Raw genomic sequence first — 144179 nt, forward strand, 5'->3', positions numbered from 1 at the left:
TGTAGAGTTGGAGTTTCTGTGGTGTTTTCTGGTCCTTTCTAATCTTTGTTTCTTTTGGTATGCATGTATGTATGTATATATGTATTTTTTTTTCATCTTTTCTCCTCTCAGAGAGCCCCCCCTTAAAATTTCTTGCAGGGCTGGTTTAGTGGTCACAAACTCCTTTAATTTTTGTTTGTCGGGAAAACTTTTTCTCTCTCCTATTTTGAATGACAGCCTTGCTGGATAAAGCATTCTTGGCTGCATATTTTTCTGATTCAGCACACTGAATATATCCTGCCACTCCTTTCTGGCCTGCCGAGTTTCTGTGGATAGGTCTGCTGCAAACCTGACCTGTGTTCCCTTCTAGGTTAAGGACTTTTTTTCCTTGCTGCTTTCATGATTCTCTCCTTGCCTGAGTATTTTGTGGATTTGACTATGATATGCCTTGTTGATGGTTGGTTTTTGTTGAATCTAATGGGAGTCCTCTATGCTTCCTGGATTTTGATGTCTGTCTTTCCCCTGGTTAGGAATGTTTTCTGCTATTATTTGCTCACATAACCCTTCTGTCCCTATTTCTCTCTCTTCCTCTTCTGGGACCCCTATGATTCTGATGCTGTTCCTTTTTAATGAGTCACTGATTTCTCTAATTCTTAAATCATGCTCTTTGGCTTCAATCTCCCTCTTTTTTTCTGCTTCATTATTCTCCATGAATTTGTCCTCTATATTGCTGATTCTTTGTTCTGCCTCATCCATTCTTGCTGCTGTGGCATCCATTCAAGATTGCAGCTCAGTTACAGCATTTTTTATTTCATCCTGATGAGATTTTACTTCTTTTATCTCCACAGAAAGGGATTCTAATCTATTTTCGACTTCAACTAGTATTCTTATTACCATGATCCTAAATTCTGGTTCAGACATCTTGCTTGTATCTGTGTTGGTTAATTCTCTAGCTATTGTTTCTTCCTGATCTTTCTTTTGGGGTGAATTCCTTCATTTTGTCATTTTGAAGGGAGAAGGAATTAATGAGGTAGGAAATATTAAAATGAAAAAATTAAATTAAAAAATATTAAAATTAAAAACTTAAAAACAAACACATACAGAGAAAATCGAATAAATGATGCTAGATGCTAGGTGTGTTTTGTTCTGGGTGTTGAAAGTGGCTTGATAGATTAGAGAAAAAAGGGGGAATAAGGGTAATTGTTTGAAAATCTGAAAAAATGAATACACTGAAGTAGGCTAAAATGACATAATGCAAATAAAATAGAATTTGAAAAAATTTAAATAAAAGTAAAAAATATAGTAGAAAAATTAAAGAAAAATATTTTTAATAAAAATTGAAAATAAAAATGAATTTTTTCTCTTTGTGTATTCAAGAAAAAGAAAGGAAAAAGGGAAATAAGAAAAAAGAAAGAAAGAGAAAGAAATAAATTAAACTGAATAGATGGACCAGCTAACAGACTGAAATGTGACTGAAATTACTTTGTTTTCCCCTAGAAGTCAAACTATGAGCACTTTATAGTCCATAAAATAAGTGGGAGGTGAGACTTGTGTTTTTGAAGAGCGAGGTTGGCCTACTTGGGTGAGCCTTAGTGTAACAGCTCCGTTTTCCACTAGATGGTGCTACTAGCCTACTGGGGTGGATTGTTGTTGCCCTTAGAGGAGCATATGGGCAAGCGCGGGAGCAGTGAAAATGGCATCACCCAGCTACCCACTCTCCAGTATCAGAACTCTGTTCTCCCCAATCAGCAATCAAGCACCATCCCTTGTCTTTGGCTTCCGTCCACTGTCTGTCTTTATATAGTCCGTGACCAAGCCCCGGGAAGAATCTCCCTCCTGAGTTTTATCTCAGATGAGGCTGTTTTTCCCGACTGTGGCTTTGACCTGCTCAGACCTTCTGGGGGAGGGTCTCATTGAGCAATGGCCAGGTGCCGGCCACACCAGGAATGTTTGCAGGACCGTGCTGCTGCTGATGCCCAGAGACTGAGGCCAAGTGCCAGCCTGCCCCAGAAAAAGTTTGCAAGATAGTGTAGCAGCAGCGTTTCAGGGATTATGGAAAATCGCAACACACATCTGGCCTCAGGCTTCACCCTTAACAACCTTGTTCCAGCATCAGCAAATGTGGCCGTTCTCGGGTCTGCTGTGACCAGGTGGCCTAACAGCCTCTACCAAGTGTCCTTCCAGCAGTGGAACCGCTTCTCCCCGTGTGGCCTGAGAACCTCCCGGATCCACTCTGCTCCTGGGGATTCGCACTTCCCATCAGAGCACTGCCAGGAATCCAGATATTGAGCCGCAGAGTTTCAGACTCTGTGCTCCCCCTGTTTAGAGTCTTAATGGAATTTAAACCCTCTCCTTTATCCTCTTTCCCTTTTTAGTTCAGTCCCTTCGGCTGTTTCCAATTTTTCATTTTCCAGCTCTTTTGGGGAGGGTGATTTTCCCGTATTATCCCCCCCCCCCATCTCCATCCTCTCTCTGCACACAAAAGCCGCTCCCTGCCCTCTGCGGCTTCTCTCTCCCCAAGTTCACCACTCCACACCATGCACCTGCTGAATTCTGTGATTCAGGTTGTTCAGATTACTGTGTTAATCCTCAGATGAGTTTTCTAGGTGTGCAGGATAGTTTAGTGTTGTTCTGGCTATATTTCATGGACATGAGACACACAAAAAACTTCAATGCTGTTCCACCGTCTTGGCTCCTCCCCCCAGAATACTTTTTTAAATGGGGAGGCCTGGGTGGCTCAGTTGGTTGAGCGTTGGACTTTTGATTCTGACTCAGGTCATGATCTTGGGAGTTCATGAGATCAAGCCCTGCATTGGACTCTGCACTGACAGCAGGCAGTCTGCTTGGGATTCTCTCTCTGCCCCTCCCCAACTTGTGTTCTCTCTTAAAATAAACAGACATTTTAGAAAAATCTCTTTTAAATGTAAACCTATATTTTTGAAAAATGTGTGTAACTAAGGCCAAAGTTCTCATTGGTGGGAACATTTTTAAAACAGAGAAACATTTACAATTCTACTCTATGGGCTGTGAACTGTTTTGAGCCTATATTGTAAGCAGTGATGGTCATCAGTATTTATTGGACATTTATCTTTTATTGTTCTTCTGGCTTTATTCAGATAAAATTGACAAATGAATATTATGTAAACTTAAGTTGTACAATGTGATGATTTATTATGCATATATTGTGCTTACCACATCCAACACTTCACATAGTTACCACTGTGTGTGTGGGTGTATGTGTGTAGTGGGAACATTTAATTCCAGTCTTTCAGCAAATTTTAAGTATGCAACACAGCATTGTTAACTGTAATCACCATGCTGTATATTCAATCCCTAGAACTTATTCCCCTTATAATTTAAAGTTTGTATGCTTTCACCAACATCTCTCCATTTACCCCAACTTCCAGCCCCCTGAAAGCTACCAATCTACTCTCTGTTTCTATGAATTCAACTTTTTTGGATTCCACATTTATTTTTTTTTAATTTTTTTTAACGTTTATTTATTTTTTTGAGACAGAGAGAGACAGAGCATGAACGGGGGAGGGTCAGAGAGAGGGAGACACAGAATCTGAAACAGGCTCCAGGCTCTGAGCTGTCAGCACAGAGCCCGACGCGGGGCTCGAACTCACGGACCGTGAGATCATGACCTGAGCCGAAGTCGGCCGCTTTGGATTCCACATTTAAATGAGATCAGACCATATGTATGTTTCCCTATCTGACTTATTTCACTTATTGGCATCAATATTTATAATAAACCCAAGGCACTATTGAGGATTACACAGAGAATGAAATCTCTACCTGCTAGAAAAGCTGATCTTTCCTAAAATGAAGGTAGAGTTATCAGGCAGTAAGAGCTTAAACAGATGGGGTGGGGATTCTGATGCAAAACTAAGTACAGTGGAGCCATGTCTGGGATGGTAGGAACCCCCAGGATTGTAGTGCCTCACATCTTATGAAAAGACTATGCAAGGGAAGTCTTTAGAAATTGAAATTTCAAGTTCTATGTTTGTAGACTGAAATTTTGACTTGGGGACACACTATTAGTAATGTATTAGTTGCAAGGTGGCAAGGGAAACAGAATATTCTGCTACATCTTCTTCAAAGAGTCCTTTCTTTATGTGGATAATAATTTGTTTTTTTAACATGATTACTTCTGACAACTGGAATAACCTACCAGAGAAATAATAACACCAAACCATGTAATTACATTATAGGTTAAAAAGTCCTACATCTGCAAGAGAAGAAAGGGGAACAGAGGGTGGGGCCATTGGGGTTTCATAAATAAAACTGGTGGAAAATCCCATTGCCATAATAATTTTGAGAAACAGAGACAAAAAGCAAGATTAGGCTACAAGAGATATTGGTCAGTTCACTTGGATTCTCTATCACCATTGTGGTAAAACAATTGTTCACACAGAGGTGGATGGGAAACCAAGTACACGGCCATGAGAAATCAGAAACTGCTGGACACCAAGACTTTTTTGTTTGTTTGTTTTCCTGGCCAAGTCTATGTCCTGGCATTAGAGAGCACTTCCAAAATTCACAAACTAATGCTCATTTAGATGATCTGAAATACCCAATAAGGTAAACAGAAGACATAGGAAGATAGGATATTCATTTTATAAATGGAATACATTTTAAGAATACTATCTCAAAAACATGGTTTGTAAGCCAATTGAAAAGTATAATCAGGAAAATCTTTAGCTCCCCAGTTTCTATTGAATTGAGGTTATAAAAATCTCCAGATTAAAGTTAAAACTATGGCATTTAAGTAAAGGTCAGAAAGCTGAAAATTACACAACCACATTATTTTAAGACAACCATCAAGTACTTTTTATAAGAAATAGTTTTTTTAATAAAGTAATTAATCCTAGTATCAACTGAAGCACAGAGAGTTTAGAAAATTGCCCAAATTCCCAAAGCTTATAAGTGGAGGATTCTGGATTGAACACCTGTCTTTTGCCTCACGTTTATATTTTGTTTCCACTTAACCAAATAAATGAGTATTATAAACCATTGTCACCCCTAACATGAGACAGAATTTTCACAAAGGAGAGAAAATATTCGCTCATGAATGTCTTCAGCTGCTTAATGGGAACCTAGAGGAGTTTCATCAAATAAATTGTTTCCAGAGTTAGAAGTTAGTTTTTAGGAATTATTCCTGAAGCTATTCTCTAGAGGTACTATATATGTAGAATACATGGGAACCTTTTAGAGATGGATCAACTATATATTTTCTAGTTTTCAGAGACAGTGTTTCAATTATGGGGGGCTAATCTCATAAAAAGCAATGGACTTTTATTTCTAATATTTTAATACCAATGCTAGCTACATAATGTAATTTATGTTTTGGAAAGACTACATTGATGAGCTGTGGAAAGAATGTAGACAGGCAGAAATTAAAGAGAAAAACTGTAGGACATGTACATACATATAATTTGAATAATAGGTGAAATATATTTTGTTCCTAGTCTTTGCTGGATTATCTTAAAAATGATTGACTTTATGGGGTCTTTCTCTTCTGAGGGGAAGGATCAGAGGTGTACAGATCTAGATGTGTATCCTTTCACTTTAGAGACTCATCAGGTTAAATTCCTAAGTTTAGTATTTACAACTGTGCTAAGGTTTATGAGCTCATTATCCTCCTTTTGTGGCCTAGACAAAAAACAAAACAAAACAAAACAAAACAATCTTATTCTAATATGAAACTAGGCTTACTGGTGTATTTCTCAGTTGTGAATAAAAAGACACCTTCAAAACACTTAAATAATTCATCCAGAGGGAAAAGGAAGTCATAATTCCTTTTGCCATTTTTTCCCCAGGGCTTCACATATTGTTGGAGAAGTGAATAAAGTACAACAAAGATGGCTAATGGGGCTAAAAACAAACTCTGGTCTCTAGCTTAGAGACCCCTCCTCCGTGTTCTCCTTCCTTTGTTTGTTGCATGTGTGAAAACCCCCACAGATATGGAAGCTGATGACTATAAATTACCCTCCCCACTTGCATTGGGTGCTCAGATCTCTGGAGAAACGGTCTCCTCTGAGTCCAGCGGTGTTAAATAAACCTCTGATCCACCATGATCTCCAAGTGCCACTTGGTTTTTCTGCCAGTGTTCCAGCCTGGTTCCCAAACAGTATAATATGTTTCCAGGAAGGAAAGACACACGTGAGGTTGATCTGTGCGCTTGGAGCTTGTTCCTCACAGCATTTCGTGGCAGATAATGCTTGAAGTGTAAGAGGAGACTTTCATGTGAGAAGGGTTTCTTAAACCTTATCTCTTTTATTTTTTCTCATTTTAAAGTGTAAGCATGCTACATTAACTCACTGGAGTACTTTTTTCATTTCCTTCTAACTATATAGAGACACCTTATTTTTCAATTAGAAAGGTGTGTTTATCTTCTTTTTAAGTTCTATTTACTCTTATCTACAACATTACCTTGCTTAAACTACATTGCTCCTGCTTGATTAAATTTTCAGTTACTACTGAAGTGCCATGATGTAGGAGACAATTGTAAGCAGAACCTTGCTGCAAAGTACATAATTAATTAGGCCACTGAAGGCATACTTTATCTCTCAAAAGCCACCTTATGCTAAGCACCGTTCCTGAAATCATGAAAACATTGGCCATTTCCAAAAACAGAAAAGAGGGGACCAGAGGTGGAGGCGTAACATCCATGCTGTATAAGCAACTCACTTCCATTGTGAGCCTCCAAAAGGATTTGCATCTGATTCATATGTCCAAAAAATTAATTTAAAAATTATTTAAAGGGATTTCCAGTGTGGTGCTATAAACTTGAAATAGACAAGTATGTTAACTAATTCTTGATGGTACTCTTTTATGGATTGGTCAGACAGTCCAATAAAATAAAACTCTGGATTACTCGCTTCAACTGTTGATTTCCTGATACAGGAGTGACTTTTACACAGGGACTTTATGGAGTTCCTAGTTCAGAGAGCAATGTAGTATTATATAAATAATCATAACATAATAGATAAGTTTAATATCAGTGAGAGTTCAAACACAGCAAAGAGGTAGACATAAATATTGCCTGTTGGGGTGAAGGAAGGCTTGGAGAGCTGATAAAATTAGAGAAGGATCTTGAATAAGTAGAATATTGAAAGGTGAATAGAGAAGGCAGGTAAGGCAACATTATCCTCTTCAATAATGGCATAGAACACAAAGGGATATGTATTTTTAGGCAACACTGAGAAATGTGTTGCTGTTAAAAAAAAAAACTGGTTGGGAAAGGGAGAAGTAGATCGATGTCAAATTATAAAGGGTCTTGTAGACAATGTTAAGGTGTTTGCATAGTTAAACTAGTAAACCTTTCTATATACCAAAAAAACACTGTGCCACATGCAGAATGGAATATTAGAATCCTAGGTTAGAAGTCCTTTATTTCCTTATAATTGCAGTGTCAGATCCAACTCACTTCCAGATTTAGAGCTTCGGGATATTCATTTTCTGAGGTTTTTATTTATACCCCCCAGTCTCAGAGACCTGTGTTAAAGGCACTTTTCTTCAGAAATGGCTCCACTGAGGGACATTTTGAGCCCAAATACACAAATATATATACTTCTTTCTTTTTTTCTTTTAACAGCAGCAGGAATTTTTTAACCCAAACTCATATTTTCTTAAATCTGCCAGAAACAGATGTTTTTTAAATAAACTATAAGAAAGAGGTATTGTTGATGTGGAGGGGGAAATTGCTTACTCACGTACATTTTGTCATTACCAACTTTTCTCAGTGTGCTTGCAAATAATTGTTATACATATGGTCCAGTTCCAGAAAAATACCTGACACGTATATTTTCTTCTCACCTATAACTGAAAATAGGTTGGCTGTGACTGTTCAGGGTCGTTAATTACCTCCTTCAATGCAGCGATCTGTCTAAGGTATTGGAGTATTTTGCCTATTCTTTTCACTTTTTATTTCTTATCTTTTGTCTGTGGGACAGGCAAGGCATTGCCTCACAGCTGCTAAGCATGCCAGCCTCAAAAACAAATTGGGTTGTGAGATTAAACACCAGGAGACAGTTTGGGTTTTTCAAATTTGCATGGCTAATGTAAACAGCCCCAAGATCTCATCAGTGAAAGTTGGAGGGGACCTGGTGGGTGGGCTTTCTTCTCCCTGCTGGGAAAAGCAATGGTTAGCCCTTGAGGAAACAAAACCAAATAAAACACAACAAAAAGTTGAATCATAAAAACATCGCAAGAATAAAAATGACATCTTTAAGACTTAGTCTATTCTTTGATGCATGAATATTAAGAAATATAAACTTTACCTATAGGATAATCACAATATTTTAAAGTCACAACTGCTGTAGTCATAAGCATTTTCAATTTTTGAAAATGGAAAATTATGTTCTTATCTAACTTAAAGATTGTTTTTATATTTAATTTACAATTATATGTCTATATCTACTTCATATTATGTTGATATAATTTTTATCCTTTTCAAGAAATATACTTTTATGGTTACAAGAAGAATGATCTAGCTCCCTATTCCTTAAATTAAAGAGATAGAGTTCCTGCTATTTCTTTTATAATACAGTTTACATCCACTCCTTTTTCTCATTTTTGCATTTATAATCTGCAGTATATGTCTGATCTTACATCTGTATTTTTTCAATAGCCATAAAAAGGACTTCCCTGCCTGGGTATCACTCTATTCTAACTCTTTTTGCATGCTTTTATAATATTAATCTTCCTAATCAATGAAAGTAAGGGCCTTGAAGACTTCTACAGGTCTATGTCCCTTTCCCCAAGATAGTGCCTGCCACAAAAAAAAATGCATTTGCCCTTTCATTATTTTTGAATGAATGATTAGATGTTGGTATCCCAATTAAAATCATATTGTATAAAATTTAAAATGGTATCCATTTTTCTTACATTTTCATTTCAATCTAATGGAAAGATACTCAGAGGGAATTTAAACTGATATCATTATTTAAATATCAGCAAAGAGAAATCCAGAGATATTATGTACATTTATGTTAATTATTAATCTCACAAAATATGCCAGGTACTATTCAATGCCCTGCTAATCCAAAGAAAATACATATTACAATCCCAACTTCATGATGTTCAGTGATTAATAATGTGGGAAAAACTTGTGATTATACAAACTGGGTTAAAGATTCTCAAAGCACGGTCCAGTGATCATCAGCAACAGCAGCACCTACTAAGAACTTGTTAGAAATCCACATTGAGGGCCCTCTCTCTAGAACTCCTAAATCAAACTCTTGAGGGAATGAGGCCAATAATCTGTATTTTAGCAAGCCTTGTAATTCTGATTCACACTAGAGTTTATGAAATTTTGGACTAATGGTAATAAATAAATACCATTTTAGCTCATTTGTTAACACAAATGTTCACAGTAACAATGTTGAGCTTTTGCAGCCAGGAAAGATATTTAAAAATGTCAACTGGTTTCAGACCAAATCTGAAAATGTTGATAAGTTAGTAAGATCAAATGCTAAAAATTATCTTACAAATAAAAAGAACAGTGTTATAGCCACCCAGCTTCTAGAATTATCATATCTAAGGAAAATGTGTTACATTTATGTCCTTCATCATTTCTCCCTATACTGTCCATAAGATTATTTTGAAGCAAATCATGGAGAGAGTTAAATGGTATATCATTATTTTAAGATTAATAGCTAGAACAAAATACCTATAAAAATTAGTGTTTCTAATATTAATATGCATTTTTTCCTAAGTAGCTGGGGAAAATATTTGTACTCTATTCTGGTCTTATCCACTGCTTCCTTCCTTCCTTCCTTCCCTTTTCCTTTCTCCTTTCTCCTTCCTTTCCTTTCTTTTCCTTTCCTTCCTTCTTTCCTTCCTTCCTTCCTTCCTTCCTTCCTTCCTTCCTTCTCCTTCTGCTTCTTTTTTTCCATTCCACGAATCTGTTTGTGTGTGTTTTCCAGTGAGACATGTCCAAGAGACTCTAAACTGGAAGGAGTCTGTCCTGGCTTCTACTTTTGTTCTAACTAACATTCATTTTAGGTAGATAGCCTATATTGATTGTGTTGCTAAAGATACTTTTATTTTCTTCAAAGTTTTCATCACAATCCTTGGACATATTTACTTATTTTTCTCAATTTATCATCATCGTATAGCACTCACTATGTGCAAGACTGTTTCCAGTTCTTTCCATATATTAACCTATTTATTTCTCACAATAACCCTTTGAGTTTATTCTTTTTCTTTTTTTCAGAGAAAGATGTTGAAACACATTCAAGTTGTATAATTTACACACAGACACAGAGTAGCAGAGTTGGGATTCTAACCCAGCAAGTTTACCTCCAGAGACTGAGACCGTGGTACTAACCATAATGCAATGTTTTCATCAGCGGTTTTTGTTTTTCCTTTATAAAATTTCCTTCCAGAAGCCCTCTGATTTCTGATGCAATGATTTGAGATTTATTGTTCCTTACTGTGAGTTTAATCATTCTTAACTAACATTTTCTGTTGCCTACAGATTATCCTATGTTAAAGAGTACTTTAAGTTGGTGTGTTAAGGATTGCCTGCAGTGAACTCTGCCAGGGAAAGTGATATTGATGAGGAGGCTTTGAGCAGGGACTTAAAAGACTTGTATGAGATTTCAAGATGAAGTTGTGAGGACCAAGTGTACTAGTAATTGGAAAGAGCACAGACCAAATCACAAGGTCATGCAATATACTTTCTTCTCAGGGACTTGTGGGTTTTGTAGCATAGCAAAATTGTAGTGATTGTTGGCAGCCGTGGGAAAGAGTCTTGGAGGAACTGAGATCTAGTTGAGTGTACTTAAATTTTACCCAGCCTGTATTTCTCTAATTCTTAGTCTCTCTGCAGACAGACATCTCTCCCACTACCTTGTCTAGAGTACTATAAGAAAGGTTAAAAGTATTAGGCCTGAAAACAAGACAGGTGTCAGTGTGTAATTCTTACCGTTGTCACTAAGATTTTATGTGACTTTGGGTCATTCTTAACATTCTTTTGCATCATCAGAAAATTAGTATCACCTATTATTAATAAAGATCAATGTATTCAATTCTAGGTGACTGAAACACAACTTTCACAGTGTAGGGCAAGTGAAAAGAGCAAATCCAAATAAATAAATAAGGCTACTTATTTGATGAAGTTTTCATTGCCTTTTTTCTTTTTTTACTCAATATTTGTTTTATGCCATTTTTAAGCCTGTTGTTGGTAAAAGGACTCATTGCAAAATTATAAAAAACATTCTCCAGCAAAATGTAAATATGTTCAAATTATTTTTAAAAAAGACAAAATACTATGGTAAAAGGATTTGTTTTACTTTGTAAACTAAGGCAGTTCTTTTCTGACTATTTTCTACATGTACTTTACCTACATTTAAACATAAATTTCCCATTTTTCCTACTGACCTCCTCGACTGGCAGCTTACACTTCAAAGTTTTTAGCACATGTCATGCCACAATTGACTACCACCCAGCAAGCAACAATATCCCTGGAAACTCTTATACTAAAGCACATTTTTAAGGTGAGCACTCACATTTTGTTCCTGGAAGGAAAGTGTTAATAACACTGCTTCAGAAAGATGGAGGAAAGAGAAAGAGGCTTTAGCTGGTGTTAAACACATGGAAGTATTGCACACTATGAGATGACACGATAGCAGGAACTAGAGATACCCACCCCATCTCAGCTAATTGCAAGGGACCTCAGTGTGGTCCAGGGAAGGCTGCCCCAGAATGTGCCACTTTGGTATGCAGATTATTTTGAGCTGAGGACTATCAAGGCCCAACAGACTCAAGAGCTTTTTTTTACCTCTTCCTTAATTGTCTAAAAGAATTTACATAGGGAGCCTATACCAGCAAAGAGCCCTTACCAAAGATATCTTTTTACATAAAAAAACAAAAAAACAAAAAACAAAAAACAAAAACAAAAACAAAAACAAAACAGTTTCCCTTCAAGGCAAACATTTGTTTATCAAACATCTGCTCTTCCAATCTTCCTGTGAATTTTCTTTCTCTCTCTCCTTTGAAGTCCTAGGACCTCTAACCCCTTTTCCTTAGCTCAGGATAGCACATAAATTTCAACAGCCTGAGAGCCTCTCATGTCTTATGGGAGTATGCAAGTATGTAATTAGATTTGTTTTTCTCCTGTTAATCTCTCTTATTATGGGGGTGTCTCAGCCAAAAATTTAGAAGGGTAAAGGGAGATTTATTTTTCCTCCCCTATAATCTCTTAATATAATCCTTCACATTTATTGGGCACAATCTTATATTTGTGCTTTTATTGAATTAGAAATTTTATTATCTTTCATTTTTTCTTAACCAGATGAAATACTCTTGAAGATTTAATAGGTATATTTCATTTCTCATTTCATATGACATATATGATTTACTTATTAATGAAACCATTAGGTAAAGATAGTTATTTCAATTGGTAAATGTATATGCTGTGACAAAAAACTAGGGTAGCTGAATTTATCTAAGAGCATACACAGTACTCCTAAGATATTATATACATCGACAAGAGATGATGTGTTATTTCATAATAATTAATCTAAAGATGACATTATCGTTAATATTTTAATAATGTTTATAGTGATAAATTTGTCAACTTCATAAATTAAGTCAAGTATTTCCTACTTGTAAAACTATTCTGATTTCCTGTACTACATAGTTTTATAACTGAGTGTCATAGCAATTTATTTTATATTATGATGAGCGTTGAAAAATATGTCCTCAAGCAATAGCTTATGTTGGAAAAAACTATATATTTAAAATATGTGCATAAGAAGGCAACTGAGGAGTGCCTGGGTGGCTCAGTCAGTTAAGTGTCTGACTTCAGCTCAGGTCATGATCTTGCGGTTCGTGGGTTTGAGTCCCACAACGGGCTCTGCGCTGACAGCTCAGAGCCTGGAGCCTGCTTTGGATTCTGTGTCCCTCTCTCTGTGTCCCTCCCCTGCACACGGTCTCTCTTTATCTCAAAAATAAATAAACATTTAAAAAATTTTTAAAAAGATAAAAAGATAATTTAACATAGTTTTCTGAGAGTAGTCTTAAAGTGGTAATATTTTAAAAGTAATTATGTAAGCATAATTATGTTTCTTCAAAATACTAACTTACTTGATGTTCTTAATTTGCTTCTATTCTATTTTTAAAATCACTTTTGAGTTCAACATTGTGTTTATTGTTACATTTAAGTAGAAAAAATGAAATTAATGTGCCAATACGCTTTTATCTAAGAGCATACTTAGACAAGTTCATTGCCATGCATATTTACGAGGTAAGAAAATTTTAAAGGGAATAATATGCTAAAATATAATTTAGGAGTTATAACACCTTCATTAATATTTGTGTACATTTTTGTGAAGTGAATCCTTTCAGAAAAACTGACTTGGACTATAATTTTTACAAACAATTTATTGAATTTGTTCTTATATCCTTAATATTAAAAACAGATATTGCTATTTTTGTTGATAATTGTACTTCCAGTTATGAAATCAGAATTTACTAAATTTGGATAACACACTACTCTAATCTGCCATTGTTATACTTACTTTTCATTAAAGGATATGTACTTGTAATTATTATCCCAAAAATGAAATGTCACTGCTAGTTAATAATTCTAGAAAGCTTAAAAAATATGCCCAATCAGAACATTTACATCAAAGAACTGAATCAAAATCATAAGGCATACATTTTACCTCTCTAGCACAGTGTGAGGGTATCGATTTAAGCCAACTTCTCCTGAGACTCCGGTCTACACTTTGATTTCAACCCTTTAATTGTGAGGTTGTTGTTTTCATTGTTTTTGATTTTCTTGTAAAATAATATTAATAGAACCTGTGGCCTTGAAGCTTTGAAGTAAAAATTAGTTTAAGAACATTGATATATGAAATATCTCCTTGTTCTTAGCTGAAATAATATTTAGAAACTACAAAGAGGAAGCAAAAAAATGCCTCTGTTATTCTTAAATACTCGACTAATCACAAAAGGCTGATTATGGAGCTCAACCTCTTTATTTCATGTTGGGGAATTCATCAGAGTTGCCTTTACTTGGTTGCAGCGTTGGAGCCATGTCTCCTACACACTGTCTAGGTTGGTTTACACAGTACCTTCTACTATGGCATAACAAAGTAGCCTTAAAAATTACTTGCATAAAAACAATAATATTAAATTTGTCTTCAAAAATTTTCAACATCTAACTTTGAGGTGCTACTTGTGTATAATTTATCATTTTGGAGATAACCTAAGAGTTTCCATCAAAATCTACTTCACCAGATCAAAATGGAAGCAGCAAGAGTATGTAAGTATTGTCTTCTACATATGTTTCGGTAAGAAAGCTTAATGAATGGAGCCTAAAGGAGTTCTTATTACAATGGATAATATCTTCTATTTAGCGTTAGAAAAGTATATCTGCCTATCTAGTGAGAAAAATATAACTTTGGAGATTATGTGGTTGTACACAATTTTCTCTGACACTACTTAATAACAAACAGAACAAACATCAATTTTCATTATTAGGATACAGTAAGCCTAGGGGTTTTATATATGTAAAAAAAGTGGACGTCAAGATACGAGGAAGAGCTTTCCCACTAAGATAGATTATAAGTATGTAACCAAGAAAAAATCAGTACAGAGAGTGCAGAAGAATTTAGGCATGAATTGAGTAACAGGCAAAAACTCATGTTTCTGATTTTCTCCATGAGGTTAAAATACCAGACTAGATAAACTTCCATTTCCTGCCTACTGAAGCCTTTTTGTTTGCAATAGTACTGATGTTCAGTTATCAAGAGCACTTTCTTTTCCCTGATTATCACATCAGAGCAACTAGAAACTGACATAGTAGGGCTGGTTATCCTTTTGAAGAGTTTGCCCCCAGCTGGGTTCTTTGCAATTTAATCACAAAGGTAGGGAAGCAATTAGAAAATAGTAACTCTAACACCAGAGATACATCCTGGAGCCAGCTGTGCTGTTGAAAAACATTTCCCATGCATGGCAATTAAAAAACGATTGGGAGCCTATTTCCAGTAAGTCACAGAAGAGACATTTTTAAGGAAGGTGGACAGGATATGGCTTAACTATGTCACAGGGAAGCTACAGCTGCGGGAAGTGGAAACAAAAGGGGGGAAAAATCAAGATCAGACTAAAACTCAAAGTCTCAAAAAATGTTTTAATGAATGTAAAAGAATGATTGATCTATATTATTGGCAAAAACATTATCTACATTACTTCTAAGTAACAATACTCACAAATAACCTGCTTTCATTTTTCTACTGTTGCATTCATGCTGAGAAAACTATTTCATGTTATTTATTTATTTCTCATTCAAGCATACTCCCTACCCTCTACTTTTTAACCCACCTGACAATATTTAGAGCCTTTCTAAAGAGAGTGTATAGAGTGACTGATGTGGAAGTATCAGTGAATCCTGGTGCTTCAAATGTTATTAGAGTTTGTAAATCTCTGTAGACTCACATGCTACACACAGATGAGGTGCATATATTAATATTAAATCTGATTTTGTGAGGTGCCTCTCTGAATTAGTAGAAAGTCCACAGTATTCTAAAATTTTAATTTTATAAGAGGCTTATTTTATAAACTTCAATCTTGAATACTTTCCAGAAACACTGAAGAGATGACCAATCTTTTGAATTGTGTTGGAATGCATGGCTGAAACAAAAGAACTTCAAAATGGTAGTGGTGTAAGACAACAGACATTTATTTTTCACTCCTGAGATAGTCCAATATGGTGTTCCTGTTTGCAAAGCAATTTTGGTCAATAGGTTGAATCCATATTCAATCCAAGAGTCATAAGACTCTTTCATCTTAATCTTTGCTATCCCCTAGGATTTGACAGTTTTGTAACTGAAGAAAGGAGAGGAAAAATGAAGAGACACACCCTTCATTAAAGCAGAAGTGTCATCACCATTATGCTGTTGGTGACACTAGTCACATGGCCATAGCTGGAGGCCAAGTAGAGTGTTGTATCTGGGAAATGTTGTTCCTGTCTGGGCACCCACCTCCCAGACAGACTTCTATGCCATGGAAAGTAAAGCACAAGTTTTGGTGGACCGCTGGTCTCTAAAATTTTCTCTTGACTGTTCTTCCTACCACAGATGAGTGTAACAAAGGCATTGAATAGACTATGTGTAACCATAAGTGCCTGGAGATGTAAGAGTATAAGAAGGTGGGTTCTGTAAGAGCTAATCACACTTTTAAGATTTTATGATAAATTATGTGACAAAGAAAATCAAAAACTAATACTTTTTATCTTAAAAATTTCTTTGACACAATGCCACAAAATAAAATTACAACACATTAAAACTGCTAGTAACATGATGAGTTTGAATGTGAAGTGACTCATAAGATTCATAGTCAAGTACCAATTTTGCAAATCAAACTAAGTATATCATCTTGGGCAAGTCACTACATATTTCTTATTCTACTGTCTAAATCTAGCACATGCAGAGGGTTTTCTTTCACTGTAAAAGACCCTGAAAGATTCATATATAACAATCAAAGTTGAGAGTCAGTATGTAATTATGTGCAAGCCACTGTTCCAAGTGTTTTATTTTTATTTATTTATACTTCTCAATAGTCCTATCATGTTATTAATATTTCTATTTTACACATGCACACATTTATGTATGATATATATATTTCAGTATATATATGTATACATGTATCTGATCCATGATGAGAGTTTAAAGACTCTGTATTCTCTTGCCTGAAGACATTAGCTTAAATTGTAGAAATTATATTCTTAATCAATGTCATCTTGGCCATCATATGAAAATCTTTGGGAGCAAAATTACACATTTTATCCATATATAAAATTATAGTCATAAGGAACCGATCATGCTTATTTTAGTATAAATAATTATATCAAGTTATTTAAATAGATTAGGTAGTTAGAAAAGATCTAAGAAAGAACACACTAAACAAAGATAAAAAAGTAGCCTAAGTATGTATGAGGTATTGAGCTAGGGAAGCTGAAAGGACTCCATTTTTAGAAAGGCTCTGTCTCTGCTGATTTTTCTGCTAGGCCCCAGTTACTCATTGTCTGTATTTTGCATCTGAATAAACCAAAGAAGCTATCTTTCCACCTGGGGTGGGTGGTGAAGATCAAGAAAGTTAATCATTCTCTGAATTCTTTCTAAGTCCCCAAACACCCCATAACATCTAAGAAAGGCTGAATCCCAAAAGTGATCCAGGATGTTAACTTCCGACAAACCTCAGCTGACTGGCATCAATACCCCCTATCTTCAATTATTTATAAAACACTTATTATTCATCTGACACTTTCCTTTAAATCCTACCCTGGATTCCTAAAGGAACACGTACCCTAGACCCCTTTCCAATATAAAAGTCTAACCCCATGCAATGAAGAGACTCAATCTCCGTTCCTTTTCAAATGTCCAGACACTCCATCTGCTATACTCTGTCAGTCATTCTATTTAATAAGCTCCACTTTTACTTTCTCTGGTTTGTGTTTGATTTCTATTCTGCATGAAGCCAAAGACCCTTTTGGCTGGTCCTGTAGGACCCTCCTCTAGGTCCTTGAACACTGACTGTCTGTATCTGTATATTTTAAAAACTGGCATTCAGATCTAGAAAGACAGAAGCAATATGACATATCCAGAATCTCTAACGTTGTGGAGACATACATTGGGTAAACAAGTGTATCCTCATCCAATCCTAATTCCTAGACATATAACTTAAAATAGGTCAAACTCTAAGTCCTATAAATTATAAAAAACAAAAACATCTATGGGCTAAAAAGCATTTATAATATGTATGAATACAAAATATTAATTGACTTATGAACATTAACAATATTTTTTGTTTTGTACAACATACAGTTCATTCACTTACTACATGTTAAGTATATTCAGAATATATTCAAAAGAGATTTCAGATGTAAAATCCCTTGAGTTTCATAACACTGTAATAAAACAAATTTTTAACTTCAGTCATGAGACAAATATTCAAATACTTGTAATGCATAAATTTTGTCTCAAATTAAAAAAATTAAAATGTCATAGGTAACTTCCAGATACATTCCCATAAGATGAGGAAGTTTTTGTTTGTTTTTGACTATAGGTACCAGAGAAGTCTACAGGGAAAATATGCCTTCTCTGCTAGACTGTGATGATTGCACTCATGTAACTGTGAGAATAGTTTTCCACCAAGAGAAATTTAGAACAGTAAAGTGACAGAGCTCCTGGGAAAGATGATGTTCTGTGTTTACAGAATTTGTAGTACCAGTGGGAAATCCAGGTGATGATGCTGATCAAGTAACCAAACGTATGAAATCTAAAGCTCATTAGGCAAGATTCAGCTAGACATTTGGAAAGCATTTTCACAGTAGAAGTAAAGTTCTGGAATCAAACAGACTTTTCAAAAGAGAAATATATAGAGGTGTCTAAAGATAGATGGATATTGAATGACAATCTACGATGTAAAAACAAAACAAAATTAAAAAAAAAAACTAAATCAAAAAACTCTTACTTCCATTGCTTTGGAAGGCAGTAGGCTTACTTACTTGGTGATGGCCAGTCGGTATTGTCAGATATCATTCACCTTCAAAAAGTTCATTATCTTAGGTTTATGTAAGTAAGAAAGACTTTCCATGAGAATGACTCCACTTTGTAGAATGAGAGAAACAAATACATGTGTAAGTCAACCTAAATTTAGATACCATATGTACATACACAACTAGCAAACCACAAATTCTAGGTAAAGGGAGATTCTTGAATTAATAATTACTATTTGACTCATAAATAGAATGGTGGACCCTTTTAGGAAGATATAATAAAAATAATTTCTTCTATTCTAAGTTCTTGACAAAATACTTTTGACATGATTGTCCTGAAGTATTATATTTTGGGAAACATGGAAAATCCTCAGACTGTGTGTGTTTATATATGCTAAATATTAAATAGCAGGGACTTTTCTTATTAATAGTATCCTTAAGATATTTTCATTGTCTCCAATATCATCTACAAAATATCATCTGCTAGTTACTTAATACCTATGAATAGCTTCTGCTTCTTTTCCTGTCCCCTAAAGCATTTTGCCATATTTTCTGTTCACCTTGTCTACTTTTTCTGTTACTCATGAATTGAGTTTTACTTCACATTTTTTTTCTGTGGTGTGATAATGTAACATTTAAATTTGTTTGTTTTTTTTTTTTTTAAACAAGAGAACAGTAATTCTCCAATTGGCATATAAGCTGAAAAGAGAAATACAATTAAGATGCCATAACATTTCTTGTTAAAGTTATTCCTCCTCCTTAGCATGGACTTTTCATTCATTTAATTATTTAATACCAACTCTAATGTAGCCTGTCCATATTGTTAAGAATGATAATCATGAAATTTACTTAAAAAATAATAATAATCAGGGAAGGTAGCAGACCAGTGACCTGGAAGGCATAGGAAGATAAATTTAATAAATCAAAAAAATAGGATGGGGACTAATAGTAGTATCTGATGACTGGATGCATTTATTGACTTTGTAAGAGGAATCTGAGGAAAATAATGAGAAAAGATGGAATCAACAGAATAACACATGAGAAGTATTATTAGAGAAGGGATGCATTTTAATCCATATGTGGTTTTATAAGAGGAGAAAAAAGAATTTTCCCTCAACCCATCTCAGTTCTAGGTTGAGACCTCTGTAATAAAAGACAAATTAAAACAAGAAAAACAAACTGAACTTTATTAACTTGCACCTTATGTACACATGAAAGATACCAGGAGAAGAAGAAGTATCTTTCTGAGGTGGCTTAGAACACTGGCTTAAAAACCAGTGAAGGCAAAAAAGAAAGAGGCCTGGGGAAGCCAGTTATGAAATGGTTACCAGCAAAAAGCATGGTAAATTGGGTAAGGTTTGTTATGCAGATTTAAGTCAGTGCCTTGTCCTTTCATAAGATTCTCTGGTGGTTTAGAAATCTTCTAAATCTCTTCTTGGTACAGAGAGGGCACCAACACCCTTATAATGCAGATTTAATTTAGAAACATAAATTTCCCTTCCAAAAGAATGACTTCTGTACATAAATTTCCCTTCCAAAAGGATGACTTCTGTTTCTAGAGCTTCTTTTATGTCTACTCTTTCTCAAAATAATCAGGTCAAAATAATCCTTATGACAAAGGGGCATATTTTCTCCTACCCTTCAGATAAAAGGATAGTCAATATTAGTTGCTTCATCACATTTTGACTCATTGCATTTTTTTAGCTTTTAATTTTAGCTTTTTACTACTTCCACATTCAGTTTAATTATACTGATGTAATGCAAATTATATAGAAATGCATACTAACGAAATGTCTGAAAAGTTTGTTTTTCTAAGTAAGTAAATTTTATTCTTAAATCACTCTTTACTATTATTGGAAATTTTCACTTAGTCTTTTTCTGAATAATCACTAGTTGATGAAATATAATAATTTTATCCACTTATTCAGAAATATATATGTTTTAGAGTAACTCTGCTAAGTATCTTGAATGTGTCAATATTGCTCTAAAGTCTCTCCTTTCTCCAGATAATTCTGGCTACTGAAAAATTAGTGCGTTAAATGAAGAATCTGACTTTATGAGAATCCATAGAGAAACTTTCCAGTCTTGGCATTTTCCATAAATTAACTGCATTTTGATGTGTTTTCATGTCTGAGAGCCTCTGTCTCCTACAGAAAAGAAAAAAAAAATGATGGACTATAGTTCCATTATTTCTTTTATGCATATAATGGACTGAATATTTGTGTCTCTCCAAAATGTATACGTTAATTCTATGTTAGGAGGTGGAGCTTTGGGGAGGTAATTAGGTCATGTGGCAGAGCTCCCATGAATAGGATTCATATCCTGTGGAAGGAACCCCAGAGAGTTCTCTTGTCTGCTTTCCACCACATAAAGATATAACCAGAAGCTGGCAATCTACAACCCAGAGGAGGCTTTCCACCAGAACCTGACCATGCTGCACCCTGATTTCGGACTTCCCAGACTACAGAACTGTGAAATTAGATTTTTGTTGTTTATAAGCCACTAAATCTATGGTACTTTGTTACAGCAGCCTGAAATGATTATGGCAATGGAATATGATGTGGAGAACAAAGGCAAAAGAAATATAGAAAAAATAAACTTATAATTTACAGCCCATTGACAAGTACTTGAGAACTTCCTCCAGGAATTCAACTGACTCAATGTTCACACTTTGGTAAAGGCAAAAGGCAACCTACCCTTCACGTTAGCCTGGCCTCCAGGATCCTGTAAGTCTACTTGAACTACGAAAACTCCTTTGGAAACTTCCTTTATCTCTACCCTTCCCAAGATATGTTAGCAACCATCCTCCAAATATATGGCCCACTGATGGCCATATATCTGAAGGGGCTCATGACTAAGGTTTTATTAGATAGTAGTAAATGACCTTAAAAACAGCTAGCCCCTCAAGGTCCTGGAAAACTGGCTTCCAAATTCGTTACAGACTTAGGCTATCCTTAACCCCCTCCCAACTTGAAACTATATAATCAGCTGCTTCTTACAACCACAGGGCAGCTCTTTCTGCCCGTAGATCCTGTCCCTGTACTTTAATAAAAACCACCTTTTTTGCACCAGAGATGTCTCAAGAATTCTTTCTTTATGGTTTGCTCCCAGGTTCCAACATTTCACACCAGTATACATTAATCCCTAATTATACAGCCCTTTTTTTAATAAGTGTATCCATTTGAATGTGTCACTTGACCATTTAGGATTCAAGGATTTTCTGGATTCCTGCCTTGAAGAACAGTAATGGAGAGGTTTTATCCTGAGGCATCTTTAGTCTCTCCGTCTGTCTCATGACTCTATTTTTGCTCAATTTTTGTGAATATCTTCACAGAATAATGGATGGGACGGGGGTGTGGAAGCTCCTGCACAAATTCCTTCTGCCTTTGTATTTCTTTCCTCCCACTGAACTCTCAATCTCTTCATGCTGGGGTTTTGATCCAGAGAAGGAAAATCTGACCATGCATCAGACTGAGGGAACCCTTACTTCCATTTGCAGGTTTTACTACATATCAAATACATGTAGGACTAAATTTATATAAACCCTTCATAATATTCTTAGATAATGAGTAACACTGCATGTGCTCCAAAATGTAAGCTTCAGTATTTCACTCAGGTTTTCGTTTTGTCTTTCCTTTTTCTTTCTTTATCATTTTCATTAGAAAATTAGTTTTTCATTCACAAAGTTGAATTTCAGTGTATGATATTAACATTAGAAAGTATATCAGAAACAATAAATAAAAAACTTAAAGCAACATCACATGACATGGACTAATTAATAAATCCATTGTCAAGGATAAAGGGAGAAATGGAATTGTTTTAGAACTCTAAAGTAGGTAAATTACACTGTAAAAAGACCTTACAAATTAAGGGATGTATTTTTATTTCTTAGATGAGGTGACAGGGTCAAGTGATGTTATAACATGCTTGAGGATATATAATTAAGAGAACTAGGATAGAATCTGGGTCACTTTGCCCAGTCGTCTTTTCACTCATTGTGTGAGATAATGCATTTATCTTTATGTTTTCTGAGAAAAGAACAGGGAGAGGACTTATTGTCAATGAAAATGCTACTCAGTGAGAACCGAAATGCCACATATTCATATGCAGAAGTAAAGCTTTAGAAATAACATTTGTCTTCTATATTCCCATTCAGTCTGGGCCAGAGAAAAGACACTGCATGTCTTTACATGAAACGGCTCAGTGATTGTAAATAAAATATTTCAATTTCTAAGCTGGAATGTAATGTTAGAGCCCAATATAAGAAAGGAAGTCTGAATAAAACTAGGTAGGTTTAGTTGCGAATCTTACAACTGTACACTTAACAGCAACTTTACAATTCAGTTCTCTTCTTTTAATTGAGAGGACACTGAATATTCTTCAGAATCTGGTGCTATTATTGTGGTCCATATTAACTTCCCCTCTACATTCCCTGTAATATTACTAAATAAAACTTGGATCATTATTTTGATTATTGCCTTTTTTTATAGTAATGTTTTTCCCCCTCAGAACGTAATTATAAATAAAAAATACAACAGTTTACGTTAATCTGTTGGGGTATTCACTTACAGAAATGTTCATGTATAAAGACTATTCACCATATATCCTATTTTATAGCCTGTATTCTTTCCACCAACAGATCTTTCATTCTCTATTGTTCTAAATATTAATTTATATCATGTTTTTAAAAGTCATGAGATTCTATAATATGGATATACTCTAATTGATTTACCCAATCTTCTAATAACACATAAAATATCATTTCCTGTTTTTAAATGGCAAGCATTAATGCAATAAATATCCTCGAACATTTACAATGGAATTATTGCATGCACATTTTTGCATATTTTCTTTATCATCTGTAAGTCACTCTATTGTGGAAGAATGTATTTTCCAGATATTCTTCTTCCCATATGACTTGTACTCCTCTCATTAAGAGGTAGGTCCCATATTTCTTACCCTTAAATCTGCATGAGGACTTCTATCTTCTCTGACCAATAAAATATGGTAGGATTTGATGAGGTTTTTTGGGGGGATAGTGGGATTCACAGGGTCCGGAGCCAATGACCAAGAAAGAATTCTTGAACATGTCTTTGATGCAAAAAGGTGATTTTATTAAAGCACCAAGACAGGACGCTTAGGCAGGAAGAGCTGCCCTGGACCAAGAGGAGAGACTGGTTTTATACTATAGAGTTGGGGGAAGGTAAAGTCCAGGGGAAGTTTCCAGTGAGATTTTTGTATGCTAAAGAAGACATTCAGTATAGTGGAGGCCTAGTTATTGTCAAGCTAAGGTTGTTCCCTCTAGCAAAGCATTAGCATTAAGACAGTAGGGAGTTCCTGGAGAAATGTTTTACTCTGCCAGCCTCAATTATTTGTCAATGGCTGCAGATTATAAGGAAATTTAGTTCTATCCGCTATTTCCTTCTGCCTTTGTTTCCCACTTCACAATACAGGGGTGATGTTGGGGCTCCAGGAAATGGAGTCTATAGGTTTCTGGAGATTAGGCTATTGATAAGATTGCCTTTTTCTTGTGATTTACTAACAAACATATTTGTCAATAGATGGAGGCTCAGGTCCTACAGGACTATGATCTCTCAGTTAACCATTTGTTTTTCCTCTTTCCTTTGTTCTTGGGCAGCCAGGAGTGCCTGAGGAATATCACACGTATCCCACCTGGGGGTGGGGGTGGGGGTGTTTGCAGCCTGTCAGCTTCCCTTATGCTCCCTTATAAGGATTGATGTGATTTCTTTTTTTTTTTTTAATTTTTTTTTAACGTTTATTTATTTTTGAGACAGAGAGAGACAGAGCATGAACAGGGGAGGGCAGAGAGAGAGGGAGACACAGAATCTGAAACAGGCTCCAGGCTCTGAGCTGTCAGCACAGAGCCCGATGCAGGGGTCAAACTCACGGACCGTGAGATCATGACCTGAGCCAAAGTCGGACGCTTAACCGATCAAGCCACCCAGGCACCCCTGATTGACGTGATTTTCAAGACTGTGTCATAAAGTTGATAAAGCTTCTGCCTGGGTTTTTCTTTAGGTACATATGTCTTTAAAACCCTGAGCCTGCACTTAAGTCTTGCTACTGTGATGTTACTAAGTGGGGGGAGACTATTTAGCTGGAGATACAGAGTGATGTCCACAGAACCACAACTGTTCAAGCCTCCACTCTTCCAGTTATTACAGATTAGGTGCTAGACATATGAATGAAAGAAACCTTTGATGACCTAGCCATAAACCCTCTGACTACAATCTCATGAGAGATCCTAAATTAGAATAATTCAGATAAGCCACACCTAAATTCCTAACCCATTTGTGATTATTAAGTTTTGGGGTGACATGTTATAGAGCAATAGTGAAAGGAACAGCTTTGAATCCAAATGACAGCCCTGCCTTAGTTTAAAGCTAGGTTCTCTTTTCTGCTTATTATGGATCTTTGATAAAAAATACAATTGCTGAGAAGTCTGTTTTGCTTGCTGTTTGCTACGAGCATTGTGAGGCCTTTCCTGATTGTAACCCGCTGTGTAGTAGAATGGGCTGTAAAACTTCCTAAATGTAGTCTGATATGTAAGGAAATGAGTGATTGTACATAAACTAACCGGCATTTCTTGCTTCTGTAAACCTGCTTGCTTACCACATTCCTCACCTACCCCCCTTCCCCCTTTCTTCCTCCCGCCACAAGTAACAGACAAAGCCTTCCTGCCAAAGGACTGACAAAGGACGCCCAATCAGAGAACAACAAACGTCCTTACTTTAAAATCAACTAATCAGGCCCCTCATAATTTAAAACCTCCCCTGTGCTATTTGTCTCTGTCTATAAAAACGCTATACCAACCCTGATCGTGGCCTCTTGCGTCACCGGCGACGAGTGCGCAGAGGACCAGGTTCGAACCTGCAATAAAGGACCCTTGCCGCTTGGCTTTGACTTACGACTCTGGTGGTCTTTTATGGGAGGTTTTGGAACTTCAGGCATTACAATAGATAATACAATTATGTTTGGTGACTTTCAATGATTTGTCCAGAGTGTCTATTGACAATATTTTTCCAGTTTTTTCTTTAAATGTAACATTGTCCATTTATATAAAATAGTTATTTTCCTTTAATAAGTTTAGTGCCATATCATATTTAAATAGATATTGTTACTATAAGATATCTTAAAAAGCCTCAGGCTTTCTTCTTGTAATATGTTTTTTTCTTGTAGATTACATAGTGACACAATTGAATTGGGTTTGTGCATACTTGTTAATTGTGATGATCTAATTTATTTTTTCTGCAAGTTTATTGCTAATAATAATCAAACTCCTCCCTCACAAACTTGAATTTCCAATATTACCATATAGCTCATTGGCTTGTTTCGCTCCCCACTCAGTAATCTTGAAAGTGACAAAAACATAGTAGATAATAAATATTAGTTCAACTAATTGAAAATATTCCTGATTTCCATATATTTCTACCTAATTTTGAAATATTTATTCTATTTTATTTATTTCTTTATCTATGGCTGCACAAGATACTTTAAAAATCATTACCATTTATGGTATATTTATACATATGGCAAGGCAACCAACTTCCTCCTCACTGCTTTTCTTTTACAAATCATATTTTATTTCCTATTGCATATTCCTTCTAGATAAAATTCAGAATCAGTTTCTTCTAATACAGAAAAAAGTCACATTGAGTTGTTCATTGAATTTGCATTAAATATATAGGTTAATCTGCAGTAGAAATGACAGTTTTAAAATAGTCTTCCCATCTAAGATCAAAGGAAGTTAATAGAAAAAATACAGTGAAATAAGAGTCGGCAACTTATTAACTGTCTTGTCATCATTACTCTGTGTTATTGTCCATCAATGTTAAGGGAGTTGGTACTAAAATAGATCAAAGAAGATGAGAATTGCCATTAGTATGATTACACTGACGGCTACTCAGAATTTATTTGGCATGTTCTTATGTGTTTGGTTCCTGCAATAAAATAACTTTATTTGCATCATCAGTGCTTTAACCAAAATGTGTTAATCTAATAATTCTTCCTGAAACTGAAATAAATGCACAAGAGTATTTCGGATGTAATGATAAACACCACTGCAATATTATAAAATAAAACAGGTAATCTAATATTTGTTAATCACCACTGAGGTAAGATTAAATGTGTGATTCAGCGTAGCCAATAAATTTCATGATAACAGCACACATACTTCATATCCCATGACCTATAGTTTTTTTCTAAGTAATTAGGTTAATACATTTTCTCACTTTGGAAATTTACCATAAGAAATAATGAGGCCCGATATTTTGATAGAATGATTCATCTGTTTTGAATGTGTCACTCCAATTTGTTCATTGGGTAAATTCCTATCTGCTATATTTTCTTCAAGGTACAAGTTAAACAACTTATCTTTGTATTGTCTTCCTATGTCCTCCTATTTCATCAGAGTATGTAACTCCAATTTTTTCCACAGCAGATAGTAGATCACTTAGGTATATAATGGGTCTACTACCATAAGTGCTTAAGAGTTCAGACAATGAAATTAGTTAGCCCTGGGCTAAGCATTTGATTCATCAATCTCTAGCTCTTTAACTGTGAGAAAATTGCCTAATTGCTCCAAGTTCAATACTTTTAGCTCCAAGGTGTGTTACATTAGTTGCTGCAGAGGTTTTAGTTGGAATAATATATGCAATATAGTTACCTGAATACTTAACACAGACACAGTGCTCAATAAACATTGGATGGTAGCTAACAACAGGTGATGAAAATGTTAATGATGATGAGTGAAACATCTGTTGGAAGTTCACTGACTGAACTTCTCTGAGGCTGGAATTGTATTTTTGTTATCGTTTGCAATGCCTGCTGTATTACAGATGTGCAATTAATGCTTGTTGAATGATAAAAAAAAATATGTGGAATAAAGTATAAACTAATAGGAGAGAGATGGATAAATTGACCATTTGGTACCCCTGTTCTCTAGGAAAGGGAAATAACCTCTGATATCTGGAATACTTGGTGCAGATCGCAGAATTCTCTCCATGTTTTAGAAGAATGCTGAATCTTCTATTGTACAAGAAAAAGAAAGTCCTCCAAAGACCTGTTCCTTTGAGATCATTTCAGACTAGAATAAATTATAACCTTGAAAGAATCAGTAATGTACAAAAAAGATTCCTGAGGATGATCACAGAAACATCAGTGAAAGGAAGGGGGAGTTATTCATATAACCCTGATTCCAATGGTTATTGTCAACAAGTGAGAATATATCATTCCCCGAGTGGCTCCTCCTATTTGGGGCTAAACACACATATTGCACTCTTTAACATCAGCAATTTATTGTTCTAATTTTCTATCACCGTCCTTATTGAAAATAAGAATAAGAGCTCAATACAGTGTGTTTGTACCTTTTATTTTGCTGTAAAGATGAACAGTTGGCTTGTTTGGCTGAATGAAAATACATGCAATTGATGTTTATGTTTCACTTCACACTCTGGATTCTTATATTCCTACACTTTTTCTCAGAATGCTCTCATGCTTACTGGGCCTCTTAAATCCAATATATCCATGTTAGATAATATATATTTATCTCTCTTTTGTTCTTGTCATCTAAAAACCTAGGCAATATAGATAAGTTTGTTTTGGTAAATTTCACCATACCCCTAGTATTCCTTTCCCAAAGGGATGTTTCAGGTTTTGATACTACACGAATGTTTTCAAAATACTGACAGATATGAATCTGCAGGGTTTACACACACAAAAATGGAATTCCCCAACTAACCCAACTCCAAAGTTTTTCTTAAATGTTTCAAGCAATCTTCATTCTCATTATGCATATCTTTAAAATAAACATAAAATATTAAATGTAATAATATTTACAAGGAACCATAGCTTATTGTGAATACATTCTTATGTGGAAAATGCCAGCAAACATATGTGGAAAATGCCAGCAAACATTGTTAGACAGTAATGATGTAGCATTTGTATCTCCTCATCAGATTAATAGTACTTACAGAAATAGCAGTCAGATTTGCCAATTTAAGGACTTACGTGGACACTAAATTTTGCCAACTGTCAAGGGACACTGTTGATAGGGTCTGTATGAAGTATACCATATATGATAGCTTAGTAATATTTTATTTTCAACAAAATGCATATCTAGCTGCAAACACTCCTGGCTACAGTCGCAGTCAATGCAGGACAATGTTTCTTCTATATTCTGCCACTCTAGGTCCTAGAAATGTCAATCCAGACCTTTAACACTGCATGTCAACAATTCCTGATCTGGCTCCCCTCTTTTAGTCATTGAATTTTTTGGAATCACAGATGCCTTCATTATCCTAGAAGAATTATAATTATTCTTGTTCTCCTAATCTTTCAAGTGAATTTTTTTTCAGAATTCAGTGTTCCAAAAAAAAAACAAAAAAAAACAAACACATAAATTTACCAAAAAATACCAAGAAATAATTCCCTCATTAAACACTAATCCCATGTACAACCCACTTTAATTTTATTTGAGAACATACATTCTTCCCAATCAAATACTTTTACTCTATTTCCTTATACTTCCTTATACTTTCCTTATACCTAATTGTCCTGCCTCCTTCTCCTACTTTTCTCACTGCATGACCCATCCCTTACTTTCTTGTCTCTGTCCCTTACTTCTTCTTCTTGCGTTAAGCTCTTTCTTGAAATTCTTTCTACACAAAAAAACAGAGACTAAGAAGACAATGTAATATGAAAACTTTAAAACTTCAAGCAGAAATGTTATAATTATGAGACCACAAAATCACCTGAAAATGGATGGCCTCAAAGCTTAAATGGAACGTTCGTTCACTCATGCTGAGGAAGGAGATGAGAGAAAATGACATGTATTGTTAGCAATGATCTTCAAATCCAGAGAAAGCTCACATCCCCTCACACAGTGTCATAACTGTTTCTGATGGTTAGCAAGATCAACCTGAAGCCTTTTCAGCACTTAGTTTTCCATGCTGACAGACAATAAGACTAGTCGCAAAAGTAAATGATTTTAACTAGAACTTGGACACAGGCATTTCCACTTTGGTGTGCTCTATCTTTCCTATTATTTACCTGCTAGATCTCTCTTAAATCTCCCATTTATAAAGAGAATATAATTGGCTTTTTATCCAACTTGACATGTTATGTCTGTTAATTGCACCATTTACTTCATTTATACTGAATGTAAGTAATAATATATCAGGGATTAAATTTGTCTTTTATTTTTCCTGCCTAGCAAGTTCCTTTTTCTCTTCTTTTCTATCTTCCTTTTAATTAAGCTTTATTATTTTCAAAAAAAAAATATTCCCTTTTGTTAGCCTAACGGCTATGCAATCGTTTAGTATTCTTAAATGGTTAAAAAGTTACAATAAGCAACTGAGATTTTTAACTCCCAATACAGAGCAAAAATCTTGGAACACTTCTTTCCTCCTTAACTGTCTGCTAATCTTACAATGTAATATATCTGAATATATAGGCATATGGACATAGATATATAAACATATATTGGATATATATTAAATATAATACTATCAAAATTGTTTTATATAACCACTATTCATTTATATTTACCTTCATATTTACCATTTCATCATTTAAAAAAATTGTAATGTTTATTTTATTTTTGAGAGAGAGAGAGAGAGAGAGAGACAGAGCATGAGCAGGGGAGGGGCATAGACAGAGGAAGACACAGAATCTGAAGGAGGCTCCAGGCTCTGAGTTATCAGCACAGAGTCTGACACGGGGCTTGAACTCACTAACTGTGAGATCATGACCTGAGCCGAAGTCGGACGCTTAACTGACTGAGCCACCCAGACACCCCATCATCATTTTTGTTTGTCTTCCTACATCTTCTAGGTTTCTTTAGGATAATTTTCCTTTGGCCTGAAAACCACCTAATTATATGCTTTAATATAAATATGTTTGTGATAAATTCTCTCAGGTTTCATTTTCTGAAAACATATTGATTTCTCTATCTTTTCATTTATATTTTTTTGAGAAAGACTTATGTCTATTTTCTCAACCCCAACGAAATCCAAAAAAGCAATGTGACTCTCTTTAAAATACTAAAAGACAATACTTCAACTTAAAGTTCTCTTTCCAGCAAAAATATTCTTCAAGATAGAAAGGGAAGGGGTGTCTGAGTGGCTCAGTTGGTTAAGTGTCCGACTCTTGATTTCATGACAGGTCATGATCTCACAGTTGTGAGATAAAGTCCCTAGATGGGCTCTGCCCACAGGAGCAGGACTGGGGAAGAGGGGGAGAGAGAGAGAGAATCCCAAGCAGGCCCCATGCCCTGGGCAGAGCCCAATGTGGGGCTTGATCTCACAACTGTAATATCATGACCTTAACCGAAATCAAGGGTCTGTCACTTAACTGATGGAGCCACCCAGGGGCCCCATCCCTTTCTATCTTGTGGAATGTTCTTGCTGGAGAGATAACTCTAGGTTTAGGTACTTCCTTTCAATATTTTAAAGATAGCCCCATTGGCTTTTTTGGATTTCTTTTGGGTTGAGAAAATAGACATAAGTCTCTATGTTATTTTTTTAAAGGAAAGCAGTAACTTTTGTTCATTTCTTTTTCTTTCTGCTTATAAAAATTTCTCTTTTGTTTCCTTCAGTCTTCAATCGCTAACTAGATGTTGCATTCTTGTCAATCATCTACAAAACTTTTCTGTTGACTTCTTAATTTAGGCTATTTTATTTTTCAGTTCTAAAATTATCATTTGATTCCTTTATATAATTTTCTTTTCCTTGTCAAAAATTTGAGCGTTATCTTTTTAAAATTTTTTTTAACATTTATTTATTTTTGAGAAACAGAGAGAGACAGAGCACTAGTGGGGAAGGGGCAGAGAGAGGGAGATACAGAATCCAAAGCAGGCTCCAGTCCCTGAGCTGTCAGCACAGAGCCCAATGCGGGGCTCAAACCCACGAACCATGAGATCATAACCTGAGCCAAAGTTTGATGCTTAATTGACTAAGCCACCCAGGTGCCCCCAAAAGTTGATGAGCATTATCTTACATCTCTGTATTTATACAATCCAACATAATTTCAAAATCTTCATTGGATAGCCTATTCAGTATTACTTTGGTTTATTTTTATTATCTATTTTTTCTTTTGTTTTTCATTTGTGTTTTAACTTGTTCATATGCCCAGTTATTTTTGACTGAGCACCAGGAGTTGTAAATGGCATTTGATAATATAAATGGTATTTGAGGTCTGAGATAAAGGCATTTTTTTCTAATGAGATTTACTCTGGCTTCTGGAAACAAAGGAAGGGTGCCAGCAATCTGGTATCCCTTCCCACCCATGGGATAAAAATCTTGAAAATTTGGTTTTAGACTCTGTGAGGGCAGATCTGCTCATTTACCCTAACTTCTAGAAGATATGGGTTTTCGGGTCTTAATTCAAAATGTGGGGAATTACCAGCTGTTTGTCCATGGCAGAGCTTGGTCCTTGTTCCTCTAATCCTTAAAGGTTGTCAAAAATGCTGCTCATTTTCTTTGCCTTTCAGTACTTCTTTCTGAATTGGTAGAGAACCCTAAAAGAAGATTGTTTTCAAATACTAAGCTTACTTTTTTAGGTTCCTACGTATCCCTGATCTGTTTGTCTCGCAATATTTCACTAAGTTGTTAACCTTTTTTGGACTTCAAGGAGATTTCCTAATACTTTGACCAGATTTTGTAGTTGCAAAACAAACAATACAATACCTCAGCAATACATTTTATCCAGATTAACTAGCTCTTTCCTACCAGAAAACAGAAGTCCTACCTCTTCTCTAGTCACTTTCCCTTGCAGATCTCTTGTCTCTTGTCTTTTAATATAATTTATAAACCGAAACACCCAAAATCTGAATGTATACATTTCTTGTGAAATTTAAATATACTTATAGTCAGCTGTCTACTAGTCACTGCCAGCTAAATGTCTAATACATATATTAAGTGGATGCTGTCAAAACGAAATTTTCGAATAATCAGCCTAAGATTGCTCCCTTTACAGTCTTTTCCATGTCAGTTAATGGAATTCCAAAATTTCAGTCATGAAGGAGAAAAACTTGGAATCCTTATTGACTTTTCTCTTTTCTCATACACCGTTTTTATCCAACAACAAAATTTATCAGCTCCACTTTTAGAAAATATTCCGGATTTTATCTCTTTTGCTATTTCCATGGCTACCCTTTGAATCTAAAACACCACCATCATCTCTCTTGAATAGCCAGGTTCAAACATTTGTGAGAATGGGGAGAAATTCTCATAAACATTGATAAACATGGATATAGGGGTCAGAGAGCCTAAGGAATTTACTTAACATCTCTTTAGTTTACTTATTTCAAAAAATTAAAAACAATTTATATACATGATAAACTGCACATGAGAAATAAAGGAGTTAGTATTTATAAAAATAACAACATTGTCTATCTTACAATAAATGCTGTATATTAGGAATTATTATTTGGCCTTATTTAGCATTTGGTATTGAAGTTGATAATAAGAGTTAGAAATATAAAAGTTTATTGAATGAAAGGTTCTCACACTTTGAGCAATTATTTCTATATCCAAATATACATCTAAAATTCTCATAACTAAGTTTGAAAATTGGGAACATATACTAGAATAAATATTTCCTATTTGGAAAAGAATAAAAATTCTCAGTGGTTTTGTTTTTGTTGTTTTTGTTTTTTGTTTTTGTTTTTTTTTTAGCTTATAACTGTCAAGTGATGTACTTTGATTTCCTTTCCTTATTCAATACCTAGCATCATGCAGAAATATAAAAGGATATTGGCTCTAACTCTACTCAACACAAATGGTCTGTATCCTATTTTAATGCTGGTTACCAAGACTGGAATTTTTTATATTTTCTTTTCTTTTGAATTTTTATTCATTTCTTTATTTTTATTTTTTAGAGAGATGGAGTGTGTTAGCCAGGGACAGAGGGGAGAGAGAGAGAATCCCTCTCATGCTAAGCATGGAGCCTGATGCAAGCTCTATCTCAAGATCTTGAGATCATGACCTGAGCCAAAATCAAGAGTTGGATGCTTAACTGACTGAGCCACTCAGATGCACCCCCCCCTTTTTTTATATTTTCTTCATCACTTTGCTCAGACTCAGGTTAATCACCATTCATCATGCTGAACTATGCTATAAACTCTCAGAAATAAATTAAAAGAAGAGATCAGTGAGGGAATTACTTTGCATTCACTCTCTGAGAAGCCAATTTATTAATGTATTCTAATTTAAGAGAAACCCTTTCATCCAAAATAAAGCTATCTGTGATACTATACACCACTACAACATATTCCATACATTATTATTAAAATATGGGGTACCTAACAGTGGGATTCAAAATCAGGAAACACTACAAGAATAATGACATTAGAGTATTCAATAAAATCATAAATAAAATGAATTTCTATTTCAAAGCAAAGCAGCCTTCTAAGCAAGCAGCATCTTTGAAAGTGAATAAATGTGTATTTTGTTAACTAAGCCCCCTAATTTAATTCACACACAAATGGGCCTGGATCTGAAATTGGGAGGTAGAGTAGCAGAGAGCTAAAATCTTTTTCACTCCAGAATGCGAATTACAGTTCCTGAGAGGCAAAAAAGAAAGAAAGAAAAAAAACATTAAAATGGCAAGTTGCTGGAACATTCACTTTGAAAAATTATTGAAATTTATTTGCTAAGCGATTTAGCTGTATAACAGTTCTACTACTATCTTTTCCCCACCTCATCTTCCAGTCTTGCCATCCTTCAGGGTAGCTAGAAATACAATCAAGGTTTACAAATGGAAAGTTGGCAGGTATGTAGGTAATCAGAACAAGCTGTGGAATTTCACAACTGGGTCAGCTTCATGTGCAGGATCATGAGATGATTCAAAACCTGAGTTAATTCAGGGCAGTAGAAACTTATAGATGTATTATAGACAATAAATATATCCCCACCCTCCCAGAAATTATTAGAAATTTTGCGTTGGCATTGACCTCAATATATGTCATTAAATGTGGAAATTAAAGTCAGTCACATTTGACTTGCAAAGGGATGGTGTGATTTAAATGAGTATTTGAGTTATAAATAATATACCAAAGGAATTAGGATGATAGGGTTTTGTGTACTCTACCCCCATAAGACAAAATGACAGTCAATTTCAGATGTGGTGCAAAATTTATATAATAGTGGGCAAAGGGCTTTTTTTTTTTCTTAAGAAGACCAATTTTTATGAACCAAAAAATATGTGTATGTTCACACTTGCCTTCAAAACTGAAACAAAATACACAGTAGTACTTGTGTCCCTTTGTCAAGGGAGATGGGGCAGTAGGGTGTGTGTGTGGAGGGAAGGGAGGAGGCAGGAAGGAGCTCAGATGGAAAAAAGAAGAGAACTTTTGCTGTTGTTGTCTTAAAAATAAAACAAAATCATAATGATTTTAGAAACTTCATATTTTCTATATATATAAAATATGTATATTATATTATTGTATATATTTTGCATTCTTTATTCCCTCTAATTTCTACAATAGCCATATGAGGTGGTGTTACTGTCCTGATTGTACAGAAAGCAAACTGTAATGCAGAGAAGTCATTCGGAGAGAAAAGTTATAAATCCAGTGTTGAGGGAACACCTTGAAAACTACCCTTTTACTAGGTCTATATGAAAAGCTGTAAGTGAGATGCTATCTCCTTATGAAAAAAAATGGACCTAGACTGCAGACATCTTTAAGCAGATGGAAAAAAAATTAAGCTATTTTTAAAAATTTTTACCATGCACCAAGTACTGCTGAGTGCTTCACATCAATCATTTCCCTTGATAGTGCCAGCAACCCTATGAGGTAAGTATTAATATCCTCATTTATAGAAAAGAGAATCCATTTTTTACAAAAATCTAAGCATTCCATATACTAAAATTCAATCCAAGTCTGCTTAACTCAACTCCTAACTTCAAACTACTCTGTGCACAGCCCTCCTATCTATTATAAAGGTAAGAACTAAAGAGTCTGACTTAGAGCCTGAGAGCAGATAAATTTACTAGGACATAAAAAAAATCTTTTTGATAATGAACAATACCACTGAAATTCTTTTAGTATGATTTTGAAAAATAAATTCTGCTAAAGTCGCTATTAACTGATAGTTATATTCAAAGCTAGTGGATGCCATTTCCACGAATCCAGTAGTTAATCCTAAAAGCCAGCTCTAAGACTAAGCCAAGTATGCCCTTTTCACCTGAACTTTCACGAGAGATAGGCTAATTCCAATATCATTACATATTCTCTATAGATCATGATTCTCATATATATAAAATTAGAGATGGAATCACAGTGTAATTTTCTTTTTGCATACTTTACCAAATATTTGCCTAAAACAGGATTTTTTTTGGCTAATAATATGATAGGAAACAATTCCTTTATAGTTTTTGAAACGGGAAAACAATATTATGTTAGGGACTGACAGAAGATAATTTTGGATACAATAATAATTTCTAAATACACATTCAACATATTATATTACATAATTTGAGGCCATATCTTTTTGTGTATATGAGAACATAAAAAATATTCAATTGGAATACACCACCATTCACAAAACAGGATTCTCACACAGGAAATACAGTCAAAGATGGTCTGTGGGATGCTAATTCTTCTGAGATTTGCTGAACTTGTCCACTTTTAATACTAGATTTTAAATGATCTCAGAGTTTCGCCTTATGAAACACTGAGAACTGAAACCGTCTACATCAGCACAGTTGTCTATGGGATTTTTTAAGTATTATTTTTAATTCTAGTTAGTTTACATACAGTGTTATATCTTACTGTCTATGTCAACATGATGATAACTAGATGTCTTTTCCTAATATGGCTTTCCTCTTGAAGCACTGTTATCATCAACATAATTCAAAAACCCTTATCCAACAAGATGAAAGTTACAAACAACTTTGCTGTTAATTCCAGAAATTTCCTGAGAAATTCAGTTAAATGAGCATCAAACTGTTCAACTTGAATAGAAAGCATAAAATGAAAGCACTTTTTTCCTGAATACTCTAAGAACTTCACTGCAATCTTCCTATTGCTGTGTTCACTGAGCATGTTCTACCATATTCTGATTCTTTCTTTTTAAAATTTTTAAAATGTTTATTTAATTATTTTAAGAAAGAAAGAGAGTAGGGGGAGGAGCAGAGAGTGGGAGAGAGAGAATACCAAGCAGGCTCCATGCTGTCAGCAGCAGAATCCAATGCAGGGCTCAATCTCATGAACCGTGAGATCATGACCTAAGCTGAAATCAAGAGCTGGGCACTTACTCAACTGAGCTATCCAGGTGCCCCTATTTGAATTTGTTCTAATCCTAATCAAGCACCTACTTTGAAAAGCTCATGTAAAAACAGCTCCAAAATCACAAAATTATCCCAGATTTGCTCTTCACTCTCTGAGACCCTACTTACACTCTGCCAAGGTAATGTACAAAGGCTCAGTTTTCTCTTGTCAACAGGATGTTTGGGGGATATTTTCAGGGAGTTGGGATATGATGATACACTGAAGAATCCTATTGTTTTAAAACTATCCTGGTGAAAATCTCATTTTTTAATTCTTGTCTTTTATAAGAATTATTTTGGGGGGAGAAGTTATTTTGTTTTATATCAGTATTTTTTTTGTTATATAGCATTTGTTAAAAATATTTCATTTTCTTTCACAAAGGAAAAGAATGATTGTTATATGTAAGAATTTTAATTACTCAAATACATAAATACCAAAAAAATCCCCCCAAGTTCTGAAATTTTTTAGGGGAGAGACTGCAGACATGTTCTCAGCGGTAGGTTCTTGTGAATAAATCTAAAACTACATCTGATTAAATCTGAATGTAATCTATCAAGATATAGTAGATAAGTGTGTCTAAACTTTGATTTCAAGCTTGTAGGAAGTTTGATACTTGCCCATCTCAAGATTTTTGTAAATTCTTAGGAGTGAAGGAATGGTCATCCTTGACTCTGAGGTCTGGCCATCTCTGCATTCATTCACTTTATGGAACTCTCCTCACATCTGGCTTCTTGCCCATTCAATGTGGATTCAAAAGTAAAACACATTCCCAACTTTACTGATTAACATGTAACATGTGCATACACACATGTTCACATATGCTCACGTATTCCAACAAGTTCTTACAGTATTAACATAGTTAACTACACATTTTCAGAAATGTAGGATAGGATGTTTAAATGTCAAAGACTCGAACAATTTAAAATTCTGTTTAGTGTCCTTTTTAAGTGTCTTTTTTTAAAGCCATTTCAATAACTTCATTTCTAGGCTCCCATGATGGTATCTGGCTTTCACCTCACTGTGCCCACCTCCGATCTCTACCAGGGCTTTTCTCTCCACACATCACAGTCACCTAAATAAATATAATATTCATTGGTAGAAAGATCCCAAATAATTTTATCTGAACTCAGCAGGGGATCACTTATTTTCTTTCCATTCTTTGTTTCTTTCCTTTTCCTTAAATTTCTATCATGGCTTTTATGCTAGAATGGTTCAGAAATGAAGGAAAAAGACAACTCTTAGTGAGGCCAGAACTGACTATGCATTATCTTGAGCTGACACTGTTCTACAGAGAAATAATTCAGTAGAACTGAACCAAGAATAAAATGAGGGCCAGCATTAACAAAGTAGTTAGTACTGATAATGGATCACTGATATATTTCAAAAACAATTATTCTCCTGGTTACTTTTCACAGAATTCTGAAAGATTTCTTGATGACAAAAGATTTACAGTGCAAGGTATCAGAAGCTGACTTAAACAAAGGGAGAAAAAAAATAATTTAAAGTGAGGTACTAATGACAACATAGAAATTTTGTTTCATAAATCTTTCTGGTTTTATGCTTTCTAGATTATGTTTCTGCTTATTTTTCTCATGGATTTGGTTGATTAGATTAAAACTGTTTTGTGATTTTAAATGGCAATTTATTTAAAAATATATTTCTGATCCCTATCTTTCTGATTATATTTTATACTAAATCCTTTCTTTGAAAATATTTTGGCTGACTTCAAATTTCAGGATAGATTTATCTTTAAAAAATAAAAATAAACAAACTAGCAAACAAAAATATCTCCCCAACTAATATTATGTAAATAATTTTATTGAGTGAACTAATGTTCTATTTTTTTCATTTTATATGCTTATACCATCAAGATGAAGTTGTCACCTCAGAGTAATATGGACCCAATGTTTACAATATTAAGTGATTTCTTGAACTGATAAAGGTCATAAAGAGTCAAACATAACACTGCTAGGATAATTTTGCTGTGAGAAACATGAAATGTTTTCTTACTATAAGAATAAAGCTCTAAATTAGGCCCATTAAACTACAGTAAGTGTTAAACAGAATTTTTCCCTAACCACAAAAGACCCCAAATAGACAAAGCAATCCTAAAAAAGAAAAACAATACTAGAGGTATCATGATTCTGGATTTCAAGCTATATTACAAAGCTGTAATCACCAAGGCAGTATGGTACTGGCACAAAAAACAGACACACAGGGGCGCCTGGGTGGCGCAGTCGGTTAAGCGTCCGACTTCAGCCAGGTCACGATCTCGCGGTCCGTGAGTTCGAGCCCCGCGTCAGGCTCTGGGCTGATGGCTCGGAGCCTGGAGCCTGTTTCCGATTCTGTGTCTCCCTCTCTCTCTGCCCCTCCCCCGTTCATGCTCTGTCTCTCTCTGTCCCAAAAATAAATAAAAAATGTTAAAAAAAAAAAAAAAAAACAGACACACAGATCAATGAAACAGAATAGAAAACCAAGATATGGATCCACAATTATATGGTTAACTCATCTTTGATAAGGCAGAAAATAATATCCAATGGAAAAAAAGTCTCTTCGATAATTGATATTGGGAAAACCGGACAGCAACATGCAGAAGAATGAAACTGGACCACTTTCTTATACTACACACAAAAATAAATTCACAATGGATGAAAGACCAAATATGAGACAGGAAACCATTAAAATCCTAGAGGAGAACACAGGCAGCAATCTCTGTGACATCACCCATAGCAACTTATTAGACATGCCTCCTCAAGCAAGGGAAACAAAAGCACATTATTCATCAAGACCTTCATCAAGGTTAAAAGCTTCTGCACAGTGAAGAAAAGAATCAACAAACTAAAGGGCAGCGTATGAAATGAGAGAAAATATTTGCAAATGAAATATCTGATAAATGGTTAGTATCCTAAATCTGTAAATAACTTCTCAAACTCAACACCCCAAAACAAACAACCCAGTTAAGAAATGGACAGAAGGTGTGAATAGACAATTTTCCAAGGAAGATACAGAGATGGCTAACAGACATATGAAAAGATGCTCAACATCACTCATCATCAGGGAAATAAAAATCAAAACCACGATGAGATGCCACCTCACATCTGTCAGAATGCCTAAAATAAACAATACAGGAAACAACAGGTGTTTCAGAGAAAGGGGAACCCTCTTGCACTGTTAGTGGGAATGCAAACTGCTGCAGCCACTCTGGAGAACAGTATGGAGGTTCCTGAACAAACTAAAAATAGAACTACCCAGGCTGCCTTTGTGGCTCAGTCAGTTAAATGTCCAACTCTTGGTTGGAAAAAATACTGATCTGAAGGGATACATACATACACCCCAATGTTTATAGCAGCATTATCTGTAATAGCCAAAGTATGGAAACAGCACAAGTGTCCATTGACTGATGAATGATTACACACACACCCCCCCCCACACACACACACACAAATCATTCCTGGCACTTAACTAGCCATGTTATCCTGAGTAAATTATTTAACAATCTAGAGTTTGTTTTCTCATCTGTAAAACTGCAATAATCCTACCTACCACCAAAGATCACTCTGAAAATACAATGCCAAGTGTCCAACATGGAACAGAGTACACTGGGGGTGCTCAGTGAATGCATCTCCCATTTGCTCTTAGTGTGCTGTCTACAGGTAATGTTTAACACAGAGGTATCTGCCTAGGTTGATACATAAACTGGAAGACTGAAGAGAGACTGCACATTTTAAAATTAAGCAGGCAAGAGTTGCTTTATCAAATGAAAATGAGAAGAAATTAGACTCTATTAATTTATACTTGTAAATACTATCATTTCATTAAAGCTGAAATAATATGCAAGTTTTTGTGTTTCAGATATTTCATACTGTTATACAGTAACACAGATCTCTCTCCACCTCTGGGAGGTAATGGGCCATGAAGTAAATGCATAAGTTTTTACATGATTTCTCATCTGGACTGCATTAATTTCATGCAAATTGATGCATAGCTTTAGGTTGTTCCTGGTAAAAGTCATTTATAGGAGCCTTTGTTCCATTCAGTTATAAAGGCATTTTCCATTTTACTTCTAGGGGTTGATGCACTCTGACAGGTATTAAAAGTATTCCACTGAATTTTTTACATAAATTATTGTAGGAAAGTTAATATCTTCTAATATAAAACAAAATGACCCTTTTCCCCTTAGTTTTCCAGTATTCTAACATAAATTTTAAGTGTAAAACTTCTATGTGCTTTTCTTTTAGTGAAAGTTACAGTGGAAGGATAGTGTCTTTAAACCAGATACAACTCTTGACAAATCCAGTAGAATATCTATTTTGAACTGCCATTTTTCAGCTAGTGGTGTTTGTAGCATGATCTTTTTTAATGCAGCCATACTGACAGACCTTTATAAATAAATAATATTTTTACCTATTACAACCACATGGACTTTTTGTACATATTTTTATCAGACATTCTTCTCACTAATATTTAAATGTAAAATATGCTCAAGATCTTCCTTAAGGCTATCAAATGTCAAATATCAAAACACATTTTAATGGACGAGTGAGTGAATGACTCACAGACTGAATAAATGAACTAATGAACAAATGAATGCAATAAGGTGTGCTCCTTGCCCTGGGGAAGCATATAATCTAGTTTGGCATAGGCACTAAGCGAAAATATCACAGTGCAATGTGATAACTTCCATCACAGACACAATTATCAAGTTTCCAGGCAGAAGATCAAAGTAACTAATCCTGCCAAAGGAATCAGGGCAGGACACAATGACTTCAGTATATTGGAACTTCTTTTCTTTAAGTCTGCAAACATTACCATTGTTAATCAAAAAATGATCTTAAATTCTGAAAGCAATATCACACTCCTACCTTTTTTGACCTGACTATAATCTTCCCCAAAAAGTACACTTATAAAACAAAACGCTTAAATTATATCATAAAGTAGAAAAAACTGGTTCTGAATGTCATTGATCCATGTGATCTCACTGAATGAGTTAGGGTGTTACTAAGAGATTGTTGAGAACACTAAGGTAGGAAGGATAAATGCTCCTTCCATAACAGAAGAGCATCAGCACTATTCACTAAACCGTATCCTTGCACTTAAAAAACAAAAACTAAAACAAAAACATTCTTGACTAAAATTTTAGAATATATATATGATAAGAATTGAGGTTATTTTTAGAGAGTTGGAACAAATAGGCAAAGCATGGGTTAGAATGAGAACAAACAGATTTGGTAAAATAATATTAGATACTATGTATATGGAAATGCCATAAATATTACTGCATAAACTTACATTGTGAGCTTACATTCAAATAAATGCAAACCCTATGGAAAAAAAGCTAATTTCTACAGTATTTAGCATTATTTTCTATGTAGTTGTGATGTGCCAGTGAGATATACTGTGTTATGTTTGTTCTGATCCCCTCTACCTCATCTCCTTGGAATAAGAATTCAATCTGTGTTCAAATACTAGTATATTATTTGTCATAGTGTCCTCCATGAATTATGGGTATCAAAATAATCCAGAAAACTTGTTAAAAAGGAGAATCTCCTGGTATACCTAAGGTCTTCTTAAAACAAAGCAAAACAGGGGCGCCTGAGTGGCTCAGTCGGTTAAGCAGCCGACTTCGGCTCAGGTCATGATCTCGTGGTCCGCGGGTTCAAGCCCTGCGTCGGGCTCTGTGCTGGCAGCACAGAGCCTGGAGCCTGTTTCAGATTCTGTGTCTCCCTCTCTCTGACCCTCCCCCGTTCATGCTCTGTCTCTCCCTGTCTCAAAAATAAATAAAACGTTAAAAAAATTAAAAAAAACAAAAAAAACAAAACAAAACTTCAAGAGATAGAGCACAGAAATTTGTATTTTATTAAATAATATTTCCAGATGATTTTATTACATGAAAGTATAAACACCACTCTACTGTATCAGTGAATTCATCTTCATTAATTTATATGCTATATTTTATATGCTATACTCTTTAATACATTCCAACTTATACCTTCATATAAAGAACCATTTCCCCATTAAATCTTACCTAGACATCCTAGTCACTATAGACACATTTACAATAAAATTCATAAGTGTTTATTACTAAACTAATTATCACATGTGCTTAGGAACATAGACTCTGGAACTGAATGTTGATATTCCAGCTTCCTCATATCTGGCATGTACCCTTGAACAAATAATAAACTCTTTTGCTCAGCTTCTTTATTTGCAAATGTTTATAAAAGTAGAACTTACATGGCTCCTGGGTGACTCAGTCAGTTAAACATCTGACTCAAAATCAAGAGCATCTGATTTCGGCTCAGATCATGATCTCACAGTTCATGAGTTTCAGTCCTGCTTAGGGCTCTGTGCTGACAGTGTGGAGCCTGCTTGGAATTCTCTCTCTCTCTCTTTCTCTCTCAAAATAAATAAACTTAAAAAAATATAACTTATTTCATTATGTTATTATCAAGATTACTTGAGTTAATGCAATGTAAAAGTTCTAGAACAATGAATGGCAAAAGTTTTAGAATCATCCATTAAATATTTGCTATTATTATTTGTATCTACATTAATTTTGATTATAGTCATATTAATACAATGTTCCCCAAAATTCCAAAGTGCAAAGAAAATCCAAGAGAAAGAAGATGATCCTTACAAATGAATTCCTAATTTTAAAACTGGATGATAAAGGAGTATGGAACAATGTCTACAATTTAATGAAAGGATTTGATTATGTAATTCTATACCAATATGTAAAATACATATACAAAATAAAACCAATATGTTACATAGGCACTTACTGGGGAAAAAAAACTTAAGGTAATATTATAGCAAAACAAAACAAACAAATGAACAATCAAATGAAATGAACAAACAAGGGGAAGACCTTGAATGTAAGAAGCAGTGGTGAATGGTATGTCAAGTAAAACTTCCAATTAAACTATCTTATCAGATAGTTGCTGATAAGATAGCTATGGAACTTAAAAGAATTTTTAAGAAGGAATTTCTGAAATATGTGAGGCAAAATAGACAATAAATTACAGTCAATGGGGAGTTAGAATTCTATACATGTTCAACAAAATATGAAAAAAAAATGGGCAAGCAAAACGAATTTTTTGGAGCTCCTGGTTTGTAAGATGGTAAGAAGTTATGCATTTAATTATTTTTGCAACTAGGAACAAACATTTTAAATATATTTTATAAATTTTAGAAAAATTGTCAATGTAACATAAAAATTAGATAAATCTGCTTTACTACTCAAACCAAAAAAATGAAAGAAAACATTTGGCAGAAGAAAGGGTAGCCTAACCATTTTTGTTTTGTTTTGTTTTTTGGCATAGCACTATTTTTTTTTCTTTTTATTATTATTTTCTTTTTAAATTTATGCATGGTTGACATATACAATTATATTAGTTTTGGGTGTGCAAAACAATGATTCGATAGTTGTATACATTGCTAAATACTCACCATAGAAAGTCTACTTATAATAAAATTCTGAATGTGTTCGTTGGCTCTCAAATGATAAAGTTTTTCTAGGGTAACACTTTATACTTACTTTCTAAATTAATAGTTCTTGTATAAAGTAAATCATGTATAAAAGATAAACTACCTCACATGGATATAATGTCTGGATGGAACTTTTTAAATGAATTTGTTATTGAATTTGCTCTCTGCCTAAGTGTTTTTGCATTAAATATGCATCTGGAGCAGTACTTTATGCACTATTTTAACATAGTTCCAGCATATTGATATATAACTTTAAATCAGGGACATGTATATCATCAGATGTCTTTCATTATTTTTATCCAATTTCTTTGTTAATTTGCTTCCAAGGGACATGCTGGTATGTAACTGACACTCTCACCTTCATTGTAAACCTCTGAAAGATGTGATTTATTTCTCTAAATCGTTCAGTAGAACCCATAGAATCTAGATCAGTGCTTGGCAGTGTAGATGCTTAGTAAAAGTTTCTCAAGTAAATTAAATACAGATTTCCAAACACTTTAATGAAAATCTCTCAAACAAGTAACCATCAAGATACATGTGCAGGACATATAATCAAATATTCAAACTGGAGACCTGTAAAGTAAATGCTTTCTTTATGAATTATGAGTTTTCTCCATTGGCTTAAACATATTATTCTTTTTTTTATTAAAACTTTTTTAAATATTCATTTGTTTTGAGAGACACAAACAGTCAGTGCGAGTGGGGGAGGGACAGAGAGAGAGGGAGACACAGGATCCAAAGCAGTTTCCAGGCTCTGAGCCATCAGCACAGAGTTTGACACAGGGATCGAACTCACGGATGGAGAGATCATAACCCAAGCAGAAGTTGGACACTTCTGCTGATGGGGCAGCAGGCGCCCCTTAAATGTGTTATTCTAAGAGACACTTCATTAAAAGGAAATCTACCTTCATGTCTAAATTTTTTTAGCTTCAATGGTCTTTCTATATTTTGTATCTTTAGAATAAATTGTTCCATAGAAAAAATTATACTAATTTAAGAGAAATAAAAATAGTTTCTTAAACGCTTTTTGGAATGAAGTTTCTCTATTTTTAAAACTCCAGGAAACAATATTGTCCTACAAATATTAGGACAACAATTTGACCAGACAAGTTGTTCTTTATTACTTTTCAACTATTTTAACTTTTTGTTTTATTTTAAGGGAGAGAGAGAGAGAGAGCGAGCATGTGGGGAAGAGAGGCAGAGGGAGAGAGAAAATCTTAAGCAGGCTCCATGCACAGCAAGGAGCCCAATTCAGGGCTCGATCCCACAACCTGAGCTGAAATCTAGAGTTGGTCTCTCAACCGACTGAGCCACCTATGTGCCCCACTTTTCAACTATTTTAAGTATATCTGTAGAAACTCCATTCTCTTATTGCATATCTTAAGCAAATGCATTTTATGGGATAACTATTTGCAATGTTTTCTTAGAGGCAAAATGCCTTTTGCATTGTTCATATTTTGTGAGCAATTAATTTCTTTTTATTGTCTAGCTACTATATAGCAGAATATTACAGCATTTCTCAAATGTCTTGGGTAAGGATGGCTAGATTTTTAGCAGATGCTTACAGCTCACTTTTACAAGGCCACAGAATATTGTATAATATACTACAAAATCATAACCTCTACTCTGCTTTCATTGCCTAAAATTTTCACTAGGTCCTGAAAGTTTACTGTAGATGGTGGTTTAAGATGAACCAGAAGGACTCTAACACAGCCACAGTACTTTTACATGAGACTATTCTCTTACTATGATACAGCATCTGATACAGGTTATCATAAAGAAAAAAAAGGTGCATCTATCACTTAGAAAATTTACGTTAAATTTGATCCTCCATCTGCACATAAGAAATTTAAAATGAGAATATTTATGTTTTAAATGGCTTCTTTAAAGTCTATGTATGATACAAAATTATATCTATATTTGTGGGAAAAAATAAATGTTTAGCCTAAGATTGTTTTCTACAACATAGGTCTCTTATATATTTTCCACATCAGTGCTAAACCTAAATGTCAATAACTAAGAATATTTCAACTATGATATACAGGCAAGGCATGTTACATATTTGTAATTGTATTTAACCTGGCCCATTATACAAATCTTTGCATTGAAATAGTGATGCATACATAATATAAATGTCATACAGAGGTTATATTTCAATTTTGATTTCACTTCAACTCAGTTTACTTAAAATAATTTAGTGACTAAAACATGTTACCAGATTTTTTGCTTGATATTTAAAAAAGAAAAAAAATCACAAAATTAGTGAAAATTATTAGAAGAATAAAATGTAAGTTTTCTAAACCAAACATAATATAGTGTATGAACATGTTTATTTTTTGCTATTTCTGACAATATTAAATTGATCATCAAGGAATAAGAATGTCAAGGAGAGGACAGCTGAATGATATAAACAAGGTTTTGGAAGGTGGAAAGTGGATGGTCAGGTGTTTAGAGATAATCTTCTAATAGAGGGCTGAAATCTGTCTGCCTACTGAGTTAGGATGTGAATTAGTTTTCAGCACCACAAACAGGTCCATAATCGGCTAGAGGGAGAATTTCTGAAGATTTGAGTAAGGTAAGGGCCCCAAAACATAAGAATATTAAAAATATGAGTAAGAAGAGGTTAGAACCCATACACCTTCCTTATATCAGAGAAACCAGGTAACCAAACAGTTTACATTTCCCCAAGAAGTAAGCAAGAATTTTATTCTCTGAGAAAAAGAAAAGGTCTTCAGACCACACCTATAGAGGCCTCATTCTGAAAACAAAAGCAATTACAGATACGTAAAGCACTGCACAATAAGACCTTCAAGTTCTCAGGCTTTTGCTTTGCTTTGTTTTGTTTTAAGTAGGTCCCATGCCCCACATGGGCTTGAACTCACGACCCTAAGATCAAGAGTTGCATGCTCTAGTGACTGAGCCTGCCAGGCACCCTGATCCCAGACTGCTTCTAATGCCTCATTCTTAATTATGAATAGACAACTGTGCTCATGCAGCTTTGGGGAAAGAGTTTTACATAAATGAGAGAAATCAAAAACAAGAAACTTTAAAAAGGAACTTAGAGAAATAGGCAATAAAGTGAGACTAGATGAAAACAAATCAATAAGGTTAATATCCTCAGAAATATTGGAGAGTTTATTAAATCCATAAAATAAGTACAAGATGCTTTATAAAAGGGACATTCCATAAACAAGAGATACACTTGGAAATAAAAAAATAAAATAACCATAGAACATTCATTTGAAGATAAAGATGATGATTTCTCCAGTGAGTAGAATGAAAAGACAAAAATAAAAAGGTGAAAGATATGAGGAATTTATGCAATCAATCTAGGTTTAATCCCCAAACTTCCAGAAATAGAAAACTAGGAAAGGGAGAATGGGAGTCAGTTATCAGAGGGATTTTATAAGGTGATTCCCAGAACTAAAGGGCAAGATATTTTTCTTTTTTCGTTCAAATAGTGCATGTGATTTTTATGACATTTAGCGAGAATTAATCCAGGTGAAATACAATTAGAAATTCTAAATATTGGGGGGACGCTTGGGTCAGTCGGTTAAGTGTCCGACTTCAGCTCAGGTCATGATCTCATAGTTCATGTGAGTTCAAGTCCCGTATCAGGCTCTGTGATGACAGCTCAGGGCCTGTTGGGCTCTGTGCTGACAGCTCAAAGCCTACAGCCTGCTTCCGATTCTGTGTCTCCCTCTCTCTCTGCCCCTCTCCCATTCGTGCTCTGTCTCTCTCTCAAAAATAAAAACAATAAACATTAAAAAAAAATTCAAAACCATTGGGATTAACCAGATGACTCAATTTAAAATTTTCTCCCTTGCTCACAACATGGTCCATGGAAGGGTTGAGGGGCTTCCAAATACTCCCTACTATCATCTCTTCAACAATTTACACCTTAACAATATAGGAAGGAGGGTATGATTGATTAGCTCTTCCTTATAAGATATCCAAATAATCACAATTGTGTCCCATGTCCTTTCTTCCTGATACACAAGGTAATTTCCAGCTTTCCAGGTGATCTTTAAGCATTTAGTCTCAACTACATACTGTTCAGTGTATCTTTGAGCATGAATCCGGTTTCCAACACTACCTAACACTGTAAACACCGGGTTTCATGTCTGATGTTTGACAGAACTAAAAATCTGTCATCACCAAAATCCATTAAACACGCATCCTCTTTCAAACTTGTCTAAGCTTTCTGATAAAACTAAAGCCTAGATGTCAGATGAAGGTACTATTTTCTCTCTTTTACCATATGTGTACTGAAGAGAAGGGAGGCTAGACCTTTGATTAATTTTTCTTTATCACTTGTGTATCATTGTTTCATCCTTCTCCCTGAAAAATTCAGCAACTTTGACACACATCTTTTTACTCCAGTTGTTTTACCTTGACCTTGTACCTTCCTGGTCAATATTCCAAATCAATTAAATATTTTAACAGCTAGCTCATTATGTTTTCATTTCTTTTTTTTTTTTTTTTTTAAATTTTTTTTTCAACGTTTTTTATTTATTTTTGGGACAGAGAGAGACAGAGCATGAATGGGGGAGGGGCAGAGAGAGAGGGAGACACAGAATCGGAAACAGGCTCCAGGCTCCGAGCCATCAGCCCAGAGCCTGACGCGGGGCTCGAACTCACGGACCGCGAGATCGTGACCTGGCTGAAGTCGGACGCTTAACCGACTGCGCCACCCAGGCGCCCCATATGTTTTCATTTCTAATCTTCTTGTTATCATTCTTGATTTAAATGTCTCTGTTCTCCACATTTTCAGTGGTCTTGCCTTCCATGCCACTCGAGCCATTTACTCCCATATCCCTCATCCTTGTCACTGCTAATATCTCTTCCACTTCTAAAGCCTAGATTTCAATACACAACACTTGGGATGGAAGAAGAAAACAGGATGCTGATTTTAAATCTGACTTCAATTACGTGAAGAGCTCTTTTCCAGAATATAATAAATAATCTTAAAAATCTTAAATGAGATTTCTCAGGCAAAATTTTGGAAAATACTTAGGAGGTGAGTGAGTTGTAACCACAAAAAATACAGAGGTTTAAACTTTAGATATTTTAGCATAGATTTTGTTTAGTTTAATTCACAAAAACCTTTCCATTTAATGACTGTGTGTTTTCTAAGAAAACATCAATTAGATATTCTGTGGTTTAAAGAAAGGATCATCATTACTGTTGTAGGTTGAGATGAAAAATGAATCATGAGAAAATAAATCATGCTATATTTGAACAAATTATACACTTGCAATAATTTTTAAAATCTCTAAGAAAGAGAAATAGGATTTTTTTGTTGCAATGGGGTTTATCTAACATTTCTAACTATAAACCATAAGAGAGCTGGAGTTAAAATGGATAAATGTTGATGGCATTGTTTTAAAAGAAGAAAATCTATTATATTGAGACCTTGAATGTATTCAGAATATTGTTTCCATTTAGACTATGAAAAATTTTCAGCCTCTTGCATTATTTTTGCACGCTTAAACTTTCACTTTTGTATTAATTTAATGTTTATTCATTAATTTAGAAACACAATGAAGTGCTATCATGAAAATAAGTATCTAAAGACTTCTTCTGAACAGTGTTCATTCTCATAAGTTGATGAAAATGGGCTGTAAATTGAAAGTGCCATTTCCTTATAACTATGGCAACCTACAAATTGTTTTAATGACAAATGCCAGTATAAAGCTTTACCAAGCATCAAAAATGCTCTAAAACAAACACTTCTTTGTATTATGTATTTGAATTGATAGCCTGCAGAGCTAAGATAACAGTCCTCTATCACTTAAGAAGTTGATATAAATGGTCTGTAAACTCTATACTATTTCTTTATTACTTGCTATGATATTGTGTGGCTACATCACTTATCAAATTGTAAGTTTCAAGGTGTTATCTCAGGTTAAAATGAAAGCCTTAGTCAAAAGCTTATGTGAATTTTATTGCCATCAATGACTTTTGGTGTTACCTCAATGTAGTACAAAAATATCTGTATTTTATTAAATCAATACGCTAAAGAAATGAAAATAAGCTTTAATATAATTTTTCCTTCCATTAAATAAACAACTTTTAACTTAAAAAATAAGATGAGTAAAGGTATCATAAAAATGATAGTAAATACTCAGATTTAACATTACAACATTTGGTTTAAATTAAGTGTTGACTTTACAGTATGGTATATCGTGTACTATTAGATGCTGTAGAAGAAAATGTCTTAAGTTACTACTTAAGTAACTTAATGTCTTAAGTTACTACTTAATTCCTACTTCTTTCAGCTTCATATTACTTATTGTTTGAAAGTTAATTTTGTAGTTTTAATTTTGCTCAGTATTGGAAGACAACTAAACATAGACATTTTTTGAAAATGGTGTCATAATTTACTCATGTCATTTAGATATGACTTCCTTTTTTATAACTGGTAATAAACATTACTGAATATGACTTGGCATACTATTTCTGAAGATGTATTGGGCTAATATTTGGAAACTGGTGCTTATGTTGGCTCAAAGACCGATTGTGTCTCTGAATAAGCTAAGAGTTGATGGGTGTGCCATATGCATGCATAAATGATGCTTTCATCCTTTGCATCTTTTCAGATTAATAATGATAATTCTTAAACAGTGATGTTCATCTTTAAGAGTGTTACAAATGCCAACTAATTAGTTAATTCCTTAAGTGCTTAATTGCATATTGATAATTAAATACACTCTTTGCTGACAAAGGTTATAGGCCAAAAATTAAAAGAGGAGTCATATTAAGCCTGATTTTCTGACCAATGGGTGGAAGATGTGACTTTCATACATTTGGGCAGAAGCACCCTCAATAGCCTATTTCTGAAAATATATTTTGCAGAAAATTATTTCCACAATGTTGAGAAATGCTATGTAATTACTCATACAATTCCTATTTTGAGAAATACAAAGAACATTAGTATATTAAAGCTATTGAGATATATATGTAAGCTATTGATTTTCATGAAATACAGAACATCAGAAACTTACTTGGTCTGAATTTCTTTTTCTTGAGACCCAACAACACTTCTTGGAACAAGTATTGTTTGGAAGGACTTTTGGAAATGACGCAGTTTGTTTTATGATACCACTCACAGAGGTGGAAAATTATTAGTTATATACTTTTTCTAACTTGGCTGCATGGTTTTTTTGTATTCAAAGGACTTTTCAAGTGTCCTTTCTTTCAAATGGTTCTGAATATTATTTCAGGCTTAATATGAGGAATCTTATGAAATCAAAACACAACAAAAATTGATTTCCTACTGTCACTGACCTATCCACAATGACTCACCACTAAAACTAAATCCTCCCATACTGGCATTTCTAAATTGCCCTTTTTACATTTTTAGTTGGGATATTTCTTTCTTGTGAGGGATTTCATCACACACAGTAGAAGATTTAACATTCTTGACCCCATTCCCAACTTCTCTCTTACTTTCAAACTAGGTTATATACTGCCAATTATTATTTTATAATTAGCATGAATTGTGTCCTCAATGTGTCTATGTTTCTAAAGGTCATATCTCATAATCTTGTGACAGTTTGTACAGTTTGTTACACACAGTATTTATTCATTAAAGATTATTGAATTGCTGCTACATAGTATTTTTCAGAAGAATTGAGGCTATAGCTACTGTTTTCTCAAGATCAATATCCAAAACTGTACATAGATAAGTTCTTGGACAAGAAAACCTACTGTAAAACCAAGAATTATATCAGAAACTTTGTTTTCCATAAAGAAATTAGCATTTTAAAGTATTTTTTTATGTGTGAAAAATCTGGTGAATTAATCTGAACACATTATAAAATGGAAAACAAAAACTGCAAATTGACAAATGTGCTGAGTAATGAAGACCTCAGCCTGTTTTATTCATTTTATAGATATTAGCAATATATATATTGCTACTTAGGCAAATGGACAGAGGGTCAATTATTGGAGACAATTTTTAGTAGCACATCATGGAGACACAATGAATATTTTAAAATTAATTAGTGAATGGATGGTCAATATGGCAAAGGTATATGTCTTCATGTAAAGGTCGGTACTTAATGTGGGGTCAGTTCTGTCTTCTATTAGATATCATGCTTTTCTGTAATTCATATTTATTCTGACCCACCAATTATCATTAAGGTTGCCACTAAGGATAGTCTGAGTTATTTGTTGTTGTGTGTCGTTTTTCTGTGTATCTGTATCTATACAACAGTAAACTCCTTAAACTTTTAGCTTACTATATGAATAACCTGACTGCAACAGTAAGTTTATGATGGTAAGTTTCTGTATTATCAATGATCTTTTAGAAAATTATATCTTTTTGCCTGAATACAATAACCAAAAAGAAATGACTACCACTCTACAAAAATATATTGTGTCTTTGTTCTCTCTGTAAAAACAGTTTACGTAAATTAAGTGTGTAAAATATTCACTGAAGAATGGCCCAGAGGTATCTTAAGAAATTTTAAATGAAGTGATCAGAATGATTGGAGTCATGGCAACAGATCAATTGGATTCCTATTTGAGAGCAAAGCCAGACTGCAAAATTCTGTAACAGTAAAGCATGTAAAGGAGTTTTTAATTTCATGATATATAATTTTGGAAAGTAGTTAAAGAAGCAAGAGGCCAAAGTTTTGAGAGCATTGGTTATTTGTACTCTTCAAAATATATTTAATTTTTATGCAATTAAACCAATATGTTATCTGGTAAAGTAACTCCAACATTTTGAGAGATATTAACTACTTGGGTTTGTTGACATGGAGAAAGGATGTAAAGAATCTATTCTAAACCTGCTAAAATGTGTCTAGACATATTGAGTATTATTTACAGCAAAAGCCATTTAGCTCAAGTAGAACGTCATGACACAACAACATGATGAAGATAAATGGGAAAGAAGAAGAGTTACATCTATTTGGTCCAGAAAGTGCCAGAAACTATGATCTCTTTATACCTGGTATTCTATCAGGATGGCTTTTCTGTGTTCTATTTTCTTATGAGTAAGCTGGGACTAATAATAACATCTATTTCATAGGATTGTTGTGAAGAGTATTTGAGATAATATATGTAAATGCTTATAAAGAATAAAGACTGCACTAAGTGCCTAATTAAGTTATTATTAATATTATTGTGTACAATTATAGGATGCAACTCAAGGAGAGGTTTAACTGTTCAAAACATCTTTCTTTTTTCCTACAAATCTTCAGATGATGGAAATTATGGCATTGTAACTAATTCCTTTTTGTTAAATCACTTGCTAAAAATGCCAGTTGGAAATACAGGATATCAACTTCACTGTAACTTTGGTAAGAAAGGTTTACTTAAAATCTTTCCCAGTTGAAGGTAATTTAGAGCATGTTTTGATTTTGGAGTTTAGAAGTTTGAGAAATTTATGAAATAAAACAGTGCAAACTGCAGTATGGGATTTTGGAAAACATTGGCAACATACTGTCATTGGATAGGTAGGAGGAGACTAGAAAGGACAGAAATCTTGAAAAACTAAATGTAAAATATTTCAAATTTTCCAAAAGTGCAAAAAAAAAAAAAGAAATGGCTATTTTTAAGAAACTGTGCTTTGTGGTATATCTGAATTTGACTAAGGTAATATCCTCTCAAATATGACAAAAAAAATCCTTAATACGGGAAAAGGGCTTACTTAAATAGCACATATACTCACTATTTTGCAGACACATTTTAAAATTAAAATGTAGGCATGACTACAATACTTACATACAAGGCAACCTTATTTACAGAACTTTAAAATTGATAAATATTATATATCAGAATGTACACATTACAGGTTCTGCAAGCTTTGATTCTGAGTTAGTAACTACAGTATATTAGAAAATTACACAATAAGAAAATAATTACATTAATGACAAAGTGTTGTCATCTCACCAGAGTACACATAAAGAAATGAAGTTAGTGTTTATGTATGTATGTATGTATGTTTATTTATTTATTTTTGAGAGAGAATGAGAGATTACAAGTGGGGAAGTGGCAGACAGAGAAAGGGAGACACGGAATCCCAAGCAGGCTCCAGGCTCTGAGCTGTCAGCACAGAGCCCTAGGTGGGACTCAAACCCATGGACAGTGAGATCATGACCTGAGCCGAAGTTGGATACTTAACCCTCTGAGCCACCCAGGTGCCCTGAAGTTAGCATTTCTAACCATATAAAAGGAGATTTATTTAACAGCAACCAAAAAGTTTAGAGACTTCATACAACTACCATGCCCACAAAAAATGACCTTGAAATGGTATTACATTTTATCTTAAAAAAAAAGAATAGCTAAAATTATCACTATTATGTAATAAAACATAAATTGTAAGTTATTGGGACTTTTAAATTAGGTGATATGTAAATGTTATACAGCATTGTCTCCATACTAGCTAGAGTCATCAAATGGTCCATAGGATTTTTCTTTTCTATTCTCTAGGATATTACAACCTTCAAAAAAATAAAAGATTTCTCAATTTAAATTGCTTTCAGATCCCTACCATTTTGCTAATTACTGTACCTTGTCCCTCTCTCTGACATTTTGTCAGTTTTACTGAGGTAATGGTTGCATATATTACAGAAAATTTAGTTCTGAAAGTCTAATCTGATAAAAAATTTACATAACTGTTGATTGCAAATCAAGTCTCTGAGGAGGAGGTAGAATGGAAAGCTAAGCAGCTAGAAACTTTTTTCAAGACTTTTTTTTTTTTTAAGTAAACTCTACCCCCAGCATGGGGCTCGACCTCAGGATCCCCCAGATCAAGAGCCACAGGCTCTACCTCCTGAGCCTGCCAGGCACCCCTCAAGGTTTCCTTCTTGGAATAATTCCTTAACATAGGAAACAACAAATAGTAATTTCCTACTTAAACATATATAATATGCAATTCATTCATTTCATTATTAAACTAGAATTTTAACTTTTCTCAGGGGTAAGCTACTTCATATTTAAATTTTGAAAAAAGCTACATCTAAAATATCAATTAAATCTGTTGGCACAGATTTCTATTAGATTTTTGCCCAAACCTCTAGTTTCCTTACACATTTTTAATTAGTAATGTTAATTTTTTGGACAGATTTTGTACTGTTAATTTTTCTAATATGGCTTAAGTAAAATAATGTTGAACACGAAAAGTACATTGTGGTTTATTCAGCTTAATACTGATGTGATTATTTAGCATAGTAAAAGAAAGCAGAAGCAGTCTCATATTTTTTGTATTTGTCATTTTATTACTTTCCTAATTTTCATGGATTAGTGGCCAAAGTAAATTCAACAGGGAGTCTATAAGAGAGGTAGTGTTTTATACAACACTCATTTTATATTTTGCAGAACCCCCTGCTAAAATGAATTTCAGAGAGTGAAACAAGGACTTCAAACCATCATGACATTCAAATCTTTCTTCCTTGAATATAAACAAATAGGCCTGGTTTTACCTCTCTATCAGTCCCAACTGCAAATGGAAAATTTAAGCAAAGGGCAACCAGAACTGAACAGACCTTCAGAAGGCCAGCCCTCCCTAAGGTTCATCTGTCATACCTGAGCACAGAAGACCAGCAGAGAGCCAGAAATCCTGAGTGGAAACTGCTTACTCATTTTGAAGTCAGTCATTTGACCCCCAAATTAAGTGGAAGTATTGACCAGTAGGTACTGGATCCAAAGAACTGGCCAATTACTCTTCATTCCACAGGAAGCATGGGGTATAAGAAAGTAGATGGGGGCTGACATGGTTTTTACAACTAGGAATGGCAAAATCAGATTCTTTATGGTTTTCTATTTTTAACTAAAAATAAATACCCAAATAAAACATAAGAAATGTCAATAGTTTCTGGGGTTTTTTTTGACAATTGAAACAGAACTGTAAGTCAATAATGTTTTCAATCACTTAAGAAGATACCATATTCCAGCCTAAATTAAAAGTATGTCATAACCAAGATCATCATGTTCAGTGTAGAGTGTGTTTGCCTATTTATTTATGATGTCTCAAGGTTTTATTTAAATTCTAGTTTGTTAACATATAGTGTAATATTAATTTCAAGAGTAAAATCTAGTGATTCATCACTTACATATGACACCCCATGTTCATCACAACAAGTGCCCTCCATTGCCTATTTAGTCCACCACTCCACACACTTCCCCTCCAGCAACCCTCAGTTTGTTCTCTACGGTTAAGAGTCTCTTTTGTGGCTTGCATATCTTTTTTTTTCTGTCCCCTATGTTCATCTGTTTTGTTTATTAAATTCCACATATGAGTGAAATCATATGGTATTTATCTTTTGCTGACTTATTTCACTTAGCATAACACACTCTAGCTTCATCCATGTTGCAAATAGCAAGATTCATTATTTCTTATGTGAGTAATATTCTATTGTGTGTGTGTGTATACACACATATATATATTCCTCATCTTCTTTATGCATTCATCAGTCAATGAACATTTGGGCTCTTTCATAATTTGGCTATTGTTGATAAAATTGCTATAACCATTGAAGTGCATGTGCCTCTTCAAATCAGTGTTTTTGTATCCTTTGGGGGTAAACACACAGTAGTGTAATTGCTGGGTCATAGGGTAGTTCAATTTTTAACTTTTAATTTTTTTAATGTTTGAGAGAGTAAGAGACAGAGTGTGAGCAGGGGAGGGGCAGAGAGAGAGGGAGACCCAGAATATGCAGCAGATTCCAGGAGCACAGAGCCCGATGTGGGGCTTGAACTCATGAACTGTGAGATCATGACCTGACCAAAGTCGGTTGTTTAACCCACTGAGCCACCCAGGTGCCCCCAATTTTTAACTTTTAAAAGGAATCTCCATAATGCTTTCCAGGGTGGCTGCACTAGTTTACAATGCTACAAACACTGTAAGAAGGTTGCCCTTTCTCCACACCCTTGCCAACATTTGTTGTTTCCTGTGTTGTTAATTTTAGGCATTCTGACAGGTGTGAGGTGGTATATCATCGTGATTTTTTTTTAATTTTTTTAAATGTTTATTTATTTTTGAGACAGAGAGACAGAGCATGAACAGGGGAGGGGCAGAGAGAGAGGGAGACATAGAATTGGAAGCAGGCTCCAGGCTCCGAGCCATCAGCCCAGAGCCCGACGCGGGGCTCGAACTCACGGACTGCGAGATCGTGACCTGAGCTGAAGTCGGACGCTTAACTGACTGAGCCACCCAGGCGCCCCTTGTGATTTTGATTTGTATTTCCCTGATGATGAGTGATGTTGAGCATATTTTCATGTGTCTGTTAGCCATCTCTACATCTTCTCTGGAAAAGTGTCTATTCATGTCTTCTGTCCATTTCTTAACTGGGTTGTTTGTTTTTGGGTGTTGAGTTTGAGAAGTTCTTTATAGATTTTGGATACTAACCATTTATCAGATATTTCATTTGCAAATATCTTTTCTCATTCCATAGGACGTTTTCCTTCCATTTCTATTTTTTTTTGGAACAGTTTGAGAAGAAGGGGTATTAACTCTTATTTTAATATTTGGTAGAATTCCCCTGGGAAGTTTGTTGATCGTTTCCTTTACTGTGCAGAACTTTTTACCTTGATGAAGTCCCAATAGTTCATGTGCTTTTGTTTTCCTTGTTTCAGGAGACATGTCTAGTAAGAAGTTGCTATGGCTGATGTCAAAGAGGTTGTTGCCTGTGTTCTTCTCTAGGATTTTGATGGTTTCCTGTCATACTTAGGTCTTTTATCCATTTTGAATTTATTTTTGTGTATAGCATAAGAAAAGTGCCCAGTTGTATTCTTCTGCATTTGCTTTCCAGTTTTCCCAACACTATTTGTTGACGACACTTTTATCCATTGGATATTCTTTCCTGACTTGTCAAATATTAGTTGACCACATAGTTGTAGGTCTGTTTCTGAGTTTTCTATTCTGATCCATTGATCTGTGTGTCTGCTTTCATGCCAGTACTATATTGTCTTGATGACTATAGCTTTGTAATATAGCTTGAGGTCTGGAATTGCAAAGCCTCTAGCTTTGCTTTTCTTTTTCAAGATTGCTTTGACTATTCAGGGTCTTTTTGGTTTCATACAAACTTTAGGTTATTTGTTCTAGCTCTGTGAAAAGTGCTGGTGATATTTTGATAGAGACTGCATTAAATGTTTAGATTGCTTTGGGCTGTATTTTAAGAATATTTGTTCCCTTATTCCATGAGCCATGGAATGTTTTTCCATTTCTTTGTTTCATCTTCAACTTCGTTTGTGTTTTATAGTTTCCAGAATACAGATCTTTTACCTCTATGGTTATGTTTGTTCCTATGTATCTTGTGGTTTTTGGTGCAATTGTAAATGGGATCAATTCCTTGATTTCTCTTTCTGCTGCTTCATTATGGGTGTATAGAGATGCCACCGATTTCCGTATGTTAATTTTGTATCCTGTGACTTTGCTGAATTTGAGTATCAGTTCCAGCAATTTTTTGGGTGGAAACTTTCAGGTTTTCTACAAGAGTATCATGGAATCTATGAATAGTGAAATTTTGACTTCTTCCTTGCTGTTTTGGACACCTTTTATTTCTTTTTGTCGTCTAAATGTTGAGACTAGGACTTCTAGTAATAGGTTATAAAACAATGATCAGGGTGGACATCCCTGTCTGCTTCCTGACCATAGAGGAAAAGCTCTCAGTTTTCCCTATTGAGGATGATATTAGCTGTAGGTCTTTTGGAAGTGGTCTTTATGATGTTGAGGTCTCCCAACTTTGTTGAGGGTTTTTATCAAGAATGGATGCTGTACTTTGTCAAATATTTTTCCTATATCTGTTGAGAGAATCATGTGGTTCTTATACTTTCTTTTGTTAATGTGGTGTATCATGTTGATTGATTTGCAGATATTGAACCACACTTCCAGCCCAAGAATAAATCCAACTTGATCATGGTGAATGATTCTTCTAATGTACTGTTTGTTGGATTTGATTTGCTAATATTTTTTTGATAATTTTTCCATCCATGTTCATCAGGAATATTTTTTTTTCTGCTTTTGGAATCACTGTAATGCTGACTTCATAGAATAAGTTTGGAAGTTGGCCTTCCATTTCTATTTTTTGGAACAGTTTGAGAAGAATAGGTATTAACTCTTCTTTAATATTTGGTAGAATTCCCCCGGGAAGCCATCTGGCCTTGGACATTTGTTTGTTGGGAGATTTTTAATTACTGATTCAACTTCTTTGCTGGTTATCAGCCTGTTCAAGTTTTCTATTTCTTCCTGTTTCAGTTTTGGTTGTTTATATTTTTCTCAGAATTTAACCATTTCTTCCAGATTGCCCAATGTGTTGGCATGGAATTTGTATAATATTCTCTTATAACTGTTTTTCTGTGATGTTGGTTGTGATATTTCCTGTCTCATTGTTACTTTATTTATTTGGGTCCTTCTCTCTTCTTTTTGACAAGACTGGCTAGGGGTTTATCAATATTATTAAATTTTTCAAAGAACCAGCTCCTAGTTTCATTGATCTGTTCTACTCTTTGGTTTGTTTCTATATCATTAATTTCTGCTCTAATCTTCACTATTTTTCTTCCTTTGCTATTTCAGGCTTCTTATGCTTTTCTTTTACTAACTCCTTTAGGTGTAAGGTTAGGTTGGGTATTTGAGATTTTTCTGGCTCCTTGAGGTAGGCTTGTATTGCTATTTTAGGAATGCTTTTGTTATATCTCAAAGGTTTTGGACCATTGTGTTTTCATTTTTATTTGTTTCCATATGTGTGTATGTGAGTGTGTGTTTTGTGTGTGTGTGTGTGTGTGTGTGTGTGTGTGTGCGCGCGTGCGCATTTCTTCTATAACATTCTGGTTAACTCACTTATTCATTAATAAATATTCTTTAACATCCTTGGATTTGTGGTCTTTGCAAATTTTTTTCTTGTGGTTGACTTCAAGTTTCATAGTGTTGTGGTTGGAAACTATGCATGCTATGATTTCAATTTTTTATACTTGTTGAGGCCTGACTTGTGACCCAGTAGGTGATCTATATTTAAGAACATCCCATGTGCCTTGAAAAGAGTGTGTAATCTGCTGATTTAGGGTGAAATATTCTTTTTTTAAATTTTTTAAAATTTTATTTATTTTGAGAGATAGAGCAGAGGAGGGACAGAGAGAGAGAGAGAGGGAGAGAGAGAATCCCAGGCAGGCTCCATGATGTCAGCATGGAGCCGGATGCAGGGCTTGAACTTACAAACCGTGAGATCATGACCCGAGCCTAAATCAAGATTTGGATGCTTAACTGACTGAGCCAGGTCCCCCTAGGGTGAAATATTCTAAATATATCTGTTAAGCCCATCTGGTCCAGTGTGTTATTCAAAGCCATTGTTTCCTTGTTGATGTTCTGCTTAGATGATCTATTGTTGTAAGTGGGGTGTTAAAGCCCCCTACTATTATTGTATTATGATCAGTGAGTTCCTTTATGTTTGTAACTGTTTTATATATTTGGGTTCTTTAAAGTTGGGGGCATTAAGTATTTATAATTGTTAGATATACTTGTTGGATAGTTCCCTTTATTATGATATAGTGCCCTTCGTCTCTTGTTACAGTCTTTGGTTTAAAATCTAGTTTGTCTTCTAGAAGTATGGCTACTCTGGATTTCTCTTGATGTTCATTAGCATGATAAATGGTTCCCCATCTCCTCACTTTCAATCTGCAGGTGTCTTTACATCTAAAATGAATCTCTTGTAGGCAATATATATTGGTCTTTTTTTTTTCTTTTTTGATTCATTCCAATACTTTATGTCTTTTGAATGGAACATTTAATCCATTTACATTCAGCATGATTATTAATAGATACAAATTTAGTGCCATTGTATTACTTGTTAAGTCACTGTTATGGAGATGTTCTGTGTTCCTTTCTAGTCTTTGTTGCTTTGGTCTTTCCCACTCAGAGTCTCCTTTAATATTTCTTGCAGGACTGATTTAGTAGTCACAAACTCCTTTAGTTTTGCTTATCTGGGAAACTTTTTATCTCTCCTTCTATTCTGCATGGCAGCCTTGCTGGATAGAGTATTCTTGGCTGCATTTTTTTTTTCCATTCAGCACACTGAGTATATCATGACACTCACTTCTAACCTGACAAGTTTCTGTGAAGAAATCTGCTGCTAATTTGATTTGTCTTACCTTGTAGGTTAGGGATTTCTTTTCCCTTGCTGCTTTTAGGATTTCTTCCTCATCTTTCTATTTTGCAAATTTAACTATTATATGTATTGGTGTTGGCCTGCTTTTGTTGATTTTGATGGGAGTTTTCTGTGCCTCCTGGATTTGAATGTCTGTTTCCTTCCCCAGATTAGGGAAGTTTTCAGCTATAATTTTCTCAAATAAACCTTCTGCTACTTTTTTTCCTCTCTTCTTCTTCCAGGACTTCTATGATAAGAATGTTATTACACTTTATGGAGTTGCTGAGTTCCCTAAGTCTGCATTTGTGATCCAGTATTTTTCTTTCCCTCTTCAGCTTCATTATTTTCCATAATTTTATCTTTTATATCACTTATTCCTCTACTTCTTCCATCTTTGTGGTCATTACATCCAGCTTCACATCTTGGTTATAGCATTTTTTCTTTCAGCCTGACTAGTTTTTAGGTCTTTTTTTAATCTCTGTAGTAAGGGACTCCCTGGTGTCTTCAATGCTTTTCTCAAGCCCAGCTAGGATCCTTGTGATTGCTGCTTTAACTATGAATCAAGCATATCACTTATATCTGTTTCAAGTAGATCCCAGGCCATGGCCTTTTCTTGTTCTTTCTTTTGGGATGAATTTGCATCTTATCATTTTGTCTAGGTCTCTGTCTCTTCTGTGTTTTAGGAAAGACAGTTATGTTTCCTGCTCCTGAGAGTAATGGTTTTATCAAGATGAGGTCATATATTGTCCAGGGCCTGGTGCCTCACGAAGTGTTTCTGGAGTATGCTATATGCACTCTGCTGCTGTGTTTTAGCTGCTTTCCCCCCCTCAGGTCAGAACTCTGCAGAGTTTCTTTTTGCCTGCAGTGGAGAATGTTGGGATTTGACTAGTGTGGTGAGTTTTAAATAGGTGTGCTCTTGTCTGCTTGTTAAAAGAGTCCTGATCCTATTTCCACTATGGTTGAAGTTTGTAGCACTCTATGGTTAGTAAGTAGTGGGTGTAGGGGATTGTGCTGGTCTTCTCTGGAGGTCTCCCCTCTGGTTCTCAGATATACTAGCTCTAGTAAAAAAAGCACCTGCACGCTGTGGGGTGACAGGGCTTGGTGTAAGTGTTTCAGGCCTCCTCTGTTGGTGCTGTGCTGCTCACTTAAGTCAGTCAGTGCTGATGAGTGGGGAAAAATGGTGCCAGCCCCCTCCTGGAAGGGGAGTTCATGCCTGTCACAATTTCCCCTTATGCGTCCCAGGCATCCCTAAGATCTCTGCCTCCACTCTGTGTCTTGGCTATCTGCCCACTCAGCAGTGCAGCACACCTGTGTTTTATTTCAGGCACACCAGCTGAGTTTCAAAACTCTAAACTTTAGAGACCCGGAATGATGCGGACCCACACTGGTCCTGTGGGGGAGGGTCTCGCCACTCTGGGGCTGGTGCTGGTTTGTGCAAAAGGGCAGTTGCACCAACATGCAGGAGCTTGGAGTTTAAAGTGCAGCAAAAAGCCTGAGTCCAGGTTAGCTGTCCTCAGCAGGTGCTTCTGCTCCTATGCTTAAGGGGTGGGGGAATGCAATGATGCCTACACTGTCTTTTCTCCCGTGAGAGGCAGAGCCACCTCTCCCAGATGTTCCCTGAGAAGGGGGAACTGTCTCTCCCAGTGTGTTCCAGGTGATCCTCATATCGTGCTGTCCACCCTCAGGCCTCTGCATTCCTTCTCCACAGGAAAGTGCAGAGTTTAAATGCTGTCAAAATTAAATTTGCTATATTTAAACTGTATTATTTCTCAACTTCACATTCATAGCTATTATCTAAGAGGAAAAAGTTTAAGAAAATATTAAATTGCTCCTCTGTGATGATGATGTCATAAAGCAAAGCAAAAACAAGTATCCTTGCATATTGCTAATGACAGCATGATTTTTTACAATGGGAAAACAACATGGCAATTTCACAGCTTTGCATAAACTCAACAGAATTTAAAATATGTTCACACAAAATCCTGCACATAAATGTTCACAAGAGTACAATGCATAATAACTAAATGGGTAAACAACTCAAATGCCCATTAGATAATGAAGAGATAAATAAAAGTACTATACCTACACAGTGGAATATTATTCAGCCATATAAAAGAGGGAAATACTGATACATGCTACACTGTGGATGAATCTTGAAACCTTATGCCAAAGAAGCCAGAAACAAAGACCACATACTGTATGATTTCATTTTTATAAAGTATCTTATGAAGGCAAATCTAAATCAATACAAAGAGAAAATAGATTGGTGGTTTCCACGGGCTATGGGAAAGGAGAATGGACCGTGATTGCTAATGGATATAGGATTTCTTTTTAAGGTGATAAAAATATTCTGGAATTAGATAGTGGTGATGATTGCACAATCTTGTCAATATGCTAAAAAGTACTGAATTGCACATTTTAAGAAGGTGAATTAAGCTTGTGTAGGAACATATTCTGCAGAGTTAGAATAATTAACAGATATATAAAAATGGTTAGTTCAGGATATTTGTCATGACAAGCAGTTGATAACAACATTAAAAAACATCAAAAGAGAATCTCTGAATACATCCTAAATTATAATAACAAAACTGTCAGTGTGCTTACGCCATACTAGGTTTTGGTTAAGCGCTCTGCATATATGGTCTTTTTATTAATTGTATCAACCTATTTTTGGTAGATATTTATTAAGTTCCTCATTCTGTAGGAAAAGAAACAAAGGTATGAGAGACAGTGACATGCCTAAAGTGGCACTGTTTGCATTCCATACCTTGATCAACAACGACACTTTGGAAAATGCAATTCTGCTAAGCAGAGTAAGTGGATTCTGCATGTCTTGTTACACAAGGGTGTTTAGACTAATATACTGGGAAGCAATAGAGCACTGTAATCATGTGTTCTGGGGCCACAAAGCAATGTATTACATCCCAGATCTGACATATGTTGGCTCAATCATTGGGAAATGTATTGAATTCCCTGTTCTCAGTTCCTTCTTAGTCAATGAAATTAGGATGATGTTTTCTAAGTTATTATTATTTGATTATTATGTGAAATAACTTGAATGAAATGGTTAGCACAAATTGGAATATAGTAGACCCTATGCAATGGTTAATTTTGTGTGTCAATTTGAGTAGGCCACATTATCCAGACATTTCATCAAATATTATTCTAGATACTTCTCTGAAGGTATTTTTAAGGATGACATCAACATTTAAATCAGCAGACTTTGAGTAAAGCAAATTACAATATTATTTTCCATGATATGAGTGAGCCTCATCTAATTAGGTGAAGATCTTAATGGAAGGAAGATTGATATCCCTGGAAAAAGAGGAAATTCTGACAGTAGACTACCTTTGAATGAAAACCGAAACTCTTCTGTGGGTCTTTTAGCCTGCTCGCCAACCTTGTAAATTTTGGACTTGCCAGCCTCCAGTTGTGTGAGCCAAATTCTTAAAATAAATCCCTCATTCTCTCTTTCTCTCTCTCCTCCCCGCCATACGCCTCTCCTCCTCACACATAAACACATACACAGACATATACAGACACCCTATTGGTTCTGTTTCTCTGGAGAACCCAGAATAATATACCCTAATAAAGTTTGTTATTATTAAGAAGAAAGATACATTGCCAAAAATATATTTTACAATCCCATTTTTGTAAATAATAAAGTTTGTGTTTATACACATACCTGTTTCTTATAGAGAAAAATGTTGAAAATGCATATGGGGTGAATAATGGAGAAGTGGTTTCAGACTTTCTGTTTTGTGTACATCTGTGTGGCCTGTTGTGATTCATTAAACATATGGCTCTTGTAGTTTGAAGGAAAATGCATATGAAATATTTAAACTTAAAAAATTAAAAAACCAACAAAGCATAAAACAATGATTACAAACAAAGCATCTAGGAAGAATCTGTTATGTCAATTTGTAGGCAAGGTTACCCTCAGTTGGGCCATATTGAAAGTGAAATGCTAGCAGGAGGAAGGACGGAGTGGTGTTGTGGTCCAAACCCAGACATACAGGTAGAGAATTAGTAGAAAAATCAATGCAATACTGGAATTATCACTTCCCCCCCCCCCCCCGAGTCCTCTCTTGGTTTCCAGATACCATTTGTTTTTGTGAATGATTTGCAAAAGTTCTTTAGAGATTCTTATTTTACATAATAATGTCTAAACCGAAACTGACAGAATGAATGCCTGTTTGAACTGCCTGTATAAGAGAATTCAGTATACTGAGTAAAATATCTTCAGCTAATATTTTGATTATCAGGTGAACTGACATATAACATTTATTTTGTTGACATTTGCCTAAACTCTCTAAAAGGTCTCCCTAATAAACAGGCTAATGTTTCTAAGAAAAAAAATGACTTCTTCCTTTTGGTTTTGAAGATCTATAATTTTTTGCTTTAGCCCATATCTGAAAACTAATTCCTGGTGAAAAGTCATATAGAAAATTGATAGCAAAGCCACAAATAGAATCTAGTAATTCTTATTTTCAGGTTCAGACTTTAATCATTGAACCAGACGAGTTGCCACTTTCTCTGACTGATCACCCTTAGCATTTAATCCTTCTTCCAAGATTCCCATTTTTAGAGGTGACATAATTCACAACTTCTGCATGGCTCACATGACAGACAAAGGCATGTGTGGGATTAATTTGCTGAGGATGACAAAAATTACAAAACTGAAATGGTTTGGGAGAATAAACCCAAAGTATGCTTCATATTTTTGAATGGAAAATTGCCAAGAAAATGACAAAGATATGCAATGTGTCACTGCAATAATCTGTAGCTTCACTTACTCTATCAAATGTGTACGGTGGTTGGAAAATAGATAGCAAGAAATTATTTACCAGAGATGCTGATGCATAAAGACATATTCAAACTTGAAGAATACATTTCTATCAGCTTGAGGGCTTATGTCTTCAAACCTGCAAGAGCTAAATATTCTATATCCTGAAATTAGTATCCTAAGCTCCATGTAATAGCATAAAAAATGCAATAGCCAGAGTAACAATGCACAGCTGCCACCATGGATTCCAGGGTGTTGTGTATATTCTAAAGGGTGTGGATGCACCTGCTTCCTGAACTGAGGTTAGCAATGGCTGTTGCTTCTTATCCTCAAGCCCAGGACTTGATACCATTATTTGTTCCATAAAACGTAAGACGGGGGAACAGTATAAGATGCTATTAAAAAGTGATGCATTTCAAATTGAATAATGATTTCTTGTTTGTAATAGAGGTAAGATTATTTTATCTTTTTTTAAAAAAATTATACTGCATTCACCCATCTCATTTAATAGCTCAGCAAATTAAAACACTCTTCTCAATATTCACAGTAAAACATCCATGTCTGATTAAACCTCTGATGAATTGAAATTGGAAGAGATTTAATATCAAGTCTAGATTAAACTTCATCGTACTTATTTTTTATATATAGTTTCATAATATTGTGGTTTGTGTAGGTATGTGTTTGTGTGTTTTCCATTTTATTTTACCATGATTTAGAATCTTTTTTTTAATGTTTCAATATTTCTGAGAGGAAGAGAACACAGGTAGTGGGGAGAGGCGGAATGGAAGGAAGACACAGAATCCGAAGCAGGCTCCAGGCTCTGAGCTGTCAGCACAGAGTCCCCACACAGGGCTCAAACCCATAATTTGTGAGATCATGACCTGAGCCGAAGTCAGATGCTCAACTGACTGAACCACCCAGACACCCCTCTAGCATGATTTAGACTAGAAGATTAGACTTATGTAAGAAGATAGCAATGGCAGGGTCTTACATGCATAGATCTGTTATACGAATTAGAAATAGCACACCTGAATGCTTATCTTGTGAGTGTCCGGTGTTAATGTCATTCATCTGCTCACTGCTGTGTAGTAGTGTAAAAAGACACATATAAATGTCCTTGCAAAGTCTGCTTTTGCAAGAGATGCTGCTTACCTAGTATGTCCAGAGTGGGTACCATAATTATACTTATAACGGGATCCATACTGTCCGTAGTTGTTGTTAATAATATCTAAAAGTCTTCTATCACAAAGACCTTATAAACTTTAAAAATGGGCTGAATAAAATCATAAGATAGAGTTTACATACGCAGAGCATGTATACATATATACATACTCAGCCAAGTATATCTTAACTTTGGAAAAGGTATCTGAGACTATATCAATCATTTTTTTCTTCTGAATCCTGGTTTTGTATCATATGATGTTACCTATTGAAATCTCATATTATTTCAAATCCCACCCATTACTCCATTAAAATTGTCATGTCTCTGTTTTTATGTTTTTTTTATTTGCTTTAGTATTTATTCCTTGAATATCATATTCTGGATTCCATTGTTAGTCCTTTACATATGATTTTTAATAACATCATGTTCTCAGAGAACCCAGCTTTTAGTTTGAAATGAGAGATCTAAAGTTCCATTTTGGATGAAAATTTTTGATATTCATACATATTAAAGTTTGAAAGAAGTAGGCAGTTTGATAAGTGAGTTTCGAGTTCAGGGAAATGGTTAGTTACGCCTGTAAAATAAGCATCAATGTCAAGCTCTAGAGTTTCAATATTTACAGGTAGGGAAGAAAAGAGGCCAGCAAAGGGGAAGGCATATGGAAGCAGGGGTATAATGGTATCCCAAATGCCAAGTAAGTATTATAGGATGAAAGGAATGAGGAATAGCCAAGTAGAACTGAAAGCCAGTAAGCTGTGGCTTATAATTAGCCATTGGATTTGGCTCTGTGGAGTTGTTATGAACTTGATAAAGCAGTTTCAATGGGGGAGTAGAGATGAAAGGCTGATTACTGTAAATTAAGGAATGAAAAAAAGATGAGGAAGTGGAGAAAAGTGTGGAACATTCTTTCACTTAGCTTTGCAATATTCAAGAAAAAAGGAAAAATAATTGAAATACTAAATAGATCAAGACCTTTGTCAATTTCTTAAGAATTTTTGGATGCTATAATATAGAACTACTAGCAAACACAAACATGAAAATAATAAATATTCTGGTCTCAGAGAGTTATATAAGATTATTTGTGCCACTCATACTAATGCCACATAAGGAAAGATTAGTTTTTAAAATTATTTTTAATTTTTATTTTATTTCTGAGAGAGAGAGAGAGAGAGAGAGGAAGAGGAGAGATTAGTTTTTAAAGATCTGGATATGGAGTTTTGCCTTTTGGCCCTCTATAATTTTTAGTTATCTTTAAGTATCTGGCAGGCAATGTAGAAAATGAAGAAAAGCAACTAATCATAAACATTTGAACAATACAACATGTTTAAAATCTAATTTTAATTTTATTATAAGTCATTCAAATAAATACAGGGTTATAACAAATTGCATATTAGCACATGTTGCATAATCCTTTGAAGTGTTAAGAATTTCCTTCTATTAACCATGGGATTGTGAGTTATGGTAAAGTATTTTTTATATTATTTTTATACTTTTCTATTCCAGAAAAAAATCTATTCAGAAAAAAAGTACAGGAGTCTGCCACCTTAGGGTGGTTTATTAGGTATATCAAGAGAAAAATCCAGTGAAATTTAAACATGTCAATGAACTTAATTTATTTTATCACATTTGTGTTGTTATTGCTTTTAAACTGAAAAATATATAAAACTTTATAATTTGGTCTACATAAAGATATCTTTATCTCTATATTATTTTGTATAATTTACAAAATTATTTGTAATTTGTATAAATTTACACAAGTTACCAGTGTGGATGCCTCGTTAGTAATATATTTTTTCCTCATGAAATAGTGAAATACAGACTTTAAATCTTTACCATCTCCCTATCTCCCATCTAGCAGAGCAACAAGGACAAATGTGCTGGTCTCCTTGTGGTAATAATAGTAACATTGATTATTTTATCTTTCAGCTGGACCTCAGCTTTCTTTGACAAGTTCATTCCTGAATCTTTTTCTATAAAGTTAGTAATTACTTTTTATAGACTTCCACATAGTATTTCAAGGGAAAGCATTCACTCAGTTATATTAGATATAAATCTTTTGCTGTATATTTTTGGAACGATTTCTAGGAAATCCCGAACTCTGTGTACAAAGGAGATTTTTCAGGACACTCACCCTTTAAAAGACTTTCCTTTGAATGATGCTTGTGATGTTATATTGGGGTGGAGATGCACTGTTCCTGCACTGGTAACATCACTAGCACCTAGGAACTTGTTAGACATACAAATCCTCAAGTCTAACACCAGACCTAATGAATCAGAAACCCTGTGGGAGCGACTCAGGACTTCATGGTTTAACAAGCCCTTCAGGTTATTCTGATGTTTGCTAAACTTTGAGATCCTTTGCACAAAGGAAAACCATAGTATAATTAACTGAATCGTTTTGCTTTTTTAAAAACTGTTTTCAGAAAGTTGAACATCATTATGATTTTCCCTTTCTGTCCATGAAATTTGTATAGTCTGTATCAGCTGAAAAATTATTCGTAAATTATACAAAGATTAAAGAAATTAAATGCATTGCTCCATTTGCCTTTAGTAAAATTCAAAATTTTATTTCTTGGATTGTTTCTGCTGGTATTATTCACATGTTAAGTTTAGGCACACCTCATATGTTATTTTTTCCTTCTAATTATAATTTAATATTGTGGAAAGACTGTTCTTTCACTTTATTAAAAATTACCAAAAAATTATAATCTGTGACTATCACAGTGAAATTATACCTATATTTTTATATACATACAAATATATATAATTATAAATATAAATAAATAAATATATATGCCATTCACTTAGCTGTTTTCTATGTTATACACTGGACAGGAGATAAGGATACAGGCTCAAAACCTAATTAAGGCTTCTCTGACCTTCCTTCTTATGAGTTTATATGCTAATCTTGGAAGTATGACAAGTTCTAGAGGAAAAATGTAAGGCCATGTCTGTCATCATTAGGTTAGAATTCTCTTAGCATGTTTAATAATTTTATTATGTCTGAAGATGCTGAAGATACTCGGATACAAAGGGGCATGGCTTAGTACCTATCTAATAGGAAGCAACCAAAATGGAAAAGATAACACTTTCTGAAATTACAGAGGCCTTTCTGTAAAGAAGGATCCTGAAACACAGCTTAACATTGGCATAGTGAGGGCTTCAATAGGATAGTGCTTACTCCTTGCCAGTGTTTAGGATGGGAAAGGAGCCTTGGGAATAACAGAACCCACAAACCTGTGTGGGTGAATAAGCCTAACACACCAGTCAGGTGATAGTACTAAAATGAAGCATCACTAAGGAGAAGTTAAGTGTACTATCAGTAGAATTAATGGAAGGTAATACAGCTAAAAAGACCCATATGAGCAAATGAGAAATATCCCCCTGGGGGCTCACAGGAAAAACTGGAACATATTTTAAAATTTATCTGGAGTTCCTTCTATATAGCAAATGGATGACTGGTAGAGAAAAGCTTATCACAAATAATGCAGCCTCATTTTTATTCCCTGACTGATCTGGTGGTCCACACAGATAACATTTACATTAGTGTCCAAATAGCCAGTAGGCATTGGTAAGCTGGAGTGGGGTTGTGTCTAAATACAGTATTCTCTTGAAGAATATTGGATACTTCTTTCTGTTTATAATGACATGATGAGACTGAATTGCAACCTTTGAACAGTTGTCCAGCTATGGCTTGATGGTTTTTCTTTCCCCTATTAAATACGTTATCTTCTCCTAGGGATTACTTTTCTATTACCTGACTCTTTTTCTTCTTTCCCCTTTTCTTAATAAAAACATAATAATACCTCCTTTTAGCTTTTTATCTATTTTCTTTCACACTATATTTAGTGGGAAGGTTATGTGGATCTAGGCTGACCATGTTGGATGTTTAAGGCTGGTATAAGATGAGAATGTCTGTTGGCTACAACCAAGGAATGCGAGAGTGGTTAAATAAATAGAAGCAGATATTCTTCCTTCCTTCCTTCTTTCCTTCCTTCCTCCCTCCCTCCCTCCTTTTCTTTCTTTCAAGGCAAAGAGGACCTGAGGAATATATGAGATTCAAAATATGGAACTGAAGGCTCCAAAAGCTGGAGCAGACAAGATCAAGCCCCGTGAGACTGGAAATGATGTGCAGGAATGTTGTCTGTGTAGGTAACAGAAAAAATAGGCATTTGACTCTGATGAATCCATTACATTTTTCTTCTAAAGAGCAACATTGAGAAAGACCTCAAAGATGAAAAAATATCATTTGGCATTTTAATTAATGGTTTGCTAACTTTTAGAATCAAAGCTCCTTTGTGTATAATTATTTTATAAGAAAATTTATCATATCACTCAGATTGACATATCCTAAATTCACATGTCTAGTCATACATATGTAATCTGCTAAAATCTGTTAAATGAAGATGTATCAATATCATGTAGATTATATTATAGAAACTAAGCCTGTGTCTGTAAATTAGGCCATATTTTCATACGGTGTCTAATGTTCAACAATAACTATGGGTATTTTAGGAAACATTTTTATGCATATTTATTTATTTTGAGAGAGAGAGAGAGAGAGAGAGAGCACATGTAAGTGGTAGAGGGACAGAGGGAGAAGGAGAGGGAGAACCCCTGTTGTCAACACAGACCTGGATGTAGGACTCAAACTCACAAACCATGAGATCATAACCTGAGCCGAAACTAAGAGTCGCACGCTTACCAACTGAGTCACCTGGGAGCCCCAACTTTCCTTTTTAATATATTCGTCAGAAATATTTGAATGTGTGATATATATCTTCATCTTGTCTTATAACTGTCACAAGCCATAAAAGCATCTGATAAACGTATTATATTTAGGGTAACCCTAATGGGCTTAAATTACTGAAGACAGGTGCCTCCTGGAAAATGCAGCATTATATATTTGATTTGCATACCTTTTCTTTGTGGCTAAGTGCATTAATATGAGTGCTAAAATGCTTTTATTTTCTTTCCATGCTTAAAGACGTGGTGCCAAATGAAATATATTTCATAAAATAAATTATGGAAACATGCCTACCAAGGCTGAATGGTGTCATTGAAAAAATATATATATTTGAACATATTACATTTATTGTGTTTATTTTGTATGTGAAAGGTTAATTATATCAGAGGCTTAGTTGTAATTCCAAATAACAAAGCCATATATCCATAAGTCAGAAAAGGGTGACTAAGAATCCCATTAACTAATCCATTACATTAGCTAGTTATCATTAACCCAATAGCTGGCACAACGCTGACAGAGCTTAAAGCCAAGTAGTTATCACAGTCACAGAGATCAACTCAATGAACCAATTTATGTTTAAGTTATAGACAAACTATTGATTTTAAAACCTACCTCATTGGACTCACCTCTGTAGAAGCTAGCCAATGCTATATTATTAAGTGGATATATATGAAATCTCCAAGAAAAAATATTAGTAACTTTTATAAGATAGATCATAAATTTGCAATTAAGCAGAAACACCTTTGTGTTTTCCTATAGGATATCAAAATATTTCTAAACACCAAAGGTTTTATAATTTCATTAGCATTCTGAGAAAAATAGCCCTACTAGAAACAAAACTCAAAATATCTACACAGAAAATTTCGAAGATACAACCCTTCTTTATGGGAAAATGGCAACCACACTGTTTTCCAAATACACCTCTCTGGGGCATATCCCACATCTCATCATATTCCATCCCTAACTTTATTCCTCATCTTAGTCCAATCTGGTCCAAGTTCCCCCATCAAACTTGCTCTCTTCAAGGTCAGAATCTCTATTTTTCCAAATCCATTGGATGCTTTAGCCATTTCACTCAGGTTCTAAACAACATCTGATAATATTAATTACTCTGTCCTCTTCATGCTCCACATATACATATATACTTATAGTATATATATACATATATACTTATAGTATATATATACATATATACTTATAGTATATATATGTATAATATTCACAATGAATGAAAAATACACAGTCATTTAGTTACATTCAGAGCAAGGAAAAATTAATACAGATGTTCAAGACAAGTGGTTATACACTTATACTAAGACACAGGTATTTTTTTTAAACTTTTGAAAGATGTTTATATTAAGAGTATTTTAACATGAAGGAAGAAAAGTAGCTTAAGCTTCTTTTAGCCTCAATATGGGTGTATGGGTATACACGTGGTAAAGTGATACCGTTGCAGTTATCAATTTTCTATTTTCGTGTAGTTTGTATATGTCTGAGGATATAAAGTTGTTTTGTAAAAATCCAGAAAATCATTTTGTATTAAAGAATATGAAATTTAAAGTGTAAATAGAGTGGATCTCAAAATCATAGTCTTCAAGATCCATTCGAAATACACAATTATTTTTGGATTCTGAAATCCAGAAAACAATTCAGATACAGAGTTTCAAACTCTATTTTCATAAATGTGGGAGAGAATAATAGTGCCTATTGCTCTCAGCCAAATACAAATTGCCTTATTACTTCATTGCTCTTAAAATTCATACTCAGAATTATGTTCTTTTGTGTTTTCTGACATCACTGTTCTGATTATGAAAAAGACTTACGTCTTTTCTTGGGTCATGGGGCTTCACTCTTATCAAGATCTGTAGCAATTTCCCCTTAAGATACATTTCCCAGGGACTTTTTATCTCTTTCCCAAGTAAAAAAGAGCTAATAATTGTGGCTTTTATCATCTTTGTCCTACTAATTTCCCTTTTTATCCATTTTCCTACTCCAGAGGATATTCATAATTTAGTTATTTTTTGTTTCATGAAGGCAGTAACATACATTATCACAAAACTCAACTGAATAATCCAGAATGATTATAGCAGGTTAGTATTTGCTTAGTCCATGAATCAGAAAATAGGACCTCATCTCAATGTAGCTACTATTTATCTATATAAACTGTTTACAATTTTGGCTTTAATTTCCTAACCCTCAAAACAAAATCAATTGTCCAAGGTAGCTTTCAACTCTAATAGCTACTGACCTGACAATTATATGATATGAAAATGTTATTCCCTCTTAAGATACAAATATAACTCATTTTATTGCACTTGGATGTTATTGCACTTCACATGTAGTATAAACAGGTTTGTGGCAACCCTGCATTTAGCTAGCCTATGTGTATCCATATTTTCCAATAACATTTGCCATTTGCTCACTATGTGTTTCTCTGTCATATTTTGGTAATTCAATGTTCTAAACTTTGTCATTATTATTATATTTGTGGTGGTGATCTGTGATCTTTTATGTTACCACTGTAATTATTTTGAGGTGCCACAAACCACACCCATTTACAACTCAACTTAATCAATAAATGTGTCTGTTTTGACTGTTTCACTGACCAACCATTTGCCCATTTCCCTCCCTCTCCTTGGGCTTCCTTATTCCCTGAGACACAACAATATTGAAATTGGGCCAGTTAGTAAATCTATAATGGGTTGGAAGTGCTCAAGTGAAAGGAAGAGTCCTATGTCTTTCACTTTAAATCAAAAGCTACTAATGATTCAGTTTAGTGACGAAGATAGGCTGAAAACTAGGCCTCTTGCATCAAACAGTTGGCCAAGTTGGGAATGCAAAGTTCTTGAAGGAAATTGAAAGTGTTAATGTAGTGAACACATATATGACAAGAAGTGAAACAGGCTTATTGTCGATATGGAGAAAGTTTTAATGATCTGGATAGATCAAACCAGCCACAACATTCCCTGAAACCAAAGCCTAATCCAGAGTAAGGACCTAACTCTCTTCAATTCTATGAAGGCAGAGAGAGGTGATGCAAAGCTGCAGAAGAAAATCTGAAGCCAGCAGAGGTAAGTTCATGAGGTTTAAGGGAAGAAGTCATCTCTGTAATGTAAAAATACAAGGTAAATCAGCAAGTGCTGAAGTAGATGCAGAAGCAAGTTATCCAGATGATCCAAGATAATTACAGAAGGTGGCTACAATAAACAACAGATGTGCAATGTAAACAAAACAAAACAAAATCTTTTAAGTAATGGAATTTAAAAAAAAAATTTTTTTAACGTTTATTTATTTTTGAGACAGAGAGAGACAGAGCATGAACGGGGGAGGGGCAGAGAGAGAGGGAGACACAGAATCGGAAGTAGGCTCCAGGCTCTGAGCCATCAGCCCAGAGCCCGACGCGGGGCTTGAACTCACAGACCGCGAGATCGTGACCTGAGCCGAAGTCGGACATTCAACCGACTGAGCCACCCAAAACAAAATCTTGAAGAAGATCCCATCTAGGACTTTCATAGCTAAAGATGAAAAGTTAATGCTTGGCTTCAGTCAATGCCAGCTTCAGAGGAAAGGATCTCTTGTTAGGGGTTAATATAGCTGGTGACTTTAAGTTGTACCCAATGTTCTTTGACCATTGTGACAATCCTAGGGCCCTTAAGAATTATGCTAAATCTACTCTGCCTGTGCTCTATACATCGAAAAACAAAGTCTGTATGACAGCACATCTGTTTATAACATGACTTACTGAATCTTTTAAGCGCACTGTTGAGAACTAATGCTCAGAATAAAAGATTCCTTGTAAAATATTACTGCTCATGAGCAATGTACCTACTCATTCAAGAGTTCTGATGGAGATGTATGATGAATTAATGTTGTTTTAATGCCTGCTAACATATAACACACAATCTGTAGCCCATGGTTTCAGTAGTAATTCTGACTTCCAAGTCTTCTTTTTGAAGAAATACATTTTATAATACAAATGCTGCCATAGATAGGGATTCCTCTGATGGATCTAGGCAAAGCAAATTGAAAACCTTAACTCATCATTGTAGATATCAGTAAGATGATTTGTGATTCATGGGAAGAGGTCAAAATATCAACATTCAAAGGAATTTGGAAGAAACTGATTTCAACCCTCATGGATGAGTTTGCGGGGTTCAAGAGTTCGATGGAAAAAGTAACTGCACATATGGTGGAAATAACAGAACTAGAAGTGAAACCTGAATATGTGGCTAAATTGTTTCAATCTCACAAAACTTGAATGGATGAGAAGTTGCTTCTTACAGGTGAGCAAAGAAAGTGGTTTTATGAGATAGAATCTATGTCTGATGAGGATGTTTATGAAGATCGTTGAAACTGCAACAAAATTTGGAATATTGCATAACTTAGTTGATAAAGCAGTAGCAGGGTCTGAGAGGATTGACTCCAGTTTTAAAAGATATTTAAAAGATATTCTACTCTGGGTAAAATGCTAACAAACAGCATCACACGCTGGTAAAGGAAGTGCCAACTGATGAGGCAACTGTCACTTTTATTTTAAGAAGTTGCCAGAGCCACCCCAACCTTCAACAATCACTATACTATCAGTCAGCAGCCATCAACATTGAAGCAAGACCCTCCACCAGCAAAAAAGATTGATTGAAAGCTCAGACAACGGTTCACATTTTTCAGGAATAAAATTATTTTTAAATTAAGGTATATATATTTTTTAAATGCAATACTATTGTATACTTAATAGACTACAGTGTAGTGTAAACATAACTTTCATAGGCACTAGGAAACCAAAAATTCATTTGGCTAACTTTTTTGCGATATTTATTTTATTGCAGTGGTGTGAACTCAATCTGGCAATATCTCTGAAATACGCCTATATTCATAACAATTAACAACATTCATTGCATTTAAAACATATGTTCCCTTTGAAAACAATTAGTGCATTTGTCTGTTACTGAAAATCTTTGACGACAGTAATGAATGAAACAAAAGGATTTGTTTCATATATGAACCTAGAATTCTGAGAAATTCCCATTTGTGCTTTGTAAGTCAGTTTAGGATTTGTGCCATTGCTGTTTCCTCCAGGAAGTACCAAGATAAATAGTTCGCATAACATAAATGATTTTCTCCTCTCCTAAGCTGCTGCCCAAATGATCTAAGCCAGGATATTTATGCATGTATGTGTGTGTGTGCGTGTGCGCACGTGTGTCTAAAATAGCTAATGGACATTATTGTTAAGAAATGGCTTGATTTTAGAAAAATTCAAATCATATTTTATTTGTTCAAATACAATCACATTCACTACCTTGAACTTCAATAATTTACAGTCTTTAATATCAAATAGACAATAAGTTAAATATATCTTTAATTAAGTAGACTGGTAAGATAGGTGAATTCTGTACCATAACCAAATCACTATCTCGGCTAGAATCTGAATGGCAATTTTCAGTAATTTTTTTAACTCGTATATTATAGTAAGAACTCAAGACTTAAATTTAATTCATTGATCTAACCAAGCTGTTTTACTAAGACAAGATATTTAATATTATACAATCATTTATTAATTCAATGACTATTATAGTTGGAAGGTATCTTAAATGTTGAAAAATAGGGAGATATTCCTGAAAGTTACCAGAAATTTGAATGTCATTATTGAGCATTATGGTTCCCATCTCAACTGTTTTACATCATTAGACACCTCTAGTATGCTCTTCAGGAGTCTCATTCACATAAAACACAATCATTTTAGTTTCCTTTCCTTTTTTCTTTTTTTAATCCTATAGCATTCTTTCCCTCTTTTTTTATACTACCGATGGAACATTTGCTCAGTCTCAAAAACAGAAGTAAATACTAATTAGAAGTACTTCTGCTTTGTCCACTTCATTCCTTCATATACCCATTTATTCATTCAAACATTCTTTCAAATATTCATTTCATAAACATTTAATGTGTGCTGTCACTATTCCAGGAATAGCTCTAGGTGAATAACAAACACAACTGTATTCATCAGGTACTAATAATTGGAAGCTCTAAGCCCAGCACCACTCGATTCTAAAGCCAGCAACAAGTTCTTAGGTCCTAAGAGATGAAACTTGATATCTGTTATTGTTATATGCTTTGTAGCCATTGTGCTGGGGTAAATCCAGCCACCTGTATACACATTAGACTAAGGAGCTTCCACTAAAATTCTACCTTCCAAATTTACATAAGTGGATGTTTTTCTAAGTTGAATAATCACAGTGTAATTCTATATTAGGACTGGAGTCAAGATCTATTCAAGAAGACCTGATGTAGCTGAAAAATCCAGTATCACCTCTTCAATTATGTTAGTGAAGTATAACAACAGAAGGCATGATGGAAAGATCCACAATGCTGTTATTACAAAATATTCCAAAAGTATTCATGTATATCCAATTGTGTCTGGTCCTGACTTTCTGTCTCATGACAGCCTGAAGGTTACCATCAGTTGAAAAGGAATGCTTCTTTTGGACCTATGACTTTAGTACTTACTAGTGAACCACAGGACTTGTATGTTAGTTCTTTTCCATTGTTGATTCCAGTTTGTGCTTGCTTCCCTGCTCTCTCTCTCTCTCTCTCTCTCTCTCTCTTTCTTGCCTCTCATGAATTCTCAGGTGAGGTAAGACCTAAGATGTTACAATATTTTTGTTCAGAAAGAGGCCCTGATTCTGAACCCTGGTCCCATAGTTAATAACACTCAATTAGAGCTCAATTTGTGTCATGTTTACCAATTGCAGCCAACTTAGAAGTACATAAATACAGTTTGCTAGATGTCAGAGTTCTTTGCTGATTTCATCTATCAACAAGGAAATAATCTGTTTCCAATAAAATAGATACTTCTCAAGAATTTTTGTGAGAATACAAAAACCAAATATGACATAACTGACATGCACTAAAAATGCTTTATGCTCATATATTGTATTTCCCTATGTTTATAAAAAAATACTGAATTTCTATTAATTCATTTGACTAGTGATCCTCAATGTTCCTTCCCATATAATGATTTCTGTATTTTTTTATTTTAGAAAAAAGGCCTTCCTAAGACTTATGTTTAATGCAGAGATGTTAACCTAAAAGAAGGAATTATTTTCTGTAGAGAATAACTCACAAAAATAACTTTATAGTTGTAGAAATGTAGAATTTTTACTCATAATGTATACAGGATTCAGATATGAGAGGTAGGCTTGAAAGAGCAAATTAGAGTCAGATTTTAAAAGGCCTTTTATTTCAGTTTAATGAGCTAAATTCATCCTGACAGAATTTTTCCCTATTACCGAATAGAAATATCACTTTAAAAATTACTTTTCATCAACTATCTTTCAGGTTGTATGCACATGTGTTTCGTGCATTGCTAAAATCAAATGCTTGCTATATGAGGGGTTTTAAACATGCCTTATTTTGGTTTTATAGGGCCCTCAGCAAAGGATGGATTTACCTTTAACCTTCTAATAACCTATATCCAGCATCCTTCCTCACAGTCAACTAAATTGAGAAAAATAGGATTTGTGTATTATACTCAGATCCACAACTAGAATTTTCAACTACTGGCCTCTTTGACAGCCAGTTTATCATTCATTATTATTTTTTTTGAAACTAAATAAAGTTAGCTTTCTTCATAACCAGATTAGCAGGTTATTTCTAAGTGTCTATTAATGGGTATTTTGTTCCATGAAAAATAGTCCAAAATATTGTTTTTAAAGAGAACTGTGGAAATATCATGGGGACATGAGGGCCACTATAATGTTAAGAATGTTTATATCTGTATCACTTTATATTTTATGAATCATATTCTCATGTGTTATCTCATTTAATTTTCAACATAACCACTTACAGATTTTCTTCAGTTTTATAGAGAGGTAATTGACATTATGTGAGTTAAAGGTATATAACACATTGATTTGATATACTTACATATTGCAAAATGCTTACCAACATAGACTTAGCTAACACTTCCATTAGGTCACATAATTACTTTTTTTTTTTTTTTTTTTTTTTGGTAAGGACCTTTAAGATTTATTCTTTTAGCAACTTTCAAGTATATAATACAGTATTATTAGCTATAATCACTATATTGCCCATTAAATGCTTAGGACTAACTCATTCTATAACTAAAAATTTTTACTTTTTGACCATTTCCCCTTTTCTGTCATCTTCAAGGCCCTGATAACCGCCATTCTACTCTGTGTGTCTACAGGTTTGGCTTTTTTTAGACTCCACGTATAAGTGACATCATGCAACATATGTCTTCTCTGATTACCTGACTTAGCAAAATACCCTCAGGTTGCATCTATGTGTGGCAAACAGCAGGATGTCCTTCTATCTCATGGCTGAGTAATACCCCACTGTATGCATACACACCACATCTTTATCCATTCATCCATTGACTGACACTTAGGTTATTTCCATATTTTGGCTACTGTGAATAATGGTGCAATAAACTAAGAGTGTAGATATTTCATTGATATCCTGTTTTTATCTCCTATGGATACAAATCTAGAAAAGGGATTGCTAGATTATATGTTAGTTCTATTTTTAATCTTTTGACTTCTGTACTGTTTTCCTTAGGGCATTCACCAATTTACATTTCTCCCATCAGTGCAAAAGGGCTCCCTTTTCTTTATATCGTTGCTTATACTTACTGTCTCTTGTCTTTTTGATGCCAGCCACTCTAACAGGTGTGAAGTAAAATTCCATTGTGATTTTGATTTGCATTTCCTTGATAAATAATGATGTTGAGGCCATTTTTATGTACCTGTTTGGACATTTAAATATCTTCTTTAGAAAAATGTCTATTCAGTTTCTCTGTCCATTTTTAAAATTGGATTTTGTTTGGTTTTTGCTATTGAGTTGTAGTTCTCTATGTATTTTGGACATTAACCCCTCCCCAGATATATGATTTACAAATATTTTCTTCTATTCCATCTACTTGTCATCTCTTCTATTTCTTGTCATCTACTAAATGACAAAGCAGCCTTTGCTATGTAGAAACTTTTAAGTCCCACTTATTTGGTTGTGCTTTTGTTTGCTTTAATAAATCATTTGCAAGACCAATGTCAAGGAGCTTACTCCCTATATTTTTTTTCTAGGAGTTTTGTGGTTTCAGGTCTTACATTCAAGTTTTTAATTCATTTTGAGTTGGTTTTTATGTATAGCATAAGATAGGGGTCCAGGTTCATTTTTTTTTTTCATTGCACTGTCCAATTTTTCCAACACCATTTATTGAAAAGATGATCCTTTCCCCATTATATATTCTTGGTTCCTTTGTCTTAAATTTATGGATAACATATACATTGAAATGTTGATAGGCGTTGCACTGAATCTGTAGATCAATTTAGGTAGTATGGATATTTTAGTAATAATGATTTATCCATTCTAGGAGCACAGAATATCTTTCCATTTATTTGTGTCTTCTTCAATTTCTTTTAACAATGTCTTGTAGTTTTCAGAGTACAGATTTTTCACCTCCTTATTTAATTTATTCCTGAGTATTTTATTATTTTCAGTGGGAATTTTTCTTAATTATAAAAGTATTTTATTGTTTCAAATGGGATTTTTTTTCTTAATTTTTCCTTCTGATAGTTTCTTGTTAGTGTATACAAATGCAACTGACTTTTGATCTTGTATCCTGCAACTTTACTGAATTCATTTATTAGTTTTAATAGTATTTTGGTGGAGTCTTTAGGGTTTTCTATATCTAATGTTATCTGGAAATGGATACAGTTTTACTTTTACCTTTTGTTCTCTGTGTCTCATCATCATCATCTCTCTCTCTCTCTCTCTCTCTCTCTCTCCCTCTGTGTCTTATTATCTGTTCCTCTGTGTCTTTGTCAGTATGTGTGTGGGGGGTATGTATGTGTCTTTATCTGGATAGACTTTATTTTCCTTATATTCATGACGATTTTTTTCCCAAAACAAACACACAAACAAAACTTCCAAATGTTTGGAACATCCTGGCTCAAATGTAGAATTCTACACTCTGTTATCTCACAATTATTCTGGCATGAAATAATAACGTGAACCTAATTTGTCCATAAGAGGAATTTGATGACAGTGTAATAAGAAAAAAAAGGAATATGTCATTGTGTGCCTAATAACCATAAAAAATCCTCAAACTTTCAGTATAATGGAATTAAGAAAGTATGTATTAAATGTTCCATTTATCTTAGCTCTTATAGTGGTGCACTAAAAATTTTCAAAGAAGTCACATTGAAATGTTCAGTCAATGAAATCATTAATTTTATAAAAATATTTAGAATATGCTAGTTATTTTGAGATTGATGCATTTATAATTTTGTAGCATATATTTAAAGGAAAAATAAAATTTCTGTATTGTATGTGGCTCTAAGTCTTATGGTATAAAAACAGACAGTTATTTCCTGTTATTGACTCCTGGAGGCCATTTCTGTCTAAAACAGATAATATGCATTCATAATGAAGGCCACAAAATACTTAAATATGTGTGTGTTTATGTATGTGTAGTGCAAAATACTGTTATTCAAAAGTGGCTTCTGGATATTCCTTACAATTAAAGAATGCAGCATCACAAATAAATATAAATGCCTGCTAACATGCTATGCTATTGTATACACACAGGGATTTGATTTGGTGCTTGTGACATTTTAGAAAAGTAATGAAAGAATCTTTTGAAATCTTTAGCAAAGGAACATATTTATAACCGTGATATTTTAATCTGCTTAGGGAACATAGAATATTGAAATGGAAAAGGACCTTGTAATCAATTTTATTCACTTTTATTATTTACACTTAATTCATTGGAGATAAAAGCTACTTTTGGATTTACTTTTTCATATTAAAAATTTCCAAGGTTAGGGACTCAACAAACTCAAATGTTCCACAACTCAGAATTAATGGAAAACCTGAATTCATCATTCCATAATCTAAATACAGTACACTGTTTATTATACTCTGCTTTTTTTTAAAGGATAAAACTATTCACTTTCATAAGGAAACATTCTTCAATGTATTTGAAGGCTATAATCAGTTTTACCTTCAGCTTTCAGTTGTTCCCATGTTAAAACAATGATAGAGAAAAACACTTTCATAAGCTTTTCTTTAGAGAACTTATTTCTATAACAATTAAACCCTTTAGAAACTGCCATGTTTATCACCGAAGTCTCTACTGGAACTGTTGAATACAAACTATAATCCAATCAAAGGTATTTCTGGCATTGAAAATTAAAACATTGGGGTGCCTGAGTGGCTCAGTCGATTAAGCGTCCAACTTCAGCTCAGGTCACAATCTTGCGGTCCGCGAGTTCGAGCCCCGCGTCGGGCTCTGGACTGATGGCTCAGAGCCTGGAGCCTGCTTCCGATTCTGTGTCTCCCTCTCTCTCTGCCCCTCCCCCGTTCATGCTCTGTCTCTCTCTGTCTCAAAAATAAATAAACGTTAAAAAAAAAAAAAAGAAAATTAAAACATTCTTTTCTCTGCATGGAAAAGGTCCCAAGAAGACATATTTTATTGTTACTTTATATATAAAGGCTAATGATATTATGTAATAAATAGTTTTTAAGTTTATTTACTTATTTTGAGAAAGAGATACAGAGAAAGAGCCAGAGAGAGAGAGGGGGGGAGAGAGAATCCCAAGCAGGCTCTGTATCATCAGTGAAGAGACAGATGTGGGCATTGAACCCACGAACTGTGAGACCATGACCTGAGCCAAAACCAACAGTCAGATGCTTAACAGACAGCCACCCAGGCATCCCTATAATGAATATTCTTTAAGATTCGCAGACACAAAGAATTTTCATGCTATCATCAATGAAATAATAATACAATTAGAGTTACTGATGTCTTGTTTATATTAATTAATATGAATGATATCATCATAGATGCACAAAGTCTCAAAATAATTATGTATTGCAATACTTTTAAAACAATTTCCATAAGGTTGACTTCCTGGGTGGGAACATCAGAGATAGAAGATATCTTTTAGTTTTCAAGAGACAACTCACATGGCATTTTATTGAAAAATACAGGTATGTAAACTATCTTCACTGATTCATTCAACAAATATTTTGGCGGACACATTTCCAGGCAGGCAATGTTGATACTGGTTCAGACACTACTGATAAAGTTGAATGAAGGATGGCAATTATATGCTATATTAAATGTAAAATTGATATTTATTTATTCATTTCTCATCCAGAGAAAATAACCATTGTTTAATTTTTTTAGTTTATTGCAAAATAACAACAAAATTAACATTTTCAGTGTTGCCTGAAACAATGACATATATTTAAAAATCATATATAAGTTTTAAAAAAATTCATATTGTAATAAAAGTATACCATGTCACACTTCTAATTATATAAAAATTGACTACTTGTATGGACAATTTTAAAACAATTTTATTAGGGGATTTTGGTCACGGGTTTAACTTTTTTTAATTAAAGATATTTTAATTTTTCTTTTTGGTTTTTCACTTTGTTGTATTGTTTTGGATATCAGTTATGATATGAGAAAGGAGAATGGGGAGAAAGATCATGACAGTACATTTAAAATGTTCTATATAAAAAGAGAAATATGAAAGTAATATTAATACATAGAATATAAAATTATATTCTTATTTTACTAAATCAAATATTAATGTTATAATTATAATCATTATCCTTATTCTTACTCACTTCCTCTCTTTGAGATAATTACTATTTATTGCCTAATTTTAATTTTAATAACTGATCACATATAAACACACACATCGCTTTTTGATGTACATTTTTTAGAATGAATATTATTTTCAAATATATATGGCATATATATAACAACAGCAAGCAATAAGAAACTTAGTTTATTATGCTAAAAAGAAAGAATTAAAAACTCCAACTTGAAGTTTTAAATACCACAAAATAGAATTTTATAACAATAAAGATGAGCCAAAATGAGAAAACATTAGACTCCTAAGCACTGTTTCTGAAAACAACAAAAAAAGGCTTTGCAAGGTAGCATATTATTAGCTCACAATTGAGTCCACGTTCAATGGTTTCCTATGACATGGAAATATAATAAATATCCAACAAAGGCATGGCCTGGGCTGGCCACAATCTACCTGTTAACCTCATTAAACTCTCAAGTCTATTAAGCCTTCTGTTTCTCTAAAAAGTTTGCCCTTTTGGGGCGTGTGGGTAGCTCAGTTGGTTAAGCATCTGACTGGCTCAGGTCATGATCTCACAGCTCATGAGTTCGAGTCCAGTGTCGGGCTCTGCTGACAGCTCAGAGCCTGGACCCTGCTTCGGAATCTGTCTCCCTTCTCTCTCTCTCTGCCCCTAACCCACTCTCATTCTGTCTCTGTCTCTCTCAAAAATAAATAAATATTAAAAAAAATTTAAAACATGGCATTGCATGAATTTAGAGATCTTGTCTATCTTTCTCACTGTGGAATCTCTAACATAAGCCACTCTATTCCTTTTTGAGTTACTACTTGCACATCATTTACTGAGGAGCAGAACCATTTTCCTGGGTTCACATTATTGATACAACGTTACCTATGTGTATGTACAATATATTTCATACATATACACAATGTCATGTGTGCTAAATACTTAAAACACACCTCTCTTTTTAATTTTTTTTAATGTTTATTTATATTTGAGAGACAGAGTGTGAACAGGAGGGGCTGAGAGAGAGGGGGACACCGAATCCGAAGCAGGCTCCAGGCTCTGAACTGTCAGCACGTAGCCCGACGCAGGGCTCGAACTCACAAACCGCGAGATCATGACCTGAGCTGAAGTCGGACGCTTGACCGACTGAGCCACCCAGGCACCCTTAAAACACAACTCTCTTATGCTTACGCTTTAGTATAATAAACACATCTCTCTCTTGACAGCTTGAATAGCTCTCTATTTCTTGCACCCAACAAGATCTAGCTAAAAGATAGGATGAGGAACAAAGCAATACTGGGAAGGAAGCAGCCATGGTATCAAGGACACACAGATTGTAATGGGGGTAGGGTTCTTTACATTTGGAAAGACTATCAATCCTAGTGAATTTATCTGAATTGCCAGGCAAACCTGAAATGAATACAGGCTGGCAGTTTTCCAGACTGCATGAGGAAAGAAACAAGGCATGGTGATTATTTAAAACATTATATCAATAAATTATCATATAATTAGATTAAAATAATCTTACTCAGAAAAAAAAAAAAGGTTTTATTTTGGAATTTGTCATTGTTATTTCCCACAGATTTAAAGAAAAACTAACCATTTTTGTAAAACGTTTTATTCATCTGTAACAAGAACGAAAGTGTTCTGCTTCAGAGGAGCAAGAAGAGGCAGAATTCCCTGGGGGCCACAAACCTCCTTTTATCCTATGTGGGTGGACTTCTAAGGAGACTAGAGATGATACTGAGGAGATGGTCTTCAATGGAGCCAAATGCATACTGCAAGGACAGCTCTATACTACACTCGATATGCTTTTCAATATGCTCATCTGTCCAAAAACACCCCTCCCTCCCCTTCCTCCACCAATCTGTCTCTCATCTCCTTTATGACTGGGCTGGAGACACAAATCACTATGGCAGCACTCCTGATTAACCCCGACTCACTCTGATTGCTTTTTGTGTTTACTTCACTTTACAACTTGCATGTTGGCTGTGCTATGTTAATTTGCTCTCATTTATTTGCTGCTTTTTAAAGGTTGTTAAATCTTTTTAATCTCCCGCTAAACTGTCAACTCTTTGAAGGCAGGTGCCGTGGATTTTATTTCTTTTATGCCCTCTCAAAACTTAGTAGAGTGGTCTGCCCATATGACCACCAAAGAACAAAATGAAGGCAGCCTGACACAGATTCAGCTTTACATGAAAGTGATGCTGCTGTGAAAAGAAATACACGTTTTGAAATAACTCTAAACTACAGAAAGACAACTGCTTCTTCTAAGCCATTTTCCAAACTGCAATTAAAAATAGAGCTACCCTATGCCGAACAATAGCACTACTAGGAATTTATCCAAAGAATACAGGAGCGCTGATTCATAGGGGCACATGTGCCCCAATGTTTATAGCAGCACTCTCAACAATAGCCAAATAATGGAAAGAGCCTAAATGTCCACCAACTGATGAATGGATAAAGAAGATGTGGTTTATATATACAATGGAATACTACTTGGCAATAAGAAAGAATGAAATCATGCCGCTTGCAGCAATGTGGATGGGACTGGAAGGTATGCTGAGTGAAGTAAGTCAGTCAGAAAAGGACAGATATCATATGTCTATACCTATATCTAATTTAGAACTGAGAAACTAGATGCCAATTTCGCATATACTATATACTCAGATAGTTGTGGGGTTTTTTAAATCACCATTTTTGGATGTGTAATTTACATACAATAAAATAGACACATTATATCTGTACAGTTTGATGAGTTTTGAGGTATTTACATATTTGTATATTCTCTACTCCAATAAAATACAGGATAGTTTCATCACCCCCAAAACACCCCTCACCCCTTCCCAGTCAGTACTCCCCACTCACTGCCAAAGGCAATAACTGGTCTGATTTCTGCTAAACCAAAAATATTTTTATTCAAACAGCACCTACTTTTTTGCGCTTTATATCAAGGATATATGCCTATTTGCTCACTGGACTACAATCTTAACTTATACCATCAGAAGCAAAAAAGTAAAGAATTATGCCATTATTTTCAGAAGAATCTAGGAAAGAAGTGATAGTCTCTTTGAATCTGAATATTTAAGTGTTTCCACAAGTATCCAATTAGTTCTTTAGTACCTGTACCCTAACTTGGTAATAAATTGGTCTTCAGTGTATGCTATAGAAAAAATAATAGTGCTGGGTAGCAATAATAAGAGAGTATGTTTTGCATTTAACAAGAATTCCAAACATAATTGATGTATTAACATACTATTGATTTATACCACAGCAACAATTTATTAAACTTATTACAATTATTTATTTTCACTTGAGTTCCATGAAGGGATTCAGATGTACATAAACATGAATTGAAACTTATTCTCTATATTAGGTGGTAGTCATTAAGTTTGTCTTCATTTCTCCCGTTTTTCAGATTTAGGGGCTTTTAAAATATTTTATTAAAATTAAATAGAATGTAAGAAAATAAGGCAACTACATCAAGTATACATAAACTCTGAAGAAAATTATACTTCAGTTCTGAAAAAATACACTGAATAAGAAAAAATTGCATTGTTCTACAAGCTTTTGTGACATATGTTTGCATGTAAAAGAAGAAACAATATTTCATGGTTAGAGTTCATGTTTTTTGAAGGTCCTTGTTATGAAAAGCTATGCTGCTTTATATTACTCTGATAAATGTTGTACTTTATTAGGATTCAATCTTTGTGCTTGGCAAGGTGTTGTGGCATGTATTATATGTAGAATTGAGAAAGAATATTTTGCATGTAGACACAGCACTTTGAATATATTAAGAGATACACATTAATCATCTTGGTTTCCTGGCTGTTACAATAAATTGACTTATAAATTGCTATGTATCTGGTTATTCTATGCAAGGCACTTCAGGTAAAAAAAATATTTAATAAACAAAAAATGGTAGGAAGTAGCAGTTGGCTGACTTTTTTTTTTATAACTTTCTTGAAATGACATGAAGTTTTGGGAAGTATATCTAAAAGGATTTAAAATTTTCTCATGAATAATTTTACAGTTCCGAAGAGGCTGGTTTCATGATAGGAAAACTGTTCGTTTGTGTTTGTAATCTGGTCTTTGAACTGTACTCTGAACTTACATACTTCATTTTACAGGCAGTAATTTGGGTGGGCATGCCCTGTCGTCCCAAGCATATATATTTTTCCCAGCATATTTTTATGGTAATGATAATTTATTGCATTTACTTTTGCTATTCATTCTTATTCCATTTCTTTAGTCATATCCTAGTATACCTCTCTAAAATATGAGAAGAGGAATATAACAAAATACTATTCCAAAGTTTTTTTTTAGAAGTATCAATGTCTTATATGTATAAGCTAGAGTTTTTACACCTACATGCACACACACACGCGCACACACACACACCCTATTTGTGTTACAATCTTTTGTATTCTCGTAAAAATAGACAGTAATTCATGTGACACTAAATGTTTTTAATGTGTACCACTGACAAAGTATGATTTAAATTCTTAATATTCAATTTAATCTTAAACATAATCCTATGAAATCAGTAGTATCTCTAGTTTATAAACAAGACAAAGAGTACTAAAAAAGTTCAAATACAATTTGACCAAATCCACAGAATTAATGATCAGTATAAATCCAATCTAATACAAGGAAATAATGTTTCTGTACACATATGCCTGAGGATAACTTTGGTGTTAGAATGTAGTCATTTTTACTGCACACTCTGTAGACATTCTGCCTCCATTTGCCGTGTGCCTATTACATCCTTCCACTGTGTCCCCAAGCATTTATTTGACATCTACGTGCTTTTTTGACTTGTACATAAAAAGAGGGATAATAACCATATGATCCTTTTAAGTTTTAAATGAAAAGAACTTAGAATCCTGTCTGGAAAATATTGTGCTTCACATTTTGAAACAACTATAGTATTGTTTCAATAGTACCAGCAGCAGTAACAGGAGGAGGAAGAGGTGGAGAGGGAGGATGATATGATGTTCCCTGGGTCTTCTGTGGTGGGAATTCTCTTAGGCACTAGATATAAATATGAGTACATAAGACTAAAACACATACATGTGATTTTTCTGCTCTTTCATTTTCATTTTGTTTCCTAATCAAAGTCCTTTAAGGTATACCACCTATGAGTTATGTCATAGTGTGTATAATTATAGGCTTTGCATTTAGACACAGCTGAATACCAATTTCCATTATATGCTATCTAGATGAGCTTGATTCAAGTTCCTCATTTCCTCAGTTTGGGTATCTTTGCATTTATAAAATGGGAATAATATTATTACTTCATTGGTTTATTAAAAACATTAAAGAATAGAATGGTTATTAGCACAGTTCCTGGTACATAGCAATTGGTTATTAGCACAGTTCCTGGTACATAGCAATTGTTCAGTATTATTAGTTTTCTCTGCTGGCCCTGTGACAGACTAATTTTTTGACCTTGGAGAGCAAAACACATATCTACTTAGGACTCTAATTTTCTCATGTGTATATTAAAAAGTTCTGAAATATATATTAGATGAAATATAAGGTAATTGAAATGGATGATCTCTAAGTCCTTTTGAACCATAAATTGTATAGATTATTTGAATAGCAAAATATCCATAAAATAATCTTATCAGTCAACTTTTATTTATTGATTTCCTAAAGTGCACACAATAAATGACTTACATATTACAATAAATGACATTACATGATTTTTTAAAGTATAATCATTAATTGCTATTCTAATTAGTTACGTGAGAAACATGAAGATAATTGGTGCAGATGATTAAGAAAAACACACTCCAATTGTTTTCAATCTTGATAAAATCTTAATAGATAATCTTAATGGAAGAAAAATAACTTTCTCTAATATTCTGGCCACAATTGGAACACACAGACGAATATCATTACTGATTTTATGGAAATTAAAACACTGCCAAATTGATAAGATGTTACTAACATATATAAATATATAATAAAATTTTTATGGAAGTATAAATAATATACAATGTTAGTTACAGGTATACAATAAAATGATTCTACAATTCTATACATAACTCAGTGTTCATCAAGATAAGTGTACTCTTAATCCCTTGTATTTATTTCACCCTTCCTCTACCCACCTCCCTCCTGGCAACCACCAGTTTGTTTTCTGTATTTAAAAGTCTGGGTTTTGTTTGATTCTTTCATTATTTGTTCATTTGTTTTGTTTTATTAAATTCTACATATGAGTGAAATCATATGGTTTGGTCTTTCTCTGACTGATTTATTTCACTTAGCATTATAACCTCTAGGTCTATCATCCATGTCGTTGCAAATGACAAGATCTCATTCGTTTTGTTTCATCATATGTATATGTATATATGTATACATATATACATACACATACATCATATATATGTAAATACATATATACATATATGTACACATGACATCTTATAAAATATATACTTTTATAATGAGGATTGATTTTAGAGATCTGTGGGAGAAAAATAAAAGAACAGTACTTTAGGGAAATACATTAATCTAGTAATTATGGAGGACTCCATGCAGTTGGAAGTTTAACTTAATGGTTTCAAAACATAAGTGTTTTAGTATATGATAAATTCTATAAATTTGGTATTTGTAATTATGTGCTACATATATTATTATATACTACTAACACACTATCTCCATGAGAAGTTATAAAATTATTGAATATAAATAAAAAATACTCAACCAAAGAGGACTAACTAGCAAATGGTATCTGGGGTTATATATGCATAACTGAATGGTTAAGCTCTGTTCTCAATCTCATAAATGTAATCTCTGATACTGGCCAACGGCCAGAATTGTTTTTTAAGGTCCTGACCCCAATGGAATACTCATATATATGGCAATCAATACACCATGACAAATGCCAGAATGCTGACTTATTTTATCTTGGATACTCTATGATATTTAAAGATGGCAAAGGATAAGCGTTATGAGTTTGTTATGTATAGTTAAACTTTATTTGTAGACACAAAACTGCGGATACAGAGCAAATGCTTCTTGTAGTGAAGACATCGGGCAAATACCTCAGAAAAACTTTCAAAAGGAAAGATAAGAAATCATAGATTACAGTGATCTGGACACAGCACCATATTGAAAACTTAAGAATTGTCCCCCTGGGGCGCCTGGGTGGCGCAGTCGGTTGAGCGTCCGACTTCAGCCAGGTCACGATCTCGCGGTCTGCGAGTTCGAGCCCCGCGTCAGGCTCTGGGCTGATGGCTCGGAGCCTGGAGCCTGTTTCCGATTCTGTGTCTCCCTCTCTCTCTGCCCCTCCCCCGTTCATGCTCTGTCTCTCTCTGTCCCAAAAAAAAAAAAAAAAAAAATGTTGAAAAAAGAATTGTCCCCCTAAGTTATTTTGAAAACATGAAGTTAAACAAAACCACTTCTGTATAAAACAGCACAAGTAACTCAGGATTGCCCTGTTGGTTATTTGTAAGATATAGAGAACAATTAATCAAAAGTCCAGGAAGAGGTGCCAAATACACAGTGTTATAAATATTATAGTTATAAAACTGAAAGTATCCTGATTCTTGGTATATGATTTGTAAAAATTATTATATAATGGAGGACAAACATGGGACAAAACAATCTAAGTTAAAGAAATGCTGGGGAGCCTGGGTGGCGCAGTCGGTTGGGCGTCCGACTTCAGCCAGGTCACGATCTCGCGGTCTGTGAGTTCGAGCCCCGCGTCAGGCTCTGGGCTGATGGCTCGGAGCCTGGAGCCTGTTTCCGATTCTGTGTCTCCCCCTCTCTCTGCCCCTCCCCCGTTCATGCTCTGTCTCTCTCTGTCCCAAAAATAAATAAAAAACATTGAAAAAAAAATTAAAAAAAAAAAAAAAAAAAGAAATGCTTGCTGTATTTCCTCTGAGCTATCTATATATTGTTCTTTCTGTGGTCCTCCTCTTAGGGCAAGATATTTTAATTTTAGCCATCTTAGAGAGTCAAGTATTATTCTTTGGATTCATAATCTATTACTAAGTCCATCTCAAATGAAGTGTTTTTCTTAATGTAAACTCTGTATACTTTAAAATGATAGATTTAAGAATTGCTTTCTTAACAATATGTCTATAATTAATACTGGCATAACCCAAATAATGACAGCAATGCAGGGTCTGAACAGTTCTGGTAATAAAGGTTTGGGTAAATGAGGAATGGACTGACCTTAACATGGCATATTAAATCTTCATTAAAATTTCTGAGTTATTTAATGATTAATGCTTTAGAATTGTGGGGTAAGTGGAAAATAATAAGAAAAAATATTGTCAGTGTTATTATTGAATCTTTCATTACTTATTTTACTTATTTTTACTTATTTTACTTATTTTTTTAAAACTGACATGTACAAGAAATAATTTCAAGACTTAAAACAGTCTAACAATGTGAAATCTCTATTAATTAGTATATGAAAGATACCTTATAAGAATTAGAGTGTATTCATAATCAAAATCTCTATTTTGAGCTATAGTTTATCTTTTATATAAAATGAAAATCATTATAGCAATGGATTATTTAGATAATGAGGTCATTTTTGTTTCAAAAACATTTTTAGTTTTCAATTATATATTTGTGTGATCAGCACATGAAGTTCCACTCTGCCTATATAGTGTTTGGTATCCAGTACAATGTACAATTGAGAGCCAGTGTTTTCTATTATCAGTCCACTTTCTCTATCCCCATAACAGATACACACACACACTCAAGTCCAGGGCCAATTTGGACATGTAGTAAAGAAATGCAGACTCTGTAGAGACTGACATTACCCTGGCAGTAATGTAGATCAGGAATTCGTGTTTTTAGTTTCTAACTTAGGCACTTACAATAGTTTTTCTTTAAAAGTGAAACTATTTTTTTCTGTGAATTTTGAGAGTTTCACTGTTTGAGTATAATAGCTGAATATACAATCTTGTAGATCAGAAAAATTTTCATGAAACAGATGGGTCTCATTTGTGACTTTAGCAGAAGTTTATGTCTTAAATTTGTAGCATGAAGAATTGTGGGGTTTTCCAAGAGGCAGACGTGGAGTAAAGTTCATAGGTTTGAATAAATACATCTGAGTAAAAATGCCTATGGTGAATAACAAAAATATAGTAGCAGCAAGGGGCAAATGTGTATAGGCAAGTTGGTATAAATATTCAGAGAACTTATACATCATATAAATCACAAATTCAGTCAATGTATATCAAGTGCTTCCTGTTTGTGCACCTGTTTGGTAGGCACTGGAATAGCAGCCCAAAGCCACACAAAGTCCCTGTCTTCACGGAGTACAAACTACAGAAAATAAGTAAGATGTATTGTGATGTAGGATTGCCAGATTTGGGAGGAAGGCAAAAGAAGATACAGCTAAACTTAACTTTGCATATCAGATGTGCAATAAAAAATTGCTTAGTATGAATGTGTTCCATGAAATATCAGGGACATATTTTATTAAAAATATGTCTATCTGAAATTCAGATTTAACTGGATACCCTGTTGCAAGGGAATATTTAAAATGAGAGTGAGGTGCAGGTGGAGGGTTGAAATGGGAGGACAATTGGTTATAACCAGAGAAAACAGCACACAAGAATGAACTGAAAAATAGAGATAATGGTATCTTGAGTGATAAGAAAAGCAGTCCAGGAAAATGAGGGAAAATAATGATATTTCCTGATAAAGGAGACAGAGGATGTTGAAGTATTGGGGGTAAAAAGATAGTTTAAATTCAAACCTATTTAATTTGTGTTACTTATAAAGCATCAGTGAGGCAAGAACTTAGATACAAAAATTTGGAATGTCCTAAAAAAATAAAAGGCATTGATATACATGTGATGACTAAAACCCCAGAAGTGGCTGAAAGAACCCAAATAGAGGAAGAGTACAGAGCTCCAAGAAATTCTGATGCTAAATTATTTCATACAAGGGGAGATCCAGAAATGGAGACTGAGGTCAGGGTTCAAAGAAGTAAAAGCAGAACTAGAAGAGCGTTGTTATGTGGAAGTCAAGGAAACAGTGTTTTGGAAAGGAGGACATTAATCTCCTATTTTAGGAAAACAGCTCTAATTCAGAGAAGTGGTTCAGAGCAATGCAGATTACAAATCTGGATAGATTCTGGTTGTAGAATCAAGGCGTGGGAGATGTATGTATATTTGAAAGCAAGGCGGATGTGTCCTAGAGAGGAATTTCTATGGAATGGGAGTATAAAATCAGAAACAAAATTCCTCAAAAGGCCAGAGATGGGAATCCTGGAGTAATAGATGGGTAAGCTTTACAGAAAAGTCAGTACCTTAAATTGGTAAATTTAAAGTCAGTAACAGTAAAGGTTTATTATAAATTACCTTTCTTTGCACTCTTTAAAAAGAACCTAGTTCTTTGAGTTTCCTTTTCTTCAGAACAATACCAAGTTGAATCCCCAGGATTACAACCCTAATGACCATAGACACGTATGTATCTTCATTTGATTTATTACCATATATTCTGTATAATAAAATATAGTTTATGGACTAGAATGATGAGTCTGGCTAACATACTCCTCTCCAAATGAAAAGGAAATTCATCAGCATCATTATTCCCATGATTTGTTTGTGGGGCATTATTTGACCCACATATGCATAAATAAGCGGCATAAGCTATTTGGTAAGAGGACACTTGATACTACATATATGGCCAATTGTTGGTAAACTGATACCTCAGCTTACTTGTTAATTATGTTTGAAATTAACTTTAAAAGTCCACTAATATAATTTATTTTTAACATTTTTTAAACTAAAACTTCATTCATGGGAGGCTCACAAGAGACTAGATCAAGTTCTTCAGTGCCTCATAAAGGAATATTTTATAGTGAATACATAATAATATAAGAAGGAATTTAACAGTCTAGCAAGCAGCTAGACTGTTATTCCCCTTGTATTCATTAAGGGGAGCTTTCATAATCAGACCCAATCAGACCCTGATTACACAGCAATTTAGCACTATCTGTGCAAGCAGCTTTATCAGTTACACCCATATTCTCTGTCTTCAGAGATTGTTTGGGATACTGGTTAAAACAAAACTGTAAAAATGAAAAAAATCTTTTGTTAAATTCTGATAAAATGTTTTGTAGATTAAAAACATGCTCATTTATGCTTGGTGTTTGTCAACTTCATAGGGTCTCATAGAACAGAAGAAACGAAATAAGTGTATATTTGTCATTTCACCCAGCTTGATGTACTGATCTTGAGTCTACGATGCCCTATCAGCATCTCACACTTGTTTTTAATGCTTAGTATAATATCAGGCCCCTGACTTATCAGTAGGATATTATCTCCTCATATTCCATAATATAAATCCTCACAGTCAATCCAAAGTCCTGTGTCAGATTCTTTCTCTCCTCCATACCTTGGATTCATTGTTTTCATCTTGCCTTTTACTTTTTCTCCAGCAATATGCCATCAATAAAGTATAATTAATTCCTTATCTCTTTTGTGGAATATCATTTACCTTTATTGCTCTCTGATGCCCCTAGATTTCTTGTCTACATATTATCTAAACCATTCGTTCTGACTCTTATGCCCACGCATGCATTTTTTCCTTTTACATTGTAAACATCTTTTACATAATATTGGATTTTACATATCTGCATTATTTATAATGGGTTCATGTAATAGATACTAAGCACATATTGGAATTAATTGAATTGCATCATTATTATACACTAACAGACAAGTACATTTCATTCAAAATATATCCATTTAGTAATAGTATTGCTTTACTTACCTTTTTTATAAAAAAGTTATCGCTGTGACTTCATGTTTTCTCATATAATGATGAAGTTTATTATCTAATCTCTTCTTAGGTGAATTTAAGTCTATGTATTGTTTTATTTTCTGTCTCTTGTTCCATTTCCTTATCTATACATGTTGAGCACTTTCCATCTCTACTATAAAGTTATCACCTCAAGTCATTCAGAATTATTCTTAAACTAAGTATCAAATCATTGAGGTCAAAGTGTTTCCTGAATCCATAAATATAACTGCTGAAGAAAACAATGAATAAAAGGAAGAGTGACACTCAGAGAGAGGCATACCAATGAATGTAGATGTTTGTAAAACTTCTCATTTATCTAACCTACATGTGTCATAAAATTGAAAAGAACTAAACACACACACACACACACACACACACACACACACGTATGTGTAACTCTGAGGAAATCTAAATAAGATTGATAGATTGTATCAATGTCAATATTCTGCTTTTAATATTGTACTATAAATTTGCAAGCCATTACCTCTGTGGGAAATGGTAAAAGTAGGTAAGAGGCCTATCATTTCACGTTTTTATTTAAATTCTCATTAGTTAGCACACATGGTAAACTTGGTTTCAGGTGAGAATGTGGTGATTCGTCACTTACATATAACACCCAGTGCTCATCACAAGCACCCTCCCTAATGCCCATCAGAGGCAAGGGAAACAAAAACAAAAATCACCTATTGGCACTTCAAGATAAAATGCTTCTACAAAGCAAAGGAAATGATTAACAAAACTAAAAGACAACCTATGGGATAAGAGAAGATATTTGCAAATAAAATATCTGTTAAAGAGTTAGTATCCGAAATATGTAAGGAACTTAATAAAACTCAACACCCAAAAAACAAATAATACGGTTAAAAAATGGGCAGAAGACATGAATAGCTATTTTTCCAAAGAAGACATACAGATGGCTAACAGACACATGAAAAGATACTCAACATCACTAATCATCAGGGAAATACAAATCAAAACCATGATGAGATACCACCTTACACCTGTCAGAATGGCTAAAATTAACAACTCAGTAAACAACAGATGTTGGAGAAGATGTGGAGAAAGAGGAACCCTCTTACACGGTTGGTGGGAATGTGAACTGGTGCATCTACGCTGCAGTATGGAAGTTCTTCAAAGGTAAAAAAAGAACTACCCTATGACCCCAAAACTGCACTACTAGGTATTTACCCAAAGGTTAAAAAATGCTGATTCAAAGGGGCACATTCACCCCAATGTTTATAGCAGCATTATCAACAATAGCCAAATTATGGAAAGAACCCAAATGTCCATTGACTGGGGAATGAATAAAGAAGATGTGGTATGGCGGAACCTGGGAGGCACAACTGGTTAAGCATCCAACTCAGGTCATGATCTCCCAGTCGTGAGATCAAGCCCAGCATCCAGCTCTGTGCTGAATATGGAGCCTGTTGGAATTCTCTTGCTCTCTCTGTCCCTCCCCTGCTCATGCTCATTCTCTCTTTCTCTCTCTCTCTCTCTCAATCTCTCTAAATACATACATAAATATTTAAAAATAAATAAAGAAGAAGATATGGTATATACATATATATATATATATATATATATATATATATAATATAATGGGATATTAGTCATCAAAAAGAATGAAATCTTGTTATTTTCAATGACGTGGATGGAGCTGGAGTGTATTATGTTAAGCGAAATAAGTCAGTCAGAGAAGACAAATGCCATATGATTTCACTCATATATGGAATTCAAGAAACAAAACAGATGAACATAGGGGAAAGGGGAAAAAAAGAGAGAGAGATGGAAGTAAACCATAAGAGACATTTAACTATAAAGAACAGAGAGTTGATGAGGGAAGTGGGTGGGGGATGGGCTAAATGGGTGTAGTCCTTGCACATGTAGTTACAATCATTTAAAAGATAAAATGTTTAATTAAAAAGTCATATTTAGTTAGGTCACATTTAAATTTTCTCGATCAATTTCACAATCTCACCATAACATCCCCAAACGTGCATTTCAGAGATGAAAAAACTGAACCAAGTGGGTACAATGACTTGCAAAACACATTATGTCTATGATACTTTGTCAAACAGTAATAGACAAAAAGACTTAAGATGTAGTCTTCAAAAATACCATGTATTGTCTAGTAGTTACCAATTATGTGAGGTATAACTAAATGTCAGAAGTAAAATCAGGCGTTTATATATTAGCAAATATTTACTGAATACCTACCATGTCCTGAGACATTTTTACAGGGCTACCATTTTCCCAGTTGGCCTGAGTTTAGTGCTTTACAAATAAGAACTCACTTAATCCTTATAGATTCTTTGGTGTAAATCTTGTGTTATTTTATTGTAGAGACTATGGCATTGGAAATATAAGAAAGGGGTAGAAGTAGAATTAATCAGCTTGCTAGGCTAGGCTGCAATTTCAACAGAAGAATGAGAAATAATGAGTGGGAAAGGAAACACTAGCACTAGTAAAGAATACTAACACCGTAAGATTATGAAAAATAATAATTATGAATTATCACTTAATAAATATCAGCAAAGAGCTCAATATGAAAATAGTAATCAGAGAATTATTTTGATGAGTTATGTATTGGAACCAATAATGGAAAGAGGCCAGGCAGAAAAGCAAGCAGTAATATAAACACAAAATTGGTTGCATTCAAAGTAGGGACTCCTTTCTCTGCAGTGTAAAAATCATAACTCATTTGTTTCTTTTTGGAAAACTCACTCCTCTCCCTAAATTCAGTTAATTACTGACTCTATGTTGTAATGCTGAAAGTAGCAACGTGGCCTCATTCAAATTTTTTTAACGTTTATTTTTGAGAGAGAGAGAGAGACAGAGAGAGAGAGAGAGAGAGAGAGAGAGAGAGAGAGAGCGCGCCTGAGTGGAGGAGGGGCAGAGAGAGAGGAAGACACAGAATCTGAAGCAGGCTCCAGGCTCCACGCTGTCAGCACAGAACCTGATGCAGGGCTCGAAATCAAGAACGTTGAGATCATGACCTAAGCCGAAGTCAGAGACTCAAATGGCTGAGCCACCCAGGCGCCCCCAAGCATTCATTTTAAAGTGAAGGCAAATCAAAACGAATTATGTCTTAACACAAAGGTTTCCCAAATTTTCAAATTGGATCCCTTGTTAATGTAAAGACACTTTAAATATCCATATATATATACTATGAAAAGTGTTTCCATATGAGTTTATTAAACCAGCTCAATAATCCTAGTCACTTCCTGCCCAGGCATTTGTAGCTTCAACATTTGGGAACTACTTTCAGTGATTTTAAGAAAATTTGCCTTTGGTAATTTAGGAGGTCTCCAGGATAGCCTCAACCTGAAGTCAGGGGGAAAGAAAAAAACACAGGCAAATTACTCATATGTAAATGTCATTCCATAACAATGCAATTAAAATTTTCTTTTTTCTTTGTCCACATAATACTAAAAATATATTTGATCAGTATTTAGCATCTTTTACCCATTTTTGCACGATTTTTAGGCAAAGGCATTTGGGCTGCAAGTGAGAGAATTTCAACTTGAATCAGTTTAGGTAAGAGGGGATAAATGTTTAGTCAAGAACAAAATTTGCGAGGGTCAAAGGTCTGTTTGGCATCAGGGTTCCTAGATCCATCTGAGCATCAGGTGCTGCCTAGAGCTTTACTGTGTTTCTTTTCTTCTACGAATATTGGCTTCAGTTTTGGTTTTTAGTGTACTGAATTTTGCCACAAGTCTGTTATTATGGCTGCCAGCAACTCCTGAGCCCAGAAAGCTTTGGGTCAGATTCTCTTCATTACAGCCAGAGTTGTGAAATATAGTTTTCTGCCAGCACCAAATTACATGGTTTCGTGGGATAGGGGTGGCAATGCCCCCAAAGAAAGGAGCTGCTGTTATGAAAAGAAAAATATTCTGTAGACATAATGGATTTGGTATTATGTCACTAAAAATTTGTAGAAAATAGCAGTGTTCTCATGCCAGCAGCTGTTCTGTGAATGTTTTTTCTACCTTTATTCTCTCATACTCACGAAAGGAGGATGCAAACAGGAAGAAACACAGACACATGCACGAGAACACACCCACACACCAGACCTGTCCATGTCCATGGAGGGTCCTCCTCCTGTATTCCAACTCTCCACGCTGGAGGCCCTGGAGCTGCCTTTGTATCTCTTCTTTGCTGCCTTTACTCATTCCCTAAGTGACTTTATCCTTTCCTTTGGTTTCAAATACTTTTTATACACATATGGCAGCCAAATTTATATACCCAACCTGAGCTCTTCTCTGAACTTCAGTTTTATATCCAACTGCTTTCAAATTTAATAAGGCCAAAACAGATAAAGTGATTCCCACTGTGCCTTGAATCTTCCAGATCTCAGGGATGTCAATTTGAAAGGACAGCTGTTCATGTCAAAAACCTTGGCATCATCTCTCTCCCAGTCCATATCCATTTCAAAAGAAAATCTAGTCAGCTTTATCTTTTTGAAACGTATGTATTTACCCATTCAATCTTTGCCCCTGTGTCTATGGAGACAAATAGTTTTCAACGGGGGGGGGGGGGTGATTTTGCTCTTCAGCATTATGGGGCATTGTCTGGAGATATTTTTGGTTGTCAAAAACAATGGGAGTGCTACTGGAATCCAGTGGGTAGAGAGGTCAGAGGTGCTGCTAAACATCCTGCAACCCCAACAGCAGCTCTCTGTAACCAAAAAGTATCCCCTCCAAAATGTCAAGAGCACGTAGGTTAAGAAGCTTTCATCTTCCCATTATCTTACTAAAATATCTTCAATTGGTTTTAAATTTCCTCCCCACATTCAAGTAACCACAGAGTAGCCAGAAGAATCCTTCAACAATATTATCCTGATCAAATGCCTCTGTTGCTCATAACCATTACAGACAAACACACAGTTCCCATCATCGCTTTCTACTGGTCTCTGCTCAAGTGGTTGCTTATTGCTAAAACCTTTCCTGCCCACCCAGACTAAATTAACACACACTCTCAACACTATGCTTTGTTTCCATAACTAGATTTTTTTTATCATTTTTTAGATACATTACATAATTATTTACCTATATATTGACTATTTTTTCGACTATAATTCTACTTCCATGAGATAAGGAAAACATTTTCACTGATATATCCCATGTCACTAGAACCGTGCTTAGTACCTGAGACTAATAGTCTGCCAATGTTAAGGAACCTGCATACCTAATATAATTGTTTATTCATATATTGCAAGAATACCTTTGAGACACTGTTGACCACTCTAAAATTCTCTATTGGTTTTAATTGCAAAAATATTTTTCATTTTTTTCCTTCCTCTCTGAATGTTAATTTTTCATAAATTTTTTTCTTATTCCTTCTTTTCTATCCATCCATTTTAATTGCTAATGTCCTTAAGAGTCTGTCTTTGGCTATCTTTTATCTCATATTAATCATTCTCTCAAAAAATTCTTGCAGGGTTTAATCTCAGGTTCACTAGGACACTGACACTTCAATTTCTATCTTATTTCTCTCTTAGCTTTAGACATATCCAAATGGAAATCTCACTAGACTCCTCTAACTTAACATAGTTCACCCATATCACAAAGCAAGTGATCATGCCAGATACTCCTGTTCTTGATTTTCGCCAATTTGTGCCCTAATATTAAATTGCAAGGTATCTTTCCTTAATGTCTTCTTATTCTCTCCTTTTATGAATTGGTCAAAAAAATCTCATCAAATCTAGTAAATTATTTACATAGTCTGACCTAGCCTGCTGATAGTTGCTTTAATACCTCAGTTTAAGACCCCATTATCTTTGGCTTCGGATATTATTTTTGTTTGGGTTCCACGCCAAAGATTTTAGTGTATTTTGAATATTGCTTCCAGAATTACATTCCAAAATTTCTAATAATCTCATTTCCATGATACAGATTGCTTGCAGCATAAAATTAACATTCTTTAGCTTAACATAACAGCTCTATCACAAAATGATCCACTTCTACCTTTATGATTCTCTTAACCTATCCCTAAACTTTTACCACACCAAACTTCTCATTATTCTCTTAACATGCCATGCCCTTTGCTATCTCTATCTTTGTACATTTTCTCTCCTCTGTCTGAAATACCCTATTTACTTCACCTGGAAAACTCCTTATCATCTTTTAAAATACAGTTCAAAATTTATTTTGTTAAGATCTCTGTGATTACATTAACTGCTTTTTATCACCTTATATTTTCTCTACAAAGTTGTCATCTCCTAAATGTGGTCTTCTTTTCTTCATCAGCTAATGGAAAAAATAGAACATAGAAACAAAGCTACAGTAAAAGAAAAACCATGCATGAATCAAAGGTTACATATTTTTCTCTACTGTATATGAGAAGAGGAAACAAATAGCATTAAGATATATGCCCAAATCTTCAAAATAATTTATAACAGAACCAGAATAAGAAACTAAATCTCTTTATTTTTAATCTATATTGTTTTATCGTTTTATATTCTATTGTGGATTTGCACATCTTATATTGTTTTGAAAATGAGTGATTAAAGTGGAAAATATACCAAATAGAAATTCCCAGAATCTGGCTTGGAAATATAGATAGGTTAAATCATTAAGGTTAGATACATATTCAGCTATATTTTTAAATTATATATATCACTTTGTATTGATTTTAAGTTTATTTTACTTTTTTTTTTTTTTTTTAAGCTCAACAGTGCCTCAGAGAAAAACAGAAAATTAGACGTTAGGAGACTACTGTGGAGAAAGAGAGTGGATGAAAAAAATCTACAGAACTACTGTAGACAGACAATTTTGTACTCCCTCCTTCCCCATTGTATGATCATATAAGAGGATTTTAGATTATCTCCATTCTGCCTTCAGAAGATTTACAGCAGGAAGTTAATAAAGCACTCAGCAGAAGCTAAGACACAAAATAGGCACGGAATGAAAGATTACATCAGAGAAAGAGGGACTAACTATTGTAGTTACCAAGTGGTCTTTTTAGAAATGTGTAGTAGAGCAACAAGATGAGGAAAAACTGTCCAGCCACACTAAACAAAAGCCCCTTCTTTTGAAGGAGCCCCAGAGAGAGCACGGGGGTGGGGGAGAGATAGATCAATTCCATAACCCATAATATGATGTCTCCTTCATGCCAGAGAGATGGACATGAATAAGAAACTGGTAAGTAAAGGGGCTCCTGGGTGGCTCAGTTGGGTCAGCATCCGACTTCGGCTCAGGTCATGATCTCATGGTTCTTGAGTTCGAGCCCCGTGTTGGGCTCTGTGCTGACAGCTCGGAGCCTGGAGCCTGCTTCGGATTCTGTGTCTCCTTCTCATTCTCTGCCCCTCCCCTGCTCACACTCTGTCTGTCTGTCTGTCTCTCTCAAATAAATAAACGTGAATAAAATATTTTAAAAAACTGGTAAGAATCAGCATGCAAATGAAAAACAAAAACTAATAATAAAAGCAAACCTATAACAACCAACCAACAAAATTAAAAAAACAACAACAACAAAAAACACTCCACAGCTGCATGTTTGGATTTGTACGTTATTGAATAGCATAGAGGTGTTTGTGATGAGATTCTCAAATGGCTACCTAGAGGCCAACACTTTGATTGTGACCACTGTTTGAAAATAATTTAGAAAATAATGGGAATTTGTTACCACAGAGTTAACACAAAATCCGTTTTAGTTTTTTTGTTTGGTGATAACTAATTTGCAAATGTTCACAAAGTATTTGATAACAGAATATACAGATTTCTTCTCAAAACATGGGTAACACAAGGATAAACACTATTGCTTGTGATCTATGTTATTGAAATATTATGGATTAAATAACTATTATTATACATAAAAATATAGACAAAAAGCATTGTTTATATTATCTTTAGTCCTAAGAGACAATCCATAGTCTCTTCCTCAAGCCACCTCCAAAAGTGAGCAACAGTTGACTCACTACTTACAGCAGCAGTAGTGGTCTCATTATCTGTGCCCTCTCAAAATTACTATGTTAAAATCTATTGCCTAATGTGATGATATTAGGAGGTGTGGCCTTTGGGAGTTGATTAGGTCTTGAGGGTAGAGCCCTCACGAAGGGGATCAGTGCCCTATAAAAGAGGACCGAGAAAGCTCCATTGCCCTTACAACCATATGAAGTTACAGCAAGGCGACCACTGTTTATGAACCAGAAATGGGTCCTCACCACACACAGAACCTGATCATTCAGGAACTGACCTCACACTTCTAGTCTCCAGCATTCTGAGAAATAAATTTCTGTCTTTTATAAGCCACTCAGTCTGGCATTTTGTTATAGCAGACTGAACAGAATAAGACACAGCCCTATTTTTTAAGTTATGTATTTTTATCTATTCTAATTACAAAAATACATGTTATAATTCAAATGTTTAAAATGTAGAAGGCACATTTAATTAACATAAATAATTTAAAATGATCTAAAATTGTGCAATGGTGAAAAACTACTAAGAACATTTTGTTTGATTTCATTAAGTATTTTTCTATGACTAGGAAAGGATATTTGTATTTCAAATACATTATGCATGGTTGTTTCCATATATTAACATTACATTCTTTTGCATCTTGCCCTTTCTAAAAAAATGAACTATAATACACTTATCTCTGATTTCATTATATTTTTATACAACATAATTTTAAATTACTGTGTCATGTTGATGTGTGCCAATTTATTTCCAAAATCACCTATTTTTGGGAATTTCAGTAATTTACATCACCTGTCTGTTGTAAACAGTTCTGTTTTCTGGTTTCTTTTACATATATGTCTGTGCACATATCTGATTATTTTCTTAGACTAAATCTTGAGAAATGGAAATGTGGGATCAGAGCATGATTATTTAATATTTAATTGCTACATAATATTTAATTGCTACACTCATCTAAAAGTTTATTCCCATGGCACCTGGGTGCCTCAGTCAGTTAAGCATCTGACTCTTGATTTAGGCTTAGGTCTCTTCATTCCTGAGATCGAGCCCTGAGTAGAGTCCTACATAGAGCTTTCCGCTGACAGTGCAGAGCCTGCTTGGGATTCTGTCTCTCTCTCTCTCTCTCTCTCTCTCTCATTCTGCCCATCCCCCACTCCCGTTCTCTCTCTCTCTCTCTCTGTCTCTGTCTCTCTCTCTCAAAATAGATAAACTTAAAAAAAAGTTTATTGCCAGGTACATTTAATATATACGTTAGTGCCTATTTTACTACAATCAAATCAATCCTGGATAATAATAATAATAATAATAATTATTTTTTTTAAGTGAGCTCCATGCCCAAGGAGGGGCTTGAACTCATGACCCTGCAATCAGGAGTTGCATACTCTACCTATGAGTGAGTCAGGCACCCCAATCTTGGATAATCTCTTGATGCTTTAAATTGTACTCTTTTACATCTAATGATGTAAATGATTTTTTTCATATGTTTAGATGATATTTCCATTATTTCTTGAGAGTACTACTGTCTTTATTTTTTTCTTTTTCGTTTTTTTAAATGTTTATTTATTTTTGAGAGAGAGAGGGACATAGACAGAGACAGAGAGCAAATGGGAGGGACAGAGAGAGAGACACACACAGAATACAAAGCAGGTTCCTGGCTCTGAGCTGTCAGCAGAGAGCTAGATGCAGGGATTGCACTCACAAACCGTGAGATCATGACTTGAGCTGAAGCTGGACATTAACTGACTGAGCCACCTAGCCACCCCACTGTCTTTATCTTTTTAAATTTTATAGTACAAATACCTTAAAATAATCATTTATATTAAATGTGGATATTAAAAGTATCTTTTTCCTAGTTTTATATTTTGTGAATGTTTTAATTGAATTATATTGTCTCTTAAAATATTTCCTTAACTATGCTTTTTGAAACACAGATGTATAAAAGTTTTACACAAATATTTTAATCAAGATTTTTGTCTTCCTAGTTCCCTCCCCTCAACTCTTTAAATGCTTTTTAATGCTTAAAAAAGATCAGATATATATTTACCAATACTTACTTATTTTTCAATATTTTCTTTACATTTAATTTTTAATTCAGTTGAATTTTAATATATAGGAACCATAGGTATTATAATTTTTCCCAGATATTTAACAAATTTGTCATTATTATATCTTTCTCCTGTTATCATTCATTAAAAGGCTACCTATATCCTACAGTATATTCATGTGTATTCTCAATTTTGCAGCCAGTTTTCCTATTTTATCCCATTATCTGGTTATGCTGACATAAATATGTATGGGTCTAATTAATAAGACATTTCAAATATTCAATCAACATTTTCACTTTTTGAACCATATATTGAACATGTTCCTAATCTTCCCTGATGAAGTTCTTTTTTTCTTTTTTAAATATTTTATTTATTGATTGATTGATTGATTTATTCATTTATTTATGTGAGTTTCTTTTTTCTGATTATTATTTTGCAGACTAGGTAATGAAAGCCATTTATATTTTTCTCCTTTTGTAGCTATAAAAAGGTCTTTGTTTATACAATTCTAATACCTACTTAAGTAAAACTTCATGCTGTATCTTTCAAATAATTTTTGTTTGCCCAACCAACTGAGCCACCCCGGTGCCCCTAAAATAATTTTTGTTTGTAAGTATAACCTTTTTAATGTTCATTTTATCATTCTCTCACGACCATAATTTTTGCCTTATTATAAATTTGGTAATATTTTTTTAAATTTTCTATTAAAAATTTTTTTTACATTTATTATTTATTTTTGATAGAGAGAGCACAAGTGGGGGAGGGGCAGAGAGAGAAGAAGACACAGAATCCTAAGCAGGCTCCAGGTTCCGAGCTGTCACCTTAGCTAAAGTCGGACACTTAACGCACTGAGCCACCCAGGTGCCCCTGGTAATTGTTTTTACTCCAGTTGTCTTTATTAGAAGATAAATCTCTACCTTGAGCCCTCAATAACCATAATTCCTTCTCATTGTTTTCATCTTTTGGATACTTTTTCTCTGTAGTTTCACCCTTTGGAGTAGTTCTTAAGACAGAAAAAAAATAAGCCAGGCAGCTTTCCCCTGAGAGTTGACATGGCACTCCCAGCTAGGCTGTGTTATTTCTCTGTAAGGTCATTATGTGCCCAGGATCAAGTACATAAGGAAGGGACTCCATAATCATAACCAGAAATCCATAAAACCAAGAACATTATGCACACCACACACACACACACACACACACACACACACACACACAAAGACCAAATATCTCTTTTTGCCAGGAAATGCAACTGCTGCTTCTCTACCAGTTACAGTTTAGCACGTTCCATTTTTTCCAGTTTTTTAGATGAAAAAAATTTAACACATTTAATTAGTGAATTGCATTGTTTCCATCCAAACAAGACCAAATCCCTGCTTCCTTGAATCCTCACCCAAATTACCTGTGCAAGCCAAATACAATTACAATTCCCTCCTAACACTTTCTTACTCCAGGTTCTCCATGTTGTGTTCTCTTTTTCTTCAATAAATAAATACCCTAAATTTGTCCGAGTTTGTTGTGTCCAGGTGATCTCTTCTTAGAATATATTGACTTATTTGAGTTTGCTTTACTAAATTTTTTGGTTTATGTTTATTTTTTTCTTTGAAATTCTACCTAAATATTGCTTTGTTTTCTCTTTCATTCAAAAGTAAAATATCTCTTCAGGCTGTTTTCTGTTTATTAAATAAAATATTATAGATTCCTATTCATCATTTTAAATAAATGAAGATCTAGACTGATATTATGTTTTTATATATTAGTTTTGCTTTGATCCTTTATATTCAATATGGAGTATCATGGAAATTTTCTTTCTTTCATGTTTTTTGTGTTTCTTTTTCTTTTTTATTTATTTTGAGAGAGTGTACATGTGTGAGATGAGGAGGGGCAGAGGGAGAGAGGGAAAGAGAGAGAATCCCAGACAGATTCCTCGATGCATGGCTTGAACTCACAAAGGGAACTCACAAACTGTGATTGTACCTGGGAAGAAACCAAGAGTCAGATACCTGACCAACTCGACTGAGCCACCCAGCCGCCCCTACCGTTCTATTTTTTGAGGAAGACTGCTCTAGTTTGGTTTCACTCTATTCTTGTGTTCTTGTAAGCACAATTTCATTGCTTAGTTCCAAAGATCAGACTTTTGGGCAAACATCTGCAGCCTCATTTTCTTCTATCTGGCTAGTGATACCACTACTGAATTTATATCCAAAGGAAAAGATAATTTTCTTAACCTACTCAATGTTTCTATCCAGTATAAACAATTTCCTCTAATACAAAATTATTTGTATACCCAAGGGCATGTGAAAGTTAAAAACAAACAAATAAGCAAAACAACAGAATGAAGTTTCTCTGGAGTGCTTGTCTCTAGTGCAAAAGGACTCAACTGAAACACTTTTTTTCTTTACTCCCCAAGCCTTGTTTGATAAAACATTTTAGAATTGTTATTTAAAATGTTATTTCTCTTATTCTAAATCTCCCAGCCAACTTAAGATCATTTTTTCTTTTGTTTACAGAAGAAATTTGGTTGAAATGGTAGGATTTCTCACTATTAGCACAACTGTTACATTCTTAAGATACTTTTTCTTAATAGGAGTACAATATTTTTAGCAAATAAATTACACTGTAAGTTATTATACATTAACTTTGGCTATCAGTACAGTCCCCCACAATCCAGTCACTTTGTCACCAATAAATTGTAGTGCTTGCTATAATGAACAGATTTCTGGGACTGTGGACCCAAGTAAGTTCATATCTTTTGACTACCTCCTCCTGGCTCCTGTGTGAATGTGGACAGGTTAATTCATCTCTCTGATCCACAGTGTCTTTATTTGTTAAGTGTATATAGTATCCACCTTATGAAGAAGCTATGAAGATCAGTAAAATCTTATAAGAATATAGCAATAGATTGATATATGATTAATATTTCCTCAAGAATAAGAATGGTGTATTCTGTGTCCTACAGCAGAAGGTTTGTTGAGTGTGATCTAAATAAATGTTAGTCATTTTGACAAATGTCTTAAACAAGCTGGCGTAAAAAAGCTAGAGATTCCAGAAGAACTGTATGTCATCTTTACAAAGTGTAAAATGTTATCGTATAGCTTCTAGCACTAAAATTTACTGTATTATTCATAAAGATCTATGTTTAAAAGGGAAGGATGAAGAAATTCCTGTGTTTTGGTCATGTATGAAGAAAAAGTATATTTATGATTCAGATTATCAATTCTAGAAAAAGCTATTAAACAAGCAGAATATTATTGTATGAGTCATTTAATGACAAAAACAAATTTGTATATGCTACATCTCTCCTTCACTATTCAGTTAAAACTGACATATTTAATTTTCCTTCATTTTATGATGCAAATTTCTCCAGAGGAAAAATAAGAAAGTGCATAGAATATTTTTAAAAAATGGAATGGAAATAATCAGATATCTAGACATTGCCCAGTAGTCAAATACACATTATTGGATAGTTTTAATGGAAATTTTCTCTTTTAACATGGTTTTATTTTAAAAAGATGTAAGGATAAACAGCTATTATTATTATGTTGACTATAAATCATAAGGAAACATATAAAGCTATAATATAATTATATAAAATACATAACGTTCCTTGGGGTTTAGTCAATATAAAAGTAGACAAATACACATAGTAAGTATAAGCATACATAGTATATTTATATGTTTAACTTCTTGTACTGAACTGATTTTGCAATGGATATATTCTTTGCATTATCAACAGAAACTCATTCTATTTCCCTAGAGACTCTACGTTCTCTAATACGATGGCGTTGTGGATAATTCAAGGCCTTTGACTTAACATCTATAACAGACACAGGGATAAAACATATCTCCTTTAGAGTTTAGAGCAATAATCAGGATATTAGTACATCAACATAAAAAGAGATTATTCTGAGCTCTCAAAAGTCACATAATTCATGTCCTACAATAGTTTTATTCCCTGTTTAGGAAAGTAGCATGTTATGCAACTGTGCTTATTGTAACAAAAACAGGTTTTATTTTGAAACTTTACATATATCAGTCTCTTCTGCTCAGGACTTGAAGTGTATTATTTACTTCTCACAGAAACCCTACAAGGTGAAGTGCATTATTATCCCTGTTTGCAGGTGAAGAAATCAAGACTTAACATGGTTAAGAAAATCAAAGTAATACAGCTTGTACTAATACTGAAATTGGCTTTTCATTTTTAAAAAATCTCCCTTATTAGTCTTTTATTTTTCTTGTTAGCATTTTAAACCAACGTTTAAGGGAAAAAATAATCTGAATAGTACCCTAACCACTGTGCCAATATCTGACATATACTGAGTACCCACTATGCACCTATTACATTTAACGACACTACGAGGCGATTTTGTGTAACTTGTAATGATGTCTAGTTAAGCAAGAGCTTAGAGTCCTCCTGCCATCTAACAGTCAAAATAATTCTTTCTAAACCTCCTAATAACATGCTGTATACATATTTATTCCCTTAATCCTAAAAACAACCTTACTATTATTTAGACTTTACAGATATGAAAATTGAGGCACGCAGATGGCAAGCCTCTGTTCAATGCCAAGAGGTTAGAAAGTGATCCATCTATGACTTTAACTCAGGTAGACAGTCTCCAGAGTTCTTGCTTTAATCACTGTGCTTCTCTCTTACTATGTTTGACCTGAGAGATAAAATGCCATTCTATCAGTTCCTAGCAAAGACTTACTTTTTTAAATAACATTTTAACTTAAAAGTGTATATAGAAAGAGTAATGTTTACTGATTTATGAAAGCAACTATAGTGTCAAGGCATCAAAGATTCTTAGGTAGTTCTCTTCCTATATAATTCAAAATTTATTAAATGACAAGTATGTCCTAGTTTCAAAAAATTTTCACTGAAAAAGGTGATGATTTCCCTATGCTTTTCTTTCCCAATGGATAGCCCTAGTTTTGCGTAGAAAATAAATCATCCATAAATTTCTTTAATAGCTAAATCATTCTGGAGTACCAACAAAAATCAAGAAGCTTCTCTGCATGGATGGCTTTGAAAATGTAGTAACATGACATTAATTGACAATTTGATAAATGAGCATTTGTAAAACTTAGGATATATTTAAAGTCACAATAATACACTGATTTTTAGTGTGTGTGTGTGTGCGCGTGTGTGAAATGAAAATCTACACTGGTATAAGCTGACACATTATTGTTATGTGAGTAGAATAATTACATGAAAACATGATGTCCATAGGCCACTAATCCATAGACCTAATTTTTAAAATTGTTCCAGGTGGTTTAAGAGAAATTAAATACTGGTCTTAATAGAATATTAGTGTAATCCGTGTAACTGTGGAATACTCTTGAGAAATGAATGCAGCTGTTGTCTTGGCCAAGTTCTTTAATGTACAGTTCTTAGGCAGCATCTGTATTCATCATCTTGTTTTAATTAAGTTTTTTTTCCTATGACACAAGTTATTATTTTTATTTGTGGTACCTATCTATCCATCCATCCATCCATCCATCCATGCATCTTCTAAGTGTCTATATATCCATTCATGCATTTATCCACACAAATATGTAGACCACAGACAAAAGCATTGTCCTAGCACTTGAAGGCTGCAAAATTGAGTGTGTCATACTAATTCAATGACATTTTAGTTTGATGCAGAGAAGATAAAGCAGACATGGAAAAAATACAGAGGAAGTATAAAACATGAACACTAATTATACCTCATACTACTTTGTTATCTCACTACTACTGAGAAACTTGGGCTCAGTGCAGGTTTATTGAAGGAATAAGTTAACTGCTATGTCAATGTCTAAACATGCCTTTCCAACACAACCTCTCCGCCCCTCCAATTAACATAATAATTACTGCAGTAATAAATTATGCCATAGTCTGAGTGAAGTGGGGCTATCCATCCTTTTTCCAAGGATCTGGGTTTTAGTTTTTTGCCATCAATGTGGCTCTTCTCTATCATCCTCACCCGCCCTGTAGCCCAGCGCCAAAGTCACTACCCCGAATAATGAGTATTGAAAGCCACTGTCTAACCTCATGAATTTTGCTAGGTCAGATATTTTTTACAACTCACCTCAAGGACTTCATTTAGAATTTGTGGGACTGTGTACATGGGATATAAGGACATAAAGACAATGAAAAGATGGGATTCCTCAAATTAGTACTGAGGAGAAAGTTCAAAATGGGTTAGGAATCTGTAAGGTCCTGTTGCTTTTGCTTTGGTTTATTTCTGTCTAATCTCTACATTCTATTTCTTCTTCTATCTAAATTCTATTTCTTCTTAAAAACAAAACAAAACAAAACAAAACAAAACAAAACAAATTTTGTCATATCCTGGCTTAACGGGACATACTAGATTCTGGCCTTAGTGGGAGAGTTATTTACAAATTCTATTGATTTCTCTAGGTTTCAGCATAAAATAATCTTTTTGCTAGTCTGATCCTAAATTAATGATCTTATTCCTTCAAATGAATATTTGCCATTCTTTTGAGTTCTAGTCACCATTTTGTTCCAATTTGAAATTCTAAGCCCCAGGTCCCAGCTCCTGAACCCCATTCTGAAGACCATATATTGTTCTATGAAAGATGATGGTGTGAATTCCTGTCAAGAATGATTCATCACTGATCACTGATCTCCAGTGGGAAACTCCATTATCTCCAATGACTTTGCTTATTTTGAGACAGCCTGGGCACTTGGAAAGAACAATGCGGAAGCAGGTTAAAAACAGAGTGTCAGAGTTTCCCTAGTATTCTGTTATACTTCTGAGAACGAAGGGTTTATCAAGGGTTCCTCGGTAGAGCCCCTAGATCTCCCCAGGCCTGGTGAATCAGAAGGTTAGAACTAGAATGCATTGGATTGAGCATGGCTGTGATTGATTGATACAAAAAGGATAGACTAGTCCATCCTGGTCTTTAGACCACCTCTCCTATGGTGGAAAAGTCTTACAGATTTGGGTCACAGGGGATTTTAAGGAATTCCCTAAATATCCCTGGTATTCCCTGAGATCTCTGGTAATAGGCATTAAAAAGCAGGATCCAAAAGGAAGAAGCCTAAAGTCATAATTCTAGCATTGTTTGCTGCAGAGCCACAGAATCTGAGAGTTCAACACTGTCATTGCCTCATCTTTGTCATTCACTGGAAGCACACACAGATGCTGGGACATCTGGTTTCATTGGCAATGATTCTTTATTGCTTGCAAGAGTGTGCCCTGCATGCCTGGGTCTATGCCTTCTGAGAATTCTGACCATCTGCCCTTTCAGTAAAGCTTTCTACCCAAAGTGCATTAGATTATCTTCCCAAGTTCGATACATAGCAAAACTGGGCCTCCAGGTACTCTAGCAACCTTAGTATAAATAACAACATTCAGATAAACTGATATGCCAGTCTCTATGTATCCTATTCTTATTATAGAAATATAACCTTCATGGATTCAATTTGCTCCTAGAGAAAAAATAATATGTTTCTATTGTTCAGAAAACCTATTCTATCTAGTGATATTTTTCTAAAATATGTGCATACTAATCATAGGGAAATTCTCATATAGGCAGGATCATTATGGTTCATTTCCTATTGTCTTTGTTTGGTGGAATCTGTTTTCCTTTTAGAGTGAAAATTAGATTGCTAATAGCCCCTGGGCCATGAGAGAAGTTCAGTTGGCTGTCAAATAGGTTAGTCAGTAAAAGCCTAAGCTTACATTTACATGAAGACCAGTACTGTTAGGAATTGTTTGGCTTTTTGAACATTTAAGACCATTATTTTGTTGTTCACTTATTTGTTTTGGCTGGTTTTTTTTAGTAGAATTTCCATAAAGGGTTATTAATCCAAAAGTAGAACTCAAATTGGGGAATGAGTTCTGGGAGTGAAATAACAGGTTAGTCACACGTACTGTGCATCACACACTGATGCCAAAAGCATCCTCTGGACACTGGACAGTAGTTAAAGACAAATATTCTAGGATACAAGTATTTGGAAATATCTCTCATGACTTCTACTTATTCCAATGTAATTTGAGGTAAGTTATTTAACTTACTTTTCTGCATCTGTTAAAATGTTAGTTTTAATATTGTTCTTCCACATAAGTCTGGTGGGGTGACCAAGATTCCTGTGACATCTCCATCTCTGGTCACCATGGCCTTCTCAGTTTGTTGCTGTTGCATTGTCAAAATTGGCTGAGGAAGTACCAAGATATGTTAGGATAGATTACTGGAGCATCAGAGGCATGCTTTCTTGCTCACATTATATAACAACAGAGAATACAATATGAGAACCATATTCTTACAAGAGTATAAGAATATATGGGTAATTGGTATTCATCATTGTGCCTTGCCCATAGGTTCCCAAGAAATATTTACTGATTTGATGAATGAATGTAGAAATATATAGGGTTTTGGGGTTGCTGGGTGGCTCAGTCGGTTAAACATCCAACTTCAGCTCAGGTCATGATCTCACAGTTTGTGAATTCGAGTCCCACATCCAGCTCTGTGCTAACAGTTCAGAGCCTGGAGCCTGCTTCGGATTCTGTCTCTCTCTCTCTCTCTCTCTCTCCCTCTCTCTCTCTCTCTCTGCCCCTCCCTCACTCACACTCTGTCTCTCAAAAATGAATAAACGTTAAAAAATTGTTTTTAAAAAGAAAGAAATATATGAGTTTATAACCACTCTGGAACACTGATGTCTAAACTAGAATATGTTCATTCCAGGTTTTGTGTGAAATGGTTTAATGAAATGTGGGAAATAAGTATAATTTCTAATTCTGCTTATTGACATAAAGGTGTGTGCTTTTGATAGTTTATATATATAAAATATTTATAATTTTATGGTTTATAATTTACATTATCTAATATTTGCTTATATTAATAAAGATTATATACATTAATGTATAACTACATATATAAATATAAATGTGGAGCTGCTGCTGCTTCTCTCTCTCTCTTCTGTTTTTTCAAGAGAGAGATCCATGACCAAAAGTTTGGAAAACTTTGGACCAAAGCATCTCAGAAGCAAAGATAAATCCACTCATATTTAATAATCCTCCCACCAAATATCCTGTAGATGTAAAGACAAATATACACTAGATTCTCTATGCCACTAATGAGAAGAAAAAGGATAAAGAACTGTAGTTCTTTTGCAAAATTACGTATCCACAGCAATTAGCCAATAAATTATTATATATTTTTGAGGTTTAATACTTATCATCACTATCTAAAGTGAAACTGATTCTTATTAGGATCAATCAGTAGGATAAACTTGGCACCTGAAGATCTTATATCTGACCTCTTCTGAATTTCATTTAGATCTTAGAAAGATCATTTAGATCTTTCATTAGATCTTTCATTAGGATCTTAGACCTAAACTGGAAATAGATCCTATGATTTGCATAAAGAGACTGAATACAGTCTTGGGTCTTGATGAAAAATAAATGTACTTATTTTAACTTGAATCATTTTTCTAGGAGAAGTTAAAAGATCTATTTAAAGTGAGACATTGAATTAAAGAGGAAAGTGGGGATAAACATTAATTATTTTATTTCCCAGGCATAATCTGTTCTGTTAAAGTATATGAAAATCACCAGACAAACATAGGGATTTTTTTTCAATTTAGTGATATGAGTACTTTAGTATTTTAGATATTTGAAAGAGATTATAGATGGAACCATGAAAATTAAGACAAATCTGTTAAATTCAAAGTCAATATATATGTATATACACACATACAAACATACATACATGAGACAGAGAAACAGAGAAAGGCATAGAAAGAGAAACAGCTAGATGGACAAAGAGAAAGGGAATAGTGAGATAAAAGCGTTTGTAACATTTTTATCTGAAAGCGTGATTTCCTAATAAACTTTAAAATCTGATGTTTGTTTACTTTCATATTATTAAATATTTTTCAATCAGAATTTGTACAACTGAATGCAAACATCAAATGCTACTGATTTATATTGAATATGATTAAACTGGTCATTATTTTGATAAAAATGGAAAGAATATTTCACTAGAGGGAGAATTTTTTTTTACTTTGTTTTTAGCAATTAAAAATAATGGTTCTGCAAAATTTCAAGAATCTATCATTGGAAAAATATTGATCACAGAAACAGAATCTATTAGATGATTTTATCTGCAATATTGAGACAAGTTTTATACTAAACATAACATGGTATACCTTCTCAGATGTGCTGAAATTGTCTTCCGCTGTCACTGTCAAGGTTCGTACCCACACTGCATGCCTTTCCATGCTAGATTTAGATGAAACACTGCACTAGAGCACATGGGATCTGACTTCCTAAGTGGCCAGTCAGGGCCTGATGGAAAGCACAGCAGGGCAGGACCAACCTTCACCGACAAAAAGTAGGAGGTCAAAGGGAGATGGTCAGTTAAATTTCCTCTCCTCAGTCTCTCTGGTAGACTTTTCAAGATATTGCTCCACCTTTCAACTTAGCAGAAATGTCCTATTAATGGCAAACACACAGAACTCAAGAACACTGCTGGTCTCCAGGCTCTTTGAAGAGTAGCTAGTAACACCTCTCATCATATGGGGTCACGTCATTCTTCGCCCACAGCCTCACCCCCATGGACATGCATCTTCCAAATAAAGTGAATTACTACCTGTAATTCAACACCACTACAGTGACAGTAGCTGGGCAACTATTGATGATAATTATATATTTATATCTCTATTTCTACCTTTATATTTAAATGAAATACAACTTAATATTATAACAAAAGAGAAGTCAAATGCAGACCATATACTGTACATTATAGAAGTTTGTGTTAGCAGTAGGAATTGTCAGATATTGTAGGTTCATCCTTCCAAGCCTGATAGATTTTTCTAAAAGATATTGCTCCTGAGTTTTCAAATAAAAATGCTTGCCGAGGTTGTGATATCACCATAAATGATGAATGGTTCACATCAAAACATCCCCACTAAGAATTTAAGTTTTATAATTCTAATGTGTTTTCTGATGAGAAAAAAAGGAGAGCTTTAAAGACATTTTCTTAAAAACATATTTAATTTGCAATTGACAATTCCCAAAGGGGAGGTTATTCCTATTATATATCATACTATTCAGGAAAATGGATACTTTGTCATCATTCTTCATGCAATTTGAATAAATGTCTCTACATTTTGCTTGAGTGATTTTTATCTGGGGCAATTTTCCTGTTTGCTACAGTTCTGGGGCAAGAGGAACATGCTGTGTTCTAACTACGTGCAAGATTTATTTTGTATTCCACAAAACATTTATTTTTATTTAATACAAGTCTCATGTATCTATGGTTATATATAATTTTTAGGAATTTTATTTTTGTCATTATTGCTGAAGGGATTTTTTTTTCATATTTTCTAATGTATTCCTGGTATGTGGCAGTTTTGTTGTTGCTGTTGGTTTTTCTCTGAATGTGTTTTTGGGTTTTCTTGGCCTACTGAGTGGGTATCCTTCTACTTCAGTGAACTATTTTATTAACTTTTTTTTTTTTAATTCAGAGTTTAGTGCAGAATTAAACATAGTAATTTAATAGATTTCAAAATAAAATATCTTTAAATGATTATATTTTTGTATATATATTTTTGGTTAAATGAGATATATTCCATTGTATATACAATCTATATATCTACATCTATATCCATCTATAATATCTGAGTAATATTCCATTATATATCTACATCTATGTCTGTATCTATATCTGCATCTATAACCATCTTTATCATCTATATATAACTTATTCTTTATCCATTCATCAGCTGATTGACAATTGGGCTGTTTTCCATAATTTGGTTAGTGTAGATAATACTACTATAAACACTGGGGTGCATGTATCACTTTGAATTAGTATTATTGTATTCTTTGGGTAAGTACCTAGTAGTGCAATTGCTGGATCATAGGGTAGCTCTATTTTTTTTTTTAATATTTATTTTTGAGAGAGAGAGAGCATGAGTTGGGGAGGAACAGAGAGAGAGGGAGACAGAGAATCCAAAGCAGTCTCTGCACCGTCAGTGCAAAGCCTGACATGGGGATCGAACCCACGAACAGAACAGTGAGATCATGACCTGAGCCAAAGTCTGTCACTCAACCGATTGAGCCACCCATGACCCACTGTGGTAGTTCAATTTTCAACTTTTTGAGGAACCTCCATACTATTTTCCTGGGTGGCTGTGCCAGTTTGCATTCCTGCAATAGAGCAGGAGAATTTGTAGGTATTTTAGATACTAATATTAAACTAATTATCATAGTTAAATGTAATTTCAATAAAAGTTATATTCTCAGTAGGAGATACAAAATATTATTGAAAAGTGCCAGTATTTTATTTTGAAATACCATATATTTAATGTACATTCTGAGGAAACACTTGCTGCATTTTTTCTTAAATCTAACAATTTATTTTACAGCTATTTAGTATCAGTTCCTTAATTTTATTTAGACCAGATGTGAAATATCATTGTAGAGTAACGTATTTCATAGTTTTTATACCTTTTCAAATATTTTCACAGTGGTTTGATTATTTAGGATAAATTCATAAGTTTTTATTTTATTATCATATGTAACTTTTTATTGTACCAATCCCAAGTTTTAGATTTTCATTATTCAATGTATATTTCTACATAAATTAATGTCTATATTCAAAAACTTTATTTTTTAGCCCTGAAGAAGTTTCTATATTATCTGTTTATTTTTTTAAACAAAAAAGTATATATCTAAACAAAAGTATATTATCTGATACTGTTTTAAAACAAAATGGATTCCAAGCAAATACATGACTTGTACAAAGTTTGTCCTCGTCTTCATCCTCAAACAACCCTTAATACCAGCCATAGCCCTATATCTATTCCTGTTGTCTGCTGTTGATTTGGAATAAAGGCCAAGATTAAACTTAGAAATTCTGGTAAATATGGATAAAGACAATCAAAACTAGATCTGACTGGTCATGCTACAACCTGACATCATAAAGTTGCTTGGGATCATTAACATTATATTCAAAGTGATACTAAGTATGTGCTATTCAGATTACTTAGGATTGCTCTATAAACATGAGTATATTTAGGAAAAATATATTTTTAAAAGTCATGTTATTTTTATCTGCCTCATTTCAAAAAGAATTTTTAGAATGAAGTAAGAGTATATATATATTTTTTAATTAGGGCAAAGAGAGCTGTGAAATTGTTACAAGTAAAGCAGCAGTTGCTACAGAGAAATTTATGTTGTCAAATAAAGAAAGCCTAACAATATCTAAACCTGGAAGACTACAGAATCACACAATTTGTAAAGTCTACACAATTAAACAACAAGAAAAGCAAACATGCTCCAGTAGGTTTCTGTGGACGTCTCACCTGTAATCTTATATATGTATTACACATTATGTACATAAGTAAATATATTGTAAATACTACTGTCTCACTTTCTCTGTCTTCTTACCCTGTAATAGCTAAATTGTGGTTTTTAAAATATAATACATACCATACCAGAAATCATTGTTTGTTTGTTTTTTAATTTTTAATCCCTTATTGTTAAACCTTATCCATTATGTTAGATTTCTTATTAGGACTATTTTTATCATTTGTAATTACCTTCATTGCCGTTTCATTCTTTATTCAGGAATACTTTGGCAATGAAGAGAGACAGCATTTGTGAATCACTAATTGGATTCCAAAGAGAGAAAAGACTGGGTAGGGCTTTCACTGAGCAGGTACTTTGAGTTCAGAGCAGACCCAGCCCTCTCATGGCCAGTAACAGGCAAGGCATTTACCCTTTTAAACTTAATTCTTCAACTGTGAAATGAAGGAAATATGCCTATTTCATACAACACTTCACCGTTGTAAAATTTCCTAGTGCCTTATAGGCAATCAATTTATGTTAGCAACTTTTATTTCCTTCAAAATAGGCATTCAATTTTAGACTTAAATTTAAGAAAAAAGAGAATCACAATACTTCTAAAAAGATATAAAAATGTCTCCTAAAACTCAAATTATAAAGAAAAAAAAAAAAAGCTTGCACATTGTAAGCACTTAACTCCTAATTACTTGATCATAAAAGAAAAACTATTTGTTCTCTTTGGGCATATAACTACATATGTGTAATAATTACTTTTAATTTGAAACCACAAATAGAAAAAAGAATCATTTTGTAAAACAATATCCTAACAGAAGATTATTATGAAATGACACAAAACAGTGTCTTTACCCCTTTTAACCTCCTACGAAATCTTTCAGTTTCCCTAAGCCAGCTTATTTGGAAACATTTGAGTCACTTTCAGTCACACAAAAGAAATCCAGAACAGTTTTTGCTGTTGTCCCTGGAAACTGCAGGACTAATTCCCTATGCAGTGCACATAAAATGTAACTCATAGTGTCCGGTTTGGTTTTATCTGATGAAGTGAAGCAGAGAAAATACAGTATGTGAGTGTTAGCATTGCTTGCTTGCTAGCAAACACAAGACTTTTAGCTTCCTGAATTATTTAGAGGTATTTGGGGTGTGTGTGTGTACATACATATTTCCTCCTCTTCCCACCCTTGTTTCATGAGTACAAAACAATAAAAGCTAGAAAAGCGATTCACAATGCAGTCTGATGCTGGCATGAGAATACAGTTATCCTACTTGAAATTTTAGTGACATAATACCAAATCAACTGTGTTAAATGGTTTTGTATGAAAAGAGTAACAGTGACTATTTTTGTACAGCAAAAAAAAAAAAAAAAAAAAAATCATTGTGCCCTTTTGCAGCAGAGATGGGAAGTGCAGAGTACTAACAGCATTATTTCTTCTCTAACAAGCCACACATGACTGAGGTAAGACCGCAGATGTTGATTTGCTTTGTCTTGCCTTATCTAGCAAAAATAACAGTGGCTTTACTTCTAGTCTCGTTGGAATAGGACAATTGTCATCAAACAATAGTAAGTGGTGAGATACTGCTTCTCTTATTCAGATCCAATAGAGCCTAGGACCTATATGCCATTATAATGAATGCAAATTAGTGTGTAGGGTGTAATTTGTGTCAGACTATGGTCTTTTTTCCCCTAGCAGTTTGTGACAGTCACAAACCATTTTTTAATACTGTTAGAACTTCTGTTTTCAATTCTTTTTTGTGCTACCCGATCCATTCATTTACTCTTCAGATAACAAACTTAAAGTAAATGAAATGGAAGAAAAAAATCAACTTAATAGCAACATTGAAGGGAATCGTATCTTATACCTCCCACTACTAGAATAAGCTTCTTTCTCCTACATACTGGAAGAAGTGAATTATTTTATCAGCTATTGAAAATGTCTATTTTACTACAGTATTTTGTTTAGGAGGGCATACTTTTTCCCTGTCCAAAATTTATCACCGTCTACATCAAAATGTTGTGGCAAGTGTCAAGTACATTTATTTTTTTAATTTATTTTTAAGTTTATTTATTTATTTTCAGACAGGCAGCCACAGTGAGAGTGGGGGAGGAGCAGAGAGAGAGAGAGAGAGAGAGAGAGAGAGAGAAAATCACAAGCAGGCTCTGCACCATCAGCTCAGAGTCAGATGCAGGGCTTGAACTCACAAAACTGTGAGATCATGACCTGAGCTGAAAACAAGAGTCAGATGCGTAACAGACTTGAGCCACCCAGGCGCCCATGTCAAGTACATTTAAACCTCCTGTTTTGTTTTTTGGCCATCTATTGAACAAGTAAACCAGCAGAATTAGCAATACAAAAAAATATTTCTTCTAGACAGTTATTAGAAACTATTTCTTCTGGTTAGTTGAAAAATACAGTATTTTTAAGATAAACATGGGATTTAAGAGAACAAATTGAAATCAACCCTAGAAGGGGTGAATGGGGAGTGAGAGGGGTACTGTTTTTTGGTGCCAAATAAATGTTACTAGTTAAATTGTATAAAATTTATATATTTATAAAAATAGGGCAGCTGGTCAAATAAATGATTCTTAATAAAAATTTGTTACCTTAGTCAACAAATGATAATTATATACCCATTATAAGCCAAGTCTTTTTCCAAATGTTGGGATAAAAACAGAATAATTTCCTAGAAAAGTGTTTTGTAAACATGAAGAGGAATACAAGGTGTGGTGATGGGGGGGAGATCTCTGTTAAGGTATAGCTTTTGGCTTGAGAATTAAATTTTGAGTAGAAAATATTATAAAGGTCACTAAACAGGGTATTAGAAAGTTGAAAAAACATGTGCAATGGTCATTAGCGCATTAACAAATCTTTGGTGAATAACGCAGAAAAGATAAGCAGTAAGTGTGGCTAATAAGCAATGGTATATGGGAGTACACAGTCTAAGTTAGCACAGTTGTTCCCAGGCCCTTGAAGTCCCCAAGACATTTAAGGGAATGTGCAGAGTCAAAAAGATTTTTAAAACAAGGCTAAGACATTATTTTCCCTTTTTACTATTTTATGGTACAAAAACAATAGTGGGTAAATCTGTTAGTATTTTTGTAAAAAGGCAGAAAATTCAAACTGTATTAATAGTCTTTGTATTCTTCAGTGCCATGCAGTTGTAGTAATATAAAATGTCAGTTTCAATTAGGAATGCCCATGAAGTAGTTAAAAATTACCAATTTTCTTAAACCTCACAATTTTTAAACATTCTGATTATTTAAATGAAAAATATACTCAAAACCTTTCTGTTGTAAACCGAAGTATAACTGTTTCAAGGAAAAGCACTTGAGGAATTTTTTAAAAAAATTTAAACATTATTTATTTATTTATTTATTTATTTATTTAAAAGTTTATTTATTTATTTTGAGAGAGACAGAGACTGTTCGAGTGGGGGAGGGGAGGGAATCCCAACCAGGCTTGGGGCTGCCACTGCAGAGCCTGATGTGGGGCTTGAACCCACAAAACTGCAAGATCATGACCTAAGCCAAACCAAGAGTCACATGCTTAACTGACTGAGCTACCCAGGCACCCCTGGTTTTTAAAAATTTTTTTATTTTTTAATCTCTAAAAAAAATTTTAATGCTTATGTTTGAGAGAGAGAGAGGCAGAGCATGGGTGGGGGAGGGACAGAGAGAGAGAGGGAGACACAGAATGTGAAGCAGGCTCCAGGCTCTGAGATGTCAGCACAGAGCCCCACACAGGGCTTGAACTCATGAACCTTGAAATCATGACTTGAGCTAAAGTAGGATGTTTAACGAACTGAGCCACCCAGGCGCCCTAGATATTTAAAATTTTAAATGAACTTCTTTTATCACAGAACACAATTTTTAATTGAAAGAATGATTGTCAGGAAAACTATGGTTATTCTGAATATCACCCTAAGTGAACTTATCTATTTAAGGTCATTAGCAGTATTTGTGGCCAATGATAAAACCCATACTTTTAAGTAAAAATCAGATTTTAGAAAATTTGTATCTGCCACAATGAGAGTGAAACTTCCACAGGAATACAGCTGTTTCTAAAATTTGTGATTCTTTTAGTATATGCAATGTTTGACATTGTAATAAAATACACTAACATTTGGAAATCCACAAAAACCAGTAAACCACTATTTCTTAAATGATCAATGAATGATATTAGAAAATCTTGTATGATTAACAGCTCTAATCCAGGTGCTATATAGACCACTGGAGTTTTAAATAGCAGATAATGAACAATTTATTGAGGTGCTTTTAGATTCCACACTGCAGTTAACCTTTAAGAAATGACCACTTGTTGAGTTTTGGTGTAGTATCAACAAAGACTATACACAATTATATGAAAGGTTATTGACATATTCATTCTTTTTCTAATTGCATATTTTGGTTAGCTCAGATTTTGTCCATGAGGTTAAAAAAATTGCAGCAGACTGAATACAGAAGCAGATATGATAATTGCTTTGTCTATTATTAAGCCAGATGTTATAGAGATTTGCAAAAATGAAAAATAATGCCAGTATATTGTTTTAAAAATGGTAACTTTAATTATTCGTGTTAACAAGCAATTAGTTTATTAACGTTATTTTGTTGTTGTTTTATTTTTGAGAGAGACAGCATGAGCATGGGAGAGGCAGAGAGAGAGGGAGACACAGGGTTCAAAGTGAACTTTGCACTGACAGCAAGTGCAATGTAGGGTTCAAGCTCACAAACCACAAGATCATGACCCGAGCCAAAGTCAGAGACTCAACTGAGTCACCTAGGGGCCCCTATTAATGTTGTTTAAAAACAACTAACATATTGATAGATATAGTCACACAGGCAAAATATTTGTGGAGTGCCTAACACTTTTTTAAGGGGGCCAAGGAGTCCTAAGACCCCAATGTCTAATGCCTACTGCTGTAGAATACTTTTGGTAATAAATTCACTTTGATTAGATAGGCTTAAGTTGTATACCTTCTCCTCATTAATCCTTGTAGTCAAGGATGTAACATGTGTTGGCAAGACTTTTTGCTTTTGTTTTTTAGTTTCATTTTCTTGCCCTGGTAGAGTCACTTTTTCCAGAACTCTAAGAATCCTCCATTGAAAAGAAAGAAAATGATCCTAGAAAGGCAGCGAAATAATCCATTGTGCTATATTAATGAGCTTACACTAAATAAAGTAAAAGGTTGTACATTTTTAAGCAGAAATGCCATAAATTAACTTGTGGTTTTTCTAAATTGCTTAGGCTGCTGTATGGAGAATGGGTTGTTGGAACTAAGTGTGAAATCAGAGAGGCCAGTTGAGATACTACTGTAGTGCACAGTGTAGGCAACAGTATGTTAACATAGAGATTAACAACAGTGACGCAGAGAGGCAAACTGATTTCCTCTATATTTGAGATTTTACCAAAAACATGTATTGCTTATTTGGATTTTAGGTTGAGGGAAAGAGCAAAATGATATTTAGGTCTGACCTTAAGCTCCAGAGAGTTTGGGTGATACTATGCCTCAAGATGGATAAGAATATGGGTTTTGTTTTAAGCATGCTAAGATTGAGGTAATTATTAAATATAGATATATAGAGATATTGTCTATATGTGTTCCTTTCAACTTCACAATTAACATGTCTAAAAAAGTTTGTAGTATGCAAAAAAATGACAATATGGTGCCATATCAACAAAACAGAGATTAAGATACCTAATGACCAGTTAATATTAAATCCACTACTTTCTCTTTTTAGCCTTTAAATATCTTTATATGAAAATATAATTCCTTAAGCTTCCTACTCTACCTGTCCCATACAATAAATATTCATTAAAAATATATATTTTTATATCAATAAATGTGGTATCCATTATGTGCCATGCACCACTCATTAATTAGCATATCAATATCTAATTTTAGAATATGTAATTGATAGTTATTCCTGAAGACATGTATACTATCTGGGAAGTTAAAAATTAATTGCAATGGTAACCATAATAAAAATTACGTGTTCTTGGGCGCCTGGGTGGCTCAGTCGGTTAAGCAGCCGACTTTGGCTCAGGTCATGACCTCGCGGTCCGTGAGTTCAAGCCCCGCGTCAGGCTATGTGCTGACAGCTCAGAGCCTGGAGCCTGTTTCAGATTCTGTATCTCCCTCTCTCTGACCCTCCCTTGTTCATGCTTTGTCTCTCTCTGTCTCAAAAATAAACGTTAAAAAAAATTAAAAAAAAAATTACATGTTCTTTTCTTCACTTACTTCACAACTATATTTTCTTTGTCCAACACTGATTAGACACTATGCTATATATTGAGTAGACAGTGGTGAATGCATGAAGATTATAATTTGGTGTGCTATGAATACTGACTGACAACTTTACAAGTAAGATCAAACAGATAACTAGAAGATATGTAATGCAAGAAAGAATATGAGGCAGATTTGAAACCACCACTCTTTAGAATCAAATCAAATTGGTTTGGTTTGTCTATATATGCAACTTTAATACATCTAATCTAAGATGATGACATCTAGCCCAGTGTTCTTCAACCTAAGCACTACTGACACTTCAGACCAGAAAATTCTTTGTTGTGAGGGCTGTCAGGCATTTTATAGGATGTTTAGCAGCATCCCTGGTCTCTACTCTCTAGATATCAGCAGCAGTTTTCTGGTTGTGGCAACCAAAAATGTCTCCAGGTTTTATCAAAGTCCTGTGGGAGAACTTCTGTCCTAATACGACCTTCTCAAGATCAATTCCGCATTTCTTGCAACTACAGTCTAGATAATTCTCTGTGTATGCCTCTCTAAAGAAAATATTCTACATCAACTCATTAATATTCTCCATAATGTAAAAATCAGAAGATAATTTGACAACCAATAGGGCCACAAGAATTATCTAAGGATAGATTTTTAAAGCCTAAAAAATATGATTTATCTAAGATTACACCAAGAGTTTGGATAGAGTTAGCACTAAAATGCATGAATCCCAAATTCTTATTCTGTGTTCTTTCTACTAGAACTCTGATGTTATACGTGCACAGTTCTCATAATGGTGGGTGCTATTAATTATTTAGTCTCTAAGAATCAATGTGTCTCATTGGATACATTTTTACTTCTATTTTTAAAACCTGTTTATACATCCCCTACCTCCCATCAAATTAATCAAAGAAATTTGTGAGTGATTCTAAATATCATTTTAGAACATTCATTATTATAACTACTTTTCATTAACATTCCTATTGATGCTCCCCCCATAACCTGTAACTTCTGTTTAGGTCCATCAGTAACTTCATCTTTGCTCATTGGTATTAGGTTCCAAATTGTTTTGTTTTTCCTCTCTTGTCCTTCAATTATATACCAGACCACCACTAGATGAATCTTAAAATACAACTGTAATTATAACATTCCTCTATTCCTAAGTGTTAAATAATTCCTCAAATTCTAGAGAACACATTTTAGGTTATATGGTCTTTTTAACTCAAATTCTTTTTCGGTTTAAGGACCTTTATAATCTATTTGTAGGCAAATCACCACTTATCATCAAGATTTTTATTCTAGCAGAATTACTCTAATCTAAAAAAACTTAAGCACTCTATTGTGAAGATTTTCTTACATTGTTTCCTATACCAGAATAGCTAATTTCCTCCACCTGTCCTAATCATATCCTTTTTTTTTTCAAGTACAAGAGCTTCTCTGTACTATGAAAACTAGCCTATTCTCCCACCCCACAATAATGTCTCTCTCTTCTGGGACATCAGTGTGTGTGTGTGTGTGTGTGTGTGTGTGTGTGTGTGTGTATTTTTTTCACTTATTTTCAACGAAGAATTTATTGTTGGGGCACCTGGGTGACTCAGTCAGTTAAGTGTCTGACTCTAGATTTCAGCTCATGTCATGATCTCACAGTTTGTGAGTTCAAACCCTGCGTCCGGCTCTGTGCTGGCGGCGTGGAGCTTACTTGGGATTCCCTTTGTCTCTCTCTCTCTCTCTCTCTCTCTGTCTGTCTCTGTCTGTCTGTCTCTCTCTCTGTTTCTGTCCCTCCCCAATTCCCTCTCTTTGTCTCTCAAATAAATAAACTTTTAAAAAAGTATTGATTATCATACAATATCTCTTACAATTATTTTCTTAGACCAACTTCTGAGACAAAAATTTGTATGCAAATTGAAGCAGTCAGGCAGAAGTGTTATTTGAGATGAACACACAGCTTCACTTGGATCCCCTGGGGATCTCTGGCATGTAAAACAGAGAGCAAGTTTATCCCATTTCTAGGTAAGTGAGTTGAATTTCCATAATTTCCATAATACTGTAGCAGGCATTCAGTGTTTAGTAATACCAAGGAGTAGGGAGTAGGGTCAAAATGGGAGTGGGATGTAACTCTCATCATGTTTGGCTCTAGGCTTCTCTGAGTCATACAGCTTTAGTAGCACAGTGATAATCTACCAAAGATGGAAGAGGCCAGACAGTAGAAACCGACTCCTCAAAGGTAGAAGACAGACACACAGACTTTAAAAGAAATCGCAGAGGATCTGGACAAAGCAACAGAGGTCTTTGCACATGTCATTTTAATAACTGCAGAGCTGTTAACAATCTAATACATTTATTCCTTCTCTGTTTCAACAGATTATAAGGATTGGACAGTCGGTTTGTTTTACATTCTGCCCTTTGGACATGCTTTGTCCAAAGTAAGCACTGAACACAGCCATTACTTAGTATTTGTTAACTTATTTCAAATTAATTAGCACTTTTCTTTTATATGATACTGTGCTTAGGTTGAAGTAGGTAATAGGCTTTTTTTACAGTAGTGTGTAAAATGAGAAACCGTTGTTATTTGCCCATTTGGGTTTCATTTTCTCACTTACACACTAGAATCCTGGGGCTTCTGTAGGAAAATAATTGCCAACATTTTCAGTTTGCCATATAAAGTATTTGGCACTCTTCAGAACTTCTTTTCTTGGATAATTTAGGATCTCCCCTTTATGTGTATTCCTTAAGACTGATATTCTGTCTCTTCCAGCTAGTGTGTCTGCCACAAACCTTTGGCAAATTAGAATGTCAGTTCTTTTTCAGGATATTTCAATTATAGCTCCTTCAAGTCCTTCACTTGGTGAAGACGAAACTTATCATGCATATTGTTTCAACTTTTTATATGTGACACTATAGATTTTTATTGAAAAATCATTTTTTCTTTTAGATTTTACTATAGTGACTGTAGCTATAGTGAGGATGTTTATCCAGAAAAAAAATGCAATGTTTTGAGTGAACATTTCATTTTTATTGCAAATCTATCTTTATCAATACATAATTAATTTATGTCTAGCTTACCTTCTTGAATAGAGAATATTCTAATAAACACAAATAATGTAGAAGATTGTTTCAAAAGGTGATGACATTTTTTTAATCTAATGACACTGCCCAGCCTTGAATATTATTAATCAAATTTGTTTCCTTAAAGGTGCAATCATGTAAATGATGAGCTGTTCTCACAAGCTTGAATAATTTCATAACTCACTGAAAATCATCTCATTATTAGGTGAAACTTAAGAATTCTTTTAAAAAGGCAAAATATTCATTTTCTGTAAAATCTGCAATGTTTTGTTTTATATGAATAACATTATATTTATATTTCTCTTTATTAGCAGATAATTTTGATAAACCATTCAAACTGCACAATAATCAGCCTGTTAAGTGTTTCAGTGTCAACTGTAGGCCCTTCCTGGTTGTTTGCATTATTTGTGAATATAATCACTGTAAGTGTATAAATGTGTATACAAATCGATGCACATACTATATGTGCATACACACACACTCAAGTTTTTTGGGGGGGTGCGGAAATGAGATATTGGTCAAAGGGTACAAACTTTCAGCTGTAAGATGAACAAATTCTGGGGATCTAATGGATAGTATGGGACTGTGGTTAATAACACTGCATTGTATACATGAAAGTTGCTAAGAAAGTAGATCTCAAGTGTTCTCACCATACATGTGTAAGGGAAAAAAAAGATAACTATGAGAAACAATGGATGTGTTAATTAGGTTGATGATGGTAGATAATCAGTTCACAATGTATGGGTATTTCAAATCCTCACATTGCATACTTAAAAATATAGTCTTTATTTGTCAATTATACCTCAATAAATCTTGAAATAAAATATAAGTGACTAAAAAACAGAATAAGGTTAAAATTCAGATCAGGGAAGAAAACTCACAATAATGACATACTCAAAGATAAAAAAAGGGGACCACCTAGGGTGAAAATCATGATAGCAAAAGAGAAACTGACTTTGGGCTAGATTTGAGAGGAAAGACATTATGGAAGTGTTGCCAGAAGTGTTCCGACACTCCATTGCACAACAGTAAATTCTAGTATTCCATGTAAGGCCGTATTCAGTGGCATTTTTCCATCTTACCTCCCAGATTTCTTCATTACTTTTCTTCCTAAACCCTAGGCTCAATGGTAGACATTTCTATCTTAACTTGTTTTATTTTTTTTATTCTCCTCTTCCTTTTTTTTAACTTTCCCTTCCATCTTAAGTAAGATCTATTTCTTTTGTGCACTCTCTAATCTCTTGACTGCCCTTGAAGTATAAAAAAAAAAATTACTAGCAGTCAAACAAACTAGAGTCTAGTGAATTAATTCTATCATTAACTGGCCATATTTTTCTATTTGTAAAAGTAGGAAAACCATACCTGTTATGATTAACTCTTGATATTTTGTGATTTTCAAGTAAGATTACATGTGTGAAATCAATTTGAAAAAAGCAAAGCTTTACTAGATGAACCAAGACAAATATACCTTATTCAGGAAGTATTTCTGTGTCCTGCATCTAAGAAAACTATTTTTCCTTTTGGGCTCCAAAAGCTTTTAATTTATATCTCCATTATAGTAGTTGTGGTATAGGACTCAAAATACCCTGCATTAGATAAGATGCCCTTTGAAGTTATGGGCATTATCTATTATTCCACTCATGGCTTTTCAATGTTACCCAGTGCACAACTTCCACTAGATAAAAGTTTATTGAATAGGAAATTTTGGATTATGTTTTACCTTTATTGCTCACACTGCCCTTAAGCATATATTACTGGGTATTTCTGCATTTCCCTTTTCTTTCCTGTTATGCTGGTTTAAAAGTTGACAATGTTGAACGTTATCAGAGGTCTATGATCCTGGACACCAGTAATGATTAAAGAAATGTTCCTATCCTTTATATTCCCAGAATGATTTATTTTTTTAATATTTATTTATTTGAGAGACAGAGAGACAGAGACAGAGACAAAGAGGCTGCATGTGACCAGGGGAGGGGCAGAGGGAGAGAGTGAAAGAGAGAATCCTAAACAGGCTCTGTGATGTCAGCACAGAGCTTGACATGGAGCTCGATCTCAGAAACCCGTGAGATCATGACCGGAGCCAAAATCAAGAAATCAATAGCTTCATCAATCAATGCTTAACCAACTGAGCCACCCAGGTGCCCCCCCCCCCCCCCAGTATGATTTAGATAAGACTCAAAGATTCTTCCCTTGTTTGCCTGTGGTAAAGCCAAATACATATCCTCCAAACTCCATTCTTTGCATCATAAATGATTGGCTGAATAGTTTGTGCCCACTGACCAATCTGGACAAAACATCTGACTAAACTTTGATGACGCTTCTTCTCTTCTCCCAGGGAATTCTGGCCCACGCTCAGCCTGATCCACCATACAGCCCCTCCTCAAAGGCCCTTCTTGGAAACTGGTCAAAACTTCCCCTGATCAACTGTCTGATCATGCCAACCTACTCCCTCACACCTGGTTTTTCTAGTCTTGTTTACTCCTCCCTGTCAAAGAAAACAAACACTTGCAGACTGTATGGTCAGAGCATCTTCTCTGTTACAATAATCCTTTCCCTATTCATCCCTCTCCCCCATGTCCATCATTCTTTCCAGTAAAGCTCTTCCTTACCTAAGTCCACATTTGTTTTATTTGACAAACATACATCTATTTCTAGTTTAACCTGAATGTTTAAAACCCTCCCTTCTCCCTGTTGGTCTGATCTCTTTTGCCAATTCTTTTTTCTTGTCGCTTAAACTCTCTTTCACATTTTAACATCATTTTTCAATCTGTGCTCATTAAGGTTAATGTCCTCTGATCCATCTTTCAGTTGTCTTCTAGGTGTATAACGTGTTTTCTAGTCAGTTCTTTGCTAATTTATTTCAAATGGCTCTGGTTTTCATTTTTTAAAGCTCTTTTTCATATTGCCTACATTTTTCATAGTATAAAATGTTTTGCTCATCATCTCATTCTTTCTTTAACATCCTTAGTTACTTTAAATATATTTATTTACTATAAGGGGTTCTTGGATCTTATTAATACTCCTGATTGTTATGTTTTCTGGTTCCATTATGTTTGTTTACTCTTATGTTTTTGAAATTTTTATTGTTTTACTTTAGGAACACTCTACTGCCATACTTAAAAAAGAGTGTTGTTCACTGGCATATTCCAGATAGTCCAGGGATTTCATTAGACTAGTAACAATTGTTTGTTACTTTTGAAGTTTGGGTACTTCTGTACCATGCATATTATACAAAAATCAAACCCCAAATCTGCAGCTAGCAGAAGCATGCATATTTTATTTTTTAATATTTACTCCGGGAATTTTGTTTACACAGAGTCCTGGGTAGAGAAAATCTTTTGGTCATTTTCCCTGAGATTCAGATTTTGTGGTTTCCCTAAAGTTAAAGATTCAGTGTTTGGAGAGTCTCAAATACATACAGGGATTTTCAGTTCCAACATCAAAACTTTGCACAATCCCAAGACCTCATGCCCTGTCCCTGAGAGGATATTAAAATTCAATCAATCCATAATAAAAATATATGTATATATATATACACACATAGATAAATGAGGTAAAAGAGAGATGTTTTCCTCATCATGAAATTGGAACTAATAAGTACAACAGAAACGATGGAATTTGAAAATCCTATTCTTCACCAACATAGTCATAGTTGATTAAGACAAAAATCATCAGTGGAGAGATGCTAAAAATAGGAAAAAAATGATGAGCAATATATTACAGAATCCCAAAAGTATCTCCCCACAAACGATGAATTGGAGAGGGAAAACAGTAACTTTACAGTGGAATTACATGGCTTCCACAAACTTAATTAAGTCATAAAATTGAATATCACCAATATTGAGGCCATCTGACATCATAGTGCACTGAGATCACCTCACATCTGTAATATTCTTGCCAAAAATAATTTTAAATATGTATGATCCAAATATAATAAAACATCAAACAAACCTATATTCAGGGACAGATTACAAAATTATCTGCTAGTACTTTTAAAAATGTCAAGTTCATGAGAGAACAAAAATGGTTAAAGAAACATTCTAGGTTGAAGAGAACATTATTAGGACAGTTGGCAAAGTTTGACTTGGGCCTGTGGATTCTTGTTATCAATGTCATCAATATTAAATATCTGAATTTTGATACTTGTATTTTAGTCACAAAAGAGACCATCCTGTATTTAAGAAATACACACTCAATATTTATGGACACAATGAGCATGAAAAATGTAATTTATTCTCAAATATTTTAGAAAAAACAAACATATATATATATATATATATATATATATACATACATACATATATATATTCATACATTTACGTATGTGTGCATAGATAAATAGAAAATAATAAATAGCCAAAAATGTTGATGATTGGCAAATATTTACCTTTTTTGCAATATTTCTCTACATTTAAATTATATCCAAATTGAAATTTATAAAAAGTAAAATCAGATATAAATAGCAATTAAGTTCTATGTCTGCTATCTTCCTTGTCTTAAACATGCAGGGTCAATGTGCTATTTGCTTGGAGACTTGCTCCTTTTAGCTTTCACTTTTCTTTTTGCTTCTATAAACACATTTCCTCTATTCTTTGTACACTTAACTGGGTGCACTTTCTCCTTGTAATATTTTGCTTAGCTCTTTTACATTTTTGCAGTGAAAGGTGGTCGTCATTGTAAAAATTACAAGTGTTCTATTTCTTCTTTCTAATTTGTCTTTTTAGGCATGTGCTTTCTGATTCCCTGCCTCAAAGGAGAGCTCCATAAAGCAAATTTAGCTCTTATTCATTTATAGCCTTTATTAGCAATTTGCTTATTGGGGGTCTGTGTGGCTGGCTCACCTGGACTCAAAGGCTGGTTTTACCGTGCTCTGTGACGAGCATTGAGACACTAATCTCCTGTCTTCTTATAGGTTAAATGAGGATAAAAATGATTATCTCATAAAACCAGCAGAATAGAGGCTCATTCAAGGATGACAGAGAAGGATGAGATTAGAATAGGTGAATTCTAACTTCTTGCAGAGAAATGTGAGCTGCAGAACAGCTCTTACATTAAGGAGATTTGAAACCTATTTTCTGGCTGTTAAAAATAACACAGACTGATAAGAACTACTGAAAGAAGCAGGAGGCTATTGTGTTTATCATTTAACATTAATCCACATGGCAAATAATTATAGATCCACTTTCTGAGTCCCGCAGTTATGGAGAAAGTGAGTGAATTAGGCCTAACCAGGATGGGAGAGATGGAAATTAAGGACAAAAACATTAGAAATTTTCTGAGAAAACAATAGTGGGACTACTTACATTGGAAATGAATTATTAGCAGTAGAAACAAGTGAAAGATGGTGGCAAATGTTTAAATCTGGAGAATAAAAGATTTGAGCTTTCAGCAATACTAAAGCAAAAATTGGAAAAGAACCTTAAGATGGAAAATGTGGAATATGGCAATTTTTAAAAAAGACTTACTGTCATTATATTCTGTGTAACTACATGCTTTAATTATATGTGGTAAAAATCCACTTCTTGTGCTCAGTTTTATGTTTTCTTTCTGTTCTCCATTCTCATAGCCTCATCTTTGTTGCTTATATCATTTATATAAGCACACTTACAATCTGTCAACATTCATCCTCTTAGTATTGAGGAAACTAGAGTTTTCAATATCTATATCAAATACATATTAATATCTATACCTATATATGTATTAAAATTCTATAACATAATGAGGGGATACATTGAAAATATATATACATATATTATATATAATAAGGTATATATTGGTTAGTGCTTATCAGCAGGACTTTATTAATCTTACACATTCTTGAGTTCTTACTTTCATTTAGTCTTCAGGATAGATTTTTTTCAAGAAGAATATATTACTTACACAAAATGGGTTCTTTCATCTGTGTGAATGTTTGTCTGTTAAAATTATCTTACCCATGCATCTGAATCAGGATAGGTTATATTATCTAAAAAGGAAACAAAATCAATCTCATTACTTATTTAAAAATTTTTTAAAAATATTTATTTATTTTTGAGAAGGGGAAAGAGAGACAGAGCATGAGCAGGCAGGGGCAGAGAGAAGGAGAGACAGAATCCGAAGCAGGCTCCAGACTCTGAGCTGTCAGCACAGAGCCTGACAGGGAGCTCTAGCTCACCAACTACAAGATCATGACCTGAGCTAAAGTAGGAAGCTTAACCAACTGAGCCACCCAGGCACCCCCAATCTCAGTTACTTAAAACAACATACCTCTGTTACCTGTCATGCTAAATACCCATCACAAATCAAGCATAGGTTCCTTCCATTCTACTAAATTCTGAGCCCAAGGTTGACAAACTGAGGTTGATAAACCAACAAAGGGAAAAGAATGTTCTGGGTTTTAATTACCCAAAGGACAATCCCTAGCCTTGTATGACTATCAATTTTCAGCTCGTTAAAATTAAATAAAATTAAAAGTTCAGTTTCTGAGTCACACTACCCACACAGCCACATGTGGCTAATGACTACTGCATTGGAAGACACACTATTGTCCCTCATCATGGAAAGTTCTGTTGGATAACTTTCCACTGAAGGATCTGACTTGAGCACTCATCTGGGAATGAGGCAGGCACTTCTGCTCTCAATTGATTGGCCACAGGTAGCTATGTGGCCTCAGCCAAACTCAAGGGAGTTAGTAACTTCATGTCCACCACTCTACATGAAGGGAGAATTTTTTAATAAAATATTTGTAGAAATATTTAGCAAATGATTAATTTCAATTGGTATAATTTTAGAACTGTCAAAGTTTCCTCAAATCATTTCACGAAATTATACCAGTATTTTCTGGCTGAGATTTTGCAAAGAAGTCTTAAATTGATATTTTCACCCTCTCTTCACTGTAAAGGTTTTTTCTTTTGCTTTTTTTATTCCTGCCAAGACAGCTGTTGTATTTTTCATTGTTGGAATTTCATAATTTAAAAAGGATATGTACTGAATAAATCATTTGGTAACACTTTTCATCTTATATGATGCAGCATTAAAGTCAATAAATTCAGTTCCTTCATATCAACGCAAAACTTTCCTTATATCTCTGAATTGTTTATATCTTCTGCTGTATCATGGCCAATATTAATATATTGACTAAAAAAAACCCTGTATCCCCTCTCTGTGTCTAATCTTGTTATATATTTTGTTTCTTTATTCATTATAATTATTACAAACTAAATCTTCATGCTGAAATTCAATTTTCAGCTGAGTCAGTTCTGTTTCTTGCTGTTTCTGTTTAAATTATTAAATCAATAATTTATAGTTCTGATTCATGCTTGTTGCCTTGCCTCCTTAAATTCTCTATATAATTTTATCTTTTATGTCTGAGAACTTATTCTAATAAATTTATGTGTTAACTATTTTTATAGCAGATTGAAGCACTTTTAAAACAGAGGTTTTCTGTATTATAGTTTAAATTTTGTCCCCTATTGTTTTATTTCTTTTGCCTGTTATAATCTCACTCTATTTTCATATGAATTTTCTCTTAGGACCCCTCGACTTCTCTCTCTCTTTCTGCTCTTTTCCTCCTTTTCCCCCTTCCCTTTTTAAGAAATTTCTTTCTGCTCGTCCATTTTACTTATGACCTGTATTTCTTTTCTTTAAAGCTGTAATTTAAGGTATGGATGTTTTCCTCAATCAATATATTTGCAATCTTAATTACAAGAAAGGGGGAAATAGAGCTAAGGCTTCATGCTATACTTGAAAGGGAACCTGGGGTCTCCTTATTTATTTATTTATTTATTTATTTATTTAAAACCATTTTGAGTGTCCCATAACAGAACTTTCTCCTCCCTGCCAGGAGTACACCAATCTCACATAGGTTGTAGCTTCTTTCCCTATCTTAAAACAATTGTCCTGGAGAGCAGCATGCTCTGATTGCCCAGTTTTCTTCTTTTTTATTTTTTTCTTATTTTTTTTTTAACATTTATTTATTTTTGAGAGACACAGAGAGACAGAGAACGAGTGAGGGAGGGACAGAGAGAGACGGAGACACAGAATCCGAAGCAGGCTCCAGGCTCTGAGATGTCAGCACAGAGCCCAACATGGGGCTTGAACTCAGGATCCGCAAGATCATAATCAAATAAGGAAGATGCTGGAGGAAGGTTTATCTATCTTTACCCATCAGCAAGCAATTTACTGATAGCAAAATTCATAGTAATAATAGAATAACAATAGAATGGATATGTTTAAATAATATAAAATCAAAATATCCTGTTAACTACACCTATCCAATACATACTTTACAGATACTGGCGCTTGAATTGACTAATATTCCATGATAGGATACGGATAGAAATTGAGAGTAAGCATTTAAGAACATTTGTCTCAATTTAACAGAGTAATCTTTTATGCATTGAACCTAAAAATAAAAATAATTAGGCTTATATTTTGTATATATTTGATATTTAATTTCTTTTTAGTAATTAATTTTATTTAATAAATTGTGTATAAATTAGAAAGTTATATGAAACCAAAATTGGAAGTTCACCAAAATTATTCCCTTTCCATAGATTGAGAAGCACATTAAAAAATGAATCTTAACCTTTACCTCAGTCATATACAAAAATTAACTTGAAATTAATCAAGATATAACTATAAGAGTTAAAACTATGAAAACTTTAGAAGAAAACTTAAAAGAAAATATTAGTGATCTTGGATTTGGCAAACATTCCTAAATAAAATATAGAAAGAAATTTTTTATAGTTGTAGGAAATATGGATAAACTGAACATGATCAAAATGTGCTTTAAAAGATAATGTGAAAACATGTTCTTCAAAAGACAGTGTTAAGAAAATTAAAGAGAAAGCCATATGTATAGTAGATATATGATAAAGAATTTATATCCAGAATATAAAAAGAATGCCTACAATTCAATAAGAAAATTTTAAATCACAAAGGATTTGCTCCTGTGCTGCACCTAAGAAGACTGTAAATAATAACATGAAAAAGGGCCCAATGTAATTAACAATTAGGGATATACAAATTAAAAGTATAATGATATACCACTATACCCTACTGAAGTGGCTATACTGAAAAACACAGAAAATAAAAAGTGCTGGAGAAAATACAGAGAAATTGGAACTCATAGTTTACTAGTTGGAAGTCAAAATGGTTCAGCCACTTTGGAAAACAGATTGCAGTTTTATTTTGTTTTGTTTTAAATAAAATTAAGCATTTACCTACCATATGACCTAGTAATTCCACTCTGAAGTATATACTAAAGTAAAATGAAAACCTAGGCCCACACAAAGACTTTTACTCAAATATTCACAATAGCTTTGTTTATAATAAGCAAGACTTGGAAACAACACAAATAACCATCAGTTTAGGCATGAATAAACAAATTCTGGTTTATCCATTCATTGGATTACAACTGTGCAATAAAAAGGAGAAGGCTATAGCTGCAACCACCACACAAATGTATCTAAGAAGCATGATGTTGAGTGAAAAGGGACAAATATAGAAAACCATATATTATACAGTATCATTTTTATTCGATAAACCTATGATGACAAAATCAAAATCAGAGGGATGTAGAGAGAGTACTTACTGCAACGGGAGATAAATTAACATTTTAGGTGATGGGAATGTCCTACCTAATAACTTTGGTGGTGATTACATGACTGCATAACTGTATACAACTGTCAAATATATCAAATTTATACTTAATACTGTTGAATTTTAATGATTGTAAAGCAGACCTCTAAAGGTGACTTTTTAAAAAGCTAAAGAATAGGCTAGAATTACAGATTTGACTGTTCTTCATGTGGATGTAGAAGAGGGAACTTTCAGAATTCATTTATATAGCACATGATTAGAGGTTTGGAATTACCTTTTAACTCCAGGCTTTTTAGATAGAAAGTTAAACAGTATATGTGAGCAACCAAAGACACTGAAAAAGAAAATCTTCTAGTTTGCCTAATTTTAGTCATTTAGACTATCCACGGTCTCTTCATGCTATCTAAATTGCTTCGCTTTCATAACTTGGAATGAAATATAAATTCAGGGATTAAAAGAAAAAAATAAAATAAAACCCAGCCCCAGTCCAAACAAATCCAAAATTCCTGACTGTAGACACAGCTCTCCATACATAGTTAGGGATATGAATTGCACATTCACTGTTCTGAGACTGTTTTACATTGGAACAATAACTTAAAAATGAGAAAAAGAATTCCAATTGCTCCACATTCTTTCCAATACTTTTTTTAAATAATAGGCATCATGACAGGATGGGTTCATTGTAAGATTTGAAACTAAAATGTCTAAAAGAAAACATGGGGGAAATCTCCAGGACATTGGTCTTGGCAATAGTTCCATAGATGTTACAACAAAAGCTTTGACTGGAATACAAGAGTTTTATAGTTTTCCATATTTTTTCTGACTTTCAGGAAGCTATTTATACTCTGGAGTTACTCTAATATTTGAATTGCAATGCTTCATGGTCAAAAGGTTAATTCCAAAAATTTTCCTTCTCCCTCACACATTTTCCTAACATTTTAGGTAATTCTTTGAGCTGGAGTCTGGCTTGGCTATAAGTAAAACTTTTCTTATGCCCCAGTCTAGTAGAAAATTCCTTGTCAATGCTCAAAAAATAAATATTCTGCAAGTAAACAATCCCAGTTCCCCACTCCCCTGCCAAGTAATATGACAGAAACAGAGCCATGTGAGGTTAAACCTATGAAGACACACTAATATCTGAGCCCCCATGGATTTATTTACTGGCAACTAAAAGGAATATCATTTTGGTATTTGTAGAATTTATCTTATCCAAACCCATGCCTCCCTTTCTCTCTTTTATTAAAGAACCTATATATGTTCAAAGTCTCACTTATCTTAAAAAAAATTTCCTCAGAGGCTGAGACATGAGAGAGATGCTTCTTTGCTATGCATATATTCATCACAGGCGAGATGTGTCTCTTTGAGCATGAAGTGGTGTGTCGGACCAATAATGTGAAACTTTTGCTTTTCTGCTTGAATTAAAATATTGCTCTGGGCTCTTACCCCACTCAACAAAGCACAGGCTTTTATTTGGTATCATTTTTATTGCTGCTCTGCAAGTTCTATTTTATTCTTGAATAAGGAAGTCATGCTGTGAAGTAAAGGCTCTGTTCACTTTAAAGTACCTAAAGCCTTTGGAAAATGGCTTTAAACCATGTTCTGCATCAGCTGAGCATGGTAGAATTTATATAATTGTCAAAGTCATGGATTTCACCTTATACTCTAAGCAAACCAAGAAAGCTCCAGAAATAACCCAACAAAATTTTCTCCAGGTATATTACACTTCTTTGTATGTACTTGATTAAGTATTTGTAAGACCCTCCCCTCAGTAAGAAAAGGTCACCTAATTTATGTCGTAGTTGATGCACCGGAAATCCTCAGTAGATGAGTTTGTCTCCTAACGTTCTGACTCTAATGTGTAATAAGTACCTATGGCTTTAGGGAGTCAAAGAAGACTGTTTAAGAAGGATCTGAGAGCCCCTGCTTATGCAAATGACTTTTAGAGCTCATTCTGTGTTGAGGTGTTTGAAAAGAGAAATTTGGTATCTTTTCCATCTAATACAGTTTTAACACATACATAAGACGTGCTGTATTTTAACACAATACATAAGATTGCTGCCCTTTTTAAAAAATTCATCTTCCTATTTATCTGCCCAATGACCCTGCAACAAAATACAGAGTGCTTTCCAATAGTTTAGGTAGAGAAAATTTGAAAACTGTCAGAGTACAACTTCTCTTTTGAGAATACTGGCCAGATAGTTCTTCAGTTTTAGTGACTTCTTTCAAAGTGTTTGATTGATAGATAGGCTAATGTTATGTTTAATATCATGTCTCAATATTTAGATTAAGATGTCTTCACAAATATAATTGATTCTGAATAAGCACATTAAATATCAACTATGATCATCTTTGGCTGTGTATAACAGTTGCTTAACAAATGCAAGTTTTATTTTTCTTAGATAATCCGCAGTTTGGGGATGAGCAACTATGGCTGGTACAAGTATCACACTCCAGGTCCCATCTACTCTGGTTGTCTATTTTTCTTAGTTTGTAGCTTGCTTCCCCACTGTCACAGGATGTTACTCTATCTTCTATCCAGTGTATGTTCGAGGCACGAAGAAGAAACCCAAAGGGAAAATACGCATATCAGCTGAAACAGGAGAGAGCTACCACTTGATATCATTAGTTATACAGTAATATTATATACATTGATATAATTATTGCATGTATAGAATTATGCATTGTATACAATGATACATTATACCAGTGTAATGACATTCTAATCCTTATAGCTTTCTTTCAGAATAAATTTGAAGCAGCAGCATTTTATGAAGCTTTCCTCCAAAGAATATATTTTGTATACCAGATTACATTTCATACCCTATATAAAAGTCTAAAAGGCTGAGAAATCAAATCTTTTGAAAAAGAAAAATAAGACTTGGTATTAGGCAGGCAAGCAGTAATATTTGTCACATTATGAAAACTATGTATGCTATAAACCTCAGTATAGCTATGGTTCAGTATACACTTATGATAAATAATTTAATAAAACTAGTTGATGACAATTTGTACAGTTTTTGAATAGAGAAAATTACTATTGTCACAGTGGAAAAAACATACTGATATGAAAGAATAATAAGAATGTTTACTGAATAAGCATTGATCTAGCTGTATTTCCAAGTACTGTTTATAGTTTTATAGATACATGTGCTAAAAAAAATGCCAGAGTCAGTAAATTAAAAATGTGCATATTTAATGATACTTGTTGTCCAAACTTCTAAATGAGGCAAATTATCCCTGAAAAAAAAATCTTGATATAGAAGGACAAAAGCTGTAGTATATAGTCTTCAAAAGTCTGTAGGATTTAATAACTTTAACCCCAGAAAACATCCTTTTTGTATACACTTGGATGTTAATGCCTACAAAGGTGTATTAACATAATTTTGCATACTTACTTACTAGGACATATTTGTTTGCACAATATTTCTTTCATGTTTGCTTCTTTTATCTATCCCCACATGAATTTCTTCATGAATTTCTGCTATGTTACTTTTTTATTCTCCACCGAGTCACCCCCAAAATAAGACTTCCCTTTATGGCCAGAAACTTCCTGTACAGTTTTTGTCATGAATGTTGTTTTCTCCCAATTCTCTATTCTAATAATTCTCACTTTTCCACTGTCACTCTATACATGAAATTCCTTTTTCTGGCACTCCCCCTACGAGGATACATGCAGTCTCCCCTTATTTCCTCCTTGATGTCTTGTCCCCCAATGTAGGACAACAGACCTCTGTCTCTGCCATCATATTAACCTCAATTATAGACAAATACAGCATTTTAATGTTTATTATACATTTGTTAAAAATAATACTATAAGAAGTCTGAGACTCCATCAGCTCTACCTCACTGCTAAATGAGAGTTAATAGTGATAATTGTCCTCTAGGCAAAGCCAAGATGTCACGACTGTCTCATCAAGTGATTGCTAAACTTATTCTCCATCTGTCTGATTTTTTTCCTGTTAAGCCCACACAGATTTCAGTCCTTGCTTTGATGTGACTGTAAATGTTAAGAGGTGAAAGTTTATTCAGTCATTATCTCTTCCCTTACTTGACATCTTCCTAATTCTCTTTCTCCTCCTCCTCCTCTTCCCTCTCTTCCATTTCTGCAATATTCTCCAATGTTTCCTCTTAAAATATCCCCCCACTCTCCAAAACTTTTCCCCTACTCTGTAACAGAAGAAAAATTTGCCAGTTATTTTTTCTATATTGGAAAATAAGATGACGGAATAGAAGAATAGCTTTCATTTGCTTATAAAAATATTGTTTTTTCTCTTATTGTTCATATCTAAGTTTCTTAAATAAGTTTTCTGTACTGTCGACTCCAATTTCTCATTCACTATTCCCTCCATAGTTCTGTAGAATTTGATTTCCTTCCTAATAACCACATTTAAACTATTCTATAAGTTTGCCTATAATTTTCTCCCACTAGATACTGCGTTACTTTCTTTCTTCTTTAAAAGTTGCTATTACTGACTATTATCTTTCTCAAAATCACCTTTCTTGACTTCTGTGATACTGTTCACATTTTTCTTTCCCTCACTCCCTTTCTTCCCCGTGTCAGTGTCTGGCATCTCTATGTTTTGCTTGAACAGGAACCTCTGGTGATATTAGTAGATAACCCCCATATTTGCAGCTCTCACGGAACCTCCTTCTACTTTTTATTCTTTTTACCTAGTAACTTCTCTGCTTGAAAATGCATTTATTATCTCTCTCATTCGAGTAATAACCTTTCTAAATGTCTCTACCTCCATCTACCTGCACCACTTAGTGTGGGTACTTTAGATTTTTGTTTGTTTTTTTCTATCCAGCTACCCTTTCAGGGTGCTCACCCTCTTTTACTCACCTATAAATCATGTGCTTACTTATCCCTAAGTCTTTAAGATTTAACTCATTATTTGTGTTCCATAGCTTTGACTTTATTCCAGGCCCCTCCCTTCTCATGCATGCAAAACTCTACTGGCTCTCACTCATGTTTTCAGATGATTCTATATGATGATGCCAAAATAATCCACATTGAGTAGCACTATAACAGTAGTCAGTAACCATCTATTCATTGTCTATGATATCAAAGCTCATATTCTTTGAAAAGTTAAGACTCAATTACACATTCATTTGCCTTTTAAACTTTAATTGCAGGTAAACTATTACCTATTTGGCCAAAAGAATATTTGTCATTCCTGTCAATCATCCCCTGTGTCCTTATTCACAAGTGAATGAACTTGTATGTCATCTTTACTCTCTTGAGAATCCTAAATCATATTCAAACATGTATTTCAAGCCTAAATCATGCCACTGTCATGATTTCTAATTTTATATTCTTTCAGTTGCCATGTGATAGAAAAAAAATCATCCTTTTATTTTATACCGTTAATACATATTATGCTACCTAGCTTCCTGTAAAATAACTATTAAAACTTGATAGTTGTATATTATGAAATGAACAGTTATGTAGTTTTGTTACATAGAAATTTTTACAAACTCACATATAGGCTACACATTTTTGATAATTGCTAAATAAGTAATAATGCTGACACTCTTTCTTCTG

This window comes from Panthera uncia (genome assembly GCF_023721935.1).
Source record: "Panthera uncia isolate 11264 chromosome A1 unlocalized genomic scaffold, Puncia_PCG_1.0 HiC_scaffold_16, whole genome shotgun sequence".
Taxonomy (NCBI): Eukaryota; Metazoa; Chordata; class Mammalia; order Carnivora; family Felidae; genus Panthera; species Panthera uncia.